The sequence below is a fragment of the Bos taurus genome, chromosome 7 (genome assembly GCF_002263795.3).
Source record: "Bos taurus isolate L1 Dominette 01449 registration number 42190680 breed Hereford chromosome 7, ARS-UCD2.0, whole genome shotgun sequence".
In the NCBI taxonomy this organism is placed as follows: Eukaryota; Metazoa; Chordata; class Mammalia; order Artiodactyla; family Bovidae; genus Bos; species Bos taurus.
In genome coordinates this window covers 98,289,540-98,433,718 of record NC_037334.1, presented here as the reverse complement: position 1 = coordinate 98,433,718, position 144,179 = coordinate 98,289,540, and the positions used below count along the sequence as shown (strand labels likewise).

General features: G+C 39.3%; 2 long non-coding RNA genes across 4 annotated transcripts; one reads left to right on the top strand and one right to left on the bottom strand.

Moving 5' to 3' along the window:
• Window positions 1-71,086: 71,086 nt before the first annotated feature.
• On the bottom strand, window positions 71,087-131,896 carry LOC132345796 (uncharacterized). Of its 2 annotated transcripts, none has more exons than XR_009495358.1 (5): window positions 131,817-131,896; window positions 131,518-131,726; window positions 121,388-121,470; window positions 75,696-75,863; window positions 71,087-74,657 (listed from the first exon to the last, which is right to left on the bottom strand). It is a non-coding gene; the product is annotated as an uncharacterized lncRNA (long non-coding RNA). The 2 variants fall into 2 exon arrangements; XR_009495357.1 differs by having other exon boundaries at window positions 131,518-131,644; window positions 131,754-131,839.
• A 139-nt stretch (window positions 131,897-132,035) lies between these two features.
• Window positions 132,036-139,351, top strand: LOC104969002 (uncharacterized). Of its 2 annotated transcripts, none has more exons than XR_001500754.3 (3): window positions 132,036-132,123; window positions 132,276-132,381; window positions 133,895-139,351. It is a non-coding gene; the product is annotated as an uncharacterized lncRNA (long non-coding RNA). The 2 variants fall into 2 exon arrangements; XR_808055.4 differs by having other exon boundaries at window positions 133,952-139,350.
• Window positions 139,352-144,179: the final 4,828 nt, after the last annotated feature.

Sequence of the window (144,179 nt, the reverse complement as noted above, 5' to 3'; positions counted from 1 at the left end):
AGGAGAAATGACATGAATTACTGTCCCATTATCTTCCTGAACCTGTGAACTGCCCCATGCTGACTCTCCCAGGACATGCATTATGTCCCCTCAAAAAGACAGTGCACATTACGCTATTGTTGCCTTTGGAAAACAACATTTCCTAGCCTGCCACATCCTTGTATACGTCTGACAATCACACTTTATTTTCCTGTCATAACAGTTGTTATGATAGGAAACTAACTCTTACTGTGCAATGGTCTGATCCTTTCTTATCCATTTCCCTTGCTAGACTAAAATCCTGTGTCTCATCTCTTATATTCCCAGCCATCACACAGGTCCTGCTGCAGGAAGTACTTAACAGATACTCACTTAATACGTGAAATATGGAATATGCTTAGCATCTTCTGATATAAAATGTGTCCCCAAACTGGTACACTGAATGGTCTAAGATTTTGTTCCATAAAAAAATAAATCCATTAAGAATAAAATAAGAAGATATTAATTTAGGCTGAAAGACTATAACAAAATGACCTCAAAAATATTGAAATTCTTTACAAATTGAATCTCTTCTATCTTAGTGATGTGTATCACAGTTATTGCTCAGAAGTCAAAAGTATTTAGGTTCTAATTTTTTCTTTGTCACATTGAGTTAATTATTTTGTGACTTAAATTTCCTCTTGTAAACACGGGTGAAATAATACAAACTGCATAGAATGTTACAGTAATTAGATAACATATATTAGAAATAGTGTAAAGATTAGATGCATATATGTAACAGCAAAACATATTATGTGAGATTTTGTGATAATATACAAAAGTGAGGAACTCTGATACCAACAAATGACACAACTCTTCAGTATTTAAAAATCCATCCCTAATTATATAAATAAATGGTTAACTATATGCATAGTAATCTATTTAATGAAAACACATTTTATAATTCAACTCATTTTATATATTTTGCACCATTTAAGGAAGACACAATAATTTTGTTTAAATTTAATAGTGTATCACTTCCTTATAAAAGAAACTTAAAATTAACACACACAAGCTCGGAAATAGAAATTATGGCTACTATCCCAAAGTCTGAAAAAAAAGGAACATTCAAAGATCAAATTAGAAGAATAAAAATTTTAAAGCAACATTAAATATTCAGGTTTGCTTTCAGTATTCAAAAAATAATGTCTTTTTAAGCTATTTTGTTCAAATGAGTTTGCATACATAAAATATTAAGTTATTTCCCAGTTTGGTTCAGATGGGATTACAATTGGTATAAAATGAGAGTTAGTTATGCTAAAAAACATATTCAAAGCCCAAAAGACTTAATCAATATTATAGAATAGCTGTATAACCATCAACATATACTAAAAGGAATTCTTTCCACAAGCTATAAACATATAGCTCTGCAAAGAACTGTGCAGAGATCTTATCTTTAAAATACAGTATTGGAAGAATGTAATTGAATCCAACAGTTTTATTAAAAGACTGTATATTTTATAAAGCTTATAAACTACATACAAATTATGGACATTGACTTTGTCAAGCTTAAAATTCTTTAGTATCTCTAATGCTTAGACACCCATTAGTAGGGTCATTCCTAGGCAAAGTTTGCAACTCCTCATAGCAAAGTTTCTACTTTTCTCTTTACCTGTTTTGATGGTCTCCTGCTCTGGTTCTCAGGCCATTTGTCTCTCTTGCTCAAAACTTCTTATCCAGCTTATTACACGATTAATCTTGTGACAGGCCCTGTGTAAGCCCTTTCCAAGCATTATCCCAAATCATCTTCACAACTAGCCTATGAGGAAATTAAACACCATGCCACGTGGAAACTGTGGCTTTAATAACTTCCCCAACATTCAGACACTTGCTAAGTGATAGAGCCCAGGCTTGAAGCCTAAATTCACACTGTTACTCGCCACTCTATGATTTTCTATTTTTTTTTTTTTCAGCTTCAGAACAAAACTTTGTTCAGAAGCTCAATATGTGCAGTAGATAAACTAGAACCAAACCCACTTGGTTGAGTGAAGGTGAGGGGTTGAAGATCCAAATGTCTTCCTTTGTTCCACACTTTCAACAGGAGCTCCTAGGAGACCAGATTAAAAAACCACCACTCCTAATCTTTCCTTCACACAAAATACACCAGATTGAGCCAGTTCCCTCCTCAGGGCATCCATATGAAACTATTTACCTCTTCAACGGGCATGTGGTAAACACCTCTTGGACTAGTGTGATACCTCCCTTTAACCTAGAGCTGTGAGACAGACATTAGACACCTCTTTCGGGTTCCTACTGAGTCCCAAAATGTTCCCCATCACCACCATGGAAGTGCAACCAATTTGCCTGCAAGCAAAACCCAGAGGCTCACAGAGTTAACGCACCAGGGCAAGCTTCAGGCAGAAAGGACACGATTGGACCGACAAAAGTGAAATAGCACACAAAACTGACCAGCTTAAAGTGGTTTTGCCTCCTCAAATAGGTTGCTAATTAATCCAGCCTTAAGTTATTTTATAGAGACAGCATTGCACAAGCATAAGACAGGACCCCCTATCTCCAGGATGATCCCAGAACCAAGAACCTTCAGTCTAGAGAGCCTAAAGAAGATAAATGTTGCCAGTGGAGTCCTTTATGAAGCTAGAAGCCCTTCAGTAAGGAAAAGCTCACTTCCAGCAAGCAGGCCAGCTTATATATAATTCAGTTCAGTTCAGTTCAGTTGTTCAGTCATGCCTGACTCTTTGTGACCCCATGGACTGCAGCACGCCAGGCCTCTCTGTCCATCACCAACTCCTGGAGTTTACTCAAACTCATGTCCATTGAGTCAGTGATGCCATCCAACCATATATAATTCAAGATTAGCCAATTAGCTTCCAAGTTAGAAATTCCCCTAGTGAACCAGTGAAGCTGCTCATTCGTGTCCGACTCTTTGTGATCCCATGGACTGTAGCCCACCAGGCTCCTCCAACCATGGGATTTTCCAGGCAAGAGTACTGGAGTGGGTTGCCATTTCCTTCTCCAGGGGATCTCCCCAACCCAGAGATCAAACCCAGGTCTGCCACATTGCAGGCAGACTGTTCCCCTAGCCCCTTATATTTTGCCCAACCCTGAACAGGGGAGACAGATTTAAGAGCCTGGCCTCCTTTCCCCTTATCTGTTGACCTTGCAATAAAGCTCTCTCCTCAAAATCCGGTGGTATGATATTGGTTTCTACGCTTGCCAGACCTTTAGCCCTCGTACAGTAACAAAATCTCCATTCTCCTGTTTCCCAGATTAGACTTCTCATAGCTCCCTGCAGACTGAAGCAGTAATCTTGGTAATACACCTTCACATTGACTTCTCTTGTTCTCTCTGCTCTCCCTACTCCCTTACTTTTAAATCCTGGTATCACCCCACAAACTGCCTTGCTCAATTCCTTGCCTCCAGCTGTGCTCTCAGAGGACTCAGTCTGAGTCAGAAGACTCTGAAGGCTACGGGGCACCCTTAGCACTATAGGACTCAGGACCAAGAGGCATTATAATAAGACTGTGAGGAAAAGAAGTAGCAAGAGGAGCTGTTCTGGTAGTCCTCCGTCATTCTTATCATCTCCCCACTTCTCATCTGCCTCACTAATGATACAGCTGCCCACTGTGGGGAAAGTGCAGGTGAATGAATAACATAGAAATTGTAAAATAAAATTAATAATCCTATATCATGATATCGCTCTGTTATGACTTAAGTGTGTGCTCAGTCGCTAAGTCACGTCCAGCTCTTTGCAACCCCGTGGGCTGTATCCCACCAGGCTCCTCTGTCCAGGGGATTTCCCAGGCAAGACAACTGGAGTGGGTTGCCATTTCCTTCTCCAGTGATGACTTAAGAAATATAAACCAAGAATATTCTTTTTCTATTCTAACCATGCAGTAGATACAATGGAATTTGCAAAGCACAGCTCAGTCTAGACCATAGAAATTTCTGAAGAAGGCAGAGAAACGTCCTGGAAACTGAGTCAGCTAACCCCTCCTCAGGACCAGATTCTTCAGGCCACTAATACTACAGGCTCTCGATTCCCTGAGCAATTTATTAGAATCTTATTTGTAAATATTTAATTTCAAAATACAGGGCATATAAATCAATGAAAGAAAGTGAAAGTCACTCAGTCGTGTCTGACTCTTTGTGACCCCATGGACTATACAGTCCACAGAATTCTCCAGGTCAGAATACTGGAGTGGGTAGCCTCTTCCTTCTCCAGGGGATCCTCCCAACTCAGGGATCGAACCCAGGTCTCCCGCATTGCTGGCGGGTTCTTTACCAGCTGAGCCACAAGGGAAACCCAAGAATACTGGAATGGATAGCCTATCCCTTCTCCAGGGGATCTTCCTGACTCAGGAATCAAACCAGGGTCTCCTGAATTGCAGGTGGATTCTTTACCAACTGAGCTATGAGGGAAACCCATATAATCAATTGGTACAACTTATGGCAAATTCTAAATCAGCAGCAATAATAAAAGTTCTATAGAAATATTATAGGAATTTTGTTTTATTTTACACATCAAAGAAAGTAAAATGATTTAAGTTGACAAGACCAAGAAAAGCTCCTAAAAAGAAATGTGATTTAATCTGCTTAGGACCTGAAACAAATGCAAAGATAGGCAGGCATCTCAGTCTGGGGAAAGGAAAGGGGAGTCTAGAAAAGAATGATGTGATAAAGGCCCTGGAAGGCATACATACGGTGGTGCTTGGCACCAAAACACCCAGAACACTGGCATGACTGCCACGAGGGCACTCGGAATTGGGATTTGTTATTGAAGCGTCCCAGGTGGTTCAGTGGTAAAGAACCCACCTGCCAATGCATGAGCCACAGGTTCAGTCCTGTAGTTGGGAAGATCCCCTGGAGGAGGAAATGGCAACCCTGTCTACAATTCTTGCCTGGAAATTCCCGTAGACAGAGGAGCCTGGCAGGATACAGTCCATGGAGTCTCAAAGAGTCAGAAACAACTGAGCATGTTGAAATGAAAGCTACAAATGTAAATACAAAGGCCCTAAAGAAGCAATTCAAGATTAGAAGGTGCAAGTTTCAGAGAACTATAGGTATATAACTATTTTTAAAGAGTTTTCATATTTGCACCCATATCTAAGTAACTACTTATGGAATTGGAATTTATTTATACATACTTATATTTGTAAAATAGATTTCTTATTTTTAGAGGAAGCCTCAATATAAGCCTCACTATACAGTCCACACAATTCTCCAGGCCAGAATAGTGGAGTGGGTAGCCGTTCCCTTCACCAAGGGATCTTCCCAACCCAGGGATCGAACTCAGGTGTCCCGCATTGCAGGTGGATTCTTTACCAGCTGAGCCACAAAGGAAGCCCAAAGATACTGGAGTGGGTAGCCTATTGTTTCTCTGACAGATCTTCCCAGGAATGGAACCAGGATCTCCTACGTTGCACACAGATTCTTTACGAGCTGAGCTATAAGGGAAGCCCAAAATAAAATTAGAACTTTAAAATTTAAATATTTGAACTCAAACATGAAAACAAATTTTAACATTCAACATATGTAATAAAAGTAAATATTCCCAATTCATCTACACTTTGTCTTATTTTTCATGACCATTTATATATAAAGCATCAGATTTTTAAATTACTATATATGTGCCATTCTCAAGGTTGAGAGACCACAAAAATAAATAGTTCTGGGGAAAAGTATATAAAATATATTTTAATATCATAGATTTTTATATTTTGAGTTGATATAAATAGTTCCAAGATCTATTATATTCTAACTTACTTGCTTATCTTAGTTTTCATTACTATTTATCTTTCTAGTTTAGTTCAATATACTTTCTTCAATATTTCACTAATAATTTTTTTCACCTCCTTAAAAAATGAAAATTATTTGAAATATTTAGCTGAGTTTAAAAATATTATTTACTGAAATTTATTTACAGGGCAGCAATGGAGAAACTGACATAGAGAATAGACTTACGGACATGGGGAGAGGGGAGGAGAGGGTGAGATGTATGGAAAGAGTAACATGGAAACTTACATTACCATATGTAAAATAGATAGCCAACAGGAATTTGCTGTGTGACTCAGGAAACTCAAACAGGGGCTATGCATCAACCTAGAGGGCTGGGATGGGGACAGAGAATGGAGGGAGGTTCAAAAGGGAGGGGATGTATGTATACCTATGGCTGATTCATGTTGAGGTTTGACAGAAAACAACAAAATTCTGTAAAGCAATCATCCTTCAATAAAAAAATAAAAATAAAGTGAAATTAAAAAAATGTTTCAAACAAAATATCTGACATTATAAACAAAGCTGTTTTAAAGAATTCTTCTAGAAAAACGTTTTTGCTTTGACTTATAAATGGAGAAATAAAAAATCTTTTTAGCCAAATTAGATGACGTTAAATGTGGCTTATTTGTATTTACTCTAATTTGTGTAAGAAATATGAATATCAATAAATCTCCCTTTCCTTCTTTACTCAGAAATAGTGGCAGGAGGATCATTTTCACTTTTTGACAGACTTCATTTGAAATCTTGTCTCATGATGACTCCTAAAAATATCATTTGTTTCAGGAAGAAAGAAGGCAGAGATGTCATTGAAGTGACAAGCTGGCCATGCACATAATATCTATGTTCTGTACAACCACTTCAGGGACATTACAGTCAAGAAACCTCTGTTGGGGGAAAAAAAAAAAGAATAATTCTGTGTTCACCTGCATCTCCAAAAGCTTACTTTTTGACATTGCTCATAGAGTAACCAAAGTCAGGATAACTAATGTGCTAAGCAAATAATGAGTCTCCAAATAATAATTTAAATGAGTACAAATAAAGTGTTATGTCAAAAATGTTTAATAATGATAAATAACCACCAATGAGAAAGAATATTTTCTAAGCTCCACAGAAGTTATGCTTATTTCATTGACCAACACAGATCTAGTGTTTTAGTTGCTAAGTCGTGTCGGACTCTTTGCAACCCCATGGACTGTAGCCCGCCAGGCTTCTCTGTCCATGGGATTTTCCAGGCTGGAATACTGGAGTGTGTTGCTATTTTCTCCTCTAAATATAGATCTAGACCCAAACATAACATAAATGCTTCATAAATATTTGTTGAATTATTTAATTAACATTTTTGATATACAGTTGGTGTGCAGAGGATCTGCTATTTATCTCTCTGATAAAAAAAATTTCTATAATTAAATCTATAAGCATTTCCTTGATAATTTTAAAATCAGAATAAGAAGATTCACTGCTTGATGAGCCACAAAGCTGTGATGGACAGCTTCATCCTTGATGGAGAGTTGGGATTGCAAGAAGATCAGAATGCTCTGGTGGTTGTAAGGATTCTCTCTCCAGGGTCAGAGAGAAACAGAAAGTTTGGGCTACTCTTTTCTAGGTTCTCAGCAAATCTCCCTATCTGTTAGTATCATTTTCCTTTGACTGCAGAAGAGTACAGCTGACTTAGGTTTCTGTTTTCTTAAGTTACACTCACACTTATTCATTGCTTCTTGATTCTGAACCCCAGTAAAACCAAGTCTCTCGGAAACATATTCAGAAACCCTCTCTTGAATGGCATCTTCAATTGGCTAATCTCTTCAATGCATCCATTCCTAAAAATTTTGCACTTCAAGTTCAGTCACTGCTATGTCTGATGTTCTGTTAAGACAACGGTTTTGAAAAGGCAATAGCAAGCAAATGAGGTGAGATATAGTATTAACTTCTGGTTATATCACATTAAAATAAACCTCAAGGTTCATTTTAATGTAATATTCACTTTTCTGTATTTTATTATATTAAGATATGCATCATATAGTCCTCTTGAGAGGTCCTGGAATTTTGAAAATGTTAAGAATTTTGACATGAATACATAAAGGTATATGTTTAGTACATTCTCTATATGAAAGTACATCTAAATGGGAATATATTTTTCCATTTGCTATTTATTCAATCTCTTTTCTATTTCTTTTTCCTCTCTTTACCTTTTCTGGGGGGTTGGTGGGGGTGATATTCACTCACCAGTAGGTCCAGACAATAGACAAAAAAGAAAAAGAAAAGGGTTGACCGAACCATAATTCATTGAGTTTCAATAGCTTATTCCCAGGTTATACATTAGCCTTATTATCATGTTCATTTTTTGAACGTTTTTCTTGCTTAACTTAAAGGAAGAAATTGACTTAAAACAAAAAGTGAATTTCTTTCTATCTAATAATTTTCTCTACAGTATAGCAATTGTTCTATTTTCCACAATCCTGTATAACTTTTTGAAATATCTGGAAAGTAATTTCTAGATCTCAAAATGACTGAAATTGCAAGCTTAATTTCTATTTTAGCACATGATGCATTAGTGCCATATTTGTAAAACCTGTTAATTTTCTATTCTATTAACTGCATATCATATGAGAATTCCCAGTGACTTAAAATGGCTAACTGCAGTCAGACAAAATGCTGCAGTGAATAAATGAAGTATATACACAAATCTGTAGCAAGAACAGGGGAAAAATAACTTTAAACCAGAAAAAGAATAGCAGCAGGTACAGATGCTGCTGCTGCTGCTGCTGCTGCTAAGTCGCTTCAGTTGTGTCCGACTCTGTGTGACCCCATAGACAGCAGCCCACCAGGCTCCCCCGTCCCTGGGATTCTCCAGGCAAGAATACTGGAGTGGGTTGCCATTTCCATCTCCAATGCATGAAAGTGAAAAGTCAAAGTGAAGTTGCTCAGTTGTGTCCAACTCTTAGCGACCTCATGGACTGCAGCCCACCAGGCTCCTCCATCCATGGGATTTTCCAGGCAAGAGTACTGGAGTGGGGTGCCATTGCCTTCTCCACAGGTACAGATACCTCCCTCCAAAGAGAAGAATGTCAAGATTACTTTTCTCTGCTTTGGAATAGCACCACCTCCAGTAAGTTTCACCACCATTAGCTGCAAATGTCCCCAAGCCTGCTGACCATGGATGGTTGCTATTTTGTATATTACATCTTTACAAAAGTGTGGAGGTTTGCCAATCCATACTACTATTTCTAAAGGTAGTTAAGCTACAGTGTCATCATGTTCCTGAGACAGAACATAAGCCATGTTGTGGTCATGGAGGAAAATATTTGTTTTCCAAGTTGTTTTTGCCCTGAGAATTGATCAGATCACCCCCAAAGGCTATATAGAAAAATAGTAATTTATGTGCAACTTTCTAGTACAGTTCTTTCTCAACTTATGATGGCATTACACATCTCAATAAACCCCACTGTGAGTTGAAAATATAAGTGAAAAATACATTTAACACACCTAACTGATCAAACCCCATAAGTGAGCCTAGCCTACCTTAAACGTGCTCAGGATACTTACATTAGCCTACAGTTGGGCGAAGTCATGGAACACACAGCCTGTTTTATAATAAAGTGTTAAAGGTCTCAAGTAGATTGTAGACTACCGTACTGAAAGTGAAACCAGAAGAGTTGCATCGGGACAGAATTGCTGTCAGTTTACTGGCCGTTTACCCTTGTGATTGCGCGGCTGCCCCTGCAGCGTCAGGAGAAAGGTGCACACCACGTATCGCGGCCCAGAAAAGCTCAAAGCTCAAAGTACACTTTCTACTGAATGTGCATTGCTTTCACACTACCATAAAGTTGAACACTTGTAACTTGACCCTTGTTAAGCCAGGGACCACCTCTACACATCAGTACCTATATCTCACCCATGTTTGAAAAATAAAATCCTTGACACACTCACACCCAATCTAGCTTTTTGGTTCAGTTATTTACAGAAAATTTCCTTCAAATGATACTCAGAAATGATACTTCTCTCACTGCCTCCTCCCTCCTCTCTCCACTACTCCCTCCATTCTCCTCCACTCCACTCCACGGAGTGATGCCTCATGGGTCACTGCACCTTTACCCTTGCTGAACTCTGCAAACAATTGTCCATTCTCATTTCACTTGGTCTCTCAGCCACACTTGCTGCCTGTATTTTCCACATTTATCCTCATTTAAGGTGAGCAAGATCATCCAGAGGCATGCAGTTTTAGAAAATACCAAAACTCCAGAGATTTATTTTTACTTTAAAAGTGAGAAACAAACTTCACTTCATATTAAATAAATCATGAGGCATGGTGTCTCTCAGTTGCCCAAAGACATATGATCACAGTCACAGAGTGCATCCGAAATATCTGAAGGGAAGATAGGGGCTCTACAACTCAGAAGGACTGTAGTGAATCTCACTTACAGATTAGCTAAATGCATTGCAGCTTATCTATGTGTGATTAGTGGATTACTGTGAACCCAGGTCTCCCATATTGCAGGCAGACGCTTTACTCTCTGAGCCACCAGGGAAGCCAATATATTATCTACCTTAAATCAAATAACTCATTTAGGGGAGCAAAAGGTTTTAAAATTGGTTCGTACAATATCAATTATTAACTATGCCAAAGTCTTTGACTGTGTGGATCACAATAAACCATGGAAAATTCTGGAAGAGATGGGAATACCAGACCACCTGACCTGCCTCTTAAGAAATCTGTATGCAGATCAGGAAGTAACAATTAGAACTGGACATGGAACAACAGACTGGTTCCAAATAGGAAAAGGAGTATGTCAAGGCTGTATATTGTCACCCTGCTTATTTAACTTGTATGCAGAGTACATCATGAGAAACACTGGGCTGGAAGAAGCACAAGCTGGGATCAAGATTGCAGGGAGAAATATCAATAACCTCAGATATGCAGATGACACCACCCTTGTGGCAGAAAGTGAAGAAGAATTAAAGAGCTTCTTGATGAAAGTGAAAGAAGAGAGTGAAAATTTTGGCTTAAAGCTCAACATTCAGAAAACAAAGATCATGGCATCCAGTCCCATCACTTCATGGTAAATAGATGGGGAAACAGTGACAGAGTTTATTTTGGGGGGCTCCAAAATCACTGCAGATGGTGACTGCAGCCATGAAATTAAAAGACACTTGCTCCTTGTAAGGAAAGTTATGACCAACCTAGACAGCATATTAAAAAGGAGAGACATTATTTTGCCAACAAAGGTCCGTCTAGTCAAAGCTATGGTTTTTCCAGTAGTTTTGTATGGATGTAAGAGTTGGACTATAAAGAAGGCTGAGTGCTGAAGTATTGATGTTTTTGAACTGTGGTATTGGAGAATACTCTTGAGAGTCCCTTGGACTGCAAGGAGATCCAACCAGTCTATCCTAAAGGAGATCAGTCCTGACTGAGTTTTCATTGGAAGGACTGATGTTGAAGCTGAAACTCCAATACTTTGGCCACCTGATGTGAAGAGCTGACTCATTGGAAAAGACCCTGATGCTGGGAAAGATTGAAGGTGGGAGGAGAAGGGGATGACAAAGGATGAGATGGTTGGATGGCATCACTGACTCAATGGACATGGGTTTGGGTGGACTCCAGGAGTTGGTGATGGACAGGGAGGCCTGGCGTGCTGTGGTCCATGGGGTCGAAAAGAGTCGGACACGACTGAGCAACTGAACTGACTGACTGACAATACCAATGTATTGAAGCTTCAAGTAAAATTTTCTTCTGTTCAAGAATAAATGACATGGCCCCAGACTTGAAGACAAATTGGTTTGAGGTAACTCACATTCTAAATAAATATGATAATTAGGACTAGGTTCCAGCTCCAGAGATAACTAAGAAGAAACAAAACCAGGCCTAATTCCTTCAGAGGCTCTTGCCTATAAATATTTTAAAATATTTTATTTTTCAGAGTGGTGTAAGGTTCACAGAAAAATTGAGCAGAAGGAAGAGATTTCCTATTTATGTCATTACCACACATGTATACCCCTTCCTCATTATCAACATCCCCCTTCCCACAGAGTTGTACCTTTGTAACAACTGATGAATCTGCATTGACATGTCATTATCTCTGTGAAATGTAAAAGTGTAAAAGGTCTGTGTCTAGATCCCATTTTTGCCGTGGATGTCCAATTGTTCCAGCATCACTTGTTGAAAAGACTACCTTTTCTTCATCTAATTGCCTTTGCTCCTTTATCACAGGTCAGTTGATTATATAGGAGAAGGCAATGGCACCCCACTCCAGTACTCTTGCCTGGAGAATCCCATGGACAGAGGAGCCTGGTAGGCTGCAGTCCATGGGGTCAGGATGAGTCAGACATGACTGAGTGACTTCACTTTCACTTTTCACTTTCATGCATTGGAGAAGGAAATGGCAACCCACTCCAGTGTTCTTGCCTGGAGAATCCCAGGGACAGTGGACCTGGTGGGCTGCCATCTATGGGTCGCACAGAGTCAGACACGACTGAAGCAACTTAGCAGCAGCAGCAGCAGCAGATTATATTTATGCAAGTTGATTTCTGGACCCTTTGTTCCTTTGACCTATTTGCCTCTTCTTTCACCAATACCACACTGCCTTGATTACTGTAGCTTCATAGTTAAGTCTCAAAGTTGAATAGTATCAGCTCCAACACTGTTCTTCTCATTAAAAATTGCATATATTCTGGATCTATACATATTTTTTAAGCTTGGTCTATATTTCTGTGATCCTCTAATCTTTATCTCCAGGCTTAACTTCTTTGCTTATTCTGAAAATTTATCTATTCAACTTCTACTTGACCTCTTAATTTGGATATGCTTAGTTACTCAGTCAAGTCCAATTCTTTACAACCCTGTGGACTGTAGCCTGCCAGGCTCCTCTGTCCATAGCATTCTCTAGGCAAGAATACTGGAGTGGGTAGCCATGCCCTCCTCCAGAGGATCTTCCTGACCCAGGGATCAAACCCAGCCCCCCCTACCCCCCACATTACAGGCAGATCCTTTACTATCTGAGCAATCAGGGAAGCCCTCTTAATTTGGATAGACATCTAAAATTTAATAGGACCAAAATGTAACTCTTGATATCTGTCCCTTTACCCAGACTGGCTTCTCTATACACCTTTCTCATCTCAGTACATGGCACCACGATTCACCAAGTACACAAGCCAAAAACCTAGGCATCATCCTTGATTTCTCCCTTTCAACTCTTTTTTCAGTCCTACCCAGCATATGGCTAGACAACAAGTCCTATCAACTCTACCCCAAATCCAAACATTTCTCACTCTACTCAGTGGAAAAACTCTTTGTCAATCCAATCATTCTCACACAACTAAACTCAAAGTGTTGGCCAAGCTATGATTCCATCTAAGTCCTAGAGTGCTGTTCCAAAGTTGTTGGCAAATTCAGTTCCTTGTGGTTACAGGATGAAAGCCCCTATTTTCTTGCAGACTGTTGACTAAGAACCATTCTCAGCTTCTAAACGCGGTCCCTTGTTCCTTCCCTGTAGTCCTTTAACACATGGTGGTTGCTCCATTTAGGCCCGTGGAGAATGTCTCTGTCTTTGCAAATTTCTGAGCTCCTCTGTCTATGACCTCTAAGTCCAATTTTGAAGGGCTTATGCACTTAGGTCAGATTTACCTTATTAATCACTGAATATTAAAATCAACTGATTTGAGATCTTAACTACATCTACAAAATTGCTTTATAGTATCTAGACTCATGATTGCTTAAACAACTGGAAGAAATTATACGTAGAGTAGGTGCCAGAAAACTTGCTGACCACTAGAATCCTGACTACCACGCACATCCTCCTCATCATTTAGGTTTCAGCCCAATGTCACCTCCTTCTCAACTCCTAAGTACCCTGACTAAATGAATTCTTGGGTACCCTAAGCACCCTGACTAAATGAATTCTCCTTCTCCCCCATTATTCTTTATACCATATCTTGTTTCATATTTTCTAATATAAAATAGACTCTAACATACATTAGCTCATGGTAGGCACTGAAGAAATATTTGATGTATTAATTAATAGATTAAAGTAAAATAGGTTAAGTCTGATTGTATTAAATGGAGTTCTGAGTAAGGAGCAGCAGAAGACTTAGTCCAACAAATACATAAAGTGTATTAAAGGATATTACATAGGCCATTGAACCTCTAAGTAATCTGGAGAACCCAGCTTGGAGTATACTTAAAAAAAAAAAAAAAAACAGTACCTGCATCTCCCTGCTCAGCAGACTGCATCCCTGCTGTCCCCGGACACAGACAATGAAGCTTATAACTGATGCTCATAAAGGAATCTTCCCTAGACTCTCTTCTGTCTCTACTACCTCTGAAACATAGCAGTCTCTTTGCCATGTTTCCCACCATCATCAGAATGAAATGTTCACCACACCTCCATCACAGCCCTCATAACAGAAATCTCAACAAGGTACATTCAGTAAACAAAGGTGAGTCTAAACAACTGCACCCAAACCATAAAAGAATTTGTCATACAACTTCTAACTTACTATTTTAGTGTATTTTCTATCTTTTCCACAAATAAACTGTATAGTTGAAATTATATATACAATTTCATACTTTACTCTTTACTTAGCAATTTATCACAAGCATTGTAAAAAATCACTGCATACCATAACCTTCCACTACAATCTGGACATTGGAATCTTATACAATTTTGCTTTAATAAATAGGGCTATAACTTTTCTTAGCAAAGATCCCTAGAAATTACAATTAGAGATTGGTGTTAGTTGCTCAGTCGGGTCTGACTCTTTGTGACCCCATGGACTGTAGCCCACCACGCTCCTCTGTCCATGGGATTTTCCAGGCAAGAATACTGGAGTGGGTTGCCATTTCCTCCTCCAGGGAATTGAACCCATACCTCCTGTATCACCTGCATTGGCAGGCAGATTCTTTACCATTAGTGCCACCTGAACATTTTATGTCTTTTTTAATATGTTGACAAACTACTAAAAAGTGTGGTTGCCAGTGTGTAAGAACACATTGTCCAATACATCTTTATCAACTTTATGCATCATAATTTTTAATACTTGCTAATTTGACAAGCAAAATAAAAATATGTCAAAATATTACCCGTTGTTATTATCCACCTGCACAATGAGAACAAGAACAGTATCTGATACAACTCATGTATCTCCAGTGTCTGGCTCAGTGGTTGGGCATATAACAGGTGTTCAATAAATATCTATAAATGGATATTTTTGAATGAACATCTTAATTTGCTGTTTTGGTTGTTATTCAGGTTCAACACTGTTTGCATGTATACTTTTGCACTTACTTTTCCTCTTATAAATGAACTTTTCATATTCTTCATCAATTACCTACTGGGATCTTAGTGGTAAAGCATCTGCCTGCCAATGCAGGAGATGCAGGAGGCATGGATTCGATTCCCTGGAGGAGGAAACAGCAACCCACTCCAGTATTCCAGTATTCTTGCCTGGAAAATTCCATGCACTGAGGAGCATGGTGGGCTACCGTCTATGGGGTCACAAAAAGTTGGACACAACTGAGAGACTGAGCATGCAGGATCTTAGTTTTTATGATTAAGATATGGCAGTTAGGAATATTCATGCACCAAGTCACATAAAATCAAGTTAGAAAACAAAAGACCATCAGATGCAAAGGTAGCTTTAAAGAAAAACAGTTTGAATGGCAGTCTTCAACATTCAACTGCTTAAGTCAATCCAAGTAAATAAAAATAAGTGACATGAAGGAAAACAATAATAATTAGTAAGGATAAAATGCTATTTGTAACTCTGTAATTTACAGAGAATATTTTATGCAAATTTGTTTGTTTGTTCAGTCACTAAGTCATTTTTAACTCTTTACAACCCAATGGACAGCAGCACGCCAGTCTCCTCTGTCCTCCACTGTCTCCTGGAGTTTGCTCAAATTCATGTCCGTTTAGTCAGTGATGTTATCTAACCATCTCACTCTCTGCTGCCTTCTTCTCCTTTTGCCTTTAATCTTTCCCAGCATCAGAGTCTTTTCCAATGATTCAGCTCTCTACATCAAATGGCCAAAGTATTGGAGTTCAACTTCAGCATCAGTCCTTTCAATGGATATTCAGGGTTGATTTTCTTTCAGATTGACTGGTTTGATCTTGCAGTGAAAGGGACTCTCATGAGTCTTCTCCAGCACCACAGTTCAAAGGTATCAGTTCTTCAGTGCTTAGCCTTCTTTATGGTCCAAATCTCACATCCATACTTGACTCCTAGAAAAACCATAGCTCTGACTATATGCATATAGAATACTTTAAAATGCATTGCATTCTAGGTCACAACATTCATGGTGAATGTTTCAAGCTGATTCCTTCACCTGCAGATGCTTTCTTGAGTCTATTGAAGGCACCTCTACTGGGCCCTTCTGACCTCAAACTCCATAATATGGATGACATATTCTGTTCCTTTGCTTGTTTGCATCTGTTTGTCTTGCTGTCACTCTCAGACTTTCACCATCTGAATACCTTCACTCTCTTTTCAGCAAGACCAAAAACAGATCTATTCTTGCATGGTCTCTCTTGTGAGATCTACCTACACCATGGGAAACACTCCCAATTCCTTTATTATATTAAATTTTGGGGTAGAAGCTGACTTCCACACTGCAATCATAGATGACATTAGTTTATCAGGTAAGAGTCAGGCAATCCCCTCAACTCTTTTTTTTTTCTTTTTTTTTAAATTTTATTTTATTTTTAAACTTTACAATATTGTATTAGTTTTGCCAAATATCGAAATGAATCCACCACAGGTATACCTGTGTTCCCCATCCTGAACCCTCCTCCCTCCTCCCTCCCCTACCCTCCTTCTGGGTCATCCCAGTGCACCAGCCCCAAGCATCCAGTATCCTGCATCGAACCTGGACTGGCGACTCGTTTCATACATGATATTATACATGTTTCAATGCTATTCTCCCAAATCTCCCCACTCTCTCCCTCTGCCACAGAGTCCATAAGACTGATCTATACATCGGTGTCTCTTTTGCAGTCTCGTACACAGGGTTATTGTTACCATCTTTCTAAATTCCATATATATGTGTTAGTATACTGTATTGGTGTTTTTCTTTCTGGCTTACTTCACTCTGTATAATAGGTTCCAGTTTCACCCATCTCATTAGAACTGATTCAAATGTATTCTTTTTAATGGCTGAGTAATACTCCATTGTGTATATGTACCACAGCTTTCTTATCCATTCATCTGCTGATGGGCATCTAGGTTGCTTCCATGTCCTGGCTATTATAAACAGTGCTGCAATGAACAAGACAATCTCTTTAACAAGTGGTGCTGGGAAAACTGGTCAACCACTTGTAAAAGAATGAAACTAGAACACTTTCTAACACCATACACAAAAATAAACTCAAAATGGACTAAAGATCTAAACGTAAGACCAGAAACTATAAAACTCCTAGAGGAGAACATAGGCAAAACACTCTCCGACATACATCACAGCAGGATCCTCTATGACCCACCTCCCACAATATTGGAAATAAAAGCAAAAATAAACAAATGGGACCTAATTAAACTTAAAAGCTTCTGCACAACAAAGGAAACTATTAGCAAGGTGAAAAGACAGCCTTCAGAATGGGAGAAAATAATAGCAAATGAAGCAACGGACAAACAACTAATCTCAAAAATATACAAGCAACTCCTACAGCTCAACTCCAGAAAAATAAATGACCCAATCAAAAAATGGACCAAAGAACTAAATAGACATTTCTCCAAAGAAGACATACAGATGGCTAACAAACACATTAAAAGATGCTCAACATCACTCATTATCAGAGAAATGCAAATCAAAACCACTATGAGGTACCATTTCACGCCAGTCAGAATGGCTGCGATCCAAAAGTCTACAAGCAATAAATGCTGGAGAGGGTGTGGAGAAAAGGGAACTCTCTTACACTGTTGGTGGGAATGCAAACTAGTACAGCCACTATGGAGAACAGTGTGGAGATTTCTTAAAAAACTGGAAATAGAACTGCCTTATGATCCAGCAATCCCACTGCTGGGCATACACACTGAGGAAACCAGAAGGGAAAGAGACACGTGTTCCCCTCAACTCTTGTTTCTCCCTTATTGTCTGAGATGCAGGTAGGGATTTTTTTCTCACAAAGAAATGTTTTCACAAAGCCCTTCTTACTCTTCTCTGACATCTTTCTACAATTTTAAACTGGCCCAAAGATCCAAGAGTCATGCGTATGCTTCTAGATACTTTTCTTTGTAACATCAGAATAAGAGGATTTAACTCACACTCACTCTGGCATTGAAAATCAATTGTACTGATGACTTAGGAAAACTTGAGGCTGGAAAGATCATCTTCACACATTCAACTGAAACAGTATATGATCAGAAATGAACATAACTTTCTCTGCTGAACTAAAAACCAGGCAAGCCCAAGCACAGAATACAATAGATAATTCTATGTACACTATATGGCACAGCTTCAAAAATTAAAAGGAGAAAGGCTAGGAGAAAAAGAAAGAGAAAGAGAAGAAGCAACAGCAAAATAAACATAGTCTGCCGGGAAATGTCAAAAGCTTTCCTAAAGACATTTCTTTACAAGAAACAGCTTTGGACCAATCATTTGGCAGATCATATGCAGTAGCAATTTCACAAGTATAGAGCAGTTGCCTCAAATCAGGCTTTTTTCTCTATGTGGTGAAAAAAAAGATAGAAACCCATTTTTCATCATAATTTCTAATTAAGCAAACCAAATTTAAATTCAGAGAGACAAGGAACTGTTCATAGAGTCCAATAACTCAGCTTCCTGGGACACAAAGCAGAGTGGGGAAAAGTGGGAAATAGATCTAGAAGGATAAATAGAAGGTGACCAGCCCATTAATGAAGTTTGTGGAAAGTTTCTAATACAGCCAAGATCTTAGAACTGGACATCAGAATTTAGCATTTGCAACAGAAATATGTCACCTACTATGCCCCAGCTAGTATTAGAGTCAATATGTAATAATGTCAAGGGTAATCCAGACTTGATTTCTTGAATGGAAATTAAAATGTTCAGTCAATCTGGAAAAAAAATATAGGCTCATTCATTGTGAAATGGTCACGTTAATTCTATTTAATGATAGTGTACCGATTAAAGGATGGCACTTTTTAACAATCTAAGCAAGTTTAAGATTTACAATCTTAAAACAGTCCAGCACTTGGACCGTTTCACCTCATAGTAATGGGGCTAATCCAGCCCATGTAAAACCGTGGAAACACACTAAGAGAAGAATTATTTTACCTGAGGTTTCACATCGTGGAAATCAGGAAAATATACAAAGTGAAGGCACATAAGAAAATGGACATCAGACCAGTAATCTGAAAGCCAAGAAGGTGACAAAGTCAAAGACAAGGAGAACACGTAAGGAATCCATCGTAAATGCTTCTAACAGACCTGGCTTTCCAGGGTTTCGAAGGAAAGGAAACTTTTGGCCCAAGTACAAATCTTTTAGAACTGAATTTAGCTGCACAATTAAGAAAAAAGAGCACAAAAGAGAAGATGCCTGATGACTTTCCATTTCTTATGAGACTTGACTATACTTTGTAAAATTAGCTTCTGTTAGATTTACCAGTATTCATTCAATAAATTTACTTTTATTTGAGACAAAGTGAGTATATACTTTTTCTTACAACGAAACAACCAGTGTATCTAGGATATTGAATGACTGCTATTAGAAATTCTATCCCATCAAAATTTATAGGAATTTATAGGAAACATAAGTGAAAATAAATCATTGATATAAACATAAGATAAAATCCTAAAACTTTTGGAAGAAAACATGTGAGAAAATCTTTGTCATCTTGAGTGAGACAAAGATCTTTTAAATACAACAAAAATATAGTCCATTAAAAAAAAACAGACAAATCTGACTTCTAAATTAAAATATATGTATACCTATGGCTGATTCATGTTGTATTTGACAGAGAACAACAAAATTCTGTAAAGCAATTATCTTTCAATTAAAAATAAATAATTTAAAAAAAACTTTTGCCCTTCAAAATACGTCATTAAGAAAATGAAAAGGTAAGTCACAAATTGGAAGAAATTTTTCAAATTATATATCTGATAGAGGACCTGTATCCCAAATACATAAAGGATTTTTTTAATGCAATAACAAGAATGAAAACTCAATTAAAAATATTTGAATAGACACACCAAAGGAAATCTAAGAATGGTTAATAGGCACATGAAAATATGTTAAAAATAATTAGCCTTTACAAAAATGCAAATAAAAATTACAGTGAGATATAACATCACATCCACTAGAATGTTATATCAGAAAGACAGATAATAACAAACATCATGAGCATGTAGAGAAACTGGAACTCTCCTCATACATAGAAAACCAAAAGTAGTTTCTTAAAATATTAAACATAAATTGGCCCACACAACTACACTCCTAGGAACCTACCCAAGAGAAATTAAAATATATATCAACACAAAGGCTTATATTAAAATGTTCATATCAGCATTATTTAGATTAGCCCCATTACTATGAGGTGAAATGGTCCAGGTGTTAGACTGTTTTAAGACTGTAAATCTTAAACTTGCTTAGATTGTTAAAAAGTGCCATCCTTTAATTGGTACACTATCATTAAATAAAATTAACGTGACCATTTCACAATGAATGAGCCTATATTTTATTTTCCAGATTGACTGAACATTTTAACTTCCATTCAAGAAATCAAGTCTGGATTACCCTTGCCATTATAACATATTACACATTGACTCTAATACTAGCTGGGGCATAGTAGGTGACATATTTCTGTTGCAAATGTTAAATTCTGAGACTCTGTGGGAGAGGGAGAGGGTGGGATGATTTGGGAGAATGGCATTGAAACATGTAAATATCATATATGAAACAAGTCGCCGGTCCAGGTTCAATGAACGATACTGGATGCTTGGGGCTGGTGCACTGGGACGACCCAGAGGGATAGTATGGGGAGGGAGGAGGGTTCAGGAGGGGGAACACGTGTATACCTGTGGTGGATTCATGTTGATATATGGCAAAACCAATACAATATTGTGAAGTTAAAAAATAAAAATAAATAAATAAAATAAAAAATCTAGGACGTGGAAAAAAAAAAACAAACTAAAATCATGGCATCTGGACCCATCACTTCATGGCAAATAGATGGGGAAAAATGGAAACAGTGACAGATTTTTTTTTCCTCGGGTTCCAAAATCACTGCGGATGGTGCCTGCAGCCATGAAATTAAAAGACACTTGCGAAACTCAAAAAAAAAAAAGCATTATTCATAATAGTCAAAAAGTGGTAAACTTCCAAATATCCATCAGCGGAAAAACAAAATGTAACATATTCATACAATGTATTATTATTCAACAATAAGAAGAGACAAAAGTACTGACAAATGCCAAAACTGAGATGATCTCAAATCATTACGCTCAGTATAAAAAACTAGATGCAAAATATTTTATCATAAATATAAATCATATTTATATGCCATTTCTATTAAAGGAAATCTGTAGACAGAAAGTGTATCAGGGACTACCTAGAACTGATGACAAAAGTGGAGATTCACTGCAAACAGGCTTGAGGGATCAGTTGCACATGATGGAATGACCTAAAACTGGACTGTAGTGATTGTTTGCACAACTATGTATATTGACCAGAATTCCTTGAACTGCACATTTAAAAATATGTGAATTTCATATGTAAATTACACATCAATCAAGCAGTTTTTCTTAATTGACCAGTTATACTCAACATGGGGTTTCCCACGGGGCACTACTGGTAAAGAACCTGCCTACCAGTGCAGGAGACATAAGAGATGTGGGTTTGATCCTAGGCTGGGAAGATTCCCCTGGAGGAGGGCATGGCAACCCACTCCAGTATTCTTGCCAGGAGAATCCCATGGACAGAGGAGCCTGGTGAGTTACAGTTCATGGAGTCACAAAGAGTCAGACATGACTGAGCAACTGAGCATGCATAATGAGCACTCTACATAGTACTGAAAATCCTAGCCAGAACGCTTACGTGAGACATAAAGAAAAGGAAAAGTTAAATTGACTGTGTTTGTAGATGACATGATCTAACCTATAGAAAATCAGAAAGATTCAACCAAGAAAGTGTTAGAAGCAATAAATTAATTCAGTAAAATTGCAGAACACAAAATAAACACACACAAAAATAGTTATGGTTCTATACACTAACAAGAAATTGCTGAAAAAGAAATTTAAAAAGCAATTACATTTACAATAGCATCATAACAAAATACTTAGGAATAAATTTAACCAAGGAAGAGAATGACCTGTACATTGAAAACTACAAGAACTGAGGGCGGCGGGGGCGGGGGGTGGGGGGGGGGGGAGGAAATGAGGCACTATTAATAAATTAAAATAATAAATAAGAAAGATAGTCTATGTTTTTTATTTGGAAAAACTAATACTGCAGACAATCTTCATACTACCCAAAGTGACCCATAATTAAACACAAACTCTATCAACTTTTCAATGGCATTTTCATAGAAATGCCATTTGGTGTTTCTGTGGAGTGCTCATTGTCCATGCTCAATTGCTCAGTCATGTCTGACTCTTTGTGACCCCATGAACTGAACCCATCAGGCTTCTCTGTCCATGGGATTCTCCAGGCAAGAATACTGGCATGGGTTGCCATGCTCTCCTCCAGGGGAATCTTCCCAGCCCATGATCAAACCCACATCTCTTATGTCTCCTGCATTGGCAGTCAGGTTCTTTAGCACTAGTGCCATATAGTGATACGCCATTTCACAAAAACGCCATCAAACTACCACACAATGGCACTCATCTCACACACTAGCAAAGTAATGCTCAAAATTCTCCAAGCCAGGCTTCAATAGTACGTGAACCGTGAATTTCCAGGTGTTCAAGCTGGATTTAGAAAAGGCAGAGGAACTAGAGATCAAATTGCCAACATCTGTTGGATCATAGAGAAAGCAAAAGAGTTCCAGAAAAACATCTTCTGCTTTATTGATTACACCAAAGCCTTTGACTGTGTGGATCACAACAAATTGTGGAAAATTCTTAAAGAGATGGGAATACCAGACCACCTGACCTGCCTCCTGAAAAATCCGTATGCAGGTGAAGAAGCAATAGTTAGAATTGGACATGGAACAATGGACTGGTTCCAAATTGGGAAAGGAGTACATCAAGGCTGTATATTGTCACCCTGCTTATTTAACTTATATGCAGAGTACATCATGCAAAATGCTAGACTGGATGAAGCACAATCTGGAATCAAGATTGCCAGGAGAAATATCAATAACCTCAGAAATGCAGATGACACCACCCTTATGGCAGAAAGCAAAGAGGAACTGAAGGGCCTCTTGATGAATGTGAAAGAGGAAGGTAAAAAAGCTGGCATAAAACAACATTCAAAACACAAAGATCATGGCATCTGGTCCCATTACTTCATAGCAAATAGATGGAGAAACAATAGGAACAGTGACAGACTTTATCTTCTTGGGCTCCAAAATCACTGCAGACGGTGACTGTAGCCATGAAATTATGACACTTGCACCTTGGAGGAAAAGCTATGACCAACCTAAACAGCATATTAAAAAGCAGAGACATTACTTTGCTGACAAAGGTCCATGTAGTCAAAGACATAGTTTTTCCAGTAGTCATGTATGGATGTGAGAGTTGGACTATAAAGAAAGCTGAGCACTGAAGAACTGATGCTTTTGAACTGTGGTGTTGGAGAAGACTCTTGAGAGTCCCTTGGACTGCAAGGAGATGCAACTAGTCCATCCTAAGGAAGATCAGTCCTGGGTGTTCCTTGAAAGGACTGATGCTGAAGCTGAAACTCCAATACTTTGGCCACCTGATGCGAAGAACTGACTTATTGGAAAAGACCCTGATGCTGGGAAAGATTGACGGCAGGAGGAGAAGGGGGCGAGAGAGGATGAGATGGTTGGATGGCATCACCGACTCGATGGACAAGAGTTTGAGTAAACGCTGGGAGCTGGTGATGGACAGGGAGTCCGGGCATGCTGTAGTCCATGGGGTGACAAAGAGTAGGACATAACTGAGCGACTGAACTAACTGAATGTGACTGAACTGGACTGAACAATTTTGGTGCAGACATGGAGAAAAGGGAATCTTGTACACTGTTGGTGAGAATATAAATTGATGCAGCCATATGAAAAAAAGTATGGAGATTCTGCAAAAAAATAAAATTATCCTATGATCCAGCAATCCTACTTGTGGGTATATGTTCAAAGGAAATGAAATCACTCTCTCAAAAAGATATTTATACTCCTCTGCCCACTGAAGTGGAGAAGGCAATGGCACCCCACTCCAGTACTCTTGCCTGGAGGGTCCCATGGATGGAGGAGCATGGTAGGATGCAGTCCATAGGGTCGCAAAGAGTCGGACACAACTGAGTGACTTCACTTTCACTTTTCTCTCTCATGCATTGGAGAAGGAAATGGCAACCCACTCCAGTATTCTTGCCTGGAGAATCCCAGGGACAGAGGAGCCTGGTTGGCTGCCGTCTATGGGGTCACACAGAGTCGGACACGACTGAAGCGACTTAGCAGCAGCAGCAGCAGTCCACTGAAGTATTATTTACCATAACCAATACATGGAAACAACCCAAGTGTTTATTAACAGATGAATGGGTAAAGAATATATGGTAAATGTAAATAATATAATATTAATATTCAGCCACACACAAAAAAAGGAAATTCTGCTATTTGCAACAACATGGATTGGGCATTACACTAAGTAAAATAAGCAAGAGAAAGAAGACAAATCTCTAGGATCTCAACTGTATGTAAAATCTGAAAAGCTGAACCCAAAACAAAAGGATAGAGTAGTGGTTACAAGGATATGTTGGTCAAAGGCTATAAACTTTTTATTATAAGATTAATAAATTCTGAGAACCTAATATACAGTGTGTTACCTATATTTAATATTTCACGTATACACGAAATTTGCTAAGAGAGTAGACAAGTGTTTTCACCACTGCTGCTAAGTCACTTCAGTTGTGCCCAACTCTGTGCGACCCCATAGACAGCAGCCCACCAGGCTTCCCCGTCCCTGGGATTCTCCAGGCAAGAGTACTGGAGTGGGGTGCCATTGCCTTCTCCGTCTCACCACAACAACAACCAAAAAAAGGGAACTGTGAAATGGTGGATGTATGAGTTAATTTATTTGTGGTAATAATTATTTCACAATGTAAATGCACTTCATATCAGCATGTACATACATACAATTTTATGTCAATTATACATGAGAAAAGCTGGCAAAAAACTGACAATCAATAAAAGGAATCTACTTAAAATTCTTAATATTCAATATAAGCAATATTCTCCTTTTAACAATGTTTATTTGCTTAAATTTTGACTCCCTCAAATAAATCAACCAATAAAACCTGTCAGATGTACAATAAACATAGTCTTTTTCCCAAACAATAAAAAGTAACACAGAGTTAATTTCAAATCTCTTCAGATAATTTTACTGACTATCTGCCTTAAGTGTTTAAGCAGCCACATTGATTATACGATTACTGCAAAATTTAGCAGGAATTGACTGGCTAGAAAAAAAAAATACACACAAATTTGTAGACAAGCAGTTAACTCTTGATTCAAAAGTTGTAACTGAGTGTTAACAATGTTTTCTCCTTTCTATCAGTTCTTTACTTTTTATCTTATATGTATCCAATGGAGGGCAGAAGATCCCTAACACTAAAATTCACATGGTTTAAATAATTTTTTTTATCAATATGACTGATCCCTAATGAAAGTGAAGACAGTAATCTTTTGATTCTGATTCATGGGATAAGAAGATGGTACTTAGCCTCTAGATGATGAATACAGTTAACATGAAAAAGATAAGGCAAACCACAAAAAAAGATGGGACATATACATAAAAGAGTTTAGAAACAAGGCAGAGATGTGTCTGTCTTAAATCATGTCCACTGAATCTCAGGAACTGGGATTTAATGCCCTCTTCTCTTCAACTTTGGAGCCCAGTACTCTTTGGCACTTTGCTTCAAATTACCACTTCCAGAGTGACTTCAAGAACTGCATGTCTTCAGCTGGTGGCCCAACATTCACTCTCATTTACACAGTGAGGTACAAGCTCATCCAAGACCTCAATCATTGACTGCAATTAATTACCAGTCCCTCCCCAGGCATATACCACCAGAAGCTAAAACAGAAGTCAACAACCTGAATGAGAAATCAAAATCAGGATCAGAATAAAAAAGTACTTCAGTATATGTCAGATAACTGCAACAATTCATTAAACGTGCAAAAGGGAAACTAATGTTAGGGAATGAAACAAAATATTTAAAACCAAAATTGTACTCAAAATACTTGTATGAGTGAGTGAAAGCTGCTCAGTCATGTCTGAGTGGAGCTTGACATGGGCTCCTCTGTCCATGGAATTCTAGATGTAAGAATTCAGGAGTGAGTTGCTATTTCCTTCTCCAGGGGATCTTTCTGACCCAGGGATTGAACCTGGGTCTCCTGCATTACAGATGGACTCTTTACCAACTGAGCCACCAGGATACAACAAAATACTTGTATATGAATGTTCATGGTAGCAGTATTCTCAATAGCCAAAAGGTAGAAACAACCCAAATGGTCACCAGCAGATGAGTCAGTGATGGTATATACACGCAATGGAATTTTAGTCAGCCATTAAAAGGAATGAAGTACCAATACATGCTGCAACATGGATGAATCTTGAAAACATTTTTGCTCAGTGAAAGAAACCAGACACAAAAAGTAATATTCTATATGATTTAATTTATATAAAATACCCAGAATAGGTTAATCCATAGAGACAAAGTAAATCGGTGCCAGGAGCTGGGGGGAAGGGGAAATAAAGAATAACTACTTAATGGGAATGAGGTTTCACTTGGAGTGATGAAAATGTCTTGAACTAGACAGAGATGGTGGCCGCACAAGGTTAGGAATGTACCAAGTGCGAATGACTCATCACTTTAATAGGACTCCTTTATGTTATGTGAATTTCACCTCAATTTAAAGGCAAAACAAAATGCTGATTGTAGCCATTTCTTTCTGAAACCAAAAGTATCATTCACAGTGCAAAACTAAGACTACGTTCCCTTCCCTTCCCTTCCTTTTATAGAGGTGGCTGATAGAGGAAAAAAGGAATTTAAAGTCTCTGTAACTTCTTCAATATAGACAACAGTTTGGCACATTGGTAAGAAATCACTCTGAAGTATAGTTGGATATGGAAGAAGCTGAGTATCAGATAGAGCAGTAAATTACGACTTGTAACAATCAGAGAAGGATTTGGTGGGGAGAGGGAAAACAGTTCACTGCTAAAAGACCCCAAGACCATGGACAAAGGTGGCCAGTGAGAAAGTTTTGATGTGCGGATGACCAAATAACATTGAAGATCAAGGATGTCTAACATCCAAATGCATTGTATAAGTACAATGGAGTTTACTTGGGCAGGGGGAGAAAAAATTATTGATTTGCAGAATTGAGCACACACACAAAAAAAGAGTGAACAGATCAGATACTGGAAATGAGACCCAACAAGAATAAGAGTTTAAAGCCAGTATTAATGACCACTAAAACATGTAAATTACTCAAGAATTCCCAGAAATCCAGTTGCCACATTGGATCTCTACAACGTATGACAACATGCTCAAGGAAATTCTATCAATGGGGTCAGAGAATGGGACTGTGGGTTGGCGCCTGATTATAATTTGTTAACTGCTATGCACAAATGAGGTAGGTGTATCTTGTCCACCTATTCATTAAAGCTCTCTAATTAAACATATTAAAGAGCCATTACTCAGTCACTCCATTTCATTCCCTGGGTACGTATGCAAAGTTTCAAACTGAAATTGATATGCTAATAATCTTAAACCATGGATAATATTATGAGGAAAATAGGGGGGAATTTGTAGTCCCCTTAGTCTGGGTTTCTTAAAGTATAGTCTACTAAGGAACTACATTTGAAATATCCAAGATGCTTGAGACAGCTGCTAATCCCCAAGTCACACTCAGACCTAATCAGAATCTCTCTGGGAAGCCCCTAGAGACTCGTATTTTAACACTCTTTCTAGATGATTCTTACACTCACTAAAGTTTGAGAACCACCTCTTCAGCTCAGTGCTCTCCAAAGTAGTGGGTAATCTCCAGGTGTTTAGAATAATCTGCTGGGATTTTAACTTCCTCATTATTCATTTCGGAGAAGGCAATGGCACCCCACTCCAGTACTCCTGCCTGAAAAATCCCATGGATGGAGGAGCCTGATAGGCTGCAGTCCATGGGGTCGCTGAGGGTTGGGGTCGCTGAGGGTCGGACATGACTGAGCGACTTCACTTTCACTTTTCACTTTCATGCATTGGAGAAGGAAATGGCAACCCACTCCAGTGTTCTTGCCTGAAGAATCCCAGGGACGGGGGAGCCTGGTGGGCTGCCGGCTATGGGGTCACACAGAGTTGGACACGACTGAAGTGACTTAGCAGCAGCAGCATTATTCATTTTTAATCTAAAAATTTGTGCATATTAATATTTTGTATGTGAGTTGGTCCCAACACAGCTGTGAAGTAACCTGCAGAAAGAATAAATTCTATACCAGAGAGTATTTAATGATCCTTCCCTCCCAGGTACAGCCTTTGTGGGAGACTGTAGCTGGTTACTTTATAATATCATTGTACTGTTACATTTACTAAAACAAAAATATTAAATAGAAGAATATATGTTATACTTGATAGCAATATAAGAAGTCACTAGAAAATTCTTTTCTACCACAACAGGTTCACTGGTTAGCGCTCACCCTTCTTTATAGTCCACATCTCACATCCATACATGACTACTGGAAAAACCATAACTTTGACTAGATGGACTTTTAGTGGCAAAGTAATTCTCTGCTTTTTAATATGCTGCCTGAGTTTGCTATAGCTTTTCTTCCAAGGAGCATCTTTTAATTTCATGGCTACAGTCGTCTGCAGTGATTTTGGAGCCCAAGGAAAGAAAGTCTGCCACTGTTTCCATTGTTTCCCCATCTATGCCATGAAGTGATGGGACCGGATGTCATGATCTTAGTTTTTTGAATGTTGAGTTTTAAGCCAGCTTTTTCACTCTCCTCTTTCACCTTCATCAAGAGGCTCTTTAGTTCCTCTTTGCTTTCTGCTGTAAGGGTGGTATCATCTGCATATCTGAGGTTATTGATATTTCTCCCAGTAATCTTGATTCCAGCTTGTGCTTCATTAATTTAAAACTTGCAAAATTGGTAGATGATTTTTTATGAATTCCGTGATAGATTAATGCAGCCAATGATAACATTTCTTTCTTCTTTTTCAATTTATCTTAGGGAGGTATCTTTGTCACTGAGGTATTTTATCACCTTTTAAAAGCAAGCTGTGAAATAAACTGACCTTAGATATAAACCTTCAAATAACTGGATCACAAAGTGTTAAACCAAGTTTTTCAAAAGGAATGAAACATACTCAATTACATTTCTACTAGTAATAATACTACTAGTATTTTAAGTAAAAGCAAAACTTGTTTTTAATTTTTGAATATCATTTATTTCATTTTACTTGTGCTTTAAATTTCCATTTGCATGTACTTTTTACAATGTATATTAACACATCATGAAATTGTAAAATAAATAAGCATAACATAATTTGGAGAAGCATACTTTAAAATACTTTACCGAAAAGAGGTGCCATTTGGAAAATGCAGAAGCAACTATTAACACTTCAGATGGTAACATTTTAGCTGGCATAGCTATTTTCTTGTTAAGTTAAAGTTGGAAAAGAAAGAGGAAAAGTTCTTTTTTCTAAGCCATTCAAAATAAAACCATCTTATTTATATTACAGTGACCTGGTCAAATTTTTGCTGATGCGATTTCATCGTGAGCCCTGTAACATGCATTATATCTCATGTTTTCAGCATGTCTCTCACATAACAGTCCTTGAAATCTCCATGGCTGAGGAACTTGGTCCCACAAAACACTGACTTGCCTACTTCTGTTCTGTAGAGATAACAGTTTATTGGTGCTGTGATAATCACATGTGTGTGAATTCCTTTTCAAATCTATGGCTTCCAACAGTTTCAGGGAAGAAAGAAAAAATCCATAAGCTGTCCAAAAACCTTTTGATTTAGATCAAAGTCTCAAGAACTGTTGAGCCCAATTTAACTTTTTGTAGCACTGTATTTTCAAGTATCCAAGATACACTTTGAAAACAATGGTTTTACTTTGTTTCTCCCCAAACACCAATGTACATTTATAGCTACCTCTTTTACAAATCCTAAACTTTATCTCACTGTTTTTTCCCCCTCTAGAGGCATGTGGAACTCTGAGTAGCATCTCTACCTATGTGCTACCTATAAGATCTTAATCAGAAAAGTAGGTGTGAGCAGGCATAACGTAAATGGGAAAAAATACCACAAAGGGCACAACCCTATTTATTCTTTTGCACTGTTGCTGACGGAGTAGAACACAGACTCCCTGTCGTTTCTGCCGACACGAACATTGGTTCTTTGCTAGAACCAGTAGAAGGATTTGATAGGACAAACACAGGCTTGTGATTCACAGAATGGGTCTTTGAGATTTACATTCTGTCTTTGTCACATTTAGCTGTAACTTTATTCCGTGGTTCTTCATATATAAAGAAGGACTAAAAAAAATCTAACATAAAATTAATGAAAGCAATATATGCCATAACCTATGGTAAGTGCCCTGGGCATACAGGGAGTCAAAAGGACCTTGTGAATTAAATGACCTGTTTCACTTAATTGCCCTATCGTTTGAACCATCCTCTAGCTACCACTATAGGCATTTTTGCAACAAATAATAACGTATCCCTGCAACTTCATCCAGTTCCAACAATCCTGGAAATACGATTAGTACCTGAATACTCGCTGATCTGCTTTTGTTTGTTTGTTGTTGGGGTTTGCATAAAGAGGACAATAGTTGTGGAAATATTAAACCAATATATGGTCCATGACCCAGTAAATCATGTCCCATTACACTCCTTGGTCATTAGGCATTTGCCTTGAGTTTAACTGCATCAGGAAGGAGAGAGTGGGTTCAGAGAGGTTTTATCACTAGGAAGCTCTCCTCCAACAGAGCCAAGAACCAGAGTGGCAGAGATAAACTGAAAGGGGTAAGAGGTGCCGCACGTAGAGCAAAAAGGGGATGGCTTGCCAACTATTACTCCCTCAATTAGCAAGAGACAATGATATCAAAGCATGAGAGGATAAAGTTGAAATTGGACAGGCTTTGTCCCACTGACCATTAGAGAGTCTAACAGAAAATCATGTAGCACAATATGAAACAACTACAGCAAAGCAGAAACTGTGTGGAGAACATTTAGGCAGAAGGCGATCAGAGGAAGCACCGCTCAGCTCAGTGGGTGCGAGTAGACTCCCTCCTACCTTCAGCTCCCACATTAGCATATAGAAGGGGGAAACTGTGGCATTAGAACTGTGAATGGAATGACGATTGCCGGCTTTAAATTGACTATTTATGTGCTTTAACCCTGAGGAGACTAAGAAACCTTCAGTTGGCATGCTTATGTTCCCCTGACCTCCCCCTTCATTGGAAGGACTGATGCTGAAGCTGAAACTCCAATACTTTGGCCACCTGATGCGAAGAGCTGACTCATTGGAAAAGACCCTGATGCTGGGAAAGATTGAAGGCAGGAGGAGAAGGGGATGACAGAGGATGAGATGGTTAGAGGGCATCACCGACTCAATGGACGTGGGTTTGAGTAAACTGGGAGTTGGTAACAGACAGGGAAGCCTGGCATGCTGTACTCCATGAGGCTGCAAAGAGTCAAGACACAACTGAGCAGCTGAACTGAACTGAATTGACCTCCCCATAAGTCTTCTACCTCAACTACCACCAAGCAAAATAGGCCCTGGAAATCAAAATAGTTTAGAAAACATTAAATTGTCCTTTTTGCAAGTATGTGTCTGCTAGCGCAACTGTTTGTATGCACCAACACGAAGGGTCTGATTGTCACAAGACTCATATTCCCACCCAGTCAGAGATCTTCCTCACTCTCAAACTATGTTAATAATTTCAAGGATACATGCAATCAAGAAGCACAACTGAAGCAGGGAGACACCTCAGAACATCTCACGTACCTCCTGAGGTACATTCTTTATGGATTCTCTCTGGCTCAAACTAATAGATGAAGCCTCCCAGTGAGGTCTGTAGGTCTCTTCACATAGTGAGAAGTGTTTAAGTTATGAAATATTTTGAACCAAATCTTTACAGGCCCTTTGTGACAAAATATTTCTAAGAATCCATATCTCATAAATTAGAACAGAGAAATGAGAAAACAAAGAGCAAAGATGACTAATAAGATATAAATATAGATATATAGATAGACACAAATCAAAAGAAAGCTTTAGTGTCTATATTAATATTTTACAAAGTAAATTTCAGGACCAAAAGTATCATGAATTTACCAAGGATTAAAAAAAAAGTTATTTCATAATGACAAAGGAGTTAACTCATTAAAAAATATAACAATTCTAAGAGTTCTGTACCTAACAATAGAGCTTAAAAATATGTAAAGCAAAATCTGACAGAACTGTAAGGAAATATAAAAATAGGCAAATCTGTAGTTAGAGTCAGAGATTCCAATACCTATCTCTCAATAATGCATACAAAAGTAGACAGAAAATCAGTTAGGATATTATTATGGATTAGACTGTGTCCCCACCAAAATTCATATGTTGAATTCCTAACCCTTAGTATCTCAGAAGGTGACCTTAGAAATAGAAATTACAGATATTTGATTAACAGATACAAACTGCTATATATAAAATAGATAAACAGCAAGAATTTACTGTATAGCACAGGGATTTATACTCATTATCTTGAAACAATCTATAATGGAACAAAATCTTTAAAAAGAATGAATCATTATACTGCATACCAGAAACTAGCACAATCAACTATGCTTTGATATTTTTAAAAAACAAAAAAGGAATTTTTTTTTAAAAGTAAAAGTATCATGTTCTGACCATGATAGAATTAAATTAAAAATCAATAAAAGTCATTATTCTTTCATTTTCTCTTTTGACACATAAACTGATTATGTTTCAGTACTTTATACATACAGTGTGGAATGTGGTGTGCAGATGATCCCTTTATAGATTTAAAACTATGGGTTTATAACAAAGAATTTGGGTCTTCCATATTAATCCAAATAGGATATAGGCAAAAGCCTTTGTAAAGTACATATAATGTCAACCAAAATACCTGGGACTAAATTAAACAAATATGCAAGGGCCTATATACTTAAATGTGCATTATTGCCTTGTTTAAAACCACAAAAAATAGAAACAATGTAAATGTCAATATTAATTATTTTAGTAACAAAAGAGAAATGAACATGAAAAAGAAAATAAATCTGAATAAGAGTTAAGGTATTGATCATTCACCAGTGCTGTAGTAGAAATCCATCAATGGATTACATTTTACTCCAAGAAATTTTGCATTAACTAGAAACTATTCTGAAGAGGCAAATTTTATAATCCAAAACCATAAATTTTTGGCAAAAGTATGAATTTAATAAAATATTTAATAATCCCTTTAAGCCACACAACAGTAATAAAGTCACTATCATTTTTCATAGAGATTCCAATTTACAAACAGATTTGTCATAAATTACCTGATTAAAGTTTCAATATGTCCATAAAATAAACAGGATGAGGATCATGCTCAGTTTCCAGAGGAAGAAATCTAGGCACAGAGAGAAAGAGAAAATGTGAAAATTGGAGCTAGGAATCAGTTCTTCTAATGTTCAAACCATTTGATGACTCAAAAAGGTGTAATTTACAATGAACATTTTCTTTGATCTAGGAAATGAAGTTTTATATGTGAAAGTAGATCCTTTTATCAACACCTCTTATCACATAACTAAAAATATGTGAATAGAAAAACACTGTTCCAAATTACATTTGGAAAATTGAGTGAAATCTACGTCGCTTATCACAATCCAAAAGTGAATGAGTTACTAATCTCAAAAAAAAAAAAATCACAATGGCTGCTCCAAATGCAGGGCAAATGGCCCACTAATTTTCTCTCACATGTACCTAGTCAATTTTCTCTTCCATTTTTAAAGCCCCTGAATCCCATTACAGTGTAATCAATGTAATGAATTCAGAAATAAATAAAGGAGGCAGACTTTGCCTCACAGCAGATATTTGCATTACATCCATGAGAATTTACTGTTATTAAATTAGCTGCAGGAGGGCTTTTTTTATTGCTACCTAAATGCAGAGAAATAGTCAAAGCAAATAAAATTCCATTTTTAACAACCAAATATTATACTAAAAAAGGTCAAATATACCTGTTTCTACTATTACATGCATGCAAATTTTGACACAGAGCAACCTTTAATTTACAATTAAAAATGCCAATAATGTTTGCCCTACATCTTAACTATTCAGATCTCCCTACAAATAAAGAAGACATTAAAACTGCATAATACTGAACTTCATGTAATAAAGAAAATGATGACCTTAGTAGGCTTAATGGCATATCATTTGGTTTTTCTGCCAAGTTTATTGCCTATATTAATACCCTTATTAACCAAAACACCAGCCAAAAGCCAAAAAGTAAGCCATGTATTACAGTGAAAAAAAAAACTGAATTGTGGAGTCAGATGGAACTGATTTTGAATCCCAGCATAATCATTCACTAGCAAGGTGAATTTGAGTAGGTTACTTAACTTCATCTGTAAAACAGAGATAATGATAGCTATTTCTTATGGTTACACAACTTCAGAAGAGAATAAAACATGTGGGATGGCTTTTGCACATAATAAGTACTCAGTTGTTACTATTTTTATTAAGCTGCTACCTCCTAAAACTAAAATTTTACTTCTTATAGAACCATGGAGATACCAACGAAGAGTCTATTTGCTCTTATACCCTTGGCTCTAAATATCTCGCTTTCCCTAATTCTCTGTATTAATTTTTTTTAATTTACTCATCCAATGTATATTTATTAAATTCCAGCTATGTGTCAGGCACATATTTAATCATTGGGGCTACAATAGTAGCCCAATCTTTGTTCTCATGGACAATATAAAAGGTACACTAGAAAAATATGCAGTACGATAAATAGCAATGAGGGCTAAAGAATAAACACCAAATACGACAGGTGAGCAGAGACCGCTGTGAGTGGGCATGAAATGTCGATGTGACCTACTTTGACTTCCACTGATAAACTGGCATTTATGCAAAGACATATAGGAGGTGAAGGAAGAAGCTATATAAAGTGGTAATATTGTGGTTATATTGCAAAGGCAAAGCCAGTAAGATTTGATAGACTGGATCTAGGTTTTAAGAAGCGGAGAAAAATCAAGGATGACGTCAAGACTTTTTGCCTCAGCAACTAGAAGAATGCAATTGCAGTTTACCAAGATAGGAAATATTAGGAAAGCAGAAGGTCTGGGGAAAAACAAACTCAGTTTGGATCACCCTAACTGCAAGGAGATCCAACCAGTCCATTCTAAAGGAGATCAGCTCTGCGTGTTCTTTGGAAGGAATGATGCTAAAGCTGAAACTCCAGTACTTTGGCCACCTCATGAGAAGAGTTGACTCACTGGAAAAGACTCTGATGCTGGGAGGGATTGGGAGCAGGAGGAGAAGGGGACAACAGAGGATAGGATGGCTGATGGCATCACCAACTTGATGGACATGAGTTTGGGTAAACTCCAGGAGTTGGTCATCACCAACTTATAACGATTTATGGGGTTGCAAAGAGTCGGACATGACTGAGAGACTGAACTGAACTGAACTGAATTGAATATCTCATTTTGTGTGTGTATGTGTGTGTGTGTGTGTGTGTATCACATCTCCTTTATGCATTCATCTGTTGAGGGACATTTAGGTTGCTTTCTTGTCCTGGCTATTGTAAACAGCGCTGCAATGAACATTGGGGAGCATATATTATTTTCAGATTAGAATTTTCTCTGGATATATGCCAAAGAGTGGGATTCTTGGATCGTATGGTAGCTCTATGTTTAGTTTTTTAAGGAAACTCCATAATGTTCTCCACAGTAGTTAAATCATTCTACATTCCCACCATCAGTGTGGGAGGGTTCCCTTTTCTCCACATACCCTCCAGCATTTATTGTTTGCAGTCTTTTTGATGATGGCCATTATGACTGGTGTGATATAATACCTCACTGTAGTTTTGATTTGCATTTCTCTTAACCTCAGATACGCAGATGACACCACCCTTATGGCAGAAAGCGAAGAGGAACTAAAAAGCATCTTGATGAAGGTGAAAGAGGAGAGTGAAAAAGCTGGCTTAAAGCTCAACATTCAGAAAACAAAGATCATGGCATCTGGTCCCATCACTTCATGGGAAATAGATGGGGAAACAGTGGAAACAGTGTCAGACTTTATTTTTGGGGGCTCCAAAATCACTGCAGATGGTAACTGCAGCCATGAAATTAAAAGACGCTTACTCCTTGGAAGGAAAGTTATGACCAACCTAGATAGCATATTCAAAAGCAGAGACATTACTTTGCCAACAAAGTGTTCGTCTAGTCAAGGCTATGGTTTTTCCAGTGGTCATGTATGGATGTGAGAGTTGGACTGTGAAGAAAGCTGAGTGCCGAAGAATTGATGCTTTTGAACTGTGGTGTTGGAGAAGACTCTTGTGAGTCCCTTGGACTGCAAGGAGATCCAACCAGTCCATTCTGAAGGAGATCAGCCCTGGGATTTCTTTGGAAGGAATGATGCTAAAGCTGAAACTCTAGTACTTAGGCCACCTCATGTGAAGAGCTGACTCATTGGAAAAGACTCTGATGCTGGGAGGGATTGGGGGCAGGAGGAAAACGGGACAACAGAGGATGAGATGGCTGGATGGCATCACCAATTCGATGGACATGAGTTTGAGTGAACTCCGGGAGATGGTGATGGACAGGGAGGCCTGGCGTACTGCAATTCATGGGGTCACAAAGCGTCAGATGCAACTGAGTGACTGAACTGAACTTTGAAATAACTATCAGACATGTAAGTAGAAATTTCAAGTTGTCAATTAAATACATAAATCTGGAATTCAGAGAAAAGCCCATCCTGGAAGTGAATTTGGAAGCCATCAGACTGTTATCAGCATATAATCCATGAGACTTGTGAAGATCTTTAGACTCATTCAGAATTGGATGTATATAGAAATTCTAAAAGGACCAAGGACTGGGACCTGAGCTCTCTATTATTCAGAAATCAGAGAATGAGAAGGGGAAAATAGCCAGCAAACATGACTAATAAGTAAAGGTTAGTGGCATAGAAAAAACACAATAAGCAACAGTGTCTAGGAAACCAACCAAGAAACAGTACGTGAAAGAGAAGGAAAGGGTCAACGGTGTCAAATGCTTTTGAAGGTGACATAGCAGGAGGACTGAGATTTGCCCGTTGGATTTAAAAATCTGGAATCGATTGGCACTTTAATAAGAGATGTTTCACTGGAGTTGTAGAAGCGAAACAGAGGTAGAAGTCATTAAAAGAAACTGAGCAGGAAGTATAGAGAAAGTTCTCAAAGACATTTACAACAAAGATAAGGAGAAAAGTGATGGGAGTAGGAAAATAAATAAGTCAGGAAGTTTTGTCGTTGTTATCTTTAAGCTAAGAGAAGTTCCAGCATGTGAAATGGTGAAAAAAGAAATTCTAAGAGATGAGGGAATCTGATATGCGGAAGAAAGAGAGGACAAGTCAGGACAACACTGACAAGGTCAGTGTTAAAACAATGACCTTGGGTAACAATGAAAAAGGGACGTGAGCTGGTGTGATGTAGATGGATAACAAGAGATCGGAATATTCACTGGAAGATATATATGTGGGAGTGGAATCTTAAAGAAGTTCTCTCCTGATTGCTTCTAATTTCTCAGTAATATGGAAATCAAGATTAAGAGCTGAGACAGAACCATAACGGGTTTGAAAAAATAAAATAAGGTATGAAATAATAGTCTGTGAGACAGAGAATAAAATGGACTTCAGAATGGAGTAAGACCATCTGGCAGCATTGAGAACCAGTGGAGACAAGTGATCATGAATTTAAAATAAAATCATGAACAGAAAAACAAAATATGCTATATTACACACAGCCTTAAAAAGGAATGAAATTCTGACATATGCACAATATAAATGAACCTTGAAAACATTGTGCTAATTGAAATAGTTCAGTTCAGTTCAGCTGCTCTTTGCATATCTGACTCTTTGCAACCCCATGGACTGCAGCACACCAGGCCTCCCTGTCCATCACCAACTCCCGGAGTTTACCCAAACTCATGTCCATTGAGTCAGTGCTGCCATCAACCATCTCATCATCTGTTGTCCCCTTCTCCTCCCACCTTCAATCTTTCTCAGCATCAGGGTCTTTTCCAGTGAGTCAGATCTTTGCATCAGGTAGCCAATGTATTGGAGTTTCAACTCAGCATCAGTCCTTCCAATGAATATTCAGGGATGATTTCCTTTAGGATTGACTGGTTGGATCTCCTTGCTGTCCGAGGGACTCTCAAGAGTCTTCTCCAACACCACTGTTCAAATGTATCCATTCTTTGGCACTCAGCTTTCTTTATAGTCCAACTCTCACATCCATACATGACCACTGAAAAAACCATAGCCTTGACTAGACAGATCTTTGTTGGCAAAGAAATGTCTCTGCTTTTTAATATAAATAGGTCTCAAAAGAATAAATACCATATGATTCTACTTATACGAGGTACCTAGATTACCTAGAGAGTAGAGTACCTATGAGAGCAGTCACAAGGTAGAATAGTGGTTTCTGGGCTTTCAGGGAACAAGAAATGAAAAGTTATTATTTAAAAGCTGTTGTCTGAAGTTATTGTTAGAGTACTAGTTTGGGGAAATGAAAAAGTCCTGGAGATTGGTGGTAGTGATGGTTGGAAAATAATGTGAATGTACTTAATGCCAGTGAATTGTCTACTTCAAAATGGTTAGAATGGTAAGTTTTACACTACACGTGTTTTATCACAGGTCATTCGTCATTCATAAAACATAAAGCAAAATCAGACATCAGAGTTGTGTATTTCTCTCTAGCCATATTCAGCTATATAACCATAGAACAGGGGGAGAGTTGTGTGTAAGTAACATTGTTGTTTTACTTTTAAAGGTCAAGTAAAAAGTCATTATAAGGATAAATTGTGTAATTTAAGACCAAAAAGTAAGGAAATGAGGACACAAAGTGAGTTACAGGCACTAAAATTCTGGTGGAACCATACCTGATCAGATTGGAAGATTACTGGAGTTGAGATAATTTCAGAACATAAGCTGGAAAAAAAAAAAAAAAACCAGGAGATGATTTTCAGGGAGAAAGGTGCTTGAAATTAAGATTATGGGAATATTAAATTATGTGTACTGACACAGCCTAAAACATGACGAGGGGAGTGAAAAATTTAGGGATTGCTGAGGACAAAAATCACTAGAGAAGGGTAGGTCAAGGAACTGTTGGGTCAGGGTTTTGGATGTAAAGATATGTGCAGACAGTGAAATGATCCAGAATTACAACAGTATTATTGTAAAGAGTGTCAGTAAGCCTAAAGCTCAGATCTTCCAAGAATAAAAGGTAGTGGGTGTGGGTGAAACAGACGGTGGCAACAGATGATTGCAATCAGGAAGAGTAGGGGGCAGTAATGCAGTCTGATGAAATACGATTTAAAGCTGAGTGTCTGCAAGGAGAAGCAGGGATGATTGGAATCCGCAAAGAGAACATAGACTCCATCTGCAGGTCCAGCAGTAGAAAATGCGTGAAAGAAAATACAGCTCCCGCGTGGGAGGGCTGCAGGGGAAGAAGTGCCCAGATCCAGGTAGAACACGGCATCAGTGTCATGTTCAGGAAAGAGGTCAGTGATAAGGGCAGTTTGCAGTGACTGGTCTAGTCAGCCAAGGACACGAGGAGCAAAAGTGCAGTCTGACAAAATCAGATTTATTGACTTGATGCAGTGAAAAAAGGCACTCAGAGGAATCCTGGAACACCCCTTTCAACAAGAGGGAGGAGGAAAGCGTGCTCTGTAGGGCTGGGTTCCTGCTGAAGGATTCGGAGGAGGGACTGAGGGGAGCCAGGATCAGTGTAACATCCTTCCAGTTTCTCAGGTGGAATGCAGAGAAGCAAGCACTAACTGGGCTTCCCTGGTGGCTCAGCAGGTAAAGACTCTGCCTGCAATGCAGGAGACCCCGGGTTGATTCCTAGGTCGGGAAGATCCCCTGGAGAAGGGATAGGCTCCCCACTCCAGTATTCTTGGGCTTCCCTGGTGGCTCAGTGGGTAAAGAATCTGCCTGCAACACGGGAGACCTGGGTTTGATCCCTGGGTTGGGAAGATCCCCTGGAGAAGGGAAAGGCTACTCACACCAGTATTCTGGCCTGGAGAATCCCATGGACTGTATAGTTCATGGGGTCACAAAGAGTCAGACACAACTGAGCGACTCTCACTTCACTTCACGCATTAACTAGGGATCAGGGAATGTTATGAGGTGAGGGTGGCTGAGTGATTGGGTGTCCCCAGTAATACATGAGGAGAGCAAAGTAGTCCAGGATGTCATGGGTAAGAAAGCAATAGTCATTCGAAGAAGGGAGCCTTGTGGCCTTTTAAGGTTGCCGCCTCCTATTCACTTTGCAGTTGGCTTTATCTTTGTCTGATCTCCCAGTCCGATGAACAGCAGGGATTTTTTTTTTTTCCTTTCTCTTTTCAGTCTGAGCTGATATTTGCTCTTTCAGTCCCAGACAGACTCACTCCTTCACTGAACATAATTCCAGAAGGCACGATGGAGGAGGTTCAGAAGAGGGAGAAGCAGTGAGAGATGGGGCCACAACAGACATATCTGGACAAAGAGGATTGAAGCTTAGGAAATGAGTGATGACCTGGAAAGCAGGGACGTCTTGTCCTGATCACTTAAACATACTGTCCTGAGAGGCTTTGTGGAGGGAAGGGATGCGGTTGGGGAGGCTGAGTACTCTGGGGGTACTCAGGACCTGGAGTCCCGCCTCACCTCTGCAGAGGGGGCCCTACAGGAAGGTGGGCTTCTCTGGAGCACTATGGCCCTCCCTTGAATTCTATGAAAAAGCAGGAAATAAAAGGGAGAAAACATCTGGAATGGGTGTTGCCTCATAGTGAAGAGACGTGACAACAGAGGAGGAAATAAAGATTATAAATGTATAAAATATATCACATTTCAAAATATACAGTTTGGAATTATTTGATATCAAGGTAAATAACCTAATATACAGCATGTTCCCTGAAGTCATCACAGTGTTATACCAGAGGATGATTAATATTCTTAATGGTGTCCCTGAATTACCAATAAAATGGGAGATTATGGTGAGTGTGCTCTTTACAAGGCAATAAGATAGAACCAGAATATATTTTCTATATCCTTCTGTTCACAATAAATAATCCATGTCTTCTTCTTCACTAGTTTCTTCCTCATCAAATTTATTTGGAAAAGATTCCCATCAAGAAATATTGCCATGCAGAACACTTGACTCTACAGACAGACTGTTAACCCAAAGGTTGTCCAGTAAGTGGACTAAAACATGCCAAGTCCCCAAGCTCACATTCCGTCCCTCAACATGTGGTAATAGAACAGGTTCCTTCTACCAATGCCGTCCTTAAAAGAAAAGTGCTGGAAAGTTAGAGACAAAGAAAATAATGCCTACGTACCAGCGCTCACAGTCTAGCACAGATTTGTAACAAACTCACTTTTTCATGTTTCACAATTCACTTAGTGTTTTCATGTGCATTCTCCCACTTGGTCCTCACAAATACTCTGTGAAGATATTAATATGCAATCTCATTTTGCAATGGCAGTAACCATGCTTCAGGGAGTTTAAGAAACTTGTCCAAGGTCATATTACTGATGAGTAGAGTTGTGGATGTTGTTTAGTCACTAAGTCCTGTTTGACTCTTCTGTGACCCCGTGGACTGCAGCCCACCAGCCTCCTCTGTCCATGGGATTTCCCAGGCAAGAATATTGGAGTGGGTTGCCATTTCCTTCTCCAAGGATCCTCCCAACACAGGGATTGAATCTGCAACTCTTTTATTTGCAGGCAGAATCTTTACTACTGAGCCACCAGGGAAGCCCTAATTAGTAGAGGCTAGACTTCAATTTGTGTCTCGAGCTTCACATCTGAACAATTATTTGGCCAGAGGAGGAGCAGGGAGAGATTACATGAGTGTTTTAGGGAGGGCAACCATAACTCTGCTTCCTGAATATAATCAGGACACAGAAGACTGGTAAGACGGATCAAGAGGATGAGAAGGTGTCTGCACCTCAAAAACAGGTGAGATACAGGAAGCAGCCACACTTAGCCACTGGCTAAGACACACTTCCCTTTGGTTCCTTCTCTTTCTGAGCAGAATGGATAAGTTCTAGCCTTGTAGCAGGTCTTACTTAGACAGTATTCATCTGAGTTTGACCTCAGAATAATAAACTCATGTTATTGATCTCATTTGACTTGAAACATAATCTTAAGTCTTAACTCATTGTTATGTTGGCCAAATCATATAAGCTCATTTCATAAATAAATTGGATACCATCCAATTTTCCTCATGTGAAAACTGTTTTCATTTTCACTGTTCTCATATGTTACTACCTTAGTGATATGGGCAATATATCTATTGTGTTTAAGAAAGAATAAGATCTATATTAAAATAAAAGATCCATCCAAAAAATAAATAAATAAAAATAAAAGATCCCCAAATGTTATACATACATCCTCTTGATGCCTATAGAGATTATCGTCCCAGATCATTAAGTCAAGTACACTGACCTATAAAGTTGGACTACAAAGAAAGCTGAGTGCCGAAGAATTGATGTTTTTGAACTGTGGTGTTGGAGAAGACTCTTGAGAGTCCCTTGGACTGCAAGGAGATCCAACCGGTCCATTCTAAAAGAGATCAGACCTGGTGTTCATTGGAAGGACTGATGTTGAAGCTGAAACTCCAATATTTTGGCCACCTGATGTGAAGAACTGACTCATTTGAAAAGACCCTGATGCTGGGAAAGATTGAAGGCAGGAGGAGAAAAGGACAACAAAGGATGAGATGGTTGGATGGCATCACCAACTCAATGGACATGAGTTTGGGTAAACTCCGGGAGCTGGTGATGGACAGGGAGGCCTGGCGTGCTTTGGTCCATGGAGTCGCAAAGAGTCAGACACTATTGAGCAACTGAACTGAACTGAACACTGACCTGTATAACAAAAGAAACATTTAAGAACCCACAAACTCTAGAAAATACGAGAAATAGATAGTTGTTTATTAATGTGCATGGCAAGCAAGTGGAGTTGAAATGTAAGCATTCCTTACTAATATACCTTAAATATGCCTAGATTTCTTATCATGTGTTCCTGTACTTAGATACAGTAAGCACCTGCTATATACCAGCATCTGCCCTCATGTGGTTTACAGTTTAGCAGGGAAAAATATCCAAGTGAGAAATATGCTATGAAATCTATATGGTATGGTGGGAGCCCAAAGAGTAAAATGGTAAATTATATATTATATTATTGAGAAATTCATATCAGCAGAAATAACTTTTAGTCTTAATCATGGAAGAGGATTAAGTGTTTGCTATGTTAACATAATTGGGAAAACTGGAAACTTTTAGAAGAGGGTATTTACAATAAAACTGTATATGATGAGAGCAAAAAAATACAGAATGGAGCTCTTAAGAGAGCTAAAGAAGAAGACAGCTTTATGCCATAAAAATCATCTTGGACTTTATTTTCTCAACAATACCCTCATTAATCAGAGCATGCTAACTTACCACAATTATCAATTTCAATATTTTGAAACCAATTTTATACCAATATTATGATAATATATGAGTGGGTAGATGGTAATGTTTTCAATAGCATGACCAAAACTAGCTGTGAGATCTTGCCCTTGGTTTTTATTTGCTTCATGGATAACACTTTTCCCTGTGGGTCAATGATTCAAGACAATCACAAAGTTCAACATTAATAGGTTTCCATGTCAAATAAGTCTGGACAAAAAGTGAAGTCGCTCAGTCGTGCCTGACTCTTTGTGACCCCATGGACTGTAGCCTACCAGGCTCCTCCGTCCATGGGATTTTCCAGGCAAGAGTACTGGAGTGGGTTGCCATTTCCTGCTTCAGGGGATCTTCCCGATCCAGGGATTGAACCCAGGTCTCCCACATTGTAGGCAGACACTTTACCACCTGAGCCACCAGGGAAGTCACGCACAAGAACTGAAAGATTGGGACTTCACTTCTGCTGGTGGCACACTGGACAGGAATCTTCCTGCCAATGCAGGGGACATGGGTGTGATCCCCGGTCCAGGAGAATTCCGCATGCCACAGAGCAGCCAAGTCCACTCACCACAACTACCAGGTCTAGAGCAGTTTTAGAGTACCAGAGTCCACACGCCGAAATTACAGAGCCCATATGCCTAGATCCGCACACCACAGCTTCTGAGCCTGTGTGCTGCTAACCCTGAAGCCCTCACGCCTAGAGCCCATCTCTGCAACAAAAGAATCACTGCAGTGAGAAGCCCACGCACCAGAGCAAAGAGTAGCCCCCACTTGCCGCAACTAGAGAAAGTCCTCTAACAGCAACAAAGACCCAGCATGAGCAAAAGTAAAATAAATAAATATGTTTTTAAGTCTTAAAAAAAAACTGAAAGATTCATTCTACATCTGCTGGGAATAACCTATAATAATTATTGAGTATGTAATATCCTTCTAAGCTAAGTGCTTTCTGTGTATATACACTTTCATCCTCAAGATACTTGGATTATATAATACTATTTTCTCCATTTTTTTTTAAGGAAAAAACTACAGCTCCAAAGATATAAATAGTTTATCCAGGGTCATGCGCCTTATGAATGGCAAATTGGAACTCAAACCCAGATCTCACAGACTGCAAAAGCCATATTCATAATCATTACACTGACTCTAGAAATATAAATAATTACAGTTCCCTCCCTCAAGGAACACATAATTTAGTGGAATAAATAGTCAACTGCAAAACAGATGGTAGATACACAATCTGAGGGCACATTGGATAAATACCTACCACAGACACAAGTCACGGGGGAATGTATGCCGAATGAAGGAAGAAAAGAAAAAGGCTATTTCAGGCTAAAGGGAGAGAGAGATAAGAGACCAACATCTCTATGCAAAACCACAGTAACTCCACGGGACCACAGGGGTCTGGTGGATGGTGGCAGGACCCTGAACTAAGACATATATTGTTCACCCACTGTTGCAGCCACTTGATTTTGGTTTTAATACTCTATCTGGTATCAGTCTAGTCCAAAAGAATACATTAAAGTTAGAGGTCAAAGACACACACAAAATATAAGCTGCAAGGAGAATATGGTCTGTTAAACATGATCAGGAACATGTGTAGTTTCTAAGAGCTTGCAAACTTCTGTTGTTACGCACAATGAAAATGTTGGTCTCTGTCTAACGCTGTAAGTACCACTTACCTTTTCATACCTCCAGGGTCAGGCATTTCAAGTTTATGTATACAAAAGGGAAGCTCTTCTGGGAGCCAGCTCAGTGTACCTGTAGGTCAGAAAAGCATAAAATTTGTAAGATGATCCAAAACTGTGATATCTAATTTCAAACTTACAGTTTCAGGATTGTGGAATACCACTAAGTATTATAAACTCTAGCAAAGGGGATGGAAGTAGAAAAACAAGGATGCTTGGGGCTGGTGCACTGGGATGACCCAGAGGGATGGTATGGGGAGGGAGGTGGGAGGGAGCTTCAGGATGGGCAGCACGTGTACACCCGTGGCAGATTCATGATGATGTATGGCAAAACCAATACAATATTGTAAAGTAATTAGCCTCCAATTAAAATAAATAAATTTATATTAAAAAAATTCACCAAAACTGTCTGGATTACTATACTAGAAAAAAAAAAAAAAAGTGTGGATTACTATACTAGAAAGTATGACCCAGTACTGACTTCAGGAAGTTTTTTCTAATTTTAAATTAACCTTCAAAGTACTTTAACCTCATGAACTTGTATCACCAACACAACTCAACTTCCCTCCCACACCCATAAACACCAGCAACACCATCACCGAGAGGAGAAAAATTATATCACTCCTTACATGGTGGTTGCCATTCGGGATCCAGGACTTTGTAATACCCTCCCAATATGACTCCAGCTTAGGCAATGAAACAAGGATTTATTAAAAAACAAACAAACAAACAAACAAAAAATAAAAACACTATACCATAACTAAGCTCAGAGAGGCTGCCGAACCCTGTCTCTGAAATAGGGACTGAGCACAGTGTAGTCCCAAATTACTATTTTTCTTACCTACTGATCTACACATCCATAGTTTTAATTCATCTAAATTTTGTTTAAAAAAATAATCCCTGAACGTCAAATTAAGAGAGATACAAACTTGGGACAATTTATGTATCAGCTGAGCTCATCTCCTCGATTATGCTTTCCTAATTCAGTTCAGTTCAGTTCAGTCGCTCAGTCGTGTCCAACTTTTTGTGACCCCGTGGACTGCAGCATGCCAGGCCTCCCTGTCCATCACCAACTCCCGGGGTTTACTCAAACTCATGTCCATCGAGTCAGTGATGCCATCCAACCATCTCATCCTCTGCCGCCCTCCCTTCCTCCCGCCTTCAATCTTTCCCAGCATCAGGGTCTTCAGTGAGTCAGTTCTTCACATCCAGTGGCCAAAGTATTGGAGTTTTGGCTTCAGCATCAGTCCTTCCAATGAACATTCAGGACTGATTTCCTTTAGGATGGACTGGTTGGATCTCCTTGCAGTCCAAGGGACTCTCAAGAGTCTTCTCCAACACCACAGTTCAAAAGCATCAATTCTTCACCACTCAGCTTTCTTTATAGTCCAACTCTCATATCCATACATGACTACTGGAAAAACCATAGCCTTGACCAGACAGACCTTTGTTGGTAAAGTAATGTCTCTGCTTTTTAATATGCTGTCTAGGTTGGTCATAACTTTTCTTCCAAGGAGTAAATGTCTTTAAATTTCATGGCTGCAGACACCATCTGCAGTGATTTTGGAGCCCAAAAAATAAAGTCTGTCACTATTTCTAGGAGGGTGAGAGAGAGAGAGAAAAAAAATTGAGCTACCTGAAAAGAGCTGTAACTTTTGGGCAAAGGATGCATCCAGTTTGTGGCGTGATGCCACACGGTAAAGACTAAAGGAATAAATCATTCCTCTTCCCTCTGACCTACTCCAAGTGCTCCACCATCCTACCCAAACAGAAGCCAGAGAACAGGAAAGGCTGTCAACTGCAGTTGATCCAGTTTAGCCCCTCCAGGCACAGTGTCTGGAGGATTTGAATGATCAAAAACAAAACCTTATATAGTAACTGAAATTCCTCGTTCACAAATGAGTTCAACCAGATGCATAGACCAAACAACACACACAAAAAAATTTCTCAGTCACTCCTCTCCCTAGAAATATCTTCTACACATTTGCAGTTCCTTGAGAAGTCAGTTCCTTGAGAAGTCACTCAGAACACAAATCATTAGTGTTGCTATGCTTTATTATTAAATTTTGTGCTCTGAATACAGATATGAACAAAATTCATATCAGCAGACACAAAATAGTGGTAAGTAAATTAATCAAAATATTTTATTCAGAATAAGTTTTCATCTTCTAGCTAAACACAGATAAATAGAGATAAGAATAAAAAAATAAGATGTTTATATCTTAAATATTTCTACAATCATTTACCAGTTTCCCATCTTCTACTTTTCCTTTTTTTTTCTTTTGAGCAGCTTTATTTTTAGTCTAACCATTTTAAAGATATCTTCTTTCATTATAAAATAAATATAATATCTGTGTTTGCAACAAATCAAATTTATTTCAATCTGTATCAGTAATGTTGGCAGATAACATTGACCCCTTTCATAAAGGCATAAATTCAATGTATATACACAGAAGAGCAAATAAACACTATGAAAAGACATTGGCAGCTTAAGGTAAGATCATTCTACGATATACTGATATTTAAAGTCTCTGTTTTTAAAAAAAATCCATGTATTAGAGTATTAGCTGATTAGATCTCTTTTAAAAGTAAAATGTCCTGCGGATAACAGGTTAAGTTTCTCAAAGGGAGCATTCATCTGATTTAAACCAAGAGTCTAAGTAATCTAAATTAGAATCTTGATTTTATAACATTGATCATATACCTGCTATGTGACAGATACTGTACTAGGAAGTGTTAGTGTAGTTGGAGAAACTAACTTATAAACACTTATAAATTCATGTGACTCAAGGAATAATCTATTGAAACATGCCTCCAGCCATTTCAAACAACTTACTTTTTCACAGCCACGTAATATGCCTGTCATCTGCCTCACCCTCTGTTCTTCAGCTTCCTCTGAGGTATGTTCCCTTTTTCCTCTCCAAATCATATGCCTCTTCAAAGTTTGAACTCAAATGCTTTGTGATACAGACTGCAAACTAACCACCAAATTAATTCCTGCCCTTCTTCTGGGAGTACACCTTTACCACATTTCACTGCCTAACTGGGGCCCTAAGAATGAGTCCTAGCCAATCAAATGGGCATGGAAGTGGTTTGAATGATCCCCAGTAAACAATTCATAAAAAGTGGCACACTCACTTCATGCTTTCAGGAGACTGAGATGGCGATACTCAAATCAACTTCAGAAGCTATTTGTTAAAGATGTAATTTCTGCCACTAACCTGGATTCTCATGACTGTCTTGAACCAGAATCCTCCTGCCAACCAAGAAGCCTCTGGACTGGTACAGAGCAAGGAATGAGCTTCTAATATGATGAACCATTACACTTGGGCCTCTGTTTATTATAATTCAGGTTTTCATAATCTGCCTCTTCCATTAAACCACTATGGTCATTCTCATTCACATCCATTGAACACTTGTGTATTATACCAAATATTACAGCACTAATTTGTGTCCTTATTTTTTGGTTTAACATTATAAATAGCCTTCTTGCACTTCTTCAGCTCAGTTCAGTTCATTCAGTTGCTCAGTCGTGTCCGAATCTTTGTGACCCTATGAACCGCAGCACGCCAGGCCTCCCTGTCCATCACCAACTCCCAGAGTCCACTCAAACCCATGTACATTGAGTCGGTGATGCCATCCAATCATCTTATCCTCTGTCTACCCCTTCTCCTCCTGCCGTCAATCTTTTCCAGCATCAGGGGCTTTTCAAATGAGTCAGCTCTTCACATCAGGTGGCCAAAGTACTGGAGTTTGAACATCAGTCCTTCCAATGAACACCCAGGAATAATCTCCTTTAGGATGGACTGGTTGGATCTCCTTGTAGTCCAAGGGACTCTCAAGAGTCTTCTCCAACACTACAGTTCAAAAGTATCAATTCTTCGGCACTCAGCTTTCTTTATAGTCCAACTCTCACATCCATACATGACCACCAGAAAAACCATAGCCTCGACTAGACGGACCTTTGTTGGCAAAGTAATGTCTCTGCTTTTTAATATGCTGTCTAGGTTGGTCATAACTTTCCTTCCAAGGAGTAAGCGTCTTTTAATTTCATGGCTGCAATCACCATCTGCAGTGATTTTGGAGCCCCAAAAAATAAAGTCAGCCACTGTTTCCACTGTTTGCCCATCTATTTGCCATGAAGTGATGGAACTGGATGCCACGATCTTAGTTTTCTGAATGTTGAGCTTTAAGCCAACTTTTTTTACTCTCCTCTTTCACTTTTATCAAGAGGCTCTTTAGTTCTTCTTCACTTTCTGCCATAAGGGTGGTATCATCTACATATCTGAGGTTATTGATATTTCTCCCGGCAATCTTGATTCCAGCTTGTCCTTCCTTCAGCCCAGCGTTTCTCATGATGTACTCTGCATATAAGTTAAAGAAGCAGGGTGACAATATACAGGCTTGATGCACTCCTTTTCCTATTTGGAACCAGTCTGTTGTTCCATGTCCAGTTCTAACTGTTGCTTCCTGACCTGCATACAGGTTTCTCAAGAGGCAGGTCTCTTAGCTCCTCTAATTTAAAAAACCAGAGATAATTAAATATCTGAGTTGCAACCAGGAGTTTTAGCATAAAAGACACATGATTATAAAGCAAAAATATTAAATAAAAGCCTGTTGTGTAGTAAATAACATATACCTTATAGAATCGATGTGCTGTACACACCTACAATGTTTACTTACAGAGGGATGTGTCCCAACTCCTCAGAGGTAACTTCTGAACACTTAGGATCTCCCAAATGATAAGGAGTGTCCTTGTTATCCAGACCACACCTAACGGTTCATGCTACTCAGGAAGTTCATGGTGCTCCTCTAGATAGATTATGCTAATAGCTTGCTCTTTGGAACTAAAGCTATGACAAACATAGATAGTATATTAAAAAGCAGAGACATCATACTGCCAATAAAAGTCAGTATAGCCAGTCCAGGTTTGATGCATGAGACAGGGTGCTCAGGGCTGGTGCACTGGGATGACCCAGAGGGATAGTATGGGGAGGGAGGTGGGAGAGGGGTTCAGGATGGGGAACCTTGTACACCCGTGGTGGATTCATGTTGATGTATGGCAAAACCAATACAATATTGTAAAGTAATTAGTCTCCAATTAAAATAAATAAATTTATATTTTTAAAAGTCAATATAGTCAAAGCTATGATTTTTCCAGTCACCGACTCAATGGACATAAATTTGAATAAACTCTGGGAGATAATGGAGGTCACAGGAGCCTGGTATGCTGCCATCTATGGTGTCACAAAGAGTCAGACATGACAGCGACAGAACGAGTCAGTGATACTATCTAATCACCTTACCCTCTACTGCCCGCTTCTCTTTTTGCCTCCAATATTTCCCAGTATCAGGGTATTTTCCAAAGAATCAGCTCTTCGGATCAGGTGGCCAAAATACTGGAGCTTCAACTTCAGCATCAGTCCTTCCAATGAATATTCAGGGCTGATTTCCTTTAGGATAGGGCTTCCCTGGTGGTTCAGATGGTAAAGAATCTGCCTGCAATGTGGGAGGCCAGTGTTCAATCCCTGGGTCAGGAAGATCCCCCGGAGAAGGGAATGGCAACCCACTCCGGTATTCTTGCCTGGAGAACTCCATGGACAGAGGTGCCTAGCAGGCTACATGGGGTCACAAAGAGTCAGACATGACTGAGTGACTCATTTCACTTTCACTTCCTTTAGGATTGCTGGTTTAATCTCCTTGCAGTCCAAGGGACTCACAAGAGTCTTCTCCATCAACACAATTCAAAGGTATTAATTTCTAGCTCTCAGCCTTCTTTATGATCTAACTCTCATATTCATACGTGACTACTGGAAAAACCAGGTATGTAACTATATCAACCTTCATCAGCAAAGTGATGTCTCTGCTTTTTAACATGTTGTCTAGGTATATCATAGTTTTCCTTCCAAGGAGCAAGCATCGTTTAATTTTGTGGCTGCAGTCACCGTCTGCAATGATTTTGGAGCCCATGAAATTAAAAGCTGTCACTGCTTCCACATTTCCCCTCTTTATATGTCATGAAGTGGTGTGACCAGATGCCATGATCTTAGTTTTTTTTTAATGGTGAGTTTCAAGCCCGCTTTTTCACTCTCCTCTTTCACCCTCATCAAGAGGTTCTTTGGTTTCTCTTCAATTTCTGCTTTTACAGTGGTATCGCCTGCATAGCAGAGATTGTTGTTATTTCTCCCAAAAAACTTGATTCCAGCTTGTGATTCATCCAGCCCAATATTTTGCAGGATGTACACTGCATATAAGTTAAATAAGTAGGGTAACAATATACAGCCTTCTCATACTCCTAGTTTTGAACCAGTCACTTGTTCCAAGTTCAGTTCTAACTGTCATTTCATGACCCACATACATGTTTCTCAGGAAACAGGTAAGGTGGTCTCATACTCCCACCTCTTTAAGAATTTTCCACAGTTGTGATCCACACAGTCAAAGGCTTTAGCACAGTCAATGAAGCAGAAGTAGATGTTTTTCTGGAGTTCCCTTGCTTTCTCCATGATCCAGTGGATGTTGGCAATTTGATCTGTGGTTCCTCTGCCTTTTCTAAACCTAGCTTGTGCATCTGGAAGTTCTCAGTTCAGGTACTGCTGAAGCCTAGCTTGAAGGATTTGGAGCATAACTTTGCTAGCATGTGAAATGAGTGCATATGTATGGTAGTTTGAACATTGTTGGCATTGCCCTTCTTTGAGATTGGGATGAAAACTGACCTTTTCCAGTCCTGTGCCCATTGTTGAATTTTCCAAATTTGCTGACATACTGAGTGTAGCACTTTAATAGCATTGTCTTTTAGGATTTGCAATAGCTCAGCTGGATTCCATCACCCCCACTAGTTTTGTTTGTAGTGATGCTTTCTAAGGCCCACTTGACTTCATATTCCAGGATGTCTGACTCTAGGTAAGTGACCACAACATCATGGTTATTAAGGACATTAAGACCTTTTTTATATAGTTCTTCTGTGTATTCTTGCTACCTTTTCTTAATCTCTTTTTCTTCTGTTAGGTCCTTAACATTTCTGTTCTTTATCATGCCCATCCTTGCATGAAATTCCCTTGATATCTCCAATTTTCTTGAAGAGATCTCTAATATCTCTCATTCTACTGTTTTCCTCTATTTCTTTGCATTGTTGATTTAAGAAGGCCTTCTTATTTCTCCTTGCTATCTCTGGGACTCCATATTCAGCTGGGTATATCTTTCCTTTTCTGCCTTGCTTTTTGCTCCCCTTCTTTTCTCAGCTATATGTAAAGCCTCCTCAGACTGCCACTTTGCCACCTTGCATTTCTTTTTCATTGGGCTGATTTTGGTTACTGACTCCTGTACAATGTTACAAACTTCCATCCATAGTTCTTCAGGCCCTCTCTCTACCAGATCTAATCCATGAATCTATTCATCACCTCCACTGTATAATCATAAGGAATTTGATTTAGGTCATACCTGACTGGCCTAGTGATTTTCCCTACTTTCTTCAATTTAAGCCTGAATTTTGCAATAAGGAGCTCATGATCTAAGTCACAGTCAGCTCCAGGTCTTGTTTTTGCTGACTGTATAAAGCTTCTCCTTCTTTGGTTGCAAAGAACATAATCAATCTGATTTTGGTATTGACCTTCTGGTGAAGTCCATGTGTAGAGTCATCTCTTAGATTGTTAGAAGAGGGTGTTTGCTAAGACCAGCTTGTTCTCTTGACAAAACTCCATTAGCCTTTGCCTTGCTTCATTTTGTACTCCAAGGCCAAACTCACCCGTTACTCCAGGTATCTCTTGACTTATTTTTGCATTCCAGTTCCCTATGATGAAAGGGATATCTTTTTTGGTGTTAGTTCTAGAAGATATTGTAGGATTTCATAGAACCCTTCAACTTTAGCTTATTTGACATCAATAATTGAAGCATAGATTTGGATTACTGTGATGTTGAATGGTTTGCCTTGGAAACAAACTGAGATTATTCTATCCTTGTTGAGGTTGTACACAAGTACTGCATTTCAGGCTCTTGTTGACTATGATGACTACTCCATTTCTTCTAAGGGATCCTCGCCCAGAGTAGTAGATATAATGGTCATCTGAATTAAATTCACCCATTCCTGTCCATTTTAGTTCACTGATTGCTAAGATGTCTATGTTCACTCTTACCATCTCCTGCTTGACCACGCCCAACTTACCTTGATTCATTTACCTGACATTCCAGGTTCCTATGCAATATTACCATCTTCTTTATACCATCAGACTTTACTTTCACCACAAGACACATCCACAACTGGGAGTCATTTCTGCTTTGGCCCGGCACTTCATTCTTTCTGAAGCTATTGGCAACTACCCTCTGCTCTTCCCCAGTAGCATCTCTGACACCTTCTGACCTCAGGGGCTCGTCTTCCAGTGATGTCATACCCTTATCCTTTTTCATACTGATCATGGGGCTCTCCAGGCAAGAATACTGGAGTGGGTTGCCATTTTCTCCTCCAGTGGATCATGTTTTGTCAAAACTCTTCACTATGACCCATCTGTCTTGGGGGGCCCTACACAGCATGCCTCAAAACTTCACTGAATTCCGCAAGTTCCTTTGCCATGACAAGGCTAACATCCATGAAGGGGAGAAGCAATGACTACCCAGTAGCAATAAACCCCTCTATCACCCAGATCATGATTCTAAATACCATCTCTGACTATGCTTCTTGATTTATTCCAAATTAGAACCAGAAACTTACACCCCAGATGGGATCATTTTGCTGCAGCAAAAAAGCAAGAAGCTATGAAAGATGAGTGGGGTCTGTGTCAAAAGGACACAGAAGTCAACAGAAAGGGACCCATGATACCCAAAAAATGGGAAAATGTGAACAAAAAAAATGGAATAACAGAAACAACAAATTGAAACATCAAATTCAAATATAAAAACAAAATTTAATGCATTCATAATTTTATTTTTTTAAACAAACTCATCATCACGTCAAATACTGCTAGGGTACAATTCCTTATTTTGAAAACTGACATATAATGAGAATAATTAAGCACAATATTCTGGATAACAAAGTGGATGAGGTGTGACTTTAAAGACAAATCCCAGATAAAATATACAGACGGAAGAATCAAATTAGAAAATCATCTTTTTGATTCTTTCTCTTACCTATTCATCCTCTAACCCTGGGCAATGAAAGGTCATGATATCCTGGATCATCTTGTATCAGAAAGCAGGTGACTGCTCAAAGAATAATGGAGTCATGTCAAAAGGACACAGGAGCCAGCTCTCAAGGGGCTCTGACTGGCCAAATCAATTTGAGCATCAAAATTTTAAATGATATTAATGGATTATAACTCATTGAGTAAAATAGGAGAATATAACATACAACACTGGTATAACAATAAATAAGTTGAAATTTTCATGAAGAGCAGGACATTTAAATAGTTTCAAAGTACCTCTCCATAAAATATTAAGTAATTACAAAAGGAAAAAGAATAACCTCACAGTGGAGAAACCTGGCAGAGGCTACCTTAATCAAGTGATGAAAGTGAATGTCATCAGCAAAGGAACAAATCAAAATCATGAGCCACTTGATAGTTTGGAAGAAGAACACAGTATCACTTTTGTGACGTTTCTGCTGCAGTTGCATAACTTGGCTCTAATCATCAGGAAATACCAGTCAAACACAAATTGAAGGACATTGTGAGTGCTCTGTAATCTTCAAGAAAGCCAAGGCTGTAAAGGTCAAGAAAGAACTGAGAAACTGTTCCAACTCAAAAGAAAATAAAGAAGCATGACAGCTAAACACAGTGCAAGATTCTGAACTGGATCTTTTTCTTATGAAGGATATTACTGAGGCATTTGGCAAAACTTGAATGGGGTCCAAGATTAGATGATAGCAATGTGTCAATATTAATTTACTGATTTTGATGTTTGAACTGTAGTTATGTAGAATGCCCTTGTTGCAGGAAATACATGAAAGTATTAAAAGATGGCTGGGCATCACATCCTTAACAAACTTTCAAATATATAGAAGTGAAGTCACTCAGTCGTGTCCGACTTTCGGCGACCCCATGAACGATAGCCTACTTGGCTCCTCTGTCCATGGAATTTTCCAGGCAGGAATACTGGAGTGGGTTGCCATTTCCTTCTCCAGGAGATCTTCCTGACCCAAGGATTGAACCCGGGCCTCCTGAATTGTAGGCAGACGAGTTACTGTCTGAGCCACCAGGGAAGTCAAATATATAGGAAAAAACAATTTTCTGTACTGTACTTCCAACTGTTCTACAGGTTTAAGATTTATTTTTTAATAGAAAAAGAAAAATCACCATTTTGTAATCACAATTAAATGATTACCTAGATAACAATCAACAATGGATGCTATAATTATAAGATATCTTGTAATATGATATCTCATAGATTAAGCTTCCATAGGCTCTTCTTTATAGTGGAGGGTTTAGCCTGACTCCGCCTGAACCAACTGATCAATCTTAATGTCATCAAATGTTAGTCAACAAAGGAAAATACAAATTATGATGTAATATAATATGAAGGATACAGTAGCCACTACGAAATATCTTTCCCTCAAAATATGAGTGTGAGTCTCATAACGCCTCTAGCTCTAATGAAGAGTGACCAGGAAACACAGGGAATAGACCAGTCATTTAATAACACCACAAGGATACAATCAGCCGAATCTACAGTGCAGAACATTCTACTGGACAAATGAGCTGGTCTCTCCAAGTCAGTTATGAAGAGGAACAAAAAGTGGTGTATGAGTGAGGACTTAATTGGAATAAGAGACTTCAGAGACATAATAACTGAATGTAACTATGGACCTTGTTTGATCCTGATTTGAATAAACCAGTAGCAAAATAGCATCATTGAGATAATCAAAAGAACTTAAATAATAGCTAGTCATAAAAAATATGAAAAAGCAATTGGTAACATTGTTAGAATTAATTACTGCATAATAGTTACATTTTTAATTTCTCTTTATAGACTAGAAATGTGTATCAGAGAAGCAAAATAAAAGTGATTAAGAAAAAACATTTAGCAAATGTTAACAATTTTTGAAGCTAGGAACAAGTTCTCTATGGTCTTCCCTAGTGGCTCAGCAGTAAAGAATCCCCCTGCCAATGCAGGAGATGTGAGTTTGATTCATGGGTCAGGAAGAGCCCCTGGAGAAGGAAATGGCAACCCACTCCAGTATTCTTGCCTGGGAAATTCCATGGACAGAGGAGCCTTGTGGGCTATAGTCCACAGGGTTGCAAAAGAGTCAGACACAACTAAATACATACACACACACACATAAGTTCAGTATATTATTCTCTCCTCTTTTGTGTATATTTAAGAATTCCCATTTTGAAAAAATCAAATATATATGCAAAAAATTAGCTTGTTCCATTTCTTTAAATGACTGAATATTTTTATTACCCTTTAATGAAACGTGTGTGTGTGTGCCAAGTCACACACACACAGTCATGTCCAACCCTTGGTGACTCTTTGTACTGGAGCCCACCAGGTTCCTCTGTCCATGGGATTCTCCAGGCAAGAAAACTAGAGTGGGTGTCCATGCCCTCCTCCAGGGGATCTTCCCAACCCAGGGATCGAATCCACATCTCTGATGTCTCCTGCATTGGGAGGCAGGTTCTTTACCACTAGCGCCACCTGGGAAGGAAATAAAATGTCAACAAAGAAATTTGGGGAGAAGAAAGGATGCAAGGAAGGTTTGGCTTATTTCAGATGGTTCAAAATTAAGAAAGAAGGTGTGAATTCACATATACACCCACATACATACCCACACTGACAAACAGACCCCTTAGTTAACACTGTGAAGAACCACTGCCAGTGGCACTTTGCTAATGGAAAGTGACTAATGGAGCAAGATTATGATGAGACCATACTTTAAACCCAGTTAAATCCAGGTTGTGCTTAGGAAACAAGGTGAATCACTGTAATAAGTCACACACTTAGTGTGGAGAAGGAAAGAGAACCCACTCCAGTACTGTTGCCTGAAGAATTCCATGGACAGAAGAGCCTGGTGGGCTACAGTCTATTGGGTCATCAAGAGCTAGACACGACTGAGTGACTAGCACACACGCACACACATACACACACACCCCTAGTCAGTCTTTAGAGTGAACTCTTGATTCTGCACATAATGCTGCAATTCCCAACTTCATCAAAAATACTAAGATAAACCCTTGCTTCCCGCCTTCATATAGAGGTCCCAGCTTACTTTTCAGAAGACTTAGAGTAAAGGAGTCATCACTCCCCCCAGGAGAGAGTAATTCAATTACTATAAGGTCAACTTATCATGAGGATGTCCTTCTACTTATCCAGATTTTGGAACAGATGGCCCCATGGGTCAGGGCTGGACTATCTGCTATGAAATCAGTTATCAAGACTTGTGGAGTTACAGTATTAAATTCTTTCTATTCTGTTGTTGTTCAGTCACTAAGTCATGTCCAGCTCTTTGTGACTCCATGGACTGGAGCCTGCCAGGCTTCCTGTCCTTCATTATATTCCAGAGTTTGCTGAAATTCATGTCCACTGAGTCAGTGATGCCTTCCAACCGTCTCATCCTCTGTTGCCCCCTCTTTCTGCCCTCAATCTTTCCTGATATCAGGGTCTAAAGAAATATAAACATGCCAGCATAATGAGAGATACCTTTCTGTGCAGAAAATCAATATTCAGAAATGTTTCATTGAAAATAAAAGAAACTGACTTTACTCCGCCACAAAACTCTTCCTCCCAAAGGGACTTGCAGAATATCTTTAAAACAGTAAGCATCTAACAACTGCTCTACTATATTTAATTAAAAAACAGCAACCCAAAAAGCCCTACTGAATTCTTTCACCAACTGACAGGGATCATTGTGCTCAATCTAGAGCTACTAAATCTGAATATCAAAGAGTTTCACGTAGCTTGCTCCAAACTACTCAACTGTTACTCCTTAATAGTAGAACAAATAGCTGCAAATTAAAAACTTCAGTTTCCAGCAGTCTTTGTGTTAGGTCTTTTCTTTTCTCTTTCCCCTTAAAAGGCTAGGTTGGGGAATAAAGGTAATCTTCGGAAGTGAGATAGATGGGCAGAGCAACTCAAAACAAATCCAGAGAGAACCAAGTTTCCTGTGGAGGAAGTAGACATTACCAAGATGTCACTGTGTGTGGAATGTATCTTCTGAGCTTAATATTTCATATTAACTTTTTTTTCCCGCTGAAATTTACTTTAGAAAATTCAAGCCAAAACACCCCTTTGAGATCCGGGTGTGTCCTTTACCTTTGACCTCAATAGGAGTCCCACACGTATGAAAGCAGAAATTGGCTTTTTACAGTAGATCGATAAAAGCTCTCTGGGAATGAGCGGAATGCCTCCCAGAAAGATTTCTGTCTTTACATCTCATAAAATGACCTCGATATCTGGGAGAGAAAATATTCTCTCTATTTCCCATCCAGTTCTATTTTCTCATATCACAGAGACTGCACATTGCTTATACTGTTGCCAGTACACACGACAACCGGGAGAGAGATTTATCATGTTCTAATACTCCTCAGTTCAGAGAGGTCTTGCTGCTGTTCCATTTCATTTGTATGCATCTGGAGAACAGAGGAAGTGGACTCAAATACTCAATATAAGTAAATATTCCATCAAGAAAGTCAGTAAAGACATCTTCTGTCCTGTCCTTTCATCTTTCCTTTCTCCATCTCCATCTTCCCTTTTCATTCAATCCTCTTTTTCTCACATAAACGCACAGGATTGAACATGCTGTAATACATTCCAGAACTGTGTCCCCTACACTTTTATTATCAGCACATATTATGGATTAAAAAAAAAATTTCTTCAGGCAAATTGACAGAAACAATGTACAACCTTCAAATGAACTATACTTGATTTAGGGAAAATATTTTTGGATTTTATCTTTCACATATAATTTCCTGAAAAGTATTTACATTGAAAGAATGCTGCAAGCTTGCCTGTCCTGGCTTTCCATGAAACAAATGATTTTAGGAAAACTCCTAAATCTTGATGTATACAATCCCAGAATTTTTAAAAGTACTTTTCAAAAGCTAGTTACTTGGATTTAAAAAAGAGAAAATCAGAGTTTAGTTTTAAAGATTTTGACCATCAGGAGCTCTCATTCCAAGGCCATAGGTGTGTGTGAGTGTGTGTGTGTGTGTGTGCACAACTAAAGCAGTACTATACTATGGCAAATATAATGACAACTTAGCAATTTCCAGATGGGACATGAAGACATGTACCTTTCTGCAGCCTTATTTTGAATTTTATACTTCTGTTCTCCTACTTCAGACACTTTAGTTAGTGAGTCCAGGTACTCAACTAAGCCCAAAATTTCCTTGGCTTATTCTTATTTCTTTGTTCAGATTTCTTATATCTTTGTTTATATACCCTTGTACTTGAATTATCTATCCTTGTGATCTAAATATGGTAGCTATATGGCTATTTAGATGTTCATTTTAATTAACTGAAATTACATAAAATTAACATTTCAGTTCCTCAGTCACCCTTGCTTTATTTCAGGCACTCAGTAGCCATATTTGGCTAGTTGGTACTATATCAGACAGTGAAGATAAAGCACTCATCATCATAGAAAGTTCCACTGGACAGAGATAATCTATACTATCCTTAACTTTGGGCATACTCTCTGTTCCTGACCCCAATTACTAACAGAAAATGCTCCCCAGATAAATCTCACACATCCTTCAGAGCATCTGCTCTGCGGTTGAATTCTCATCCTTCTAAACTCCACAGCTCTTACTTCCAGGCCCCTTGTGCTTTCAATCCTGCTTCGTATTACTAAACCTTTTTCTATATATCTTTTCTCACCAACCACCACACTCATTCAGTCTTCAAATATCCACTGAGTACCCCATGTGGCAGGCACTATTCTGCGTTCTGGGAGGTGATGTGTATCAGGACAGGCAAGAGCGTGAGCTCCTTCGAATCAGAGCCAACACTTTGATTTCTTTTGCATGTAGGACAAACTAAGGACACAAAAAGGGAATGAAAGATACACTTATTAAGCAGCTTTGGAATTCTGTTTTAAAGAAATAAGTTTAAAAAAAAATAAGATATGTTGTGACAGGAAAAAATTTGATGTCTTCTCCCTGGGTCTACATCCTGAATTAGACACTCACTGAGTCACATACTTGCTGTCATGTGATCACATTTATGAAAGCATGCACCAAGTGTATCATTTCAGAAGCTTTTTAAACATCACTGTGCTGTGGAGGCAATTAAATATCACATATACTAGGCTATATGTTGAGCTCTTTCATAGAAGAAAATATTTATTTCAAGCATGAAAGATGAGGCATATTAGTTACAATAGAGGCTAAGGTACTTTAGGAGAAGGCAATGGCACCCCACTCCAGTACTCTTGCCTGGAAAAATCCCATGGACAGAGGAGCCTGGTAGGCTGCAGTCCATGTGGTCGCTAAGAGTCGGACACGACTGAGTGACTTCACTTTCACTTTTCACTTTCATGCATTGGAGAAGGCAATGGCAACCCACTCCAGTGTTCTTGCCTGGAGAATCCCAGGGACAGGGGAGCCTGGTAGGCTGCCGTCCGTTGGGTCGCACAGAGTCGGACACGACTGAAGCAACTTAGCAGCAGTAGCAGCAGCAAGGTACTTTAACAAAGAAATAAAACCCGTGGCTTACTTCTCTTTCATATAACAACCCCAGGGGGAGAATTCAAGTTTGCTAGGGTAGTTCTGCTACTCAAGGTCCTTCGGGATTACAGGTCCCTGTCATTTTATTGCCCTACCATTCAACAAAGTTATCACTTTCATCTGCATGGGTGAAGCTGGGTCACAAACACATTATGTTCCTACTCACAAGAAGGGGAAAAAAGAAAATCCAGAATATATATATATATATATATATTTTTTTTTTTTTAAGCAAATGAGTCTGAAGTTGTCTGCACAATTTATATTCCCAATCCACTGGTGATAACTTAGATTTATGGGCACTCTTGACCAAAAGAATTTGGGGAAATGTAGTCTCTAACTAGATAGTTATTTGCTCCTAAAGAATGAGAAAATGGAATGGTGGAAGGAAGGGGAGTCTGTCAGTGAAATTATTTTAGCTATATTACCAGAAGAAGCTATTCTCTTAGGTTATATCCCATTCATACACAATACATTAAGGAACTACGAATAGAATTATAATGCTAAGAAGGTACCTGTTGAAGAAAGCACTACCGTGTTCTATTCAGAATTCATATTGTCATTTTCCATACATTTACATATGACCTGGAATAAAGCTGATAAAAGAAATGCTTACCAGTTAACAGTAGGAGGCAATAAATGCTATTGACTTACCAAATTACTATAATATATGTACATACATGAACCTTCTTCAAAGAGCATATGACTTCAGAGGAGATCAGCAGAAAACGGCATAAATAGAAATGCAAGTACATACTGCATCTAGCATAAGCTCAGATAAAATTATGAGGTAGCGATTTATGTCATCTCTCCTTTTTCTCTATTTCAACACTCAGCATCTACTAAAAAACACCAGCAACTCTTTAAAGGCTCTTTAAACAAGAACACTTCTGAAAATTCTTGTCCCTGTAGGAGAAAAGATTATATCTGAAACTCCTTAATACCTGAGTATAAGTTTGTTCAAGTCACATTCTTCAAAGAATATTAACATTTTAATGGAGGTTTAGGGGGGGGGAAAGAACACAAATGACTGAATCTGAAATGGGCACATTTCAGGATTTAGACTCTTATATGAGGAAAGTACTTATGGTAAATTCTTTCCTGCTGGCTTTTACAAGTCATACACCATAAGGAATCAGTTCATTGTAACTGACACGCAGACTGCCCTTCCTGCATTCACATTATTAAACCACTAAACGTTTGTATCGTCTCCTTCCTGTGCCACTTCAAGTGTGCAGTTTTTCCCTGAGGACAAAGCCTTCCACCAAGTATACTCTCACACAGCCACCAGGGACAAACTAGTCAGCTCGATGTTCCCTTAAATTATGATGTTCTAGAATTTTAGTTTATGACAGTAATTCAGAAAACTGTAAGAATGTTGCCTGTTGCCAACCTTGAGAAGTACCTTATTGAACCCAGTCCTTGGCAAAGTTACTGAGACTCAAATATTAATCTACCCACTTGTCCCAGCTGGCAACCAGACTGCAGCTAACATAAACAGATAGAAGACAGATAAATAGATAGATAGATGGATACATAGATAGATAGATAGAAAAATGTGATTTGTGCTCATTTTTTCAAATCCACAGGCTGTTCAACCATTTCCAGAGGTTACAGAAAATCTGTGATGATGTTGGAAGCTCTTTAGGAGTAAAATTCTGACAAAGAAAATACAATGTTCCAGTTTTTATAATCACATAAAGCAACAGTTTATTATGAGCCCTTACATCCTTGACTTGGCTGGAACAGCCAGACAGTTCTTGCTTGGAGTCTCTTATTGATTGCATTTGGCAAGTATCCGGGGCTTAATTTATCAAAGGACTCTATTGGACTGATATCTAGATGGCTCACCTGATCCTGACTGCACGATGAGACATCGATAGAGTTGCTGTCCAGGGCTTCTACCCATGACCTGTACATGTGTGTGCTCAGATGCTCAGTCATGTCCGACTCTTTGTGACCCCATGGACTGTAGCCCGCCAGACTCCTCTGTCCATGGGATTTTTCCAGGCAAGAGTACTGAAATGGGTTACCATTTCCTACTCCATGGGATCTTCCCCACCGAGGGATTGCACCCATGTCTCTTAGGTCTCCTGCATTAGCAGGCAGATTCTTCACCACTATACCACCTGGCAGGCCCCGACACGCATGTGTAGCTTAAGCTTTACACTGTGGTGACTTCACTCCAAGAGTGTCTATTCCAAGAGAAGCTGCTATTTTCTCAAGATGTAGGCCCGAAAACTGGCTCAGCATCCACCCTGCCATATTCTACTGTCTAAGTAGTCACATAGCTCACCCAGATTCAAGGGGAGGGGACCGCAGACTCCCCTTCTCAATGGAGAAGGGTCAAACCATTTATGGACACCTTTAATTGGTCACACGTGGCCATATACTCACTGCAGATGGAAAGAGCCCAGAGATCATTAAGAATATATTTTTGGTATTACTAGATAATTAAACTAAAAGTGATATTTCATAACAAAATAATTTACTTCAAATTACTTCACATGAAGTTCATCTGGCCTCTGAGGAATTACAGAAACCCTGTTATGATTATTACTTTGTAAGTTATGGTGTTCTCTTCAACAGAAGCAAAGAGCTTGATAATTAAAGTGAGATCCTAAGGTAGCAATAAATATAAAAATAGGAACTTAATAGTTATATTCAGAATACCCTAACTTACAAAGAAAGGAAAAGTGAATAAGTCTTTCATGAAAAAGCAACAAGGATAAATTTTAATTAATATATCAGCTACCACCTGTTCATCATTCAAAGTGAATTTTAAACACTGCCACTGCTGCTGTTCCATCATTAAGTCTTGTTTAACTCTTATGATCTATGGACTGTAGAAACCAGGTTCCTCTGTCCATGGAATTACCCAGGTAAGAATACCAGAGTGGGTTGCCATTTCCTTCTCCAGGGGATCTTCCTGACCCAGGGATCATTCCGTGTCTCCTGCCTTGCATGTGGATTCTTTACCTAAAGAGATCTAAATTTTTCCAAATATATTCCAATTAAACATGAAACATTTGTAAAACAAAAATGTGTGCAGGTTGCCATTTTCTCTTTCTGGGCCTTGTACATACCCTGCCTCCCTGTGGTTGGTTAGGGCTATATGACCGGGTTCTAAACAATGGAATGTGTGCAGAATTAATGTGCACCACTTTCAAAACTGTCTGTAAAACCACCTGTATGATCCTTCACGCTTTCTCTTTCTTTTTAGCTAGGCAGATGAAAGAGAGAGAGTGGACTCCCAGAAGCCTCTAAGGGTCAACCAAAACAAGTCAGCTTCTAGTAGAGATTCACCCTGTCCACAACTAATATGACCAAGAAAAAAAATCCTTTGTTTTGCTAAACCGCTGACATAAGGGAGTTGCTTGTTACAGCCACTGATATTAAACAAACTGATTAATACAGAAAGTAAAAGTTAGCATCCCATTTCCCTCCTAAAACAGACACTGTAATCACCTTCTTTGGAAAGCTTAATGTATCGTGGAAATTCAAAATTGACAGGCACCATAGATGTCATCTGGCTGATCTATTTTCTTGATGCCAGTAACCACACTGCCGCCAGTGAATAAAACACTTATAAACACCCATACTCAGAGAAATATACATTGCAGAAAACAGGAGTGTAGAAGCCTATGTTGCCATGACAACAAGAACATAATTCCATTTCAAAAGGATCACCAGCTACTGTATGAAAAATAAACTTCTTTTCCAAGCAAGCTTTTTAAAATGTTGCATGCAGAATGGAAGGTATCAAATATCTTACTGTGAAAAACCTGTTACATTCTTGGTACTATCAATACCAACTGTAACAAATAGTAAAAAGCCACTTTGGTTTTTCTGGGTACTAATGTGAGCGCCAACAACAGCATGAAACTTCCAGATAATGTATCATTTCCTCTGCTAGGGAATAAAGTACTTTTTCCTTGAACAGTAATAGTCATGCAAGTTCAATAGTTTCCTCAAAATAAAATGTGTTGATCTAATATATTAACCTCATGAACAAACTTATATGACAAAAACCTTAGTGTTTTAAATATAGTCCTCAAAATTACATGATACCGATGTTCTCTGAAGCTACAAAATAGTAATGTTATACATATTTTAGAATTATAAGTAACCCTACAGATCATTTAGTCCAAATTATTCATATTAAGGATTTGAAAACTGAGGCTCAGAGATGCTTAATGACTCAACCAATGTCACAGGATTAATTAAGATGATCTTGTACTATTAATATTATACACTTTTATACTACTGCATTGTGGGTACTATTTCATACTGTAGAGTATTTTCTATTAAAAATAAAGTACTCACACTTCTGGAAATTACTTTAGAATGTTTACATAACCAATATCATAATCTCTAGGGATTTTTTTAAAACTTTCCCAAGATTATACTTCAGCATGTAGAAGTAATTTCTAATGTAATCTTTTTACCTGTAAGGAGTTTAATGAAAGAATAAATTTATCTCTTAATTATTAAAAACCTCCTTGTTCCTTATTATCTTTTAAAAACCTAATACTGTAAAACTTTATCAAGTTCTTAATACTTGTAAAAGAAATTATCTAGTGAAAACCATCCATTATTATAAATGTAGCATTATTTTAAATGTATGGCTTTATTATTCCAATTGTAGACATTAACTGAACTACCCAACATTAAAGTCCAACTTTGGTGAATAGATAATAATACTTTTATTAAAGTACCTGAAATCAAAATTTTTTTAATTTATATCATAATAGCAATGATATCTGGAGAAGGCACTGGCGCCCCACTCCAGTACTCTTGCCTGGAAAATCCCATGGACGGAGGAGTCTAGTAGGCTGCAGTCCATGGAGTGGCTAAGAGTCGTGCCACTTTCCCTTTTCCCTTTCATGCATTGGAGAAGGAAATGGCAACCCACTCCAGTGTTCTTTCCTGGAGAATCCCAGGGACGGGGAAGCCTGGTGGGCTGCCTTCTATGGGGTCGCACAGAGTCGGACACGACTCAAGTGACTTAGCAGCAGCAGCAGCAGCAATGATATCAGAAAAGGCAATGGCACCCCACTCCAGTACTCTTGCCTGGAGAGTCCCATGGATGGAGGAGCCTGGTAGGCTGCAGTCCATGGGGTCGCTAAGAGTCGGACACGACTGAGCAACTTCACTTTCACTTTTCACTTCCATGCATTGGAGAAGGAAATGGCAACCCACTCCACTATTCTTGCCTGGAGAATCCCAGGGATGGCGGAGCTTGGTGGGCCGCCGTCTATGGGGTCGCGCAGAGTCGGACTCGACTGAAGTGACTTAGCAGTAGCAGCGATGATATAATATTTAAAGTTTAAAGTTCTTCAAAGCTGTCTGAAAACAGTTTGCTTATCAAATTTGATAGATGTGCCATTGAAATTTCACTTACTATTCATTTTCTTAGCAAACATGTTTTCCATTGAAAATGTATAAAAGTACATTTAGGTAAGCACCTCTTAAAATTAGTTTAAATTTATAATAAAGAGAAATTCTAAATAAAATGTTTTTGTATATTAATACTGATTTAACATTTAAGTAACAAGAAAAATAGGTCTGGGAGAAAATATTTATTGTGATATTTTCTAAACTGAAAAAATAGGAAGCCAAGAAAAGAGTTGATAAACAAATATATCCTTTCCACCAGCCCTTTATCAACACTAATTATTTTTAAGCCTTAGCATTGTGGAACAATCAATTTAGAAATCAGATCTATTAATATTATGACCCAAGAAATTCCTCATATATTTTAGATAAAGGGAAAAAGGAAAAATTACGGCGAGTGGTGAACACATGGACTGGTAAAGTATGAGCTTCCTATCTTTTAAGGCCACCAGGGGCTTCCTTGGAACTTCTCAGGTGGTACTAGAGATAATCAAGAACACACCTGATAATGCAGGAGAGGTAAGAGACTTGGCTTCAGTCCCTGGATTGGGAGGACCTCCTGGCAAAGGGAATGGCAACCCGCTCCAGTATTCTTGCCTGGAAAATTCCTGGACAGAGGAGCCTGGCATGCTGCAGTCCATGGGGTAATCACAAGAGTCAGACATGACTGTGTGCCTGGACAGCAGCAGGCCTCTTTCTGCAGTCTCTGGTTTCTTCTGTAACTATCTACCTCTTTTATATCACAGCCCAAAACAGTCAGGTCATGAGGTGGACCAACCCCCTCCCAGATGCTCCCATCATCACACATACACAAAAAAAAGTGCTGAAAAGGAGATTCAGCCTTACTGCTACTACTGGCCATTTTTTAGGAATAAAATCTGAATAAAAACAAATGTTACGTACTAGAAACACCTACCAGTTAGCTCATCCTATAAAACACACAAACCTAATTTTATGCTTATTTAATAAATGTTAAATTTAACCTTTCTGTAACTCTTTCAATTATGACAAAGTTAGCATGGCATTGGAAAGAGATTATCATTCACACTTTATTTTCCAAAAAATAAAAGTAATGATTACCCAATGGGAGAAAATAATTCTAAGAGCAGGAGAAGATTTGGAAACTATCCCTTTCTCAAAAGGACAATCTGGTCTCCTTATTCACACAAATATCTGTCTTGAGTTACTGACAGAATGACATAAATGTGATTAAAAGTCATCAACAGAACCATCATCATCATCTGGACTAAATACCATCCATCACATTTGTCTCTGTCTCACTGTAAACATTGTTAACGCATAGAAAAGTGTAGCTTTTTGTAGTTTTTGTTTTGTTTTGATTTCAGAATAATGCTTCCTGCCCATCTAATATAGTAAGAACAATCAGTAAATATTAACATGAAAATTATAAACTCAAACTCCATTTTTAAATGTATTTCTACTTTTAATATAACCAGAAGATCACATTTCCCCACCACCATTGCTTTCTAGAATACCATGAAGTCTACTCCAGCATAGGGATTCAGGAATCCACCCATCTCTCTGCCAGTTCAGTTGCCTAGGGGAAGACATTGTTTGGTTTTCCTTCATCTCTTTTCCCTCATCAATTCTGCTCCATAACTTAACTCGAGCACATCATTGCTTCTCTACAGAAAAGCAGCAGTCATCATTGAAGATATTTGTGATAAACAAAACTGAAAACTAATGAGGTGAGAAAGATTAAGGGACTGTGAGTAACTCATCGCCTGGGCACTAAACAGGAACAAGTGAATGCAAAATGGCTCTGAAATATGCAAGACCAAACAGCTGAACTTCCTGGGTGCTATGAATTATATTTTCAAGCTTCTAAATCCACCTCCTAAAACGAATTTCAGAATTTTTGTTATACTCTGTTCTGGATGTATCCTATAATGTTTATATGGGTAAGGAAGGAGTGATAATTACCTCTGGTCAACCCCTTGCAAATGTTCAGTGTATTTCCAGTACCAGTTCCTTCGAGACACTGGTCAGCTCCCCTCACTTTCCTTTCCCTCTAGTAGGAATCACCACAGCAGGTTAGAAGTCCTAAGAATATCTATGTCTCCTATATCTAGGAAGTTTCAAAGTTTATCTGTCAATGAGTACTCTGACTTGTATTATTTTATTTTAGTCAGTAAGAACAGGATAAAGCTTTAATTCATATTTTTTAGATATTTGTTGTTGCTTAGAGAAAAATGGAAACAATAAAATCCACCACCCTCAACTTTACCAAATCACTGAAAAATATCAAGCCAGACTACGTTAACAGCCACAGAACTGAAGTATAATCTACCAACATGAGTCATGAAATTTATAAATTCACTTCACATATGAAGAAAATCAAAGACTACATAAGAATATATTTGTAAAATAATACATAAGAGCTTCTGAATCGAATGAAATGGTTCTATAAGATGGTTGAATGTACTCTAACATTTAATTTGTATATAAAATAGCCATGTTTATTAGTTTCTGTATAACTTTGCAACCGGTTATGCAATAATTTCACTTCATTATATTTTCACATGGTCAACAAATATTTTAGAGATACTTACTTATTCAGACGTCTAAATAGTGTTCATAGGAACATTTGCTCAGTCATGTCTGACTCTTTGCGACCCCATGGAGTGCAGCCCACCAGGCTCCTCTGTCCACGGGGATTCTCCAGGCAAGAATACTAGAGTGGATTGTCATGCCCTTCTCCAGGGGACCTTCCCAACACAGGGATGGAACCCAGGTCTCCCGCATTGCAGGAGAATTCTTTACCAACTGAGCCACCAGGGGAGCCATTGGATATACTGGAATTCCTCAAATAAACAAGCAGCACATAAAGAGTTTTGTGAGATAAAAGGATAAAGATTAATAAAATATGTACACCTGTATAGCATTTTTAATGCACTGGAAAGATGCTATGTACATGTAACATTTGAATTAATAAAATGCTACATATACTCCAGACATCTTTATGTAAAACGAAAGTATTTGATAAACAGCCCTGAAGACCACCACACATGTATATGCCTATTAAATCATTGTGTACATGAATATTAGTTATTTAGATCATTCCAAGTACTTGAGAGCCTGATCTTTATTTTTTTTAATTTTATTTTATTTTTAAACTTTACAATATTGTATTAGTTTTGCCAAACATCGAAATGAATCCACCACAGATATACATGTGTTCCCATCCTGAACCCTCCTCCCTCCTCCCTCCCCATACCATCCCTCTGGGTCGTCCCAGTGCACCAGCCCCAAGCATCCAGTACCGTGCATCGAACCTGGACTGGCGACTCGTTTCATACATGATATTATACATGTTTCAATGCCATTCTCCCAAATCTTCCCACCCTCTCCCTCTCCCACAGAGTCCATAAGACTGTTATATACATCAGGGTATCTTTTGCTGTCTCATACACAGGGTTATTGTTACCATCTTTCTAAATTCCATATATATGCGTTAGTATACTGTATTGGTGTTTTTCTTTCTGGCTTACTTCACTCTGTATAATAGGCTCCAGTTTCATCCACCTCATTAGAACTGATTCAAATGTATTCTTTTTAATGGCTGAGTAATACTCCATTGTGTATATGTACCACTGCTTTCTTATCCATTCATCTGCTGACGGATATCTAGGTTGCTTCCATGTCCTGGCTATTATAAACAGTGCTGCGATGAACATTGGGGTACATGTGTCTCTTTCCCTTCTGGTTTCCTCAGTGTGTATGCCCAGCAGTGGGATTGCTGGATCATAAGGCAGTTCTATTTCCAGTTTTTTAAGGAATCTCCACACTGTTCTCCATAGTGGCTGTACTAGTTTGCATTCCCACCAACAGTGTAAGAGGGTTCCCTTTTCTCCACACCCTCTCCAGCATTTATTGCTTGTAGACTTTTGGATCGCAGTCATTCTGACTGGTGTGAAATGGTACCTCATAGTCATTTTGATTTGCATTTCTCTGATAATGAGTGATGTTGAGCATCTTTGCATGTGTTTGTTAGCCATCTGTATGTCTTCTTTGGAGAAATGTCTATTTAGTTCTTTGGCCCATTTTTTGATTGGGTCATTTATTTTTCTGGAGTTGAGCTGTAGGAGTTGCTTGTATATTTTTGAGATTAGTTGTTTGTCAGTTGCTTCATTTGCTATTATTTTCTCCCATTCTGAAGGCTGTCTTTTCACCTTGCTAATAGTTTCCTTTGTTGCGCAGAAGCTTTTAAGTTTAATTAGGTCCCATTTGTTTATTTTTGCTTTTATTTCCAATATTGTGGGAGGTGGGTCATAGAGGATCCTGCTGTGATGTATGTCAGAGAGTGTTTTGCCTATGTTCTCCTCTAGGAGTTTTATAGTTTCTGGTCTTACGTTCAGATCTTTAATCCATTTTGAGTTTATTTTTGTGTATGGTGTTAGAAAGTGGGCTAGTTTCATTCTTTTACAAGTGGTTGACCAGTTTTCCCAGCACCACTTGTTAAAGAGATTGTCTTTAATCCGTTGTATATTCTTGCCTCCTTTGTCAAAGATAAGGTGTCCATATGTGTGTGGATTTATCTCTGGGCTTTCTATTTTGTTCCATTGCTCAATATTTCTGTCTTTGTGCCAGTACCATACTGTCTTGATAACTGTGGCTTTGTAGTAGAGCCTGAAGTCAGGTAGGTTGATTCCTCCAGTTCCATTCTTCTTTCTCAAGATAGCTTTGGCTATTCGAGGTTTTTTGTATTTCCATACAAATTGTGAAATTATTTGTTCTAGCTCTGTGAAAAATACCATTGGTAGCTTGATAGGGATTGCATTGAATCTATAAATTGCTTTGGGTAGTATACTCGTTTTCACTATATTGATTCTTCCAATCCATGAACATGGTATATTTCTCCATCTATTAGTGTCCTCTTTGATTTCTTTCACCAGTGTTTTATAGTTTTCTATATATAGGTCTTTAGTTTCTTTAGGTAGATATATTCCTAAGTACTTTATTCTTTCCGTTGAAAGGGTGAATGGAATTGTTTCCTTAATTTCTCTTTCTGTTTTCTCATTATTAGTGTATAGGAATGCAAGGGATTTCTGTGTGTTGATTTTATATCCTGCAACTTTACTATAATCATTGATTAGTTCTAGTAATTTTCTGGTGGAGTCTTTAGGGTTTTCTATGTAGAGGATCATGTCATATGCAAATAGTGAGAGTTTTACTTCTTCTTTTCCAATTTGGATTCCTTTTATTTCTTTTTCTGCTCTGATTGCTGTGGCCAGAACTTCCAAAACTATGTTGAATAGTAATGGTGAAAGTGGGCACCCTTGTCTTGTTCCTGACTTTAGAGGAAATGCTTTCAATTTTTCCCCATTGAGGATAATGTTTGCTGTGGGTTTGTCATATATAGCTTTTATTATGTTGAGGTATGTTCCTTCTATTCCTGATTTCTGGAGAGTTTTTATCATAAATGGATGTTGAATTTTGTCAAAGGCTTTCTCTGCATCTATTGAGATAATCATAGGGTTTTTATTTTTCAATTTGTTAATGTGATGTATTACATTGATTGATTGATTTGCAGATATTGAAGAATCCTTGCATCCCTGGGATAAAGCCCACTTGGTCATGGTGTATGATCTTTTTAATGTGTTGTTGGATTCTGATTGCTAGAATTTTGTTAAGGATTTTTGCATCTATGTTCATCAGTGATATTGGCCTGTAGTTTTCTTTTTTTGTGGGATCTTTGGCAGGTTTTGGTATTAGGTTAATGGTGGCCTCATAGAATGAGTTTGGAAGTTTACCTTCCTCTGCAATTTTCTGGAAGAGTTTGAGTAGGATAGGTGTTAGCTCTTCTCTAAATTTTTGGTAGAATTCAGCTGTGAAGCCGTCTGGACCTGGGCTTTTGTTTGCTGGAAGATTTTTTTTGTTGGAAGATTTTTGATTACAGTTTCAATTTCCATGCTTGTGATGGGTCTGTTAAGATTTTCTATTTCTTCCTGGTCCAGTTTTGGAAAGTTGTACTTTTCTAAGAATTTGTCCAATTCTTCCACATTGTCCATTTTACTGCCATATAATTGCTGATAGTAGTCTTTTATGATCCTTTGTATTTCTGTGTTGTCTGTTGTGATCTCTCCATTTTCATTTCTAATTTTATTGATTTGATTTTTCTCCCTTTGTTTCTTGATGAGTCTGGCTAATGGTTTGTCAATTTTATTTATCCTTTCAAAGAACCAGCTTTTGGCTTTGTTGATTTTTGCTATGGTCTCTTTTGTTTCTTTTGAATTTATTTCTGCCCTAATTTTTAAGATTTCTTTCCTTCTACTAACCCTGGGGTTCTTCATTTTTTCCTTTTCTAGTTGCTTTAGGTGTAGAGTTAGGTTATTTATTTGACTTTTTTCTTGTTTCTTGAGGTATCCCTGTATGGCTATGAACTTTCCCCTTAGGACTGCTTTTACAGTGTCCCACAGGTTTTGGGTTGTTGTGTTTTCATTTTCATTCATTTCTATGCAAATTTCGATTTCTTTTTTTTATTTTTTCTGTGATTTGTTGGTTATTCAGCAGCGTGTTGTTCAGCCTCCATATGTTGGATTTTTTAATAGTTTTTCTTCTGTAATTGAGATCTAATCTTACTGCATTGTGGTCAGAAAAGATGCTTGGAATGATTTCTATTTTTTTGAATTTACCAAGGCTAGATTTATGGCCCAGGATGTGATCTATCCTGGAGAAGGTTCCATGTGTGCTTGACAAAAAGGTGAAATTCATTTTTTGGGGGGTGAAATGTCCTATAGATATCAATTAGGTTTAACTGGTCTATTGTATCATTTAAAGTTTGTGTTTCCTTGTTAATTTTCTGTTTAGTTGATCTATCCATAGGTGTGAGTGGGGTATTAAAGTCTCCCACTATTATTGTGTTATTATTAATTTCTCCTTTCATACTTGTTAGCATTTGTCTTTCATATTGTAGTGCTCCCATGTTGGGTGCATATATATTTATAATTGTTATATCTTCTTCTTGGATTGAGCCTTTGACCATTATGTAGTGACCATCTTTGTCTCTTTTCACAGCCTTTGTTTTAAAGTCTATTTTATCTGATATGAGTATTGCTACTCCTGCTTTCTTTTGGTCCCTATTTGCATGGAAAATCTTTTTCCAGCCCTTCACTTTCAGTCTGTATGTGTCCCCTGTTTTGAGGTGGGTCTCTTGTAGACAACATATGTAGGGATCTTGTTTTTGTATCCATTCAGCCAGTCTTTGTCTTTTGGTTGGGGCATTCAACCCATTTACATTTAAGGTAATTACTGATAAGTATGATCCTGTTGCCATTTACTTTATTGTTTTGGGTTCGAATTTATACACCGTTCTTGTGTTTCCTCTCTAGAGAATATCCTTTAGTATTTGTTGGAGAGCTGGTTTGGTGTTGCTGAATTCTCTCAGCTTTTGCTTGTCTGAAAAGCTTTTGATTTCTCCTTCATATTTGAATGAGATCCTTGCTGGGTACAATAATCTGGGCTGTAGGTTATTTTCTTTCATCATTTTAAGTATGTCTTGCCATTCCCTCCTGGCTTGAAGAGTTGCTATTGAAAGATCAACTGTTATCCTAATGGGAATTCCCTTGTGTGTTATTTGTTGTTTTTCCCTTGCTGCTTTTAATATTTGTTCTTTGTGTTTGATCTTTGTTAATTTGATTAATATGTGTCTTGAGGTGTTTCGCCTTGGGTTTATCCTGTTTGGGACTCTCTGGGTTTCTTGGACTTGGGTGATTATTTCCTTCCCCATTTTAGGGAAGTTTTCAACTATTATCTCCTCAAGTATTTTCTCACGGTCTTTCTTTTTGTCTTCTTCTTCTGGGACCCCTATGATTTGAATGTTGTAGCGTTTAATATTGTCCTGGAGGTCTCTGAGATTGTCCTCATTTCTTTTAATTCGTTTTTCTTTTATCCTCTCTGATTCATTTATTTCTACCATTCTATCTTCTAATTCACTAATCCTATCTTCTGCCTCTGTTATTCTACTATTTGTTGCTTCCAGAGTGTTTTTAATTTCATTTATTGCATTATTCATTATATATTGACTTTTTTTTTAATTTCTTCTAGGTCCTTGTTAAACCTTTCTTGCATCTTCTCAATCCTTGTCTCCAGGCTATTTATCTGTGATTCCATTTTGATTTCAAGATTTTGGATCAATTTCACTATCATTATTTGGAATTCTTTATCAGGTAGATTCCCTATCTCTTCCTCTTTTGTTTGGTTTGGTGGGCATTTATCCTGTTCCTTTATCTGCTGGGTATTCCCCTGTCTCTTCATCTTGTTTAAATTGCTGAGTTTGGGGTGTCCTTTCTGTATTCTGGAAGTTTGTGGAGTTCTCTTTATTGTGGCAGTTCCCTCTGTTATAGCTTCTTCTGTTTGCTGGTCTCTTCAGTGTCCAGTTTCTGCCCTGACAAAAGGGAAAGGTGGAGGACACTTTTTAAATTTTTTTTTAGGCTCACTTGTTCAGTCGCGCTGTGGGGAGGGAGGGAGGGACGCTGCAAACAAGTAACACTGGCCTGTGCTCACAGTGCCTTAGCCACCCTGGGTCTGCCCCCACTCACAGTGCGTGTAGCCTCCTGCCCACACTGCTCAGGCTCTAGGTTGTTCCACCGGGAACTATCCGTGGCCGACCCTGGGCTGCTTGTACCTCCCAGGCCCAAGCCGCTCAGGTTCAGGCACTTGGGTAGTCCTGAGGCGCAGACTTGGTTGGGCCTGCATTTTGTGCCCTTTCCAGGTCTGAGCAGCTCAGGTGATGAGGTGTTTGGCGAGCGCAGTTGCTGCGACTTACCACCTCCCCGCCACTCGGTTATCTAGGTGTACAACCGGCGCACCTTCTCAGGCAGATGTTGACCGTCCAGACCCCCAAGAAGTTTTAGTTAGCAAAGAAGCCTGCTTACAGTTTTATAGATAATGTCTCTCTGGGGCTGCAATTGCCCCCTTCCAGCTATGGCTGCCTGTCACCAGAGGGGGGAGGTCTGCAGCCGGCTATCTCTGTTCAGTCGTTTGTTCCATGCGCAGGCCTGGCAGTGTCTTAGGTTAGGGCTGGCTTTTCGCGTGGTAGATATCCCACAGTCTGGTTTGCTAGCCCAAATTATTTTGCTCAGATAGCGCTCAGGGTACTCAGGCCAGATCCTTGCTCTAAGTGATGCAGCCCACGCAGGGCCTCCCTGCCCAGCCCCTGCTTGCTAGTGGCGTGTGCAGGCATCTGCACTGCTTCTCCGCTGGCGGAGTTACCATAGGGCTCACAATCTGTGGGTTTTAATTGTTTATTTATTTTTCCTCCCTGTTATGTTGCCCTCTGTGCTTCCAAGGCTTGGCACAGATTCAGCAGTGAGAAGGTTTCCTGGTATTTGGAAACTTCTCCCTTTTTAAGACTCCTTTCCCACGATGGAACTCCGTCCCTCCCTCTTTTGTCTCTTTTTTTGTCTTTTATATTTTTTCCTACCGTCTTTTGAAGACTTGGGTTGCTTTTCTGGGTGCCTGATGTCCTCTGCCGGCATTCAGAAGTTGTTTTGTGGAATTTACTCGGCATTTAAATGTTCTTTTGATGAATTTGTTGGGGAGAAAGTGTTCTCCCCGTCCTACTCCTCCGCCATCTTAGTTCCTCCTGAGCCTGATTTTTAGAAAGAAAATGGACTGTCACACTCAGCAAACAGATTAAAAATGACAATGACATTTCTTTTGGTTACTCTTTCCCCATTAGTCTATTCTTGCTGGAGAAGGTACTGAAAGAAGTAAGATGAACAAGTCCTTCTCCAGAGATGTTGACTTGCTGCAGAACCGCCAGGAATATAAGTTCCACCCATCCTTTTTTTGCAGAATTTCTTAAAAAAAAAAATCTGAATAGGTTGTTTAGTTTTCATAGATACTTGGGTCCTTTTTTTTAATAAAAAATAAATAAATAAATAAGCAAAGAGTCTTAATTCAGCCTTTGAGAAAGGCCAAAATCATCACCCATTTTCACATTATTAGCTTTTTCCTGTTTGACTTCTAAACAGTCTCTAATACTAAAGGGAGCCAGAGATTAAAAAAAAAAAAAAAAAGACAGGAAACACTGAATATTAGGGGGAAAAATATATATATATATAAGCAAACATCCTCAAGAAGAATTGAAGAGTGGAATCTCATTATATTGCTTCTTGGCCACAAGACAGTGTCTACTCAACCTGCCAGCTATTCGCATCTGTGCTGGGTGGTTTAGTTTGCCGCCCTCCCTAACTCACGCCTTCCTCAAGCACACCTTCAGGCATTATGCAGATTAGGAAGCAGAAAGCCAAAGAGACTGAGCCTTGGCCATTGTCTTGAAATTTGATTTTCTTTTTCTGATCAAATGTCCGTTTTTTATATTTTGCACATGTTGTCAAGTAAGCCTAGCACACCACCAGGAAACTATTAAGGGCTATCGAAAGAGATGCCCAAGTCTCTGGTGAGCACCCTATGTTGATGATGAATTTACAGTGATAGCTCAGTGCAAAGACAAGAAAAGAAATAATGCAACTGGCAACTCAATTTTAAATATTTCAGGTGGCAATAGACTCCTATTAGCTATTTCTAGGTCTGTTTTATGTCTTCTTTAAAAATTCATCTTTAATAGGAAAATACATGGAGTGCACTTGGGGGTCCCATGGTTCTGCCTTTAGCTTGAAGCTAAAGGTCTGTTTGAACCAAACAGACCCAGGTTTATTTTGTTTTGTTTTTTCTGCAGCAAAAAAAAAAAAAAAAAGGGTGGGGGTAACTATTCCAAATTTTCACCCAAGGAAGGGCATATATAAATACTTTTGTTTTCTTTTACTCTCAGAAATATAAGGCTAGTTCAAATTGAGAAAAGAATAAAGCTGAAAAGATTTATTAAAATGAGACCTGCATATAATGGTCTAGTCTTCTCCTCCCCCTTCTTTACTTCTAAACGTTAATTGAAAAACCTGTAACTTGCACTTTCAACTCCTAAGTTCTTCAGTATCCATACAGTGTTTTCCAGCATATTATACATCGTTGTACATGTTAAATGTATTTTTATTTAAATGTCTTCTTTTCCATTAATAGCTTAAGCCTATAGGCCCTGCATTGTGAGTACTTATGATATAGTGAGCAAATGAGTCCCTGAAATCAGTTTGCTATAGTGCCACAGGGAGAGAACCAATAGAAATGAAAAACTGTGGGACTGAGGACCTCTGCTGGCGGTTTTGTGGCACAATTTTCTTAAAACACGGTAATGCAAGAGGGAAGGGGAAGTTATCTACTTAGTACTTAGAAATCTTTGCTTGCCTAAAACTTTATTTACTGCTTCTGCCACATTTTCAGAAATTTGAGTCTTTCATTTCCACAGTAGTTGCTTTACTTTCTGAAAAAAAAGTACATGGAAAGGAAGACCATTAGGTGAAAACATTAATTTTTATATTATTAATGTTCCAGCAAATTAAATTTGTTCATGAATAATGCTTCAGATTTTCTTAACATGGGAGCTGTACATAATTATATATGCATATGGAGGCATAGATATAGATAGGTAATCCTCATGATATATAGAACATGGAATTTTGTATCGAAATCTAGTAAAGTTTTTATAATTACTAAGAAAATTCTCATTTTTCCAAAAGCTAGATTTGCTTTATATTCAATATACACCTAGAGAGCATTGGAAGCCAAGTTTTCATCTAAATGTCCAGAACACTTTTTTAAACTTGAAAAGGTAATTGTACTGGTTATCCGTCACTCCACTTCACTGCTAATGCTGCTTACCTCTGCATTCCCTCTAGTATCAGTAATTCACAGATTACTCTAACTGAAAGAGACCTTAAAAGTCATGTAGCCCAACACTTGGTTTTACAAAGAAGAATCTGAGACTGGTGGAGGTCAACAGCAACCTCTGCCTGTTCTCGCCAAGTCTGGACCAAATGAACAAATAACTACCCAAGGCCTTCTCACCTTCTAGGGGAAAAATAGAAGGGGAAAGAGACAGCAGAGTCCCAGCCCTGGGCCACAGTGACCCAGTCCTGCTGTGAAGGCAGGAAGACTTAAACCACGTCTGATTTCAAGCATTCCAACTGCTAGGAAGACATTTGCATCGAGAGGAAAAGAGCAACAGTAATAACCATTACAAACATTATTGAGCACCGAAAATGTGCCAGGCAGGCACAGTTCTAAGCACTCTACATGGTATAGCTCATGTAGTCATCACATCAACCCCGTGCAGTGGATAAACTTGCTAGTATAATTGAGGAAATGGAGGCACAGGGCAAGCATCACTTGACCAAGCCCACTAAGTCACATCCATGCAGTGGAGATCCAGAGCTCACATGCTTAACCCTACACTCTGAGAAAATATAGCAAGCCCCAAAATTGGTCCCAAAGGGTACACCTTGAATTTTATAGCTGGTCTGTCTGACCTTGAATCAGAAAGTGATCTTCTATAGCCCAATCCCATTAGATCTAGAATTCTGGAATTTTAAGAGCTGGGGAGAGCCTTATTATGCATGTAGTCTGGTGGCCCTTCATCTCTTTTGGTTTATAGACTTATTTGAAAATCTGCTAAAAGGAATAAAACTTGTTCTCTGAAAAAATATTCACTACATAAACACACACGAAAGCACAGCAGCAGACCCATGTGCAATAAAATTTCGTGTTGTTTATGGAATCTTTGAATACTCATTTATAGACCTTAGGGGACCATAGGATTCTGATTCTGACTTAGTCCAACATTCACAATTCATGTTTTATATGAAGTTATTGATCTCATATCTCTGTAGCCAAAACAAATATGTCAGTCTTATAAATGTCCAATCTTACAAATGTCAGTGCTGTCCAATTGTTTCACATGCCAGCACGTCTAGAAAATAATATTATGACACACGGTCGTAAAGAAAGAAGCTTTCTCATGACCAGACGTGACAAGCTCCAAGAACTCAGCCTCCCCAGACCTCACCAAACCACCCAAAGTATTAAGAAAAATCAATATCTCAATGTACTCAATTCACAACACACCAGTTGGGAGGTGCCAGCTCAGAAGCCTCCAATAGATAACAAAGTATGAACAGGCTTAGGAGACCAGTGTTTAAACTTCCTTCTCACTTCTAAATCTGCTTCAAATTCTCACCCCTGACCACTAGCCCCAACTTAGTTTAGATTTTAACCCTCACTTCCTTGATCTTCAAAATAATGGCTATGAGTATTGATTGCCATTCAAGACTATGGTTTTTCTAGGAGTCGTGTATGGATATGAGAGTTGGACTATAAAGAAAGCTGAGTGCCAAAGAATTGAACCTTTTGAACTATGGTGTTGTAGAAGACTCTTGAGGGTCCCTTGGACTGCAAGGAGATCCAACCAGTCAATCCTAAAGGAAATCAGTCCTGAATATTCTTTGGAAGGACTGATACTAAAGCTGAAACTCCAATACTTTGACCACCTGATGTGAAGAGCTGATTCATTGGGAAAGACCCTGATGCTGGGAAAGATTGAAGGCAGGAGGAGAAGGGGACGATAGAGGATGAGATTGCTGGGTGGCATACGACTCAATGGACATGAGTTTGAGTAAGCTCCAGGAGTTGGTGATGGACAGGGAGGCCTGGCGTGCTGCAGTCCACAGGGTCACAAAGAGTCGGACATGACTGATAGACTGAACTGAACTGAACTGAACTGATTGATTGCTGCAAAACAAATGAACCCAAATTTAGTGGCTTAAAGGAAAGTACATGTTATCTCACTGTCTGGGTGGGTTGGAAATTCATGAGCAGCTTAGCTCTGTGATTCTGACTTGTGGTCCTTCACAAGGCTGCAGTCAGAGTATCTGCTGGGGCTGCAGCAGTTTCTGGGGCTACTTCCAAGCTTAATCAGAGGACTGTTGGCAAGAAGCCTCAGTCCCTCCCCACCCTCTCGCGGGGGCTGCAAGAACATGTCCTCTCCGACATCAAGCAATACAAAGGGAGACAGAGAACCTCAAATGAAAACTGCAATCTTTGTATCATCTAATCTCAGAAGTGACACTTCTGCTGTATTTCATTGTCACCCAAACCAACTCAGGTAAGTGTGGAAAGGAACAGAGTTGTAAACACTAGGAGGTGGGGCCCTAAGGGACATCACAGAGGCGGCCACCATACTGGGGGTTACTGAGTGCCTACTTTGTTATGAGCACTTTAAATTTACTCAGCATTATCTCATCGCATTTTTGTGATGGCACTCTGATATAGAGATTTCCTTTTATGGTTGAGACTAAACCAAGAAAGGTTAATTGCCCAAGATCATACAGGTAATCAAGCCTATCTATCTTTAATGATTCACATTCTTTTCAATACATTTTTATGCTGTGCTTTTCCTTATGAACCTCAATTTTTCTGGACCCCAGTTCTCAGGTATAAAGCCCCTCCCACTCTTCTCAGTTCTGACCCATTATACTATTTGTATGTGAGAGTTGGACCATAAACAAAGCTGAGCACCAAAGATATGATGCTTTTGAACTGTGGTGTTGGAGAAGACTCTTGAGAGTCCCTTGGACTGCAAGGAGATCAACTCAGTCAATCTTAAAGGAAACCAGTCCTGAATATTCACTGGAAGGACTGGTGCTGAAGCTGAAGCTCCAGTACTTTGGCCACCTGATGCAAAGAACTGACTCATTGGAAAAGACCCTGATGCTTGGAAAGATTGAAGGCAGGAGGAGAAGGGGATGACAGGATGAAATGGGTGGATGGCATCACTGACTCAGTGGACTTGAGTTTGAGTAGGCTCTGGGGGGGTTGGTGATGGACAGGGAAGCCTGGCATGCTGCAGTCCATGGGGTTGCAAAGTTGGACACAACTGAGCAACTGAACTGAACTGATCCTATTTGTCCACTTTTGCTGCCAATCCATACTCTGTGATTACATAAATCAACAGCACTTCCTAAGGACATATTTAATTCCGTCTTCTCAGTAATCATGTGAGATAATGTAAGGCATTAAGTATTAAAATATAATCATAAATTTATTAATGAAAATGAAGCTGCTCAGTCATGTCTGACTCTTTGCAACCCCATGGACTGTAGCCTCCTAGACTCCTCTCTCCACAGGATTTTCAAGGCAAGAATTTCCTTCTCCAGGGGATCGTCCCAACCCAGGGATCGAACCCAGGTCTCCTGCATTTATTAATAGCTATTGTTAAAAGACATAGAGAGAAAAGAGTAAAGATGTTGCAGAATAAATTTGAGACACATAATTGTTTCATTTGCAGTGATTAACAAATGTATTCCACTATCAGTAAACACAGGCTGAAAATTTGAAGGAGAATGAAGCAAAGTGGAGGTGCCCGTGTTTGATTCTCACATGTTTCCTAAAGGCTAACTGAAGATTCTGTTGATTAAAATGGATACAGAACAAATTGCAAGATAAAGTGGGTCTATACAATGTTAACTGGCCAGGTAGGCTTTCATATGAAGAAAGCAAGAGGCAAATATGAAAAATTGTCTTGTTTTCTGACACTTTATCAACTACACTAAATGGTTCTTATTAAACCAGATTGGTGGGTATTTAGTAATTAAAGAAATCCACCCCAATACCAACTTATTCAGGTATTAACATCCTAGGATATCAATTGATCAATATTATATGAGCCAAATAAATAAGTTGAATCAAGTTTCCTGTCACACGAAAAAGAGCCTTAATAATAGTGCTTCTTGAGTTACTTCAAACCTGAAGTTGCCTCTCTCTGGTCATTCTGAATAGGCAGTGGTAAAAATGTGTTGGAAAGACATTGTACACATATGTATGTGCATTTATGCATGTGTGTGTGAGTACATGCCTACTTACGTGAATGTCATTCTATGATTGATAATGAAAATCACACTTCTCAGTCTATTTGTGATAGAAAGTGAAAGTTGCTCAGTCGTGTCTGACTCTTTGCTACCCCATGGACTATACAGTCCATGGAATTCTCCAGGCCAGAATACTGGAGTGGGTAGCCTTTCCCTTCTCCAGGGGAGTTTCCCAACCCAGGGACTGAACCCAGGTCTCCCGCATTGCAGGCGGATTCTTTACCAGCTGAGCCACAAGGGAAGTCCATTGTTCTAAGTCTTTCTCTCTAAAGTCATGCATTTGTAGATATGCTTTTCCATTTTGTCTGAAGGGAATGCAGTCATAATCTTCCCCAACTTATAAATGAAACAAAACCAACAACCAAAAAAAAAAAAAAAAAATTGCTGCAGTTTGGAGAGAAGGTGTGAAATACAGAAAAACCAAGACTGACCCTAGACCTCCTAGCTCTGATTCTAACACTCTCTCCTCTACATGAGACCAGCGAGTCATAATTAGAGAAAATTACTGGAGAAAGAAGAGCTTATGATATCAAAGTAAGGAATAATATCTCTTCAATGGGTATCTAATGTTAGAGAGAACCCTTTCACATATATCATAGCAGTATCAGCTCATTTAATGAAAAGAGTGGAAATAGAGTAGAGGGGTACTGTGATTAAAAAAGAAATAAAAATTTTCTTCTTCCTTCTCTCCTGTTTTGGTACCACCCTGCAATGTTCAGCTATGGTAACAAGTGCCTGCCCAAAGTCTTCCGCAGAACTTCAGCCCCTGACGAATTGAATCAGTACAGCCAAATCCAAAGTCCATTACTCTACAGTTCTGCTAGTGCCATTCTAAGGCTCCAAGTATTTCATGACTGAGACAAAATTTATTCTCAAGTTCATCCATTCTTAAAAAGCACCATTGTACATGTCGGGCTTCTTTATTGTGAGACACCTAACTTTATCTTACAAAAGACTAAAGAAATTCACTAAGAAAGCTCAACTCTAGAAAGGATTAATTCAAGTAGTGATATCATAGAGGACCCTGTTAGAATTTTCCTAAGACTGAGAGAAATAAAATGATCTACTGGGAATTCAATTTTGAAGAGTGAACAACTTAAGGATAAAATTTAGTATCATACTTTTTGAACTCTAAGACATTTTTTAGCACTAGTAAAAACCATAATGCATCATACTGTTGGCATTATTGGGGTTTTTAAAAATAGGTTGTTACTTAGCAAATGGTGTGGTTTATAACCCATGACAAAGGCAAATCAAGGAAAAATGACATCTACAGATGAACATTAATGAATGTTTTAGAAATATGTGTCCAAAGAGACTTTGAAAAAAACATAAGTGTTTGAAAGTGTTAGGCATCGTAACTAAGTAAACCCATTATCTAATAACTTGCACTGTCCTCTATTTGAAAAAAAACCTGTTGACAGGGGCAAGTGTCCTATGAGAATCTGAAAAGTGAGGATGAAGGAGGATGGATGTGTAAGTTCACCTCCAGTTGCTACAGAGGACAAGTCTCTTATCACCAGGCAAGTGCAGGCCATGTACAAGGAGGGCAGTGGGACCAACGCCCTCAGATAAGGTCTCTTGTTCTGAGCCCAAAATGTATTCAGTTCAGTTCAGTCGCTCAGCCGTATCTGACTCTTTGCGACATGACCCACAACACGCCAGGCCTCCCTGTCCATCACCAACTCCCAGAGTTCACTCAAACTCACATCCATTGAGTCGGTGATGCCATCCAGCCATCTCATCCTCTGTTGTCCCCTTCTTTTTTTAATATTAATTTATTTATTTTAATTGGAGGCTAATTACTTTACAATATTGTATTGGTTTTGCCATACATCAACATGAATCCACCCTCAGTCTTTCCCAGCATCAGGGTCTTTTCAAATGAGTCAGCTCTTCACATCAGGTGGCCAAAGTATTGGAGTTTCAGCTTCAACATCAGTCCTTCCAATGAACATTCAGGACTGATTTCCTTTAGGATAGACTGGTTGGATCTCCTTGCAGTCCAAGGGACTCTTAAGGGTCTTCTCCAACACCACAGTTCAAATGCATCAATTCTTCAGTGCTCAGCTTTCTTTATAATCCAACTCTCACATCCATACATGACCAAAATGTATTAGTCAGACATATTTCAATCGTAAGTCAAAGAAACCCTCTCAAGCAGACTTAAGTAGGAGAGGGATCTTGGCTGAAACACTTACAGATGGACCTGGTCTCAGGCAATTGAGGGATTCAAACACTGCCTTGTGTTCATCCTTGCTTAGCCCCTGTTTCGTTTTGATGTTTGTTTGTTTGTTTTAATTGGCAGATAACCACTTACAATATTGTGTTTGTTTCTGCCATACATCGACATGAATCAGGCATAGGTATACATATGTCCCCTCCCTCCTGAACCTCCCTTCCACCATCCTACCCCTCTAGGTGGTCACAGAGCACCAAGTTTGAGCTCCCTGCATCATACAGCAAATTCCCACTGGCTATCTATTTTACATGCAGTTGAGTCAGTTCTAATGAGGTGGATAAACCTAGAGCCCACTATACAGAGTGAAGTAAGTCAGAAAGAGAAGAACAAACATCATATATTAACGCATATGGATGGAATCTAGAAAGACAGTGCTGGCAAACCTATCTGCGGGGCGATGGAGACACAGACACAGAGAACAGACTTGTGGGCGTGGTGAGGAAGGGAAGGAGGGGTGAATTGGGAGAGCAGCACTGAAGCGTATGCATCACCATATGTGAAACAGTCCCTGCTTTAGACCGCCCCCACCCCCCATCAGTCTCTCAGATCCACGTTTCTCTGTCCGTCGACTTCATCCCTCCTCGCTGAGGCAGAGGGCAGAGGGACATAGTCAACACAACCCAAGAGGGAAAAGAAAGCTCTTTTCTCTCAGAGATGATATTCCCTGCCTTGTGCTATTAAGGCTCACTCTTGAGTCAAACACTACAGCTGAGGGGATGGGACATTAAGTTTCCACTCTAAGTCCCAGGCCCACCCATATAACCATGCTAGAGAGACCTTGTCACTGGTGGTCTCTACTGAGCTACAGGGGATGAGGAAAGGCCATTCCCAAGGGGGCAAAAAAGGCAAAGAAAACAACAAATATCCAACACACACATTCCCTATGCAAACTTATATACACAAAGTCTTTCCCACATAGACTTTCCCACCAGGGTACCAACGAGATACTCACTGGAGGAGTACTTCTACATACTTGCAATTACAGTTCTCAATATCTGGCTGACATTTCAGAACTCTTCAGTATTTGATCAGTTTGAGTCTGTCCCCTGAGCTTAATGAATCAATAACTAAACAGGCTGCCAATCTAAAAGATGACTTTGAGTAAATTAGAAAAATGTTCTCCTCCCTCAAGACACTTTAATGCCATCTACCAAAAATTGGTTATAGTGACATGTATCATGTCAACTGATGGAAATACCACTCCATGGAGTTGTACAATGCAAAACTTGCACAATTCTGTCATTAGAGGGAGTGCAAGGCAAGCATGGAACTCAGATTCCAAGCACTTATGGAAAATAGAAAAAATATGAGTAGACAATTCCAATGAGATGAGTCGATAAAAGAGCTTCCCTTCCCATCTGCAAAACTTGGTGTTTGTTGTATGTTGGAGCTGGCCCTGATTAGGGTATGACATTTACTCAGAATGTACATGCCAAGAGAGAAATTATAATATCAATTAATGCATTGACTTTCAAATTTTTAAAAACAATAAAACCCTTTATTCAAACAAACTATATTCAGCATAAATCTTGGAGATTATCAAGAACAATACATTTGACAGAGACTTTATGAAGCTAGGAGGGATACAACTGTACCAGCAAGAAGTATACAAAGTGTATAAACTTAAGCACAGAGGATTTTTTGGGCAGTAAAATTCTGTATGATTCTCTAGTGGGGGATACATGTCATTATGCTGCTGCTGCTGCTGCTGCTAAGTCGCTTTAGTCGTGTCCGACTCTGGGCAACCCCCATAGACGGCAGCCCACCAGGCTCCCCTGTCCCTGGGATTCTCCAGGCAAGAACACTGGAGTGGGGTGCCATTTCCTTCTCCAATGCATAAAACTGCAAAGTGAAAGGGAAGTCGCTCAGTTGTGTCTGACTCTTAGCGACCCCATGGACTGCAGCCCACCAGGCTCCTCCATCCATGGGATTTTCCAGACAAAAGTACTGGAGTGGGGTGCCATTGCCTTCTCCGACATGTCATTATACATTTATCCAAACCCATAGAATGTAACCAGCAAAAGTGAACTCTATTGTAAACTATGGACTTTGGGTAATAATAATATGGTCATTTAGGTTCATCAGTTGTAACAAATGCACCACTCTGGTGGGGAATATTGATGATGGAAAAGGCTATGCATGTGTCAGGGCAAGGAATATGTGAGAAATCTCGGTACCTTCTCCTTAATTTTACTGTGAACCTAAAACTACTCCAAAAAATAAAATCTACTTTAAAAATTTGTGTTAGTTGCTCAGTCGTGTGTCTAACTTTGCAACCCATGGACTGTAGCCTGTCACATTTCTCTGTCCATGGGATTCTCCAGGCAAGAATACTGGAGTGGGTTGCCATGCCCTCCTCCAGGGGATTTTCCTGAGGATCAAACCCAGGTCTCCCACACTGCAGGCAGACTCTATGGTTTGAGCCACCAGGGAAGCTTCTCAGTAAACTCAGTACCATACACAGATTATAAATTTGCTATTTGACCTAGAGACCTATGAATGACTCACTCTTAACTATTTCTCCTTCATTAAAATTGAGAACAGATCTTCATCAGGAGAGCTGGCAAGGTAATACAATGCAATCAATTACCTAAAAAATGCAAATATCCATCACACAAATGAGAAAATCAGCCTCAGAAAGTTGTGATTTTCCCAAAGTTATGCCAACTGTATGTTAAATCAACTCTTTTGTTCTTAGATAGCTGTCAGAATTGGATTCTTATTCCACTGCATCAGAGGGAAAAAGACATGAAAAAAAAGCCAAGCCTGGGTTGATTCTTTTCAAATTTGGTAGCAGAGAGGGTGGATGCCCTTCTTCCAAGGCAAATCTCTTACATCTTTATTTTAGATCCTATCCCTTCCTACTTCCCAGGAATTATAGTTAATCAACGATATTCTATTCTCATTTGTCTTCAATCTTCCTTTTATCCTGGATTTTTTTTCCTCCACTATATATGTGACTATTCCAAATCTCTCAAATCTCAAACAAATTAACCAAACTTTTCTTGACCCTATCCCCTACTTAGACTGTATTCTATCCTTCTCTATTCAGACTTCTCAAGTTCAGTTCAGTTCAGTTCAGTTCAGTCTCTCAGTCGTGTCCGACTCTTTGTGACCCCATGAAATTGCAGCACGCCAGGACTCCCCGTCCATCACCAATTCCTGGAGTTCACTCAAACTCATGTCCATCGAGTCTGTGATGCCATCCAGCCATCTCATCTTCTGCCATCCCCTTCTCCTCCTGCCCCCAATCCCTCCCAGCATCAGGGTCTTTTCCAATGAGTCAACTCTTCACATGAGGTGGCCAAAGTACTGGAGTTTCAGCTTTAGCATCATTCCTTCCAAAGAACACCCAGGACTGATCTCCTTTAGAATGGATGGGTTGGATCTCCTTGCAGTCCAAGGGACTCTCAAGAGTCTTCTCCAACACCACAGTTCAAAAGCATCAATTCTTCGGCACTCAGCTTTCTTCACATTGCAACTCTCACATCCATACATGACCACAGGAAAAACCATAGCCTTGACTAGACAGACCTTTGTTGGCAAAGTAATGTCTCTGTTTTTGAATATGCTATCTAGGTTGGTCATAACTTTCCTTCCAAGGAGTAAGCGTCTTTTAATTTCATGGCTGCAGTCACCACCTGCACTGATTTTGGAGCCCCAAAACATAAAGTCTGACACTGTTTCCCCATCTATTTCCCATGAAGTGATGGGACTGGATGCCATGATCTTCGTTTTCTGAATGTTGAGCTTTAAGCCAACTTTTTCACTCTTCTCTTTCACCTTCATCAAGAGGCTTTTTAGTTCCTCTTCACTTTCAGCCATAAGGGTGGTGTCATCAGACTTCTCAGTCTCTAATAATTCACTTTATGACCTCTTTTTTTATACTTCACCCTAAGCCACTGTACCGTCTACTCCTTCCATGCAATTTTAATTATTACCAATTTAACCAGCGACATTTTTATTAATAATCCAAATGGGAATTTCTCAGTTATGAATTACTGGACATCTTAGTTGCATTTTATAAAATTGATTGCTACCATTTTCTTGGCACTCTTTCCTTCTTTGGCTTTTGGGTTGGGGAAGAATGGAATGACAGAGGAACAGAAAGCCTTCAAGACAAAAACAACAACGTATGTAAAGACTTTAAGGCACAAGGAAGTCATCCAAAGAACTAAAGGGCAGTCATTGTGATTGGAATATGTTAGTGAGAGGAAGCATAGCTGAAGATGCACTATGGATAGAAGCTATGATCATGCAGGTCATTTTTAAAATTTTAGATTTTATCCTAAAAAGAAAGACTAAAGGATATGATGGAAGGATATGATCTAATTTGTTCTTTAACCACTCTGGCTATACTCAAGAGAAAACATTGGCAGGATAGATTTGTAGACAGGTCACAGAGAAGACATGGGCTTCCCTGATAGCTTAGTTGGTAAAGAATCTGCCTGCAATGCAGGAGACTCCAGTTTGATTCTAGGGTCGGGAAGATCCACTGGAGAGGGGTAGGCTACCTACTCCAGTATTCTTGGGTTTCTCTTGTGGCTCAACTGGTGAAGAATCTGCCTGCAATGTGGGAGACCTGGGTTCGATCCCTGGGTTGGAAAGATCCCCTGGAGAAGGGAAAGGCTACCCACTCCAGTATTCTGACCTGGAGAATTCCATGGACTGTATAGTCCATGGGGTCACCAAAAGTCAGACACGAGTAAGCGACTTTCACTTTCATGGAGGAGGCTAATCTTTCATATGAAAGAGGATGATGATTCAAAGTGGACTTGTGGTTGTAAAGCTGTAGAGAAATAACTAGATGCCACTTTATTCTAGTTTTAATGTGACTTTTTTGACCACTCCGTTTTTTCCATGACTCCTAATTTACCACTCCTAAAATATTGATGTCATCCAAAATGGAGCTTGTCTACACCTGAACTTTTTCATTTCCTTATTCACTATTGTTTCTAAATCAGTATCACCTACATAGCTTCCAAAATAAAAAGTCCAGACTCAGTTTCTTGTAACATTTGGCATATGTGGTGGCCATGAGATCATGCCTCTCAGATCTCTGACCACAAGGAGTATTCCTTCCTTAGTTCACTGAGGGCCCTGGCAGCTTCTCACGGAAGCTGTCACATTTGTATTGAGGCCATGCTGAAGGCCAGGCATTTCCCTAATTCACTAATTTCTTCTACATTTAACCCTATCATGGCATGTGTTTCTTTGGCAACCCAAACTAATCCTAGCAGTACCAATAGTAAACCTAGATAAAGACAGTAAGATCAAGATTTGGGTGGTTGCCTCCTACCTGGCAGTTGAATTGGATGCTGTCCAGCTTAGCAGGGGGTCACAGTTAGTTGTTGACACAAGGTCTGGGCAGGTCATTCCAGTGGCTATTCTCTTGCTATCTGCACATGTCCTGCTTGACCAATCCCTGCTTCACTCACATGACTATCCAGTTCACTTAACTACAGGGCTTAATCAATAACAACCTACATGCTTGCCCATTCCCCAGCCTCTGGTTTCCCTGGTAACTGGTGAGCCAACCTGAGGTCAGTTCCCTCTAGAAATGGTAGCCTCTTTGTCCCCCAAGTAATGAAGATAGATGCCAAGTCCTGCCTGCCATTGGCTATATGCATGGTGGGACGTGTCTCCAGGAGGACTGTTTGTTTTGAACTTGCAAGATCCCATTTCTAGTAAATCACTGATGTCTCTGTACTGTGTCTGAGCTCTTTCTTCAGTCCTGAGGTGGGCCGTTACAAGGCTTCCAGGCCTGTGGAGTACAGCCCAGTACACAAAGTGACAACATAAATGTTAAAACTTCAATAATAGTAATGTGGGGAAATACCCCAGAGGAGGAGAATGCTATGCTATGTGCAATGATGGGCATTCTAAAAAACCAACCCTAATCCCTGCTAAGTTTTTTGACACACTACAGAAGGATAATGAGAGACTGAGGGCTATTAAAAAGCTGTTAATGGTTAAAAGGGAAAGCACTATGTCCTCTCTAATAACCCACAGGAGGCTCTTTTCTCAGATAGAGGAAGGGCAGACATAACTGAACAATAAGCTGAAGACCTAATTGTTAGTCTCAGAGTCCAAGAGATGTTTGAGTGCTCAGCCAAAGCAGGTATGTTATGTAAAAGTCAAGTTCCTGGTGGGGAAATGTGGGACACTTAAGATAGGACCATCTGAATGGATGCCCCTGAGGCTGCTGTCCTTGAAACCTACGGATTTACATAAATGATCAACAGTCTGTAGAGACCTCTCCCTCACAAAGCATTACCTGCTCCTCAGAAACCTTCTGTTTGATCCACCAGACTGAGAACCACAAGAGTTAAAGCTGAGCAGAACTTGACTGGAAACATAATGGATCCAATAAAAGACAAAAATAAACAATATACCTAAAGAGTAGCAAGAAATAGTATTTACCAGCAGGAGCTAAGGGCAAATTCCTAAGACTGATTTAAGAATACTTGATCAAGTAGAAGAGAAGGTAAAACCAGACAAGAAAGAATTCATTGATTTGGGGATGTTTCTTTGGACACAGAATTTAGCATCTTAGCAATGTCTCCAGGGAATGGCCAATTCACTGCCGGTATGGCTTGTAGAGGCCTGGTAAAAACAATGGCCACTGTCAAGCAAGTGGAAATGTCTGACTTGTCCTAAAGGAGAACAGTGAAAGAAATAGGCTGGGAGAAGTGGAAAATATGTGAGGCCAGAAAAACTCACACAGGACTACGCTCCATGGGAGGGCTCACAATACACTCACCAAGGCCATCAGGACTGTGCTGGTGATAAGGGCACTCCCTCGACAGACCAGGTATGGTGGTAAGGAAGCCATTCACATAACTGGGCTAGTTAATCTCTTGGGAGATGATGGGCTTCTGATGTAATTGAAGGCAGGTGTTATGATGCTCAACTGCCAAACCCAGGAGGCTACAATTATCGTGAGGATCGGCAAGGTCAGAGGAGCAACCAAGGTCGCTGGACCTTCAGAGAATTGAGACAGTTAAGAGTGAGTGGTGCCCCAACCTGCAAAATTGATAGTCAGCCCACCAACATGCTGTGTTCTGTCTGTCACTGGTGGATGGGGAGGTAAGCAAGAATGGAGGAGCAGGACTCTACACTGACAGTGATGGCTCTAATAAAAAGCCACAATCCTTTGCTCATTTTCCAGACCTGAGCTACTTTCCAGATCCAGAATAGGAAGCCAATGGCTTAGAAGGTGGCCAAAGACCTAGGAAGAAGGTCCTAGGAAGAAGTGTGCCTTACACACTGTGATGACCTTCTCAGCCCTTCCCCTAAAGGGATATAGAGCCTTTTAGTGGGTGGGTGAATGTACTGGAGAAGAAAAAACACTTGCTGATGACTTAAGAGAAAGCAAGCTAGTAACAAGGCTAGAAGTGCTAAGGAAGGTTTTAAGGAAAAAGTACACTGACTCAATAGGACTAAATCGCATCTACTATTTGTCATTTTGGTCTTCCCTGATGGCTCAGATAGTAAAGAATCTGCCTGCAATGCCAGAGGCCCAGGTTTGACCTCTGGGTCAGGAAGATCCCCTAGAGAAGGGAATGGCAACCCTCTCCAGTATTCTTGCCTAGAGAATCCCATGGACAGAGGAGCCTGGCGGGCTACAGCCCATGGGGTCACAAAGAGTCAGACATGACTGAGCATGCACATCACCATCATCATATAACCCATGGATCAAAGAATACATCAAAAGAAAAGTAATAGGGACTCCCCTGGTGGTCCAGTGGTTAAGACTTAGCTTTTCAGTGCACGGGGTGTGAGTTCAATCCCTGGTCAGGAGCTAAGATCCTACATACTTAGTGGCCAAGAAACCAAAAAACAACAAAAAAAGAAACAATGTTGTAACAAATCCAATTTAAAAATGGTCCATATTAAAAAAAAAATCTTTAAAAAATGAGAAATAATAAAATACTATTGAAATAATGAAAATGAAAATATAACATATCAAAATTATGAGATACAGCTATTGCCTATATAAATTTTCCCTTTGTCTCCATATGTGATCATTTTATTTATGTGTATTCATTTAGCATCTAGAATATAAGCTCTATGAAGCAACAATTTCATTTTTTTTCTCCACGGCACATGTATCCCTAGCATAATGCCCAGTCCCAAGTAAAGAAATATAGGTATATGAGGGCTTCCCAGGTGGCGCTAGTGGTAAAGAACCCACCTGCCAATGCAGGAGACATAAGAGACGTGGTTTGATCCCTGGGTCAGGAAGATCCCTGGAGGGCATGGCAACCCACTCCAGTATTCTTGCCTGGACAATCCCATGGACAGAGGGGTCTGGTGAGCTATGGTTCATAGGTTGCAGAGTTGGACACAATCGAAGCAATTTACCATGCATGTGCATGTATCATTAAAGGGTAATAAAAATACTCAAAGTCATTTAAAGAAATTGAACAAGCCAACTTTTTATATACATAATTTTTTCAAAATGTAAATTCTTAAAGTGAAAGTGAAAGTAAAGTTGCTCAGTCATTTCTGACTCTTTACGACCCCGTGGACTGTAGCCTACTAGGCTCCTCCATCCATGGGATTCTCCAGGCATGAATACTGGAGTGGGTTGCCATTTCCTTCTCCAGGAAATCTTCCCAACCCAGAGATCGAACCCAGGTCTCCCGCATTGCAGGCAGATGCTTTACCCTCTGAGCCACCAGGGAAGCCCTTAAATATACACTAAAATTCTTATATACACCAGGGAAATTCTTAAATATACACCAAAAAAGAGAAAATAGTATAATGAACTTATCTCTGTGTGTGTTGTGTCCAACTCTTGACACCCTGTGGACTGTAGACCTCCAGATTCCACTGTCCATGGAATTTCCCAGGCAAGAATACTGGAGTGGGTTATCTGGTGGGCTATAGTCCATAGGTTGCAGAGTCCGATACAACTGACTTGACTTTGTACACACACACAAATATGTATATGAGTCCCATCACTCAGAAGCAACTACAATATACAAAGATATTTATATTCTTTTTTACAACAATGGAATAACACTATCCACATCAGCTTGTAGACTGCATTTCCTCAACTAACAATATATTGGGAAGTTATTTAAGTGCAACCAAATGAAAATTTACATTAATTACTAGTGGTTGTATAGTATTCTATTATATAGACTTATTCTGATTTATTTAACTAATCTCTACCAATGGACATTTAGGTATTTCTGGTTTTTATAAAATTAATTTTTACTTAAAAATGCAATAATTCACTATACCCACACATCATACTTACCTGACTATTTTTTAAGGATAAATTTCTACAGGTAGAATGACTGGCTTAAAAGGCATGCACATCTAAATTTTGGCTACAAAATGACAAATTCTAGAAATAATATACAAATCTCATAGCACACTAAGCTAGTTTTTTTAAACTATTATCTTGATCTTGGAATCAAGTATATGTTAATACTTGTATGTCTATTATATTTGTAATTTGTCCCTTGTACTCAAAGAATTATTCAAATAACACTTTTTCCTTGCAGCGTCTTTGTGCATGTTCAGTTACTCAGTGGTGTCCACCTCTTTGTGACCTCATGGACAGTAGCTCACTGGGTCCTTCTGTCCATAGGATTTTCCAGGCAACAATACTGGAGTGAAGTGAAGTGAAGTGAAAGTTGCTCAGTAGTGTCCAACTCTTTGCAACCCCATGGACTATACAGTTCACGGAATTCTCCAGGCCAGAATGCTGAAGGGGGTAGTCCTTCCCTTCTCCAGGGGAGCTTCCCAACCCAGGGATCAAACCCAGGTCTTTCGCATTGCAGGCAGATTCTTTACCAGGTGAGCCACCAGCGAAGCTTTGCAGCATCTTAGTAGTCCATTAACAAAATACTGATAACAACTGTGCATCTTAAGATTTGCATAATATTTATAAGCCAGTTGTTGTTTTTTCAAATTGTTGATGAATCAACTACACTACCAATAATGATTAACAGTTGAATAGAATGAATCTGAGAAAGCACTTATTTTGCAAATGCCTTAAAACTTGAGCAGATTATTTGACATTAAAATTACCTAGTCAAGGTTAAAGTATTCTTTCTCCTCTCCTACAAATCTCTGTAGCTACTTTGGAAGGTACGCGCTCTGGGAATTAAATTCCAAGTCTAACAGTTACTCCAAAATAGTGTTCGTTTGAGCCTCAATTTGTCCAATGACAAGATACAAATAACAGCACTTGTATAACAGCTGCATAACAGAAAAATGAGATATACGTCAGATAATTACTAGAGTCCCCCATACTAGTTCCAGGCACTTTATACTACTATAAACTTCATAAAAGATCTATTGGCAACATCCATTGGATCACTGGAAAAGCAAGAGAGTTCCAGAAAAACATCTACTTCTGCTTTTCTGACTATGCCAAAGCCTTTGACTGTGTGGATCACAACAAACTATGGAAAATTCTTCAAGAAATGGGACTATCAGACCACCTGACCTGCCTTCTGAGAAATCTGTATGCAGGTCAGGAAGTAACAGTTAGAACTGGACATGGAACAACAGACTGGTTCCAAATCGGGAAAGGAGTACGTCAACACTGTATATTGTCACCCTGCTTATTTAACTTGTATGCAGAATACATCATGTGAAACGCCAGGCTGGATGAAGCACAAGCTGGAATCAAGATTGCTGGGAGAAATATCAATAACCTCAGCTATGCAGATAACACCACCCTTATGGCAGAAACTGAAGAAGAACTAAAGAGCGTCGTGATGAAAGTGAAAGAGGAGAGTGAAAAAAGCTGGCTTAAAACTCAACATTCAGAAAACTAAGATCATGGCATCTGGTCCCATCACTTCATGGCAAATAGATGGGGAAACAATGGAAATAGTGACAGACTTAATCTTGAGGGGCTCCAAAATCACTGCAGATGGTGACTGCAGCCATGAAATTAAAAGACATTTGCTCCTTGGAAGACAAACTATGACAAACCTAGATAGCATATTAAAAAGCAGAGACATTACTTTGCCAACAGAGGTCCATCTAGTCAAAGCTATGGTTTTTTTCCAGTAGTTACATACGGATGTGAGAGTTGGACCAGAAAGAAGGCTGAGTGCCAAAGAATTGATGCTTTTGAACTGTGGTGTTGGAGAAGACTCTTGAGGGTCCCTTGGACTGCAAGGAGATCCAACCAGTCCATCCTAAAGGAAATCAGTCCTGAATGTTCTTTGGAAGGACTGATGCTGAAGCTGAAACTCCAATACTTCGGCTACCTGATGCAAAGAACTGACTCATTGGAAAAGACCCTGATGCTGGGAAAGACTGAGGGTAGAAGGAGAAGGGGATGACAGAGGATGAGATGGTTGGATGGCATCACTGACTCAATGGTCAAGAGTTTGAGTAAACTCTGGGAGTTGGTGATGGACAGGGAAGCCTGTCATGCTGCAATCCATGGGTTCTCAAAGAGTCGGACATGACTGAGCAACTGAACTGATATGAACTGAATAATGGAATAAATTAAAATCACAGACTACTCGATAGGATACAATAAAAAGAACACATCCTTACTTCTGGGTTTCTGTGATATTCCTGCCATGTATACAAAATCTAAATCAAATAATGAGGAAATATCAGATGTACCCACATTGAGCAGTATTCTACCAAATAACTGGTCTCTAAAGGTTATGAAATTCAAAGACAATTGAGATTCAACATTGAAGGAGATTAAAAAGAAATGACAACTAAATGCAACATGTGGTCCTTGGCTGGATCTTTTTACTGTGAAACATATTACTTGGACTACTGCCAAGACATGAATGGGTAAGCAACTGGCTGGAAGTAATGTAGCAATGGTCATTTCCTGGTTTTGATGATTATCTGGTATTTGGGTTCGAACATGTCCTTGCTTTTCCATTTAGCCATTAAGTATTGGAGTTAACAGGCATCATGTCAGTAACTTACTTTCAAATAGTTAATGCCAAAAAAGTTCACTGTACTTGTAAATTTTACATATATTTAAAATTATTTCCAAGGAAAAAAACCTTAAGGGTATGATTATTTTTTTTTTAGTCTAAGCCCAGAAACTATAGTTGAATGAGTCAGCACCACAGACAAGACTGATTATGTTGTCTTGAGAATTCCTGGTCAAATAACCAAATTCTAAAAATGATGTAGACAATTTAATATACCACTTTATGGAATTTGCAGGTGCACTAGCCACAACTGTTTCCTCATCCAGATATCTATCACTGGCACTGATGCGTTTCTAATCTCCTCCTTTGGGAACGCAACCTGCGTGGTAGACACCAGTAGTTGTCTACACAGTATCCATTACTCCTTCCTCTTCTAACAAAATCCCACTCTTGCTCAGGCAGAGATTGGTTCAGCTAATCCAATTAGATCACGGTAGTTGCCTAGCCTCAAAAATTGGTTCAGGAATTAGCTTCTAACCTACTATGGGCCAGTAAGTCCTGCAGCAACAACAAAGACTTCCTGTAATTTTTCATATGCTTAGTTATATGGAGCCTAGAACCTCAAGGCTCAAGAGGCATTTTTGCCACCTTGCAGCAAGTCAGTCTAAGCAAAAGCCCATCATACTAACAGCAACAAAGCCAAGGAAACCACAGTAAATTGAGCTGTGTCCATTGAGTTAACCAAAACCTATCCTGCCCTTGACTATTACTTTGTGAGCCAATTTAAACGAGTGGGATTGAACTAAATTTTCTGTTACTTGCTTCCAAAAGTATGCTAATTTATACAGTCTTCAATTTCAGGTTTGAAAAGTGGCATACACAGGCCAATCTTTTTAGGTAATTTCTTATTTTGTTCTCCCAAAGCCTAATATGAGTAGAGGGAGAAGATAAGAAAGAGAAGGCAATTAGTCTATCAGTTGAAAAGAGGTCTGAGGTTAGATGGGTGTTTGCACATACATTTAGAACAGGGATAAGTATTTTATTTCTTTAAGAAACATGTATATGGCAGTATATGTTTGGCACCATTTAGTTGTTTCATAATATTAACTTACTTGATTCGTGTAACAAATTTATGAGGACCTGTTATAACTTTCATTCCCATTTTCAGTTGAAGAAACTGAGGCATGTATAAGTTAAGTAATGGGCCTAAGGTTCAAGTTGCAGAGTCAGGATTCAAATCATTAAGTATATTAATACTGGAGAAAAACAAAAAATCATCCAATGAGGATATTTCAGTTTTATATGTCTGTTACAGGATATGGCATGTAGTTAATTCATTTGGAAACATAAAATTTGCATCAAGAAACTAGATATTTCTCAACTATCAGAAAAAGAATAAATGGAACTATTAGTCATTTATCTAAAAAAAAAAGATAATTACCAGACGTCTATGTTTATTTAAAATCAACACATGAGTAGACAGTACCTCAGTAATTAAGAAGTACTACAATAGAAAAGTCTATTAAAAATAGATAACGAAAAACTTCTCTTTTTAAAAATAGAGTGTGTATGAGTTATATGGTGGGAAATCTGAATAATTACAGTTGTTAACTTGGAAACAGTACCAGATACAATTTTCTTGTCTATTACATTGGGTATCTTTGCTCATTCAAATCTGCCTAATTGACACCTGAACTTCATGTCTCGTCACCTTGACCCACTTAATCTGTACTTCCCATAGAAGGGTGGTCTAAAAAATCTTCTCCAGGCTTGAAAGGGGAGGAAAACAAGAAGGTGGACCCCCCCCCTCCCTGAGGCTAAAGAAAGTCTTGTGTTACCCAACAGTTTGTATATGACTTAGGGGAGCAGCTTATCTCTCCTTCAATAAATCCTCCCAGAATTTTCCCTTTCAAAGCTGTCCACCTTTTTTTCCCCCTTTAATTCTTTATTTACTTTAATATAAAATGACGTTTATAATAAAATTCAATAAAAGCTCAGCAAACAGAAAGACTTAAGCCAACAAATGTGACATAATTTACTAATGAGGTCACATTTTATTCATTTGCCAGTTTATTCTGTTTTTATTAAAAAAAAAAAAAAACAATTAAAATAAAATAGAAAACTATCCCAAAAAAACTCTTTTCAATTTTTATAGTTAAGATTTTACAAATCTGTCCATCATATTTGAAGTAGGTGTAGAGAAGAGGCCTAAAGTTAGAACACAGAGAAATTGAGTAGGAAGGCATCTCCCTTCAACCCATCATGGCTGAAGTGCTTAATGATGCCTTTAATTATTTAAACGCTGCAATGTCTAAATTTTAAAAGGACAAACACAATATTGAGCACTCAGGAAGGTTAACAGCACAATTTTAAATATTTCTGCTCACTACAAGGAAACTGATCAGAAACAAATCACCAGGGAAACGTCCCTGTACAGTGTTTAAGCCGCCTGGCTCATTCCAAACAGTCCCCAAAGCTCAGCTAAATCGTAAGAAGGCAATCAACATTATTGTTAAACTGTTCTGTTGCTCTTGTAGTTAGCATCTTTGTTTTATCTATGTCAGATGTTATGGAATTTTTGGTTTTTTGGTTTGTTTTTCCATTCCAGTATGTCAGAAAACATGTCTTTATATTCCCCAAACTCAATGGACATGAGTTTGAGCAAGCTCCAGGAGTTGGTGATGGACAGAGAAGGCTGGCTGCTGGATCCACGGGATCGCAAAGAGTCCGCCACAACTGAGCAGCTGGACAACAGCAACAAATATTCCCCATAGTATGTTGAATATGGGCTTCCCTGGTGGCTCAGGGGGTAAAGTGTCTGCCTGCAATGCAGGAGACCCGGGTTGAACATATGTTGAATCCAGCAGCTACTAAACGAACCCTCTTGAATAAATGAATTCAAAAGGCCAGGTGTCAGAGGAGTCCAGAGGAGAGGTCAGAACCCATCAGCCTTAACGGGCCGGCCGCTCGGCGGCGCCACCTACAGGCGAACGGTGATTGGCGGGCCGGCCCGGGTCGGAGCCTGACACCTTCCTGACACCTGAGCGTCGTCTGGTTTCACTAAAGGCGGGTTACTTGAGTTGCGAGTTCCTCAGAGTTGCGTCAACCTGGTTGTCCCTCTCTTCTCGCAGTCTGGCCAAAGTATATCTCCAAGTGTTCTTTCTGTGACGTAGAAGGACTATCAGCTAAATTCAAAGGGACTGGGTTTTAGTCCCAACCCATATGCTGACTTACTCTGTGAAAGCTGCTCAGTCGTGTCCGACTCTTTGCAACCCCATGGACTATACAGCCCATGCAATTCTCCAGGCCAGGATACTGAGTGGGTAGCCTTTCCCTTCTCCAGGGGATCTTCCCAACCCAGGGATCGAACCTGGGTGTCCTGCACTGCAAGTGAATTCTTTACCAACCGAGCCACAGGGGAAGCCCTGACTTACTGTGTAATCATGGACAAATTAACTTCTCAGAGTTAAGTAATTTCTTCTTATGTACCAGTTCGTTTCTTCAAGCCAAAGATTGAACTGATAAAAAAAGATTAGGAAATGACTTCCAACATGGTCCATATCCATGCTTTCTTTGACCACATATCAGGTGTATATGTTTCTAACATTTTAAATTACTTGCCCACATTTTAAGTTGACTGGAATTTTTTTAGTAGATTCTCAAAAATATTGAGATTCTGATTCTGTAACACTTATAATTTTATTAGATTTATTGTAGGTTTATCATTGTGTCTTTGTTTTTATAATGTGTTGCTAGTCACAGCCATGACTTATTTAATAGTGATTTAACTGAGCAGGAATGCAACTGCAACTTTAGGTTCCTGTGGGAAAATGCAATGTGTTTATAATGCATTTTCCAGAAGAGAACTGGGGAAAAATGAGGATTATCCTGTGATTTTGTTATATTATAAATTCACATGCTCCCTACACTAGATTTTACTTTGTTTGTATAATTAGTTTTGATCTCAGAGTTTATAAGAGTTTGCTAATATGATAAAATTTAGATTGTAGCTAAGATTGCCAATATTTTCTTAAAAGTAAGTTTGGTTGCTAACTGTGGAATATAAATAGTTGAAATTTGTATTAGGGCCAACCGAATTTGGTTCTGTTTTCTTTCAGCTGCTTGTCTTTAACATTAGAAAATAAAGAGGAAAAAAGCCAAAAATCTTAGGAATGTATCTAACGTTAGTTTTCAAATGCCATTCAAACAGAATGGGGGAAAGTAAAAATGGGCATAAGGGAGTAACAGAGATAGGTGGAAAATTCTACAGGAGAATTTTACTTTTAAATTTATTGCATGATTTAAATGTGTATAAAGTTTGCTTGTATGTACATTTCTGATACACATTAAATAACAAACATTAGATATATATGAGATCTTTAAATAAGTTGCAAATATGTGATTAATGCAGTGGTGTTTTTATGCTGAAAATAGGCTGCCCTCTTGAAATTAGTTAAGATAAAATCAACTTCCAAACTAGAATATGCTTTTATTAAATGAGTATTGGTTATCTGGAAATAACCAAATATACCTTGAAATAACATTTTGTAATGGTAATGCTAGTGAATCTGGATAGTCTACTAAAATCCTTTCATGGAAACAAAAAGATAAGTATAACTCATACAAAATAAACTTTAGTCTGCATGACATTTTTTTAATTTATTTATTTTTTAATTGAAGGATAATTGCTTTACAGAATTTTGTTGTTTTCTGTCAAACCTCAACATGAATCAGCCATAAAAAAACTGAACTTAAAGGGTAAAAATTCCCTTGTCTCTGGTTCCGCCTTTTCAGAAAAAAGAGTTCCGTGTGATGGTTAACTTTATGTATCAAATTGACTGGGTCACAGGATGCCAGATATTTAGTCAAACATTTTTCTGGGTGTTTTTTGTGAGAGTGTTTTTGAATGAGGTTAACATTTAAATCAATAGCCTGAGTAAAGCCCTCCCTAATATGGGTGTGTTGGGGTAGGTTGAGGCGGGCAGGAGGAGGTCTCATCCAACCCACTGAAGGCCTGATAACAAAAAGGATGATCCTCCCCGAGAAAAAGATAATCCCTCCTGCCTGAATGCCTTCAAGCTTGGAACTGACTTTTTCTGGCTTCAGACTCAAAGTGAAACCTCAGCTCTTCCTAAGTCTGAAGCCTGCCAGGCTCAGATTGGAACACCACCACCAGATCTATGGGTCTCCTCCTTGCTGACTCACCCTGTAATCTTGGGACTTGTCAGCTTTCATAATCTTGTGAACCAATTCCTCACAATAAATCTATTTTACTACATTTTACCTTATAAAATCTATATACTTTTGGTCTGTTTCTCTCAGTTCAGTTCAGTCACTCAGTCGTGTCCAACTCTTTACAACCCCATGGACTGCAGCACGTCAGGCCTCCCTGTCCATCATCACCTCCAGGAGTTTACTCAAACTCACGTCCATTGAGTCGGTGATGCCATCCAACCATCTCATTCTCTGTCGTCCCCTTCTCTTGCCTTCAATCTTTCCCAGCACCAGGCTCTTTCGCAATGAGTCTGTTCTTTGCATCAGGTGGCCAAAGTATTGGAGTTTCAGCTTCAGCATCAGTCCTTCCAGTGAATATTCAGGACTGATTTCCTTTAGGATGAACTGGTTGGATCTCCTTGCAGTCCAAGGGACCCTCAGAGTCTTCTCCAACACCACAGTTCAAAAGCATCAATTCTTCAGCCTTTAGCTGTTTCTCTGCTGCTGCTGCTGCTAAGTCGCTTCAGTCGTGTCTGACTCTGTGCAACCCCATAGATGGCAGCCCACCAGGCTCCCCCGTCCCTGGGATTCTCCAGGCAAGAACACTGGAGTGGGTTGCCATTTCCTTCTCCAATGCATGAAAGTGAAAACTGAAAGTGAAGTCGCTCAGTCATATCCGACTCTTAGCAACCTCATGGACTATAGCCTACCAGGCTTCTCTGTCCATGGGATTCTCCAGGCAAAAGTACTGGAGTGGGTTGCCATTGCCTTCTCCAAGCTGTTTCTCTAGTGAACTCTAAATATACCAGGTCATCCACAACATGACCTCATGTTCATCATGTTCTTTCCTATTTTACAGACAGATCCATGACACTCTCTTATTCTAAAGCCATTATGCTTTATGAACATTCAGCTGTTCATTTTCTTTAAATTGCTTTATTAACTTTCTGATACTAATTTGGTTTAGTAGGAAGTTTTTGTTGAAGGTAAAAGAAAGTAGACCACTTAGGTAGACCACTAAATGTGTGTTTTATAGACTCCTTATCTAGAAATTTCATTTTTAACCAAGTACTTTTTAGGATTAATACATCAGGACTTCCCCTGTGGTCGAATGGTTAAGAATCAGCCTGCAGTGCAGTGACACATGTTTGATCCCTGCTCTGGGGAGATTCCACATGCTGCAGGGCCACTAAGCCGAGGATCGGCAACTACTGAGTCCACGTGACACCATGCTCTGCAGCAAGAGAAGCCACAGAAGCAGAAGCCAGCACACCACAACTAGAGAAAGACTCAGTTCACTGCAACTAGAGAAAGCACAGCCATCAAGACCCAGAGCAGCTAAAAATAAATAAATAAAATAAAATAATAATTTTTAAAAATCACTGGTTGTGATCCAGTACACACACACACACACACACACACACACACATATAGGTAGCATAAGAGAACATATTTTAAAAATTTAATAAATCAGCTTCTTCAGACTATACCTATCTCCGAAAACCTAGTTGTTCCTCAACTCACAAAATAAAGGTGCCCAGAACCAAGGCTGCAGACCAAATCCTAGGTTCAAGGTGGGCTCACATGGAATATATGCTCCCTAAGGCCTCTCTGAAATGCAGCTTCAATCAACTACCTCTTCTCTCCTTGTCCCCCACCCTTTATCTTTTCACTCCACCCTAACCCCACTGGCATCACTAAATTTCAGAATTCTCCACATTATACAATCTCTAGGGAACAGATGATGGTAAGCGTATTCCAATTTAAATTTCTGATTCAAATTCATTAATACTTGCTGCCTCACCCACTTTGTTGAGGATTAACCAGCAAGCATAGACCATAGAGAGAAATGATTCATGAGCTATGTCTGCCATGGGTGAGGGAGAAAGTAGTGGCTGCAAAAGTCATGCCTTCACCACCCGTGCTCCAGATACCTAAACTGACACCCTTTCAAAATATACATGGAGAAAAGTGTTGCAGGGTAATTTTTTGAGATAATCATTTCTCCTGTTCCTACCCCTACATAATACTCTCAGAAGAAATACAATTTTTATTTCATTGTAGTTACCCAGACCCTTAGAAATAGGAACTCCAAGCATTGTACTTTGATTTCCTTTACTTCTAGGGACTGTTAACAGCTTTGGGTTCCAGAAGCAGAAAGAGGAGTTGGCCAGCACAAAGAAGGCACGTCCTTTTCAGGCTTTTGTTTGGCTCACTAAGGCTGGGTAATCTCGGTGGAGAGAGGGAATCGTGACAGTGCTTGGCGTGGTTTTGAAAATGGCTCATTCTGGAAAAGAAAGGATAGATTCTGGGAGGACTAGTGAAGGCACAGGGGGACTATCTGACTTTCATATCCAGGGAGCACGCACAAACCCCTGCTCCCAGTTCCAGAGACTAGGGAGGATAGAGGCCTTTTGGACATCTGCAGGATCCTGACTCAGAATCCTAAGACTCTCCTTCACAGATAAGAGGGTCTCTGTGGTTAAGCCTGAGTTAGTACCGAAAACTGATGTGAAGGCATCTGAATACCTCAAGAGCAACAGGGCCTGAATAATGGTAGAGACACAGCTTTCCTAGGAGCATCCCTTCATAGAAGGAAAATTAATGACAACCAACACAATGACTAAGAATGAGAATCTTCTCCCATTTTTCAAACGAGTGCATGTTTGCACAAGTGGTCTACCGCCCTCACCCTTCAAAAAAAAAGGTGAGTTAGACTAAAGTTCACAATTTAAGCTATGACAAATTCATATTTAAGCTATGACAAAATGTTATATATTATTACCCAAGAATTGCAGAGCAAAATCATACATAATATACAAGATTTATAAACCAACAGAAAAATATAAGAATTTAAAATAGGTTCAAATTCATGGGCATCACTAAACTTCTGCAAAGCTGGGAGAAGGAATGAGAAGATTTTAGAGATCCACGAGCAGGATAAAGAAGCAAAACTGAGGCGATAATAGTTTAAGCCATTTGTCCAAGATCATGTAACTGGTATGAGAGGGCCTAATACTAACCAAGGTCTTCTGATTCCTGTGAGACTAGAAGAGCTGATGATTCGATATTAAGCATAATTCATACTATAGTGTTTCGAACTCAGTAGGGGACCAGAGATAAGGTGGCTGAAAGCACTCCAAGGGCCCCTAAGCGTGTTAGGGAGGAAAGAGTTAGAGAGTCATCAGGAGCACGGTGGTACAGCCGTTAACGTCCTGAGGCGTGCATTGCAGCAGACTGAGAAACTGTATATGGGATGGTCAGATGTAATTAGGCAGATCTGGATTCTTATCCCTTCCTTTTTTTGCCTTTTAAAAACTTTTGTTACATATTGAGATATAACTAGCATACATTATATTAGTTTTAAGTGTACAACATAATGATTTGATATCTGCAGACACCACGAAGGGGCTTTCCAGGTGGCGCTCGGGATAAACAACTAATCAAAGCAGGAGACGTAAGAGACACTGCTTGAATCCCTGGGTCAGAAGATCCCCTGGAGGAGGCCGTGGCAACCCATTCCAGTACTTTTGCCTGGAGAATCCCATAGAAAGAGGATCCCAGCAGGCTACCGTCCATAGGGTCACAAAGAAATGGACATGACCACAGCGACTTGGGATACATACACTATGAAATGATCACCACAATAACTCTAGTTATTTATCACCATACATAGTTACAGAATTCTTTTTCCCTGTGTTGAGAAATTTTAAGATTTACTCTCTTAGCAACTTTCAAATAAGCAACACTGTCTGCTGACAACTATAGTTGCCGTGTTGTACATTATATGTCAATGACTTGTTAATTCTATAATTTGAAGTTTGTATCTTTTGACTTACTTTTATCAATTCACCTACCCTCTACCCTCTGCCTCTGGCAACCACCTAACTGTTCTCTATAACTACAAGCTTTATTGTTTTGTATATCCCACACGTGTGTCTTCTCACTTCTTTAAGAAATGTTTCTTAAACTCTGAGTTTTAAAAAATGCCTATAATGTGACCAGGACATGACAGGTCCTTAGATCAACATACTTTGAATAGAGGTACAGTGAGATTGAGTCCAAAATTTGAGAAGGAATCTGCCACAGCATATCAAAACATCAAAGCAAATTTCTTGGAGAAGGAAATTGAGGAAAATAAGTATCTATTAGTATAAGTGTTTCATAGCTTTGACTTGTGGTTTGATTTGAAAGGAGTTGCTTTTTTAACTTTTACTTATAACTTTTGATATTTCTATGTCTACATTTTGCTATATATTGCAATATTTTCCCAATTTCTGTGGATTTCCAAATTTCTATGAGACTCTGATCCCACCAACCCCAGTTCTGTCATGTCCATTAAAATCCAGGAACATAATCCTGAAACTTGGCAGAAACTAACATGTACCAAATTTCACTGTTCTCTCAGTCTTTTACTAGACTCTTCCTTGCTATGTGCTGTGCTGCACTAAAGCACTTCAGTCATGTTCAACTCTTTGCAATCCTATGGACTGTAGCCATTAGACTCCTCTGTCCACATGCATTCTCCTGGTAAGAATACTAGAGTGGGTTGCCATGCCCTCCTCCAGGGGATATTCCTGACCCAGGGATAGAACCTGCATCTCTAATGTGACCTACATTGCCAAGCAGGCTCTTTACCACTAGCACTGGGAAACGCTTTGCTTTCTATCAGTTCACTTCAGTTGCTCAGTCGTGTTCAACTCTTTGCAACCTCATGAACTGCAGCACGCCAGGCCTCCCTGTCCATCACCAACACCTGGGGTTTACTCAAACTCATGTCCATTGAGTCGGTGACGCTATGCAACAATCTCATCCTCTGTCGTCCCCTTCTACTCCTGCCTTCAATCTTTCCCAGCATCAGGGTTTTTTCCAATGAGTCATTTCTTCACATCAGGTGGCCAAAGTATTGGAGTTTCAGCTTCAACATCAGTCCCTCCAATGAACACCTAGGACTGATCTCCTTTAGGATGGACTAGTTGGATCTCCTTGCAGTCCAAGGGACTCTCAAGAGTCTTCTCCAACACCACAGCTCAAAAGCATCAATTCTTCTGCGCTCAGCTTTCTTTATAGTCCAACTCTCACATCCATACATGACTACTGGAAAAAACATAGCCTTGACTAGATGGAATTTTCTTGGCAAAGTCATGTCTCTGCTTTTTAATATGCTTGTCTAGGTTGCTCATAGCTTTTCTTCCAAGGAGTAAGTGTCTTTTAATTTCATGGCTGCAATCACCATCTGCAGTGATTTTGGAGCCCCAAAAAATAAAATCTGTCACTGTTTCCACTGTTTCCCCATCTATTTCCCATGAAGTGATGGGACCAGATGCCATGATCTTAGTTTTCTGAATGTTGAGTTTTAAGCCAACATTTTCACTCCCCACTTTCACTTTCATCAAGAGGCTTTTGAGTTCCTCTTCACTTTCTACCTTAAGGGTGATGTCATCTGCATATCTGATGTTATTGATATTTCTCCCTGCAATCTTGATTCCCACTTGTGCTTCATCCAGCCCAGTTTCTCATGATGTACTCTGCATATAAGTTAAATAAGCAGGGTGACAATATACAGCCTTGATGTACTCTTTTCCCCATTTGGAACCATTCTGTTGTTCCATGTCCAGTTCTAACTGTTGCTTCTTGACCTGTATACAGATTTCTCAAGAGGCAAGTCAGATGGTCTGGTATTTCCATCTCTTTCAGAATTTTCCACAGTTTATTGTGATACACACAGTCAAAGGCTTTGGCATAGTCAATAAAGCAGAAATAGATGTTTTTTCTGGAACTCTCTTGCTTTTTTGATATTCCAACAGATGTTGGCAAATTGATCTCTGGTTCCTCTGCCTTTTTTAAAAGCAGCTTGAACATCTGGAAGGTCACGGTTCACCCACTGTTGAAGCCTGGCTTGGAGAATTTTGAGCATTACTTTACTAGCGTGTGAGATGAGTGCAATTGTGCAGTAGTTTGAGCATTCTTTGGTATTGCCTTTCTCTGGGACTGAAATGAAAACTGACTTTTTCCAGTCCTGTGGCCACTGCTGAGTTTTCCAAATTTTCTGGCATATTGAGTGCAGCACTTTCACAGCATCATCTTTTACGATTTGAAATAGCCCAACTGGAATTCCATCACCTTCACTAGCCTTATTCACAGTGATGCTTCTTAAGGCCCACTTGACTTCACATTCCAGGATGTCTGGCTCTAGGTGAGTGATAATACCATCGTGATTATCTGGGTCATGAAGATCTTTTTGTGCAGTTCTTCTGTGTATTCTTACCACTTCTTAATATCTTCTACTTCTGTTAGGCCCATATCATTTCTGTCCGTTATGGTGCCCATCTTTGCATGAAATGTTCCCTTGGTATCTCTAATTTTCTTGAAGAGAGCTCTAGTCTTTCCCATTCTATTGTTTTCCTCTGTTTCTTCGCACTGATCACTGAGCAAGGCTTTCTTATCTCTCCTTGCTATTCTTTGGAGCTCTGCATTCAAATGTGTATATCTTTTCTTTTCTCCTTTGCTTTTTGCTTCTTTTCTTTTCACAGCTAGTTGTAAGACCCTTCCAGACAGCCATTTTGCTTTTTTGCATTTCTTTTTCTTGGGGATGGCCTTGATCCCTGTCTCCTGTACAATATCACAAACCTCCATCCATAGTTCATCAGGCACCCTGTCTATCAGATCTAATCCCTTCAATCTATTTCTCACTTCCACTGTATAATCGTATGGGATTTGATTTAGGTCATACCTGAATGGTCTAGTCGTTTTCCCTATTTTCTTCAACTTAAGCCTGAATTCGGCAATAAGAAGTTGATGATCTGAGCCACAGTCAGCTCCAGGTCTTGTTTTTGCTAACTGAATAGAGCTTCTCCATCTTTGGCTGCAAAGAATATAATCAATCTATTCAGTATTGACCATCTGGTGATGTCCAAGAGTCTTCTCTTCTGTTTTTGCACCTATGACCAGTGCATTCTCTTGCAAAACTGTATTAGCCTTTGCCCTGGTTCATTCTGTACTCCAAGGCCAAATTGCTTTCTGTGTTTGGATTCAATTTTTCTACCTTAAAAATGAAAAAAAAGCAAAGGAAAAGGAAGGAGGAAAGATTGAATGCTTTTTCCACTTCATGATACCCAATTCCAATTGCTGATCAGACTGTCCTCTGAACTTCTTAAATGAGAGAATCATTTCTTATATAAAATTTGTATATCTTTAGCAATTATTCAGGCTACATTTAAAAAGATTTAAAATTGTGCTCATATTCAGTTGTACTTACATTTATTAATTATGGATATATATCACAAAACTAGGTCAATAATGGATGGATACATATACCCCCATATATGTGTGCTTTAAAATATCTATAAAATCAATAATTACCTTAAGTGGTCTCTCAACTTATCACACACAAACAATGTAACTGAGAAACAGGAGCCTTCCATTTGAATCACCATTTTCTACTTGACTAGTTTCATTCACATATAAAATAAATTAGAATGTGGCTGAACAGTCAGCATGTTAATTGCTCTCTGAACAAGTATTAAATGTGTCATTACTACCTAAATAATGAAAAACTGTGGTGTGATTTCAATATGGAATAAGCTGCCCTTGCCTTTTATTTCTTGAGAGATGTAATATCACTTCAATTGCTTTCAGTCAGATGTGACATCTTCTGTACACTGATAGATGTATTATTGATATACATGGTCTTGATATGATGTGACAGATTATCTCTTTTATCTTTGATTAAAGTGAATTATCACATTGCAACAGCTACTCTCCCAGTTGTCAGTTGCACAGGCAGCTTACCACTTATTCACCACAATACTTCAACTTTAAAATGCATGATCAGGGAGAACATTTGTGCCTCTATGTGTGTAACAAGAAATATAAACTTCTGCTCCTCTATAGTAGAATGCTGTTTGTTTGGCCTGCCTTCCTTCCACTCTCATCACAACAGCCCAATTTTCCTTTGGCGAGTCTCCTCTGCCCTGCCTTCAGTCTTTGTGATACGAGTAGGGCTATGTTAACTGTCCCTGTCACCTCATATCAAAGAGTAGGAATATGAGTAAACATGACCAATGGGCTTACTACATGACCCGTTCACAATGAATGGCTCAGAGTAAGGGACGCAACCCTGTCAGTGAATCAGAATCGTCCTCTGGACTGTGTTGGTACAAAAAAGAGTAAAATGGCCAGTTAGACTAAGAAGGAGACCTGCATCTTGATGACAGATTTTGATTCTTTGGATTTAGCTATGACTGTCTCTGAAGACCTCCCTGGAGAAGGGAATGGCAACCCACTGCAGTATTCTTGCCTGGAAAATCCCATGGACAGAGGTGCCTGGTAGGCTACAGTCCATGGGGTCGCAAAGAGTCGGATACAACTGAGCGACTAACACACACACACACACACACACACACACACCCCTCTGAAGACCTACTCTTGGACCATTCAATTACATAAACCATTCAATTCCCCCCCTTTTTTTTTAATTGGATAGAGATTTTCAGTCACTTATAACCAATAGACGTGATTAGTATCCCCATGGCCTGATTTTTTTTTTTCTCCTGTTTGGAGAGTGTATTATTCAAGATAGGATAAACTCTGATTATATAACACTGATTATATAACAAATGAAATCTGAAATCTCAGTTATTTAACACAATATTTAATTTTGTTTATCTTGTAGTCCAATACTGGTTGTACTGCCTTCTTCAATGGCCTAAGTATGTTATTAATATGTGGGCACATACTTTCCAAGGTCCTCCCAGTTGAGGATGGGGGAGAAGAATGCATCCTGGCTCCTCAGTGGCTTGGATTACATATGACACCATCACTGCAGCTCACAGCCCACTGTCCAGGCTGATCACCCGATATCAGACCAAGGAAGGCTGGGAAAATGAAGGTGAGCACATGTGCACTCACTGAGCGGTGCTCTCTGTGTAAGCCAGGGTCCTGCAGAGAAGAATAACCACAGAGACGTGTGTGTGTGTGTGTGTGTATGGAGAGAGAGAGCTTAAGGAATTGGTTCACGTGATCACAGGGGCTGGTAAATGTGAAATCCAAAGGCCAGCAGAAATTCAGACAAGCTCTGGTGCGGTGGGGTCATCTTAGAGACTGTGGACATGGGACCCCAGGTGCAGGGTCTGGGGGTGGTCACCCTGGAGATGTGGACATGTGAACCCTAGGCAAGGTCGGGACGAGGTCACTCTGGAGACTGTGGTTGTAGGTCCCCAGGTGCACGGTATGGGAAGTGGGGTCACCCTGGAGACTGTGGGTGTGAGACCCCAGGTACAGGGTCTTGAGGGTGGGGTCATACTCTGGAATATATTCAATAGCGTAAGCCAACTGGATCTTTAAACCAAAGGCGTTTCAAGCAAAGGACTGGCGTGATTCATGATATGTACTCTGGATGGTTCATGATACATACTCTGTAAGTATCAAGTTGATATGTACAGTCTTGAACAATAACTCTTTTTTTAAGAAAACCTCAGGTTTTGCTTTTATGTCCTTTAATTGGATCGGGCCTAAAGTCAATTGATTATAGATGTTTCACTCATGTGTGCTAAGTCGCTTCAGTTGTGTCCGACTCTTTGTGACCCTAAGGACTGTAGCCCTCCAGGCTCCTCTGTCCATGGGGATTCTCCAGGCAGGAATCCTGGAGTGGGTTGCCATGCCCTCCTCCAGGGGATCTTCCTGACCCAGGAACCGAACTTGTGTCTCTTATGTCTCCTGCATTCACAAGCAGGTTCTTTACCACTAGGGCCAACTGGGAAGCCCCTAATACACGTTAACTAAATTGAGACATCATTGACACAATGGACATGAATTTGAACAAACTCTGGGAGGTAGTGAAGGTCAGGGAAGATGGGTGTGCTGCAGTCCATGGCATCACAAAGAGTTCGACACTACTTAGCAGCTGAACAACAGCAGCAGCTAGATTATGTCTGGTTGAATCACCATATACTATAGCCTAGCCAAGTCGACATATAAAACTAACCACCACACTATCTTTGCCAAAGATCCAATGCCCTTATTTTTTATTTTCTTCTCATTACATTGCAGTCAGAATAAGTATTTCTGGTGGGCATTATAGGCATGTCCCATTATTCAACATATTCTGTGTATCTCCTTCTATTCCATGAGGCTAAATATTTTAACAATAATAAAAATATTCTTCTGGTCTTCAGAATGCTAATTCAATTCTGAAATCTTAGCTAAATTCTAGGTTTATATTTTTAACTGATTTCATTTACATATTTAATAGTTCACTCAGTTAATATTTTTGACTTATCTACTGTAACCTCAGAGAAGGCAATGGCACCCCACTCCAGTACTCTTGCCTAGAAAATCCCATGGATGGAGGAGCCTGGTAGGCTGCAGTCCATGGGGTCACTAAGAGTCAGACACTGAGCGACTTCACTTTCCCTTTTCACTTTCATGCATTGGAGAAGGAAATGGCAACCCACTCCAGTGTTCTTGCCTGGAGAATCCCAGGGACAGGGGAGCCTGGTGGGCTGCCGTCTATGGGGTCGCACAGAGTCAGACACGACTGAAGCGACTTAGCAGCAGCACTGTAACCTAGCACCCAGAGGTCATCTTTTCCTGTCAGATATCTGCAGCTTCACATTGAGAAGAAATCAATAACTGTCGCAAGAAATTATGCTCTGTCACAAAATCATCCCCACACTTGAAGGCTTAAAGCAAGAAACACTATGTTTCATGGTTTCTATGGGTTAGGAATTTCCAAGCAGCTTTATCGGGGAGTCTCCTGGGAGTGCGGTCAGATGTCGACTGGGCTGTGGTCATTAGACAGTTGATCAGGACTGCAGGCCCTGCTCCCAAGGTGGCTCACTCACCTATCTGGCAGGTTGGTGCCGGCTGCAGCAGGATTCTTTCCTTGTTCTCTTCACGGGCCTCTTCACAGAGTTTCCATTACTCCATACAGTAAGCTTCCCGAGAAGGAGAGATCCAGAAGACCAAGGCAGAAGCTTCAGTGCCTTTTATCACCCCGGCTTGGAAGGCACACACTTTTATTTCCAATGAATCTACTGGTCAGACAGATCAGCCCTGAACTATGTGGGGGAAGACCACAAAGGAACATAGATTCCAGGAGGTAAGGATCCTGGGGGTCAGCTTGGAGGTCAGCTATCACAGCGATGCATGCCAGTCCTTTGCTTGAAATACGTTTGGTTAAAGGATCCAATTGGCTCATGCTATTGAATATACAGCTCCATAATTCACATATTCAGGTCTAACTAGATCATGAGCTGAGGTTTTAGTTTAATTTAGCATAGATCTAAAACTGTATAGATCACAAGAACAGTAGAAAATTCTTAAAGAGATGGGAATATCAGACCACTTCATCTGTCTCTTGAGAAACTTGTATGCAGGTCAAGAAGCAATAGTTAGAATTGGACATGGAACAGCAGACTGGTTCCAAATTGGGAAAGGAGTATGTCAAGACTATATAGTCACCCTAATTATTTAACTTATATGCAGAGTACATCATGCAAAATGCCAGGCTGGATGAAGCATAAGCTGGAATCAAGATTGCCAGGAACAATACCAATAACCTCAGATATGCAGATGACACCACCCTAATGGCAGAAAATGAAGAGGAACTAAAGAGCCTCTTGATGAACATGAAAGAGAGTTAAAAAACTGGCTTAAAACTCAACATTCAGGAAACTAAGATCTTGGCATCCAGGAATATTCAGGGATGATTTCCTTTAGGATGGACTGGTTTGATCTTCTTGCAGTCCAAAGGACTCCCAAGAGTCTTCTCCAACCCCACAGTTCAAAAGCATCAATTCTTCAGTGCTCAGCCACCTTTCTGGTCCAACACTCACATCCATACATGACTATTGGAAAAATCATAGCTTTGACTAGATGGAACTTTGTTGATATAGTAATATCTCTGCTTTTTAATATGCTGTCTAGGCTGGTCATAACTTTTCTTCCAAGGAGCAAGTATCTTTTAATTTCATGGCTCCAGTCACTATCTGCAGTCTCAAAGAAGACGTAATGTTAACAGAACCACATTTTATTTACTTTGTTGTAATGGGTGAAATATTGACAGGAGAAATACCAATAACCTCAGATATGCAGATGACACCACCCTTATAGCAGAAAGTGAAGAGGAACTAAAAAGCCTCTTAATGAAAGTGAAAGAGGAGAGTAAAAAAGCTGACTTAAGGCTCAACATTCAGAAAACAAGATCATGGCATCTGGTCTCACCACTTCACAGGAAATAGATGGGGAAACAGTGGAAACAGTGTCAGACTTTATTTTTTTGGGCTCCAAAATCACTGCAGATGGTGATTGCAGCCATGAAATTAAAAGACACTTACTCCTTGGAAGGAAGGTTATGTCCAACATGGATAGCATATTGAAAAGCAGAGATATTACTTTGCCAGCAAAGGTCCATCTAGTCAAGGCTATGGTTTTTCCTGTGGTCATGTATGGATGTGAGAGTTGGACTGTGAAGAAAGCTGAGCGCCGAAGAATTGATGCTTTTGAACTGTGGTGTTGGAGAAGACTCTTGAGAGTCCCTTGGATTGCAAGGAGATCCAACCAGTCCATTCTGAAGGAGATCAGCCCTGGGTATTCTTTGGAAGGAATGATGTTAAAGCTGAAACTCCAGTACTTTGGCCACCTCATGCGAAGAGTTGACTCACTAGAAAAGACTCTGATGCTGGGAGGGATTGGAGACAGGAGGAGAAGGGGATGACAGAGGATGAGATGGCTGGATAGCATCACTGACTCGATGGACGTGAGTTTGAGTGAACTCCAGGAGTTGGTGATGGACAGGGAGGCCTGGCATGCTGCAATTCATGGGGTCGCAAAAAGTCAGACATGACTGAGCAACTGAACTGAACTGAACTGAACTGAATGTATGCAAAACTGAAGATCATGAGCTCTTGGTCTTGGGAGCTCTAATAGAATAAAAAATTGTGATAACTGCCACTATGGGTATAATCAATTTAGGTCTGGGTAATGTCAGCAGTTTAGTTCTAGTTCCTACACTTGTCAGTTGTAGTAATAAACCAGTTTTTTTATGAATATCTGTCCCAGAAAACAATTTAGATAGGAAAAAATGCTTTTTTTTTTTAATCCACTATATAAATTCAAGGAATCATTCTCAGTTTTCTCCTCCCAATTGCACAGGACTTCTAAGTCTATTTACATTTGGACCCCAACTCTTAGATTCAGAATATATTCAAGTTCAATAGTAAACCAGGTAATTGAGCTAATAATGTCACAAAAGCTTAAAGAGTTGTTCAGAATAAACTATTTATAAAAACCTGAGTTAGTTGGCCAAAGAAATATTTAAAATTTTTCAAAATTAAATAATCAATGCTCTATTACTTAAATGGAAAATTGATAACACAATAAGTTTTAATGACCTAAGTGTTGGAAAATTATAATAAAATTTCTTTAAAATTTTTTCAACATCCTGATATTTCTCCATATTCAGGACTATTGTATGTGCTTTCAAAGGAATTAATATCAATGGAATAATTAAAGAATGAAAATGGAGCTCATTTATATCCAATTCTCCTTTTCTCAAAGCTTTATGCTGCTGGTTTATGTAGTCTTTGGATTAAAGCCAGAAATATTTTTTTTCTTGGATAAAAAATTAGCTTTTCTAGTTCTTTCAGAATAAACAGAAACAGCACAGTGATAAATTATCTCATCATAAACCCAAACTTAAAAAGAAAATAATAAAACCATATCCAACTAATCTAAACTGCCAAATTGAAACAAATTTCCATTTATTTCAAATATTCAGAACAAAAACACCAGTGCTTCAGTTAAAAACAAACACGTAGCATAAATATGTTGTTGATATGACTATATAATAATGAATCCCATCAACTCTAGTTGAACCTGAATGATCAAATCTCTAGATTTTCTTTAGAGTTCACAGCAGGTAAGAACTTCACTGACAGTATTAAATCATCCATAGAAATCTTACAATGACACTGTTACTTCTATGGTATATCAAGCTACACTCAACTATACTCGCTTGATATTTTTAAAATATAAATAAAAGAAAATGTAAAACTTATCCTCAAGTTTCACATGTGTTGAGAATAATACAGAAGAAAAACTTAACTGGTAAATATTAGTTGTCCACTGAAATGTAACAAATTACCCGCAAATTTACTGCCAGTAAACAATAGTATTATCTCACTGCTCTTCCAGGTTAGGAATCTGGGCGCAGCTCAACTGCTCTGGATCCTTGGCTCTGGATCTCACGAGGATCATCTCTGAAGGCTACAGTCAAGCTGTCATCCAAGTCCGCAGTCAGCTTAAAATCTGACTAGTGATGAAACTATTTCTCAGCTCATTTCAGTGACTATTGGCAGGATTCAATTCCTCTCCAGCTGTTGGCTTAAGTACCTTAGTTTCTCATTTATTGTTGGCCAAATGCCACCCTCAATTCTTTACCCCACAGGCGCCTCCACAGGGTAGCTCACAACACGACAGCTTGCTTCATCAGAGCAAGCACATAAGGGGAACCAAAGCAAGACAGAAAAGACAGATTTTGCCCCTTAACCCCCAAGTGACATCCCATCTCTTTTGACTATTCTAGGTATTAAAAGAAAGCCACTGGATCCAACTCACATCAAAGAGGAGAGGATTATACAAGTGGTGAACAAGAGGAGGTGGGGAACTTCCCTGGTGGTATAGTGGATAGAAATCTGCCTGCCAATGCAAGGGATACAGATTAGATTCCAGGTCTGGGAAGATCCCACATGCCATGGAGCAAGTAAGCCAATGCACCACAACCATTGAGGCCGGGTGCCACAACTACCAAAGCCCATGCACCTAGAGACTGTGCTCTGCAACAAGAGAAGCCACCTCAATAAGAAGCCCATGCACTGCAGTGAAGAGTAGCCTCCACTCACCCAACTCGAGAAAACCCAGACGCAGCAATGAAGACCCAGTACAACCAAAAATAAACAAAGACAAATATTTTTTAAAAATAGTTTAAAGAGGAAGTGGGGATTTCAAAACACTCTACCATAGGCTGCTACTAAACTAGAGGGGTTGTCTGAGTTTGATAATGTCCCCAATATTTATATCCTTCCCAGCACTTTAGAATGTGACCTTATTTAGAACCAAGGTTCTTACCCTTGAAATTGCTTGTGCTAAATTTAGGTCATACCATAGTAGAGTGACCCCTCAATCCAATGACCAATGTCCTCATAGGAAAAGAAGAGACACAGGAAGAATGCCAGGTGACAACAGAGACAGAGATGGAGTAATGCATCTACAAGCCAAGGAATGCCAAGGATTTCCAGCAACCACCAGAATCTAGGAGGAGGTAAGGAAGGATCCTGGGCTTCCCTGGTGGCCCAGATGGTAAAAAATCTGCCTGCAATGCAGGAGACCCAGGTTCAATCCCTGAGTATTCTCAGACCTGTGACTCCCTTCTAACAAACAGAATATAGCAAAAGTAGTGTGGGTATCACTCTCACGATTACAGGATGTCATATTGGAGTTCTGGTGGAGACTCTTTCTACTGCAGACTTTGATGAAACCAGCTGCTGTGACTCCCACAGTCACAAGTAAATGAACTCCATGAACAACCTGAGAGAGCCAGGAAGTGGATTCCTCCATTCAGGCCTTAAGATGAGAACCTAGGCAAGCAGAAGCCCTGACTATACAGCCTTCTGAAATGCTAAGTGGGGACCACAATAAACATGGGCTCAGACTCCTGACCCATAGAAACTCTGAGCTAATGAGTTGTTTAAAGCTGCTGTTTGTGGTAATTTGTTTTGCAGCAATAGATAAATAATATCCAGCTTGATTCTTCCTATTTTAAGAATGATAATCCCTCATTTGAGTTGTAACCATCATGTTGTCATCAAATGTTTTTAATACGTTTTTTTTTTATACACCAGTTCTAGGTTTACAACAAAAGAGGAAGGAGACACAGAGATTTCTCACATACCTCCTGTCCCCACACAGACATAGCCTCTGTCATTATCAACATTACTCATCAGAATGGTATTATACATTTTTTTTTATCAAGGATGAATCTACACTGACACATCATAATCACCCCAAGTCCATAGTTTATCATAAGTTTCGCTCTTGGTGTTGTGTATTCTGTGGGTTTAGACAGATGCATAATGATATACATCCATCATTTGAGTATCATACGGATTACTTTTACTGCCCTAAAAATCCTCTGTACTCTTCCATTATTTTTAATAATATATTGCTTTTAAACTATCTATTGTTTTTTGATGAATCAGTTACCTAATGCTAACATTCAACACTAAAAAGTAAAAGAACTCCATTTAATTAAAAAGCCTTTTGTACATTACTGTTAGTATTAAGAGATTTCTCCAAGTTGGGAAGGAAATAACTTAGAGATATTTGTATGACTTTTAGCAATGTTAATATGATACTATCTTATGCCATAGAAGATTCAATTCTCCAGTGAGTTCTCTCAATTTAAATTACTATGAAAATTCAAACCATACACCACATCACAATGTCACTTGGCCTTCACTGAGTAAGATGTAAGTTACATAAACATAAGGGCACACTCCACAGAAATCATGGAGCCATTCCAAGTTACAAGTGTTCAACCAGATGATCCAGATTATGTTTATCTTGCTTACATTACAATTTCAGATATTATATAAACAAAACTACAAAATATAAAAATTCTCATTGATGTATATTCAACTTTAGACTCTTCCATCTGCACCTCTTCTTCTCATAAATATAGAAGAATAGAAACAAGTAAAAGTGATAGTAAAGGATAAATTGAATAACGCTGGTTCAGTTCAGTTCAGTTGCTCAGTCACGTCCAACTCTTTGCGACCCCCATGGACTGCAGCACACCAGACCTCCCTGTCCATCACCAACTCCCAGTTCAGTTCAATTCAGTTGCTCAGTTGTGTCCGACTCTTTGCAACCCCATGAATCTCAGCACCCCAACTCCCAGAGTTTACTCAAACTCATGTCTGTTGAGTCGGTGATGCCATCCAACCATCTCAGCCTTTGTCCTTCAACCCCAATCCCTTCTTCTCCCTCCTTCAATCTTTCCCAGCATCAGGGTCTTTTCAAATGAGTCGTTTCTTCACATCACGTGGCCAAAGTATTAGAGTTTCAGCTTCAGTGTCAGTCCTTCCAATGAATATTCAGGACTGAGTTCCTTTAGGATGGACTGGTTGGATCTCCTTGCAGTCCAAGGGACTCTCAGGAGTCTTCTCTTGAGATAATAATGCTAATATAAGGTTCTTAAATAATGCTAATATAAGGTTAAATCTGCTGGTATAAATAATATGCTACATTTAGTTCATTTATCATTACTAGTTATGTAACAGGCATATCTCCCCTTTGTCACCAGCCTGGGATGCAAAGACAGGCCCCAATCCTATCCCTAAATCATGGGTTATTGAGGCCTCCCCAAGTCCCATTAGTTTTCAGGTACTCCAGAGAGTTTAACCAGGATCCTGGAAGTATCCCCATGTGGTGGTTAGGCAAGATGCTGCACTCACACCCCTGTGATAGGGCACCCTGACCTATTCATCAGTGTAGTGCTGATGTGATAGATGGGGTTCAACCTCTGCTCCTAGGAACTCCCTTTATATGCCTCAGTCAATGCTCAGATCTTATGACCCGAAGACTCCTCCACCCTTCTTGGAAGTATAGACCTGGAGGCTGCTGCTGCTGCTGCTAAGCTGCTTCAGTCATGCCCAACTCTGTGCAACCCCATAGATGGCAGTCCACGAGGCTCCTCTGTCCATGGGATTCTCCAGGCAAGAATACTAGAGTGGGTTGCCATTTCCTTCTCCAAGGCATGCATGCATGCCAAGTCGCTTCAGTCATGGCTGACTCTGTGTGACCCTAGGGACAGCAGCCCACCAGGCTCCTCTATCCACGGGATTCTCCACGCAAGAATACTGGAGTGGGTTGCCATTTCCTTCTCCAGACCTGGAGGAGCAGGTAGGAAAGAAACACCTCGCAACCCTCAGTAGTGACTAGCCTATCACCAAGGACAGAACGGTCTTCTTAATAAAGCATAAAAAAATGAATACTATCAAAGTTTCTTTGGTGAGAACTTCTCTCTACAATATTACATCTCTAGTAGCACATCTCAAAGCTGACCGCCACACAATACTATGTTATGATAATGTAGTTTTTTTAAAGAACCATATAGCTCAAATATACATTCATGTTTACTTGATGGATTTGAAGAAAAACTTGCAATACCACACTTGAATGTATTATAAAAAGAACACTTAAAAGGAAGCTGTTCTAATTCTAGGTATTTACCCAAGAGGAATAAAAACATGTCCACAAAAAGATTTGTGTAGGGCTTCTGGCTTCCAGTCCAGCATGTTCAGAGCTTGAAGTCATCAGGCCATCATAACAGCAAGCATGAGGCTGTACACGCTGAAAATCAACTCTTCTTAGATTCATCAGACAGTTGAGGTCACAGGGCGAGCCTTGTTAAGAAGAATGGAATGATCTGATGTGTTTCAAACTGGCTCAAAATGGGATTTTTCTTCAATTTTCACTGTGAGAACCTGGCAGAGCTTTTGGAGGTAAATCTCACAAAAGTGTGGCCGTGCCCCCTGGAGGCCATAGCTCTCAGCTTGGAGCCCGCAACAATCGGTCGGTTACAGTTCAGGTTTTCTCAGCCCATACTGATTCCCGTGGAGGTTTCTACGCATGGGCTTCTGCTCCAGTAAGCAGTGGCTCTCTGTGCCTGCCTGTGTGTCTCTCCAGGTTTTGAGGCCACAGACACTAAGTAGTGCATACATATCATCCTCATATCATCTTTACAGGCCTTCAGTTATTTCCCCCCTATTACAATGAAGAAACAAGCGTAGGAAGTTTGAACTGTACCCAAAGTCTGAAGCAAAGCCAGGCCTTGAGTCTAGGCTGAGCCAACTCCAAAGTCTGTTCTTTGAACCACCATCCTGTATGGCCACACTCATTTCCAAACTCATCTCTAAGTCACCAGACTTAGAACCTGAGTAAAGTAGCCACTTTCTGATGCTGATAGTGGGGAAAGGACTTGAGGGAAGACATGGGTGGCAGACTGTTAAGGGAAAAAGTTATTACTTGTAATCCTAGACCTATTAATACTTGAGTATATCACCTTGCCTCAGTAACTTTTTGAAGAAAAGAAAAGAAAATGGACAGACTAGATCCAGATTTCTCCCTTACATTGGAAAATATTATTGGTCTGGATGGGATCAAAGAACTCTGAAATTCTGGTGGTGGTGGTATGAATGTGTGCACACACAAGAGCATATGTATTTTTCTGGGAAGAAGATCCAGGACTTTAGATTCTCAAGCAGGCTTAAATCCAAATAGTTTGATAATCTCTAAGATCTCCCTGAACTCCAGGAGTCTGTGCACCTTTCATTTTAAGTCACAGTTCTTCTTTACCTTCATTTCCATCCATTATATAGATAACTTGTATTCCTCCCAAAATATAATATTTTATAGGAAAAGAATAGGAATAACTTCACATTTTTGAAATATGATGCTTGAAAAGCTCTCTGGTAGATGTTTATACTGTGTCTAAAAATTGCATCTACATCTTTGAACAAAAGCACTGGATGGATAAATATATAGTCATTTTCCCTATCACAATTACCTAAAATATCACCTAGGTATACCAGTGTATATTCACTTTATATAGTTAGAGAAGTTCTGGACAAAAGCAGACGAGTAGAACCCAATTGTTCCCATTTTCACATATATGGTCAATGTACACAAAGTTAGAAAATCTGAAATTTTTTTTTAGTAATTTTTAAGAAACTTTTATAAACCAAAGTGAAAAACCTATCCCCCCCTCCTTGGAAGACACGCTTCCTATGTTCTGAGAGGAAATGTTTTGTTAAGCATTTTTTTAGCCAGACAGTTATGACAAGAATCTTCACATACTCTCAGCGAAACCCTGAAATGAGTAAACAATCCAGAGCAAGATACTTAAGGCTAGATTTGTGAAACACAAGCATTCCCTTAGGATTCTAAGAAATACCTGGGGAAGATATTGGGCTTCCATTAGTTGTACATTTGGGACTTGACGGTGTTCACTGAATTTTCAATGGAGCTGAATCTCTCCTAAGGACAGAAACACGAGAACAAAGAAGCTGTGATACGCTGGTAAATGTTTCACAACTGAGTTTCCAAGAAAACTGAAAAGCCCTGATTGGTCGTGTTTGCTGATTTCTGAAAGACTTTCTGAGACAGCAAGAGTAAAAATAAACTTGTCTTGAATAACAAAAAGCAGCCCTTGCTGTTAAGCAGGTTGAAAAGACAAATGCATAAAGTCAGCAAAGTTGAGGAACAAATTGCTTCTCCCAAGAGTATGTGGCTGTGAAATGCCATAACAATCTCCTCTATGACTGATCACTACTTTCTCACCAATGACACTTTGGTTGTTCCCAATTGAAAACGTAACCCCTAGTAAATCCCCACTCCTCTTAATCCTGCCTCAGAAACAGCAGCCAACCCAGAAGTGCTCTCCCCTGCCCTTATGCCATCCTCAGAATCCTCTGGCAGGACCCAGCGCTTCCACCATTCTCTGTACCGCTTTGTCCAGGGTGGGCTCCAACAGAGCTTCTCGGAGTGAGCTGCCTTACTGTGCATCAGTCAGTAAATCAGAGTTTGCAGGAGAAGAAGGGGGAAACAGATGATGAGATGGTTGGATGGCATCAACCATCCAGTGGACTCAACCATCATGGCATCAACCATGGATGCCATGGGGTTGGATGGGCATCAACCATCCAACTCACTGGACATGAATTTCAGCAAACTCTCGGAGATAGTGAAGGACAGGGAAGTCTGGAGTGCTGTAGTCCATGGGGTTGCAAAGAGTCGGATACAACTTCGCAACTGAACAACAGAACAACAGGCTAGAAGACTTTGGCTAATGAGGTTTTAATATTTCACACTGCTAAAATTTCCACCAGAGTTGATTGTAAGCTACCAGCTGCCATGTCCCTGAACACAATTTGGAAAGAAATGAGCACAATCAACAGAAGAGGTAAACCTGGCTCCACTGCCGAGGTTGCACTCTCAACAACCATGGAAGACAGAGATTTTTAATCTCCATCCTATAGATAAGGAAACAGGCACAGAGTTTATATTAAACAATATAAATTGTTTAAGGTCACAAAGCTGGTGGCAGAATCACTATTTAAATCTGTGTCAATTTGATTAAAATACTAAGATCTTTTAACTAACACCACACTTTAATACGTTCAAATATTGTCTCTTCTTATATGAATGTCATGGGTATAGTTCTTTCCACAGATTGCACATTCCATTGCTGATACAGACGGCATTTTATAATTCTCTTGTATATCTTTCACACACAGTATGGTAGCTGTGTAACTTTAGGCAAAATATTATCATCTTTAAGTCTCAGCTTCCTTATCTATAAAATGAGGACAAATACAGAGCTTACTACATAGGACTGCTGAATGAATTTTAAAATTAATAAATGTATATTGTTTAGTATAACGACTGAAGTGAAAAGTGAAAGTGTAAGTCGCCCAGTCATGTCTGACTCTTTGTGACCCCATGGACTACATGTAGCCTGGCGGGCTCCTCTGTCCATGGAATTCTCCAGCAAGAATACTGGAGTGGGTAGCAATGCCCTTCTCCAGGGGATCTTCCTGACCCAGTGATCAAACCCGGGTCTCCCTCATTGCAGGCAGATTCTTTACCATCTAAGTATTTTTAAATATTTGTTATTAAAATTATAATGCTGAATATGTAAAGGGCTGAACATCATACTTATGGACATTCAACCCAACAAGGCTCTATAATTTTCTTTGAAACATTTTTAGATTTTCATATACAGGTGAGAAGTTTTAAAAAATCTTTCTTGGGAATTCCCTGGTGGTTCAGAGGTTAGGACTCCAAGCTCTCACTGTCAGGGGCCAAGTTTACTCCCACATTGAACTAAAATCCCACAAGTTGGGTAGCACAGTCAAAAAAATAAAAATAAATAAAAAATCTTCCTATAACCCATTATCTATTGTTGCTTTACAAACCTAAACTTATTGGTTTAAAACCACAATGATGCACTATTTTCACATTTTTGTGGGTTGATTGGATGGTTCTAGTCTATGTAGAGTCACCTAAGTTCTCTCATTTGATGACATTCAACTGCAAACTTGACTCAGACACCCTGATTTTCTTCCACCTAGAAGAAGTGTTGTCTCCTCCTCCAAGGTCATTCTGTGTGGCTTCTCTCTATAGCATCATAGCCTAGGCTTCCTCACACTGTGATATCTGGGTCCCAACGTGGAGTTTTCTAAGAGAACAACTTGAACCTGCATGTCCTCAACAAGCCTTGCGTGTGTCTGATCTTTTAATGTCCTTTGACTACAGTCACTTATGAGGTCAAGCCCAGAACCCTTGTGGGAGTGGATACACAAAGGCTTTAGTATTGAGAAGCCACCTATGCAACAGCCTGCCACAGATTCCCATGCATATTTATGTAAAAGTCTCTTTCAGAATCAATGAGAAGATGACAAACAACTGATTTTATAGAGAGTCTTTAGTCTAGTAAACAATGAAAGCAGAATTAGAACTGACGAAAAGTTCCCATCAGTCTGATTCCCTGTGCTGTGTGTCGTGGCCCTATCACACGATGAAAATTTAGAAATAATGGCCACGCCATTTTAATGAGCTAGGGAGATAGGAATATATTATGCTTCCACAGGTACCAATTTTAGTCTACCTCTTTATGGACAAAAAATAAGTGTCACAGATTATCTAATCATCCATCTAACCACACACACACATAACATCATCGGCATTAGAGTTGCCATTATAACCATTACATTTTTATTAACGTTTTCTCCCTGAAATTTCCATTTGAAAGCCAATGGTAATTTTATTTTGAAATCAGTTCTAACTATGAATGATTCCATTACATATTTTGATTCTGAAATCAGCCTCCCATGATAAAAGCTGGCCTGTTTTACTTTTTTTTCTTATTCCTTCTTCTGCCCTTCTGGGGATAAAAACGAAAAGGCCATTAGAAAAAAAAAAAAAAAACAGCTATTATTGTACATCTACTATAATTATAAACAAGATTCAATTACACTGCTCTAAAATATTCATTGCAAATTTATGATTTAAAGGTATTTCATTTCTTATTCATATGTAGTTCCCATACTCACAGTATAAATATTTACAGTTAATTATGGAAAATTTCACACATTAGTCCCAGGAGCGTGAAAATATATTAATAAATTTACATTAATAAGTGATTCTTTGAAAAATTATTAGAAGTGGGAAAAGAAAAGACTTTTAAGTAACTATGGTAGCCAGAGGCTTAAACTTTGGGGCTCTTATTCATCCAGGGCCTTTCCAAGACCATGTTCAAACAATTGTATGCTTTTGTAAAAATCACAGAATGAGGATATTTTATCTTAAGTTCCTTTGCCTCTTTCTCTGAATTCCTTTCCATCACATGTCCCCTCAAGTTGGGTGGTATTGGAGTGACTGTAGGGTTTTAGACTCTGTAAGGAAAGTTAAGTAGGGATACATTTAGTTTGAGTTTTGCAGGATATATTTATATGGCTTACAGTCTCATGGATATGTAGTTGAGTGATTACTAGTCATCTCAGAAAAGGAAAGACTTTCAAAAAAGTCATTCCAGTAAAGACCAGGTCTGCTCCCCCATCATGCAGGGAGGTAAAAGTCAAGGTCCCATCTCCATGTGACCATATCTTACAGTGTCTGGCATGGAAGTTTGTTGGTAGTGGAGGATAAACCTGATTTAAAATTTATAGACTAAATTATCTATATATTCTCAAGTGATATCTCAAAAACATATACTAAAAAACTATTGAGGGGGAGTGATGTATATCAGGCCGTTAGCTAATAAAAAGTGCATATTTTCTAATAAAAAGTGCATGTTTTTCTTTCACTTTTCAATAAAAAGTGAATTTTGTTATGCTTGCAGTATTTTTCAGTTTTTAAACTTTTGTAATTATTGTGATTCCTCTTCTCAACCTAAATATTCACTTCCATACCTAATCTTATAGGAGTAGTTTTACAGTCTCTTAAAGACAGTTCCCTAAACTGTATAAGCAAAACCTGGATCTGCTCCCAGTGATAACTAATCTCTGGCACTGTGAAATCCCCTTCTATGTGAAGGATTCGACAAAAATAAACTCATGTTGAATAAATTATTTTCTTATTTTTGGACTTCTATTTTTCTTCTCTTCACTCATGAACACTGATTCATTCATCTACAAAATGTGACTCTAGTCTCTCACTTTCTCTTTAAATGCTAACTCTAGGATTTTAAATGAATTTTGGCCAGAGGTAGATCATTAATCCTGACTGACTGATTACACTAGTCAGGATTTTCCTGAGAAACTACAGATCTAGATCGAGACAGAGAGAATAAATAGATGACAGATAGATACATACATATACAGAAAGAGGGGAATTTAAGAAATTGGATCACATAATTATGGAAGCTGACAAACATGAAATCTGCACAATTTGATTTGTACCAGTCAAGGTCTGCACGCTACAGACCCAAGAAAGAGTTGATGTTTCAGCTCAAGCCTGAAGGCAGCCTACAAGCAGAATTTCCTCTTCCTCATGGAACCTGGTCTTTTTCTCTTAAGGCCTTCATTTGCAATGAGGTGACTATGACCCCCATTACGGGAGACTAAAAAGTACTCTTGCCTGGAAAATCCCATGGGTGGAGGAGCCTGGTAGGCTGCAGTCCATGGGGTCACTAAGGGTCAGACACGACTGAGTGACTTCACTTTCACTTTTCACTTTCATGCATTGGAGAAGGAAATGGCAACCCACTCCAGTGTTCTTGCCTGGAGAATCCCAGGGATGGCGGAGCTTGGTGAGCTGCCGTCTATGGGGTCGCACAGAGTCGGACACGACTGAATCGACTTAGCAGCAGCAGCAACAGCAATTTGCTTTACCCAAAGTCTACCGATTTAGATGTTGATCTTATCATAAAATACCTTCACAGCAACGTCTATACTAGTGCTTGATCCAACATGGAACATCTGAGTCCTATGACCTAGCCAAGTCGACACATCCAATTAACCATCACGTGGATGAATACACGGTGAGGGTGGGAACCAGCATTGCTACATTCACCAAACTCATGACACAAAAATAAATTTGCCATATCCGATTAATTTGTGGAAGGATAAATGCTATGAAACTGAGTATCAAAATCAACAAAATGGGATCAGATAAAGAAAGCATGTTTTGCTTGTGAAACAAACAAGGTATCAGAAGACATGAGGGCCTGACTGTAGATACAGAGCAGAATATTGAAATCCAGGCCAGGTTATAACGTTAGGAGAGTCCTAGGAATCACCTAGAATAACTAGAGTACTTCACATCGTATTTCCTCTAATCCTTTAGAGGACTGCAGAGAAACAAAGAGATTGCAACCTTGTGAACCAACATCCCTTACAGTTCTAATCTATAATTCAACTGGATGTTATTAAATAAGATTTAGGAAAGATGCAGGAGGAATATTGAAACAAGATTTGATAATAGCTCTACATTAGATGCGTTATGCTACCTTTTGACTCAAAGAGCCAAATTATCATCTAAAAAGATAAATTGTTAAATTAAATTATTATCTGTTAAATTATCATCTAAAAAGATAGCTTTGAGAGGCAAAGGAGGCTTAAAACCAGACTCACTCATGCTGCTGCTGCTGCTAAGTTGCTTCAGTCATGTCCGACTCTGTGGGACACATCCAGAGTCCATATCATAGCTCAGAATAGCTGATTCTCTAAATAACATTTCAAAGAACTGCTTGTAAAGTGACTTTTAACAAGTGCTGACAGACAGTAAATACAAAGTAACCCCCCTCGATCACCCAAATCTTTAACATTATAAAAATGAATTTCATGGGGTGGAAAAATAATCCAAACAAATTTTATTATATGACATGTCATACTTAGCATCTTAGCAACATAAGAGTACATACACATATATATATGCATACATCTGTATATATATATATACTCTTTTTTTAGATTCTTTTGCATTATAATTTATTACAAGTATTGAATATAGTTCCCTAGGCTATAGAGTAGGCCCTGATGTTTACCTATTTTATATATACTAGTGTGTATATGTTAATCCCAAATTCCTAATTTATCCCTCACCCTCCTTCCCCTTAGGTAACAACAAGTTTGTTTTCTACGCCTATGAATCTACTTCCATTTTGTAAATTAGCTCATTTGTATCATTTTTTAATTCCACATATAAATGGTATCACATGATACTTGTCTTTCTCTATCTGCCTTAATTCACTTAGTTAATAATTTCACAAAAGACCTCAAATAGCCAAAGCAATCTTGAGAAAGAACAAAAAAAAAAGTGGAGGAATCATGCTTCCTGACTTCAGACTATACTATGAGGCTACAATAACCAAAACATTATTTTACTGGCACAAAAAAAAGATACATAGACTGATATCCTTGTTAAGAGATTTATAAGTCTTTTTGTTTAGATTTTTCCAACAAATGTCATACTCTCATCCACTAGGCAGTTTAATATGATATGGTACGGTCATGTAATTTGTTTTACTAGGTGCATAATTTACCTAGGCATTGTACTAAGCACTTCACAAGGATCATCTTGTTTATTCCCATTAATGCACTTAGAAGGTAGCTTTTGTAATTGGATGACTGCTTTCCATTAACCCTAAAGTAAGTCTACATGGAAGAGAAAACTAGGGTACCTGAAGAGGCCCTGCAATTGGGATAAGAAGGAAACAGCAGCCTTGATAACTAAACCCCAGACAGGCAGGAGAACAATCCAGCTATCATATGTTCCTACTCCCTTACCTTTGTTACAACTTAGAAGAAGGGGGAGCATTTTGTGTATATGGAGGAACATGAACCCTGAAAGGACTAAGACTATTTCCACAACAGATGGACTGAGGATTCATAATAGGAATTAATATCAGTTATGGAAAAGTAAATGTGTATTTCTTGCATGGGTTTCCCTGGTGGCTCAGTGATAAAGAACTCATCTGCCAAAGCAGGAAATTCAGGAGACGTGTTTGATCTCTGTGTCAGGAAGATACCCTGGAGGAGAGCATGGAAACCCACTCCAGTATCCCTGCCTGGAGAATTCCATGGACAGAGAAGCCTGGGGGGCTACAGTCTATGAGGTCACAAAAGAGTTGGACACGACTGAGCAACTAAACATTTCTTGCACATCTGAGATTCTGCTACCGCTAAGTCATGTCAGTCGTGTCCGACTCTGTTCGGCCCCATAGCCAGCAGCCCACCAGGCTCCTCTGTCCATGGGATTCTCCAGGCAAGAATACTGGAGTGGGTTGCCATTTCTTTCTCCAATGCATGAAAGTGAAACGTGAAAGTGAAGTCTCTCAGTCGTGTCTGACTCCTCCTGACCCCATGGGCTGTAGCCTACCAGGCTCCTCCATCCATGGGATTTTCCAGGCAAGAGTACTGGAGTGGGTTGCCATTTCCTTCTCCATCTGAGATTCTAGACCTAGGTAATATCACTCCTATGGTTCAAGGGGCAGGTAAAAAGCTGAGATTTAGACATTTGTGCAAGACCATACAGATAATCATGATGGTATCTGAATTTGAAACCATAATATTTGGAACCACACTTTACTCTTTTGAGCATTGGATACATATAAACTTTACAAATTCAATGGGAATATTTTGACATTAAAAATGTAACCTGCCTCAGTATCATTTCTCCCAGAAGTTATGTCCTTCCTGCATAACTTTTGTGGGTCACCAAAAAATAAAGGCATAAGTGGATCTGGATAATAGCTTTGTCCTATAGAAATATAATCCAATCTAAATATAATTTAAAAAATTTTAACAGCCACAAGTAGAAAAAAAACTTCAAAAACAGAAGTCAAAATTAATTTTCATAATATATTTCCTTTGCTGCTGCTAAGTCACTTCAGTCTTGGCCAACTCTTTACGACCCTATGGACAGCAGCCCACCAGGCTCCTCTGTCCACAGGATTCTTCAGGCAAGAATACTGGAGTGGGTTGCCATTTCCTTCTCCAAATGGACTTCTAGAACTGGGTTTTTATAAATGAGTGTGTGTGTGTGTGCTTAGTCGCTCAGTCGTGTCCGACTCTTACAGCTCCATAGACTGTGGCCTGCCTGGCTCCTCTGTCCATGGGATTCTCCAGGCAAGAAAATTGGAGTGGGTTGCCATTTCCTTGGAGAAAGCGATGGCACCCCACTCCAGGACTCTTGCTTGGAAAATCCTATGGACGGAGGAGCCTGGTAGGCTGCAGTCCATGGGGTCGTGAAGAGTCGGACACGACTGAGCGACTTCACTTTCACTTTTCACTTTCATGCATTGGAGAAGGAAATGGCAACCCACTCCAGTGTTCTTGCCTGGAGAATCCCAGGGATGGGAGAGCCTGGTGGGCTGCCGTCTATGGGGTTGCACAGAGTCACGACTGAAGTGACTTAGCAGCAGCAGCAGCAGCCATTTCCTTCTCCAATATATTTCCTTTAAAAATAACCAAAATATTATCATTTCCAACATGCAAGCAATACTTTAAATTTTCAAATGAATTATTCTACATTTGTTTTTCCACTAAGTCTTCAATTCTAGTGACTATTTTACACTAACACACATCTCAATTCAAATTAGCCACATTTCAAACACTCAACAGCACGTGAAGCTAATGGCTACCTTTGGACTGTGCTAACCTAGATACAATACAATAAAGTGGTAATTCAAATTCATCACAAAGGACACTTTTTGACCCCGAGTCACGTTTTCCCCAGACACTCCTTCTTCCATAAAGTGCTGTGCCCAGCCCTTGCATCCATCTTTCCCAGAACCATATCTTCCTTTGAAAAAAATTCTCAGAATTCTGGGGAGTCAAGCGGAGCCTTTTGTTTTAGTAAGACAATTTTTACTTGAAATTTTCTTCCCTCTCTTTTATTAACAGCTTTATTGAGGAATAATTGGCATATAAAAACTCACTTTAGTGAGAAATTATTCTGTTTTAGTAAGGACAAGAGTTTCTCAAGTCTTTTCTGCATGTCTTGTATTATGCTAGCTTTTATTAATAACCCTGGTGAAGTCTTTCAACCTATGAGGAAGTGCTGTCAGTATTATTTATCCCATTTCATGCATCAGGAAATTGAGGTTTAGAGGGCCAGTGTGACTTGTCAAAGTTATTCGCTGGTAAGTGGAGCACCTGGATTCAAAACTCAGCAGGCTGCCTCCACTAAGCAGTCTTGTCTTCAGGCTACCTACCTGTAAATGCCAATAAGGCCTAGGTTTATGTTGCTGCACCATAAAACGCTAGAAGCAGAGCTGAGGAAGTGCTAGGAGCACTGTGATATTATTAACTAGAAAAACAGAAGAAACAGAAAAATGCAGACTTCTGGTTAGTCAAGCTAATCTCCCTTTAGAAAACACCTCCTCATTCACAGAGGCTTATTTGACTCATTTGCCTCTATGGTCTCCTGTGGGCTTCCCTGGTGGCTCAAGACGGTAAAGAATCCGCCTGCAATTCGGGAAACCTGGGTTTGATTCCTGGGTTGGGAAGATCCCCTGGAGGAGGGCATGACAACCCACTCCAGTATTCTTGCCTGGAGAATCCCCACAGACAGAGGAGCCTGGCGGGCTACAGTTCATGGGGTCGCAAAGAGTCTCTTGTAAACTTAATATCTGTAAACAGGAACTTTACAATAATTCTGTGTTATTTTTGCTGTGTAATGAATGCATCCACATTACAAGCTGGAAGTACGTTATGAAACAGAAAAAAGCTAGAACATCATGTTTCATGTTCTCCTTTCATAATATACTCAAGAACTTTTGAAACTCCTCTGAATTCCATGACATTCATTCTCCCTTCAAGAACAACTCCTAGAACATTTGTGAAGCGTGAGCTCCACCAGAATCTGCCATCTAAAGATAATCTCTTCTGCCTTAACCTGGCAGGCACCAGCCCCACCACCCCCCATCACCTCATCATCACTGGTGACTAGGGAGAGAGCCCCCTGGAAGCGATAGACTCAGACGTGTCTGAGCATTTCTGCAAACGGAGGAATCAGAACTAGGAGGAATCTGTTTGAGATGGGGGAGTCTTTAGGCAAAGTAAGAGAAGTGAAGCTCACCGTTTCTTCTGATAAAAATACCCTGGGTAGCGAGTGAGAAGGGGAACAGCCGGCAAGTGCGGTCCCCCTTGCCCGGTGAGGTCCCCTCTTCCTCCTGGTCCTGCCTCTCTTGCCTCCGAGGGGGTACCTGGAGCGGGTACAGGGGCAGAGACTTTAACAGGAACGCAAGAGTCCTGCCTGGCTCAGAGGTCAGCGCGACTCTGGGAGACCTGAAAGACGAGAAAACAAGGGTAGACCTTTTTTCCCCGATGGGAGATGAAGCCAGAACAGATTTGAGAAATCCCGGTAGGGAGTGAAACCTTGGCAGGGCTGGCGCTCCGGCACACCAGCAGCGTCCGGGGACGTTTCCGGCCACAGGGTGCAGCTGAGTGACCCCAGCTGGCCTCGGCGTGGCAGAGGCTGCATCCTCTGAACCACACATTCATCAGCAGCCTACACGCACACCCACAGGCAGCACCAGAGGGCCTGTGATCCTCGGCAGCTGGGGGAATGAGAGGAAACCACGCGGCGGCACGGTGGCCGAGACAACGGACTGTGAGCTCTTCTGGGAATTTAGGGGAACACCCATAAGTCGTTGGGAGACATCTGGAGGGTCCACAGAGGCAGGTACAAATAGAATTGGAGAAATCATCTATAGGTTGTGAGCCTAATTTTATTCCCAGCTTTGTGTTATCAGGCATACAAGCACATCTCTTTACCCGTTACTCAGACTCCAACTTGTGTGCTCAAGGTCACTAAATTATTTTTTCCGACCTCAGGAAGAAAAGGAACATGTCAGTGGAGAAGAGGCTAAGGGAGACCTCTGTGGGAAGCACCGGGGTGGATTGTGAAGTTATGTCCGCAGGGACACACTTTCTGACATTGGTGAGTCCTGACCCTGAACCTGAGCAGATAAATGCTGAATGGAAGCCTCCCTGTAGCCAATTTGCTGCTGCTGCTGCTGCTGCTGCTGCTGCTGCTAAGTCGCTTCAGTCGTGTCTGCCTCTGTGCAACCCCATAGATGGCAGCCCACCAGGCTCCCCCATCCCTGGGATTCTCCAGGCAAGAACACTGGAGTGGGTTGCCATTTCCTTCTCCAATGCATGAAAGTGAAAAGTGAAAGGGAAGGCACTCAGTCTGTCCGACTCTTCACGACCCCATGGACTGCAGCCCACCAGGCTCCTCCATCCATGGAATTTGCCAGGCAAGAGTACTGGAGTGGGGTGCCATTGCCTTCTCTGGTAGCCAATTTAGGCAATGATATTTTGCAAATTAATCATTATCAGTACATGTGAGAACAAATGATTCCATCTAACAAAGTTTAATAGGAATACATTTTATCAGAATTTTTTATAATGTCTCATGTTTCTTTCATAGAAATTTACCTAACTCCTCAGTCTTGTAGCTGAGCAAGTAGTGAGTCACATTTGTTTCAGAAATTCAAATCATGTTGTACAAATAAACAGGAAAATGATTCATCCTTTCAGATTTCCCCGAACTGCAACTGAGCTGCCAATAGGAGTAACACCAGGAGCATTTCTCCACAAGAGGGCGCCTGAAACTGCCGTTTCTTAATAACATAATCTCGCCGAACACGTGAATATTTCTGAGTTTAATGACAAGGTTAAACTGGCCCGGAGAATTCCATGGACTGTATAGTTCATGGGGTCGCAAAGAGTCAGACACGACTGAGCGACTTGCACTCACTCACCCAAAAGAGAGGAGTCAAATACATAGAAGCAATAGGCAGATGTATCAGGTTCATACGCTGCTTTTTGCTAATGCTTAAACAGTTTTGAAATCTCCATAATGGTTCAGGACGTTAAATATGTAAATAGCAACATTTGAGCAAGGGAGATCATGGTGTCATTCTGCTTGAGATTGCCTTGCTGAGTATAGTGGGGGTTTTGTAATAAATTAATTTTAATAGGTTTTCTCCACTTAAAAAGTGGTTTAGGATGGTACTTCAATTATAATCATTGGCACATATCCTTTTGTGCAATGGCCAAACTGTTACATTAAACAACAGAAAACATAACAAAGTATCTATTATGGTATGTCGTTGTTAATTTGCTAATGCCAATTTTAAGGATTTGGCTTTTAAAATGAAGTTGTAGAATACAGATAGAGTGCTTTAGAATATTCTATTATCAAAATAGAGAGCAAAAAATTTCTTTGGGGAAGGAGGCAAAAATATGATCCAAATTACAATAGAAATGGATTTAAATAAACTTTTTTTAAAAAAAGAAAAAAGAAAATGTCAATAGTACTGAGGAGAGAAGAACCAAGATACTTTCAACAGGAAAATGTCAAGCTGGTGATTCTTAAGACAGGTACACACAGTAAGTTTTATTCAGATTACTCAGTCTCTCACATCTGTATTATTCTTACATTTAAGCTGTAACAGTATCAGCAAGCTATGTTCCTGCATTGTCCCCTGGATTTCTCCTTTCAGCACTTAAAATTGTAACCAGAACATCAGACCTTTTGTATGAAGGATGGGGAAGAATAGCGTGTGACTGCTAAGTTGCTTCAACTGTGTCCAACTCTTCGCGACCCTGTGGACTGCAGCCTGCCAGGCTCCCCTGTCCATGAGATTCTCCAGGCAAGAATACTGGAGTGGCATTGCCATGCCCTCCTCTAGGGGATCTTCCCAGCCCAGGGATTTGAACACATGTCTCCTGCACTGGCAGGAGGGTTCTTAACCACTAAGCACCATCTGGGAAGCCTGGGGAAGTATAGTACATAGTCCTAAAGGCTTGGTTTGAGCTACTCAAACAGACAGAGAATTCAAAAACGCAAACAGCTCACATTGAAACAATGTGTTCACCTCCTACAGAACCCACAGGACAGTGGAAACTTGGAGTGGATCCCGTTTAATTCATTTCCCAAGTATTAGCTATCTATTGTCACATAATAAATTACTCCAATGGATAATGATTTAAAACAACACAGATCCATTACTAACAGTTTCTTTGGGTCAAATATTCAGCAAAAGCTCAAGCAGTGGTTCTAGCTCAGGGTCTCATGAGGTTGCAGGCAAGATATTGGCCCAGGCTGTAGTCATCTGAAGGCTTGACTCAGGCTAGAAGATCCACCTCCAAGATTTCGCACTCAAAAGGCCTCACCGATGGACCTCTCCAATAGAGCTGCTTCGGAGTTCTCATAACAGGCAGCTGGATTCTCCCAGACTGAGTGGTCCAAGGGAGCAGAGCAGAAGTCACATATTTTTTACAACCTTGACTACAAAGACACACTCAATCAATTCTACAATATCATATTGATTATATAAGTCAGACTTTTCCGAAGTGGGAGGAAACCACACAAGGACTTGAATATCAGGGGGCTAGAATCATTGAGGACTGTCTTGAGAGATGGTTCCATGCCCAGTTCCTCTAGATACTCATGTTCTACATATGCATGCGCACTCCCAAACAGCCACCTGAGATGTAAGCAGACAAGTATTTCAGCCAAGGGTCCTTTTCTCTCCCTCCTCCCACAGCCTCTGATTCTTTTTATGCCCCTTTTCTCCTTACTCTCATCTCCTTCAACCAGACCCACAGAGTCTTTCACTGGATCTCTCCTTATTCAGATCCTTAATGTCTCATTGCCACATCATTCCAGAGCTTTCCATCACTGATAGCAGAAGAGAAGGGAAAACAATTTTTCACTGAGATCAGTCTTTTAGAATCTCAGTATAAAGCCATTATCAACTTCATATAGCCAAGATACAACTTTCAGTGTATCTCCTACACTTGATTATGCTAAAGAATATCTGTCTCCTCCTCAAGTCAAATGTCAAAAGACACGCTGTTTTCTTGGCCTCAATATAAGTCAGGCTCCAGGTTGGATGGGGGAGGGCTTGTGGAATGACAAAGTGGGAAAAGGAAACAAAAACCATATAACTATGCAACAGTTGCAATACATAAATTACTTGTAAATTATTCCTTTGATGTACATCTTTCCTGATAAAATATATACTCTCCAAACGAGAACAGTGTCTACTTCTTTGCCACTTTAATCCTAGTACTGGCCACAGTGTCTGACACATAATAGATACTCTATTAATCATTTAGCATAAAATAGGCAGGCCACCCCATCTTCTAAGCCTGTTAGACACTCTGCCAGTCCCCGGCCCCCTGACTTGCACTTTCTCTTAAGGCTTGTCTGCATCCTGCCATATCTTCAAAACTCACCCCTTCTAAACTAAATCCTCCTTCTTGAATTATCTGGTGAAAGGTGCCCGGTTTTTGTTGTAGTAAGTGGTCTCCTAGAGAAGAAATGTGACCATCCACAGCCAGCCTCACCCTTTTCCCTCCCTCAGGGGAGAGCACCCAAGACAAGATAGCACCGAGACAGGAGAGCTTTGTTTTATTTCTCTCTGAATCTTTTGCAGGGAACATAGTATTCACCACAAGTAACAAGTCCCTAGGAAATGTTTTGTGGGAACTGAACCAGACCCCTCCTCCCCTCTCCCCACACTCAAGCTGTGATAACTGGTAGGTCCCCACCCCCAACATGAGAACGATAATATGAAAGGGTCTTCCTAAAAAAAAATAAGAGAGAGAGAGAAAGACTGTGCTGTGAACTCTACATTTCTAGCAGATACAAGCCATGGAAGGTCCCTGAAGGAAGGCTTCCTCCATATTCACAACACAAAATTGCCATTGGCTAGGATCACTTGGTAGTCAAAAAGCAGGGCTGACTTTCTCTTTTTGTTTTAAATATGTTGAACAGCCTCTGTTTTCCTTGTTTAGTAGGCAGAGCTAGGTATAAGGGTTAACCTGTGTCTTGCATTGCTCATCATTCCCTACCTCAGTCATAGATTTCCAAGGAGAGAGATACATCTTCTAACAACTAACACCTACATAGTTCCCATCATCATTAAATGTCCTGCTATCAATGTAAAAAATGCAAAAAAAAGAGTAATTTATGATTTTTCAGTTGTACACACATATACACAAATACACATAAAATAAGCATGAAACAGAGATGTGCTTATATATATATGTACACACACATATACGTACACAAAACATACCATTTACATATATATACATACACACATATATATACACCAAAAATACCATTTACAACATGTGAATATTTCAGATGCTGATTTTTCTCCTTTAAATTATTCCATTTGATAAAGTAGGTAATCTAATATAGAGGAATTTATATTTATTTCTACATGACTCAGTAATTCTATTCTTATTTTTCATGGCAAAAAAAGTCACTTACAAAAGAAAAAATTATTGTATTATTAGTTGAGACTTAACCAAGTCAGTGTAAAGGTAGAACTGAGTTGTTCGATACAGTACTAGTCATATGTGGTTATTTAAATCTAACTGTTAATTAATTAAAATTAAATAAATTTAAAATTCAGTTCCTTGGTCACACTTGTCACATTTCAAATGCTCACTAGGCACATGTATCAGATGGTACAGAACAAACATTTGCATCATCACAACAAGTTCTACTGGAGAACTGCTGAGCCCAGAATAATGACCTCTTTGGATTCTTCCAAACTTAAAATTTGAAATTTATATGACTAAAATTAAACATTGATCACACTTTAGATGAAAAGGGAATCTTCCTATACTATTGATGAGAATGTAAACTGGTATAGCCACTATGGAGAACAGTATGGAGATTCCTTAAAAAACTAAAAATAGAGTTACCATATGATCCAGCAATCCCACCCCGGGGCATACATCCAGAGAAAACACTAATTCGAAAAGATGCGTGCACCCCTGTGTTCATAGCAACACCATTCACAACAGCCAAGACATGGAAACAACTCAACGCCCATTGAAAGGTGGATGGATGAAGAGGATGTGGCACGTGTACACCACGGAATGTTACTCAGACACAGAAAGTGAAACAGTGCGACTTGCAGCAACGTGGATAGAGCTAGAGAGTATCTTACTAAACTAGGTAAACCAGAAAGAGAAAGACAAATACTGTATGATATCACCTATATGTAGAATCTAAAAAGTGATACAAACTGACTTTTTTACAGAAGAGAAACAGACTCACGGACATATAAAACAAACTTATGGTTACCAAAAGGGAAAGGGTGGGTTGTGGGATAAATTAGGAGTTTAGGATGAACAAACCGCTTTACATAAAATAGAGAAACAACAAGATCCTACGGTATGGCACAGGGAACTTTATTCAATACTTTGCAATAAACTATAATGGAAAAGACTCTGAAAAAGAATATATACATATATGCATATATGTATGTATTCTATCTGAATCACTTTTCTGTACACTAGAAACTTACAAACATTGTAAATTAACTATACTTCAATAAGAAAAAATAATAATTAATTTTTTAAAAAATGACCACCCTTTGGCTAGGTCATTTTGTCCAGGGCTGAGGTATGATCACAACAGTACATTCCAACTATTAATAATGGCTATTAACATGAAATCTTTGATTTTTAGAAAGAAAGCTAGTATTGCCATATCAGCTGCTCTTAAGTTATATTTAACAGAAATGATGTAAAGTTAAAGTGCATGGGACTACGGGGATTTTTTTTTAAGCTTGTAATTTCTCTCTACTCATGTAAAGAGGTTCTTTTTTTTTATTTTTTTTTATTTTTAAACTTTACAATATTGTATTGGTTTTGCCAAATATTGAAATGAATCCGCCACAGGTATACATGTGTTCCCCATCCTGAACCCTCCTCCCTCCTCCCTCCCCATACCATCCCTCTGGGTCGTCCCAGTGCACCAGCCCCAAGCATCCAGTATCTTGCATCGAACCTGGACTGGCGACTCGTTTCATACATGATATTATACATGTTTCAGTGTCATTCTCCCAAATCTTCCCACCCTCTCCCTCTCCCACAGAGTCCATATAATAAAAAAAAAAAAAAAAATGCCATTTTGCCAAGTGAAATCATTTACTTATTTCTGTGTTAATGTAACAACACAACTGTGATTCCAGGTAGTCAGAACACAGATATTTTGGGATTCTATCTGCCACATCATTCAGTCCTTATTATAGCACAAAGTATGACTAAACTACTTATAGCAGGATGTGAAATAGGGTGTTTTTTGTGGACTTCAAATCTGGACAACAGTTAAGAAATACATGAATATGCTACATTCTATACGTGGCCCCACCGTGGAGCCAAGGAGATCTTGAAACTATCACACCCAATGGCCCACTTAGGGAGAACACAGGCAAGGAAAGAGAGCAGCAGGACCAGTGGTTCGTATCTGCAGTGACAAGCTGGGGCTGGATGCACGAGGTTTCCCGTGTTCTCTCTCTGCGGCCTAACCTGGGAAGAAAATCACCTGAGTCTGGTGCTAGGGCAGGAGCTGGGACGGGAAATAGGAGAAGTGTTGGCCAGCAAGTGCCCTGCAGGCACCAGGAAACCACAGTGGGGGACCGCCACAGCGGGAGGAGAGGGCAGAGAACTCACAACACCCGCCAACAAAAGAGCCAGCAACAGACGTCTGCCAAAGGAGAGAGCAGGCAGCATCCGAAACACCATCCCGGAAGAAAGGCCAACACCCGCTGGCAACAAACCCAGGAGGAATATCTGGAACAGCTAAGGATTCTTGTGTAAACGCTTTACATTAATTGCATCACCGACCCTCACAACCACAAATCACTATGAAAATGAGGTCACTGAAATAACTATTAATTATTGAATAACTTAAATAATTAAAATTATTATTGTCACTTTATAGACGAGGAAGCTGAGACATTAGAGTTATAACCCAGGTCACAAAGCTGTGAGTGGCAGGGGATCCAGCCCCAGGTCTCTAAGTCCAGAGTCCACGCTCAACTGCTGGACCTTCCTCGTCTCCCTGTCTCCCCTCTACTGCTCATCAAACTCCCTACCTGCACAAAGAAAGAGCTCAGTGCAGGATTGCGAGTGGAGAAGTGGAAGAGGATTTGAAAAACCAGAGGGGAGAATTTTACATTGGAAACAAGGTCAAGATGTTGCTTTAGAACAGACTTTTTTTTTTACACCTGTTAATGACTGACAAGCCACAAAGTCTGTTTGAAATGCTAGTGAATACTGGAGAAGGAAAAGCCTAAAAATCAGGTGTGGGAGAGGAATAAAGCTGTTTTCTGACTGTATACCCCTGAACCCCGAGCAGTTGATAAATATTTTGTTTTTGTAGTTATTTTTAATAGTTTGAAACTGACAAATTTGTGCTTATAGCTCTGCCATGCACGTTGATAAATAAACTCATCAAAGTGGAGCCAAGATTAATTTTAGTCATAGGTTTATCAATATATGAATCTGAAAGGACCTTGAGAAGCCATCCATCTATAATCCTTTCAACAGACTGTGTTAAGTCTAAACCAATAATGAAAAATGGCCATACTCTGTAAGTGAAATAGATAGGAAAAATGACTAATTGCCATAGAAGTTTTCAAAGGGTAATTGAAACTTAGTGAGTTCTAATAACACAAAAGAATAAACTTCTATTTGCATGTCTTTTCAAATTTTAAAAGTTCAAAATTTGCAACTCCAAAAATTATATTTCCTTATCAATCAATTCATCCTTTCACTTCAATGCTGGCAGTAAGATAAATGACTTAAAACAAACTAATAAAGACTGTAGGATAAATGGAAAAATATCCTAACTTCCAGGAAACTACAACTTACAGAAGTTTGAAATAAATTGGACAAAGAAACTTTCTCTTTTGTCTACCCCCTAGAAAAACATAATTCTTGAAAATTCAACAGATTTTCCAAATGAGATTTCCCATCAGATTATACCAGAGAAGGCAATGGCACCCCACTCCAGTACTTTTGCCTGGAAAACCCCATGGACGGAGGAGCCTGGTAGGCTGCAGTCCAAGGGGTCGCTAGAGTCAGACACGACTGAGCGACTTCACTTTCACTTTTCACTTTCAGGCATTGGAGAAGGAAATGGCAACCCACTCCAGTGTTCTTGCCTGGAGAATCCCAGGGACGGGGGAGCCTGGTGGGCTTCCGTCTATGGGGTCACACAGAGTCGGACACGACTGAAGTGACTTAGCAGCAGCAGCAGCATCAGATTATACATTAAAACTCTCTCAATAGTTACGTAGGGGGGAAAAAAATCCGTCAAAAACATATTGATATTTCAGACCAGATAATGTTTACCTGAAAGTCTACTCATTATGGTAAAAACTGATCAGTATTTTTTCATTTAGTAAATGACTTTCCTAAGACACTTCACATTATAAAAATGGTCTCAAGAAGAATATCGTGTTAGAAAATCAAAAATGTCTATAGAATCTTTAAAGTTGATTAATCTTAAAAAGGAGGTAATCTCTAGAGGAGAAAAAAGAAGCATAAAGACCTGAGATAATTTCAAAGGGCTGAAGAAACCCTGAACTGTGGCTCAGTGTGGGGTTTGTAATTATACTCATAGAAAGCACAAACAAAATACTACCTCATCTGCCTTTCTTCCTGACTTAGTGTAATTTTCAAATGTAATATGCTTTCCTAAAATTAATTTTATCACTAGCTTCCCATTTTTACCTGAGTGCAAAACTTAAAGGTGCCAATTCTAACTTTTTGGCATAACAGCCATAAAATACCTAGGCCATACCTCCAGATATTCTGATTTGTAATTGATCTTGGGTGGACCCTAGATGTTAGTATTTTTCAGTAGTCTCCCTGAGATGAGAACCTCTGCTCTGTCTTATTTGTATATGCATATGTGTCTCAGTTTTCCTTTACTAAAAATATCTTCAACCCAAACCAAAAGAGAATAGAGAGATGTAAACCTCCAGTTAAATCTACAGGTGGAATTGGTCTTGTATGTTCAATATTCCTTCAGTTCTGCAATTGTGCCCTTTCCCAGCCATTCACTATAGTCTTCTCAGCACGATACATATCACAATTGTAAATTAAAACTTTTATAGTGAAAATGAAAGTGAAGTCACTCAGTCGTGTCCGACTCTTTGTGACCCCATGGACTGTAGCCTGCCAGGCTCTGTCCATGGGATTTTCCAGGCAAAAGTACTGGAGTGGGTTGCCATTTCCTTCTCCAGGGGATCTTCCTGACTCAGGGATGGAATCCTGGTCTCCCGCATTGCAGGCACACTATCCTAAATAGAATTCTGAAGCTGTTTCATAAACTGTTAAACACATTAGGCGCCCAAATACTTGGTAGTTTTTGAGCCTTTGATAAAACTGAAATTAGAACATTGTTTCTACTTCAAATGACCCTCCTTGTGCATTTCTCTACTGTTCATTGGAAAGACACTTTTTGTAATGACATTTGTATTCATATGCATTCATATTTATTTCTATGGATAATCCATTTTAAGTTGCCATTAGTTAAAAATTAGTTGATGGTTCTTCAGTTACTTTGTTTGGATCTGAGCCCAGTCCTCATTGCTTTCAGAGAAGCTCTAAGGCAGCCATAATCAGGGTTTCTGAGTCCAAATAATAGTTTCTTGTCTCATTTGCCACCTTAGCCAATCGTTATTTCAACTGAATTTTCACTTGGTAAGAGAACCAGGAGAAAGTGCATTCTCCAATTATAATATGCCATGCAAAACTGCATGGTAATGGCCAAGAGAGAAATGGAAACCATAAGAAAAACCATTTTCCTTTTTTTAAATATCAGGGTGGTTTTTCAATCAGCAAGTTCATTCGGCCTTTCATTCAACTGCTGATCTTAAAATTAAATATTAAGTGTTGATGTCTTTTATTCAACAAAAATAACCCTGATTTTTTTAACCAGCATTTATATTATCACTCATGCATTTCCTCATTCCCATGGCAAATTTATGAGGCAGAACATCCATCTTTTATAGACTGGTAAGGTGAAGCTCAGAGATATTTAATGATTTTTTTTTCAGTGGCAAAGAGAAAAATTATGGCAAGGCAGGAACTAATTCTTAAATTCTAATTCTTACTTCATCCCTAATGTAAATGTTGACATATGTGAGTCAAAAGAAGGATTGTTACTCCCAGTAATTGATCAAACAAAGTATTATTATTTGCCTAGCCCTGTGGCATCAGGCCCTACAAGGATGTAAAACAGTAATAAAAAATGACCTCATAGACTTTATAGTCTGGTTGAATCTAGCTAAATTAACTTACTAATTTTGGTAAGTTAATTTAAATTTTCAGTAAGTTAAATTTTAAATTCTGATTTTTTTCAGTTAACATTTTCAATAACACCACGGTGGGTATTTCCTTCTTGGAGAAAGAAATGGCAACCTGCTCCAGTATTCTTGCTTAGGAAATCCCACGGACAGAGTCTGAGCCTGGTGGGCTATAGTCCTTGAGGTTGCAAAGAGTCAGACACGACTTAGCAACTGAGCACACGTGCACATGGTGGATATAACCAGACAAATAAGAATGGGAGAAATACTACAGAACTAGAGATCCAATTTTTTTCAACAAATGAAAAGCATGGGGAAAAAGAGGGAAAGAAGGCAATGGATTAAAGACTGTTAAGGAAAATGTTGACCAAACTTAATGTGTGTATTTTGTTTAGATCCTAATCTGAATAAGCCTACTAAGGGAATATGAACATTGGGCATTTCATGAGAGCAAAGAATCATTAATTTCTTTAAGGAGTTATAATGTACTTAATCACACTTTTTAAATGCTCCTTCAACTTTTAGAAATAAAATTTAAAAGTTAGCAACCAGCCAACAATGGCTAGCATTTCATATGTTCCAAGGACTATCTTAAGTACATTACATGTATTATCTCATTTAAAACTTATAACACTACACACTGAGTCCCACTTTACAGTTGAAAAACTGAGATTCTGATTCCGTAAGGGTAATAACCCAAATCAGAGAGCTATCAAATGTCTGAGCTGGTATTTGAATCCAAGTCTGTTTGATCATAAAGCTCATGCCATAAGCAATCCACCTGTAGTTAATTGTGTGGTTTTGTTTGCTTTTTGTCTAGTGCAGCACATGCTATGCTTTGAAAGGCTGAAGAAATAAAGAAACTTTCTAATTTTCATTCTAAAACCTGAACAATAAAAACTTTTACTGCTGCTGAGTATGTACAAAGTGTCTCACAAAGTACAACTCTGATTTTCTCTTGATTGTCACTGTAAGGAATTTGAGGAATTTCTTACGGGAGGCAGAAACATTGTTCTTCTCCCAAATTGGTTCTATAAATTCAGCAAGTTGAGTGAACACATTTAAGAACAAGGGATGTGGTGGAACAGCCATTTAAATCACGTCAACTTCAAAATGCGTTGTGCTCTCTAAATCCTTTTGATCATTAAGCCAGCAGTAAGTGGATGTCTAAATTAGAACATTTGGGAAAATATTTTCCAGAAAGTGTGTAAGAAATATTGCTTCTCTGAATTGAATAAATTTCCCCCCGTAATTTATTTGAAGGCAGATAAGCCACTGCTCCAAGGAGATAGGCTATTGTCATTAATGTATTGAATCCTTTACTATGTTTTAGAAAATAACTGGATGTGCTAAAACTTGACGGGCAGAGAGATAGTATTGAAGAGATGGTACTCAGAGATTTAGAACCTGCAATGTCCTTCAAATGAACACATTTGTCCTAACATTGCCCCCGTTTGGGAAAGTACTGTGAACTGGCATTAAAGCATTTTTTTAAACTTTGGAAGTGAAGAAAGGGCCTGATCTCCCAGCCATCCTCTTCTCCATCTTTGTACCAAAGTATGTGCATATTATTCAGCATAGCAAGGTTATGCATATG